The sequence below is a fragment of the Mugil cephalus genome, chromosome 4 (genome assembly GCF_022458985.1).
Source record: "Mugil cephalus isolate CIBA_MC_2020 chromosome 4, CIBA_Mcephalus_1.1, whole genome shotgun sequence".
NCBI lineage: Eukaryota > Metazoa > Chordata > Actinopteri > Mugiliformes > Mugilidae > Mugil > Mugil cephalus.
Window position 1 is genome coordinate 1,518,014 of NC_061773.1, and position 121,490 is coordinate 1,639,503.

The following is a 121,490-nucleotide window of genomic DNA, read 5'->3' on the forward strand; positions in this document are numbered from 1 at the left end:
CCGTTAAGGATATTAGTTATGAACCCAATTGCCCCATGAGTATCAATAAAGTCTTATCTTATCTTGTGAACTTCTACATAAAATTGTTTTGCAGATGGTATCTCATGACAAAAGTGAAACATGCAACTCCTCCTCAATCAAATTAATGGAAATCAACTTCAAGGGAACCACTTTAAAGGATATTAAGAACTTTTAAGTTGTCAACTGTGGGCTTAAGCTTCAGTTTCTACAAATAAACCAGATGTGCAATGAACCAACTCAGTCCTACAGCTCAGGAAGAACAGCAGACACAAGAATAATATGAAGTCGCAAAGATTGTGAGGACTGGCACATTGCACTTGGGCGTGTGTGGAACTACCTTGAGACAATTCTATGATTAAGGTGCAATCACACAGCGGAAAAATCCATTCACACAACACATGAAAATAGTGATCAGTAGTATTTGTTGTGATTTATACTACTATGACATATTATGAGGCCTCTAGGAAGAATCTGGAATAACACCAATCACTGTTGACTCATACAGTAAATAAGAAATATTAAATAAATGTCTCCATGAAGATGCAGTTGGGTCCTGACTGTTGTCTTGAGGGACTAACTTTAACATGCTACACTTTTGTGTTTACTGGTGTGTTTGTATTAGTGGGTACAGACGGTTAACCAGCAGGAGAATCAGGCTACAGATCTGCCATTACATAAGTGTTCCCTGTGACATGAATGTTGTTTTCACGCAGATTCTCTCTCTCTCACTCTCTCACTCACACACACACACACACATACACACACACACACACACACACACACACACACACAGTCAAAGCCAATTTCCACGGGAAAAAAATACTTTATTAATACACTTATATAATGTATATCAACATTTATAGACAAAATATGTACATCCAACATCTTTCATGTAGGTCCCAAAATATAAAATCTCAAGTACCTCTTTCTATAGAAAACTAGTCTTCTGGTAAAACGTTTACATTCACTTCTCCCCTCCTTACTCCTTTGTCTCCAGTATTCAAACGCAGTACAGAGAATACACATCTGAGATTTATCAGCTTTTCACGAGTAAAAGGCAACAGCAAGAACAAACACCGGGTTTGACTTGAGCAGAAACAGATGTTGAGTACGCAGACCAGGTCCAGCACAGTGCTACAGTATGTACATAGATTCTGAGTACACAACATACATAGTCCACATTCGGCCCACCCTCCTGTCTCTTTAGGTGGACAGAGCACAAGTACGGGTATCAAAAATAGAAATGTACAAGAAGTCTATTAACAATAGTTACAGAAAATCCATCTCAAGTTGTCTGTCGGTGAAAAACAAGACATCTCATTCAGTGTGGCCGTGTGGGGGCCCATTGCTTCCTTGTACCCTTACTCTTGTCTGTACACACTTGGAGATCATTTCATCTAATGGTGCAAGTCATTTTAGCGACCGGCTGAAAAGGGTATTTTCAGTAATCGTAATGGCGAGCAAAGGATATAGGCAACAAACTTTGGGTGACACATTACCGCTAACATTTGGTGCAACAGTTTCTAGAGTACAAGATGGCGTGTTTTTACCGCAACAGCCACAAGTGAGATGTGTCAGTGTTGCCGGTGTTTACACTTTAACAGCAGCATGTAAAACATTTCTTTCTTTACATTCAACCAAGTGTATATGTGTGTGTGTGTGTGTGTGTGTGTGTGTGTGTGTGTGTGTGTGTGTGTGTGTGTGTGTGTAGGGCAGGTCCAGTTCATATGATACATTTATAATGAAGAATATCACTGAGCATTGAACATTCAACCTGAGCTTTGCATTCCCTCCAAATGTGGATGGATGCTGCTCTCGTCTTTCTCTCCTTGATCATTTCTACATGTCCTCTCTTTTGCTGTTTGACCTCCTCGCTGAGGAACAGAGGAGATGAATGATTGTGGATTATGGGACAGCTCAGTCACGTTCTCTGTCTCATTACTGCTTCAGCCTTTGTTACTGGGACAGGATAATCTGCCTCTTGCCTCTTCCTTCTTCTCTCAGTCTTTGGTTTCCAGGTTGAGGGGCGGTACCTGCTTTAGCGCCTGAAGGAGGGCAGGGGAGTCCATGGGGGTCTGGGATATGGCTGGGGCTGGAGAACCTCCCCTGGGAGACAGCACTAGCTGAGGTGGCCTTTCACTGGTCATGGCAGGTGAGGAGCCTCCCATGCCAGGGTAGAGCATGGGCACAGCCCCCGGATACCAGCATTTCTCTAGCATTGGCAGGTAAGCTGCAGCAGAGGGTGGAATGAGGTAGAATGGCATGCAGAGGGGGTGTTGAGGAGGAGGTGCATGGTTAGGGGATACGCTCATGTAACTACCATAACCACTGGAGGATGATGAAGTTGATGATTCTCCACCAGAGAGCAACTCATCCTCAGACGACTCCGCCCGGGGCCGTTTGTGGCGTGGCTCATCGTCCTCCTGCTTGATGTCTGAGCTCTGCCTGTCACCCAGCGGTCGCTTCTGCTGACTTTCCTGGCTGTAATAATCTGGTCGTCCCTGTGACGTGCTGGATTCAGTTTTCTCCAGCTCGCCACCATAGCCGCTGTCTGTGTCTGTGTCACTGCCGCTCTGCTCACTGCTCGGTGGCGCGTACACCCGCTGGATGACCGGCACACAGTTCCTCCCATAGCCCTCGCTGGGTTTAGGTGGTAGGCTGGTGGGCATCTCCTTGTGAGGTTGGTGCTGGTGGTAGGTGGGGATTTCCTCGGGACGAGGGCTGAGAGGGGTGCGGGGTCGGCTCTGGCTTTGGAGCACCTCTGCCGATAATTTGTGGAGATGGTTGATAACATGGGATGGCGTGAAGTCTCCATCAGTCTCGTGACTGCCTAAATACTGAAGAACTTCCTTTGCACACATGTGGAAGCCAGAGCGAAACATCTCCTCTGACTTCTCCTGGCTCACAGGAGGATGCTCTGTAAACACAATAAGAAAGCGCGCGGTCAGAAAACCTCCAACTTTACCAGTTAGGTGTGACTTTGCAGATTTTTTGTAGATTTCCGGCAACTATATTTGAAGTTACTTATTTGCCTGCAGTTCTGCATAATTCTCCCATTATGCATCGGTTTGAGTAATTTGCATTCTGTCCCAACAAAAACCATCCTGTTCTATGTGTATATTTGTGTGGGCGTGTGTAAATGATCTGCAGCTCACCAATTTGCATGCCGCTCTGCAGGGCCAGGATCTTCTGCTGCTGTTGCTCCAGAAGAGAGGTGAGGGCTTTCACATGCTTAAGCGTAAGCTCTAAAACCACAGCCTTCTCCAGATGGCCCAGAGTCTGAGGGAGACACACACAGTCAGCACATCCTCGCCTCTTATACAACACGTACAAAACAGGATTTGCAAGCCATGCACGCAAGGTCTGCGCTATCACACATTACCCTGTTTAGCAGCAAGTATTATTCATACTGTGTGCATAAATTAAACTGAACTGAGCTTTTAAATCCCAAACTTAAAACAATAAAACAGGAGAGGAGCCTCGTCCCCTTTAGTGTGAGCTGTCCTTCAGGCTGAGCTGCTGACGCACATCAGCGCAGATGTAATACCACTGAATAGCCACTCGATGGTGCATGCCACTAAAAGTACAGTCAATCACATTATCCCTCCCAGCCACAGCGTAAACTTACCGTGAGTTTCAGGTGCTCGGGCAACAAATCCTTCAACTGTGCGATGCATTCGTTTATCCGGTCACGTCTCTTCTTCTCGATCAGTCTGTGGGGCAGTTTGTAGGTTTCCTGCAGGGACGAACAGAGAATGCTGCGTAAATTCGACTGACCCGAGAGTCGATCACGATTAGAGGCGGTTACACAGATAGGGAAGAATCCGGGAGTTATGTCATAGCAGAAACTGGGTCAACCATTTATGGCACTACAGAAAGAAGAACTGGCAGTCTCATGCTTCCTTCGCAGTTTACACGTTCGAAGCTCTCCGGCGTTAAAAAGGGAGGTAAATAAAAACAAAAGGAAAACAACCCACCTTGCTTTCTTCTCCCCTCTTCATTCCCCTCCTGGGTTTATAAACGTACATTGGGAAATCCATCCTAAAGAAAAACGCACAGGAAGGAATGAGATCATGGTTTGACATGCACGACGCTGAATAAATAATAGATCAAGTGCGTTTGAGGAAAAGGCTGCACATTCTAGGGAAGATCATGTTTTCCAAGTGTAACTTACCCCTGCACGTCTGACAGATCAGCCTGGTGTTTGGACAGAGGAGGTGGTTGCGCGCTTGGAATTCGTTCCATTCCTTGTAGTCCAATAATGCTGTCAAAGTACTTCTCCAGTTCAGTCGCAAATAAATACACAATTTTTTTTTTTTTACGCGCGGTAGTTTAGGAACTAAACCAGGATGCTTCTTCAAAAAATAAATGTTCAAAATGTCTACTAATTTCTCAGTTTAAACAGCAATCGCGTTTATGAAAATATTATTATTATTTAGGTGTGATGGTTTCAAGTTAGTCCCTGTGATTTCCACGCAATGGTCCCGCAGCAGAAGGAAGTCAGCCGTCTTGGTTGCGCGTTGGGAAAGTGGGGGAGGACAGAGCGACGAGTTAAATAAACCCTCTGACTCTCCGCTCAGCCTGACCTACCTCTATCACATGAGGCTCACGTGTTAAACGGCGCTGTATCCTCGGCGGGAGGACGGCCCTCTTTCTACAGATAAGGAGCTTCGGTGGGCGGACTGCGGCGGACGTCAGGGCGGAGGGCGGCGCATGTCGGATCCCGTGTACCACCATGCTGAAGTGTATGGAAACAAGGCTGCGCGCAGTGAACGTGCTGGCACCGAACCAGTGCAGGAGTTCAACAGGCCCGGGGCAACAGAGGCGAGCGGGTATGGCACCGAGTGCCAGCAAAGATGTGCAATAAACACAAAAGATAGCAAAGACCACAACAAACAATATGATTATCATCCAGAAGACAAAGCCAACGACATGTCACCGAGCTAAAAAATAATCACTCACTGTAGCTCTTTTAGAAAAATAGTAGGATGTAGGTTTTAGAAAAATAGTGAGCTTTGCAATGCGTGTAGCACTTGTAGGTCTTTTTCTATTTTTAAGTTTAAGAAACAGGTGCCAACAATACGCAGAGCAATTAATATCCCGCAACGCGAAGAGCGTCTATTATTATTAACACAAGGATTTCTGTGTGAAAGGCACGGTCACGGTGGGAGAAGCACGTGCACCTGTGCGTGGAGGACTCGGGGGGAGTTTGTTGTCATGAGGCGGCGCCCTCTGTCACGTTGATCTCCTCATGGCCCCGGGAGCCTGCTGAGCGCACAGGGCACATCCAGCACATCCAGCTCAGGCAGCACACACTGGCTGCACCTGTTTGCTGCAGGCTCCAGGCTCCAGGCACACAGCAAACATGCTTATGGCAAATAAAACGGTGAATATTGAAACACTTTATAGAGATATTTAACATATACTAGAGCATATATCTAATGATCGCAATGCTCCAGTAAGAAAAACACAAATTTTCTTTACATGAAAAACTGATTAACTATAAAATGACAATTTGTTTCTTGATGTTCTGCACATTTCCATACTTAACCTATTACAATAAGGATAAGTCACTTGGACACACCAGTCCTTTGTAAATGTCACATGCAAATAGGAAGTGTGGCTTCATTGTCAGGTCACAAGAGGACTTATATAAACTCGATTTCACAAATTGTTCCTCCTGGTTAGAGACAGTCTGAATAATGTCCCATTATCAATTTAAAATTGCATAAAAAGAAAAAAGTTGCAACCATTGTCTTTTCCTTCCAGTTTTTGTTTGCTTTTTACTTTTTTGTTATTGTTGTTATTTTATTAATATAATTTTTAAAATCACAAATTATATTTAGCAAAATAGCTGGAGCAAGTGAATAACATGAACTCATGCAGCTAAAGGTTCTGTGAATTTACTGATTTGAGGATATCATTTTGAGGCAGAAACCCACTCCAGTCATAAAGTCATAAAGCTGCATAGGCGACAACATATTAAACATATAGCGCTCGAAGCTACTTTTAAGTTTCAGCTTTTTTTTCACCTTGCAAAAGCAAGCTACAGCAACAACCTTGACTAAAGGCCTGTTCCTAGAAATTCCTACAGTTTCCTAGTGAACAAAATAAGATTGAGATCGGCTGCCAGGCTCAGTAATTACAAAATGAGCATAACACAGGTGCAGAGAGTCAGCTATAATTAAATAACAGCAATGGTGGAAAGCCCCTTAAAGACAGTTGGGGCACATGTAACACAATTAAACATGGACTTGGATCTCTAGAAATCCTGACAATGGCACCATTGTCAGGATATATATGTATAAGGATGTATAAGTGAGCCATCAGCTCACTTATAGATTTTCTAACATTCTTGTGAATTATTGGGGAAAGTACCCTTTTGCCCTTTGTTTTCAGCATTAACTTCATTTCAGCATTTTGTACTTGTTTATGTGATAAATAAGTGAAGGGACAAATGACAGGGTATGTGACTGTTGTCAAATGTGCTTTAAAAACATTTCAGCAAATAAAATCTTTTCTGTGTGGAGTTTGTATGTTTTCCCTGTGTCTGTGTGGGTTCTCTCTGGGTACTCCAGCATCTTCCCACCATCCAAAGACGTGCTCGTTAGGTTCATTGGTGATTCTAAATTGGTCGTAGGTGTGAGCGTGAAGGGTTGTTTGTCTCTGTGTTGGCCCTGTGATAGACTGGTAACCTGTCTCTCGCCCAGTGACAGCTGGGACAGACTCCAGCAACAGGCATAAGAAAATCCTCTTTAAGTGTAAAGTGTACGTTATTATAGGCCTAAGTGTTGGGAACATTCAAATAAAAGGCAGATACATACTCCAAATAACCCTTGTGTGTCGACATGCCATAGGTCAAATTCAAAGTAGAAAATGTGCAACCCGACATTTACACAACGCGTTTCCTCACACAACATGACTACATGATGTGTATTTCCTCATCTGAGGGCGACAGAAAAGATTTCTGATTCAGTCTTCTGGCACTCCCAAAATGTAACTTCTCTGCAGGGCTCTTTAGTCAGCTGCAGTGAGCTAGAAGAAAGAAATCAGTCGAGCCGTCATTAAATAAGCGGTTACATTTTAGAAAATATCAAAAATAAACTGCGTGGAAGGCGGCTAGGGGAAACACCAAATCTGCATTTCCTTTCGTGTCACATTTGTTCTGGTCTTCCTCTTGATTCCTGTTGATTCAGATACTGTTTTCACTGAGAAATTACTTCAGAAACATGTTTTTTATTTTTATTTAAATAGACTCCAAGAATGGAATGTACACAATTTAGACACAAACCATCAATTAGTATAAAAGTTAAGTTTGGTCAAGCAGCACTCCAAATCTGTTCAATCTTTTTTTTTTTTTTTTTGATTTTTTTGTTTGTTTCCTCACATACACTTCAACACTCAGTCATCCTCTTGTGAATGTTTTACAAAGTGACCAACAAAAAGTAACAATCAGTTGTGTGCTACACAAAACATCAGTGCTTAGGACTAAATGCAATAAAGAAAGGTTAAATAAATCAGTGCTGACATATCAAGGAAGAAGAAGAAATCAAATATAATGCTGCTCCCAAATTTACGGAATTCCATTTAAGTCCTGTTGTTAAACGAAAAACGGATCTGTCTGCAGAGTGAAGCAATAACACGATTTGCTCCAACTCTGTGGTATCTTCACATAGTTCCTTATTCCAACGAACAGTTTTAGAAAAGGGTTGTAACAGTTCAGAATTATTTATCTTGACAGACAGCCTTTTTCCTTTTGTCATCTAAACTGTCCTAGGACATGCAGGACCTTCATTTGAGATTGTAAAGAATAAAAAAACAAAACAAAAACACTTGCACTCAAGATAAAAAGAAAAAAACATTGTATGGGTTTAATAACATAATTTACGGGCTTTGGAAAAGTATAGTGACCCCTTCATATTTGTTTTACAGGTATAGTTTGTGGTCATATTTTAAATATAAGATAAACCATTTCAAATACAAAAGAAATTCCCCCAAAAATAGTTAATTCGTTTTAGATGTTGCATATTATGTATCATTCCTATTGCTGTCAGATGAAATGTGTTGTTATGGGTTCAAACAAACCTTCAAAATCCACACGTGACCTGAGTTTGCTGATGCAACGCTGAGGGTAAAAACCTCAATACAAGGCCACATGAGGGGAACACTCTGCTGAATTTTGGCACAATGTCAGAGTGGTCCGATGCAGAAGGCATTCAGGGTAGGTAGTACAGTGGAAGTCAGTGTGTCCGTCACTCAAACTCAGGACTGGCTTCTGGGGGTCCTGAGGCACTTCGTGCACGCTCCACCCACACAGATGCATCCAAACTAGAGAGCATTTTCACTTCACACAGACACTCAGAAGCATGCCTGCTGAAGCAACATATTCTAGGAGTGTCTGATACAGAATACAGACATTGACTGAAATACGTACTAGAGAAGGACATTCTCCTGGCTAACATGCGCTGTAACGAGTGTTCAGGCACTACTGGGACTGACCCCAAGGGCCCTCAGGCAGGCTGCTGGGGATTGATGTTCATGTGAGGGGGGTGACCAAGGAGTCCAATTCGTTGTTTCTGCTTCCTCTGTTCTGTCATCTGTACAAAAAACAGGATAGAACACAACAGCATGAAGAAAGATATTCCAGTTAGCTTTAATTCTGTAATATGGAATGGAAATAAAGAATGGATTCCACTATTACTGCTCTGTAATAAAGTTTATTTTAGTTTTATTGGGCCCCTGTTTTGTTTGTACTGTGCAACTGCAATGGAACGCACATGTATGCACGCAAGTGTTCAGGGGATATGATACTTAGATACATTCCTTCTGTTGGTTTACTGCTAATGTGCCAGCAGAGGCAGGAAAAACATGGATGTAAACAAAGCAGAATATACAACACAAAAATTAAAGAGCGAAAACTGCACGTTTTGTGGCAGACTAATGTTTGCCTCCAGGAAGTAACAGTGGGGGAATAAGCCCATAACAGTAGATAACAGATAATAGATAACATGTTGATTTGTGAACTTTATGCGTGGCACTAGAGCCAGGCTGTCCTTATGGTACACAGACTTGGGACTGGGATTAATCTAATTATCTTGCTCTTAGGCCATGTCAGAAAAGAACTGTTCCATTGGCGAACAGTGTGATGAATACTCAGAGGGGTTTGAATGGGAAGGAAATCCATCTCAAGAACTGTAAAAACTGAAAATACCCTAATTACCGTCCAATGATAGACAAACAGTACCCCAAAACCTCTTCCCAAGTTACTTTACATTAAAATGTGTTTGTCTCGTTATGATATACCTGCTCCTTGAGCTCAGTCAGCTGTCCAGACAGGTTGGCCACCAGCCTCATGGTCGACTCCAGCTTCTCCTGCAGGTTCCTGATTTCATTCTGCTCCCCCTCCGCGTCACTGCTCACCAGCGACATGGCGCGCATCCGAGGAAACCAGTCCAGGTTGTGCTCCTGCGGATGACCGAACACATCAGCCAGGTGATTAAACAGCGTTTGAGGAAATACCGTATATATCAGGAGCTTAAACCCAATGACCCCAGAAATTCTTCTTCCCTGTCCACACAAAGACCTAACAATATAACATCTTAACGTGGAATATTCAAAGATACATATAATACAAACTACTAATGAGTAATGGCAGTAATGGCAATAATGAAAATCCCAGTGAAGTGATGCTTTATGATGCTTTAGTGTAAGACCAGGGCCTCAGGTACTGTCTTGTTCCTTTGACTTCCTGTTTGTTTGCTCGATTCAGTTTGTGTTTTTAAATGACCGACACGTCTGTCAGTTAAGATTAGAAAAGAGGAACAGATCCATTTAGAAAGGTGTGTGCCTGCGTGCATGTGTGACGAGCCACTGCATGTTTACAAGCGTGACCGAGTGTGCTTGTTCATAGTTTCCAAAAAACGTGACAGGAATAGAAATGTCTCTTTCATTCAAGCCTGAGCGTATGTCAGCAGACAAAGGAACACATGCGAAGGAGAGATATGTAAATGATCCAGCAGCGAGGGAAGTCGTGTGGTTGACCTTTTCTTTTCCTGCAGCAAAACATACACATACAAGTTCCCCACAGACACCAACAATCCAGCAGCGGCTCTGTGATCCCATTACAACGAGCAGGCTCAGAGGTGTTTCGTCTACCTTGATCATCTCCGCCACGTAGCTCTCGGGGCCGGTGTATTCTGTGGAATCTTTAACTTTTACAAGCACGACGAAGAACAGGTAGTGCCACATGTTGTGCTCTTCTTTGATGTGCTCCTCAAACGTCACTGTCTTGTTGTCAAACTTGTCGCGCTCCAAACCTGCAACGGGGCAACAACGACACTTTGTGTTTATGGTGTTCAGACAAGCTTCCAATCGGCCAGTTCACGTGAGAATGCTCCCAAAAATAATGCCATTATGCAATTAAGTTCATACAAAGTGTACAAAAAAGCCTGGTTTTATCCATATTCATACTGTTATGACCACTTTTTTGTCTTTTTAAATATGAGTGGACTTGATCAAGCTTCCTCAAAAGTAGACTGCCTGAGCTTCCTGGTGAACTTGCTATGGTTGTTCTGTGGATTCAGCCTGTTTCAGTATATTCATCTCTCTGTGTGTAATCCCAGACTGACTTCAAGATGTTGCGATCTGAACTCTGGGGGGCTCACACTGTTTGTTGAAGGATTCCTGTCTGTCATCAAAACATCCCAAGGTGACTAAAAGTTTGGTTCTATATCCTACATGAAATAAAGGAACTAAAACATAAAATTAATTTAAAACAAGTCAAGAAGAGAATTTTGGTAAGAAAGTTACAGTTAATAATTCACTAAAAAAAAGAAAAACATCTGCAGTAATCTGGTTAAAGCTCTAGCTTTTTGAAAGAGATTAAACACTGTGTTACATTTACTACTGGACAGTATTTGGTCAGTTTAAAAATATCAGCAAGTGAAATTAAAAATGAAAAGGGATTTTCTAAGGATGTAAAAGAGTCAATCAGAGTAACAAATGAGTAACAAATGTGTCATGAAATCTGCAACCTTACTGCAGATATGACCGTATGAACATTTGAGAGACGCTGAAAATAATCATTGCAATTTTTTAAGCCTTGTGCTTTCAAAAACGGCTATAATGGCCATAAAATTTTAATCAACAGGTCCTTTGTCTCTTTTGTTTTTTTTTTGATGCATTATTGTTGAAAGGGCTCAAACACTGATCGTTCAATCATCAAGGGAAGCTGCACAGTAACGTAACAGATGTAGAAATGGAGAACAGAAAAGACCCACAGATAAAACCTCGCAGTCCTTGATAAAGACAAAGTCATTCAAGGACACAGAAAACAGAAAAAAATGTTTTGGTTTAGAGTCCTTACAAATGAAAATAAACGACCTCTTGTTTGTGCATAATGGTTGGACATCACTACATTAACACGACAGTCGGCTAATTGTTTACACCAATTATTGGTATTTAACTGTTTTCTATAAAAGAGCAAGTACGTCATTTTAGAGTAGACTTGAGCTTGAACAAACAAACAAACAAATAAATGACAGCCTTGGTGAGGTTCATGACGTAAATTAATCTCTGGCTACAGACCCCAAAGGCTTAAAAAAAGACAGCTGATCAATGGCTTATGAAACCAAGTTATAGGGCATCGAATCACTCGTGGAGACATGCTCCTAATCTCTGCATCTCCTGGTCTCTCGTGGTCCCTTTGGAAACCATAGAGACAGCAGCTCCCCCTGTGGCCTGGCCTTGTTTAATATGAGTGAGTCAGAGCTGATGGCTGGCTGGGTGACATAATAGTGTTCTCGTTCCATATGTTTACCACTTGTCCTCACTGCCTGACCCAACATATGAACGCACGCACACACTCGCACAACATTCCAGTCCATTCACAGACACGCACAGACACACGCACACACACACAGTTCACCATGTACTTATTTAGGCACTCACAGGCATAATGTACATATAAGGGCATTCGATGATGCTACACAAAGCGACATCATTTGGGTAATCGGTGAAGTTGCACAAAACATATGGTAAGGAAATTGAGTGTGCGAGTGAGTGAGTGGGAGAAAATGTCTGTGCGTGTGAGACAGACATGAATTATGGAGGCGAGCAGAGCGGTGGCAGGAAGCCCTCATGACTCAGGCTTCTTTGGAACGGCAGCGAAGACAAAAGGGGGGAGGAAGAAATGCAACAAACTATACCTTCACAGAAACTGCAAACGCTTCCATAAATCTAATGTCCAAAGAGGGGAATTTGGGATTGAACGGAGTGATATTAGATACAGTTTGAAACAACAATAATGGCGCGCAGTGTTTGAAGTTAAGAGCCCTTCCTGCAGCAGAGCACAGGCTTACCATGCTGACAGGGCACCCTCATGTTTAGACAAGATATCCTGTGATTGGAAAGTTAGAACTTTATTTCCCATGACTATTTTAGGAAACTATTCCTACACAAACAACATTAAAACCACTGTAAGGAGACAGGAGAAGTAAATAACATCTTGTGACAATTCAATGTTCTGCTGGAAAACTTTTGGACCTGGTAGTTATTGGTGTGAATGTAACTTAGAGATACCGTCAGTTCCACCCACCTAGACCAGACCAGACACCCCCACCCCATAGCAATGACACTCCTTAATGACAGCAGCCATCCCCAGGATGCAGCCTGACACACACACACACACACACACACACACACACACACACACACACACACACACACACACACACACACACACACACACACACACACAAACACACACACAGATATGGTTTAGGAACAACTCAAAAAACATGAAGAACAGCACAAGATGTCCTGGCCTCCAGATTCACTAGATCGTAAACTGATCAAGTATCTGTGGGATGACCCACAGAGGCCCCTCCCATCAACCCATAGACCCAAAGACCCCCACTAACAACATTCTGTTACCAGACACCACAGGACACCCCCAGAAGACCCATGTCTATTCTCTGATGAGTCACGACTGTGTTGGAGGCACAAAGGAAACATACACAATATTAGGAAGGTGGTCATAATGTTATGCCTGATCAGTGTATATTGTTCAAGTGGCATGTAAGGTTTTCATCATTTACTGGATGGATTGTTTAGCCAATATCGTCTCTAATAGTTGAACCATTTGAAAAACTGAAAATAAAATGTTACGGAGCCTTGACCCATTCACTTAACAGAACAGCACGACCATCTCACCACAAATGAAACAAGTTGTCTTCAGGACTTCTTCCTTCTTCTGCTTTTCACTTCTCAGGTCAGCGAAGGTGTCGATGATCACACCAAAGATCAGGTTGAGGACAATGATGATGACCATGAAGAAGAACAGCAGGTCGTAAATCACCCTGGCTGCAAACAGTGGCTCCTGGGTAAGATGCAGGAAACACAGTTGTTCTGTACAGTGCACATATCAGGGTCATTTTAAATATTTAAATATATATCACAGTACTTATTAACTGCATTTAGACATCAGAGTGTGAGTATATTTAATGAGAAGGGAATAGACTGTCCCCATTAAACTGAATGACCCAAAAGACAGGCCTTAGCATAAACAGGTGTTGGGTATGATGTTATGGGTTGAAAACGAGGTTATCCTTGGTCCTCATGGATGTTAATGGAAACGCAAGGCCACAGGTGCAACCTGCCAGATGCTACAGTAACAGAGACGGCAGTAAGGCGGGCAACATGACGCACTCTGTCTTGGATACATTAATCAGATTCACACACTTTTCTTTTGTCATTTTCACTTGATCGTCCGGAAAGTAACAGGTTTTTCTGTTTGCACGACAGTTTGCTTCTGTAATTTACCTTGGAAGTCGGAAAAGGCTTTTAGACCTACGTTTTGCATTGTGTTGCAAATAGATGAGGCAGATATTCACATCCTCTTTTGACATCATTAGTGGCTCAGCCTGAATTCAGTAGAAATCTATTTCGAGGTTTAATTCTCACACAAGGCGGAGGCAGCACAGCTGTAAGGAAACATTGCGAAACCTTCATGCTTTTGTAATAAAAACAAGTTCAGCGGACGATGGGCTCAAAGCCAGCTCACATGACCTGCACTGCAGCTGTGGGTGCACTGCCTCTCAGTCTGCCACACACACAGACACACACACACACGCAACCCGGAGCCCAATTAAATCTGCACGTACCTCTTTAGAAGGCTTACGAAGAACATCCCCCACACCTCCGCCACTCCTCAAGCCGTGACTCAGCACAGTAACGATACACATGAGTAAAGAGTCGCACGTCCGCTCCATGTTGCTGTCCTCGTCATCGTCATTCCCAAAATCTGTGGAAGCAGAAGGAACAACTAATTTAACAGTAAAGTCATTTCGCAAGAGGAAGCATGAAGTACTATAATGTCGTCTTGATAATAAAGTGATCAGTGTGTACTACAATATATTTAATGTAGTGTAATGTAGAGTAAGGTGTTAACAGGGCGCTGTCAATTTAGCAAAACATGCTTTAAACATTTTATATATGCACGTAATTATCTGTAAAGTAGCCACAATCCAAACACTACTTAAGTATGAGCCGTTATAGTAATATTAAAAAATATTTTTGTGAAGACATTTGTAATCTCAGATTAGTACATAAGAAAAAGATTGTGATGGTGTAGTTGTAGAATGTAGATATTATGGAAGAAATGTACCGGGCATACAATACTGTGACATTCTACTCAATCATTTATAGTATCATCATGTACCATCATCATGCCATACTAACAATGCATTAATTGTAATGTGATGATAAATATTAGATACTCGTGTTCGGGAGGTTTTCAGCCATGTAGCCATTTATCATAAATATATCCTTGATTTGGTTGCAAAACTTAGTATCTGTTGAAGCTGTGTTTACATGTTTTGGTTCACAGTGTGAATGTTATTAGTTAAAGCAAAGGTGTTTTTGTATATCTGGATTCAGAGGAGCAAAAAAGAAGATAATGATGGACACTTCTGAATGGGTCATAGGTCACAGCAGAACAGTTAAAAGGAAGGAACTCTGGCAGACAGACTAGAATATGTGATCTGTCTAGTCCAGTTTAGTACAAACATATTATTCACAGGTTTCCTGCATGTCTGGGAAATCCTGGAACAAATAAACAAAACAAGTACACTGATTAGGCTCAACATTATGCCTGCTGACAGGAGAAGTGAATAACATTGACCATCTTGTAACAATACAGTGTTCTGCCGGGAAACGTTTGGACCTGAAATTCTGTTACATAGACATGTAGCACCCACCTAGACCAGACCAGACACCCCCACCCCATAGCAATGACACTCCTTGATGGCAGCAGTCATCCCCAGCAGGATGCAGCCTGACAGACGCACATGGTTTTTTATAGGAACAACTTAAAAACCATGGACAGCACAAGGTGTTGACCTAGTCTCCAAATTCACAACATCCTGAACTGATCAAGTATCTGTGGGATGACCTGCAGATGCCCCATCCCTCAACCCTGACAAAATTCTATTGCTACACATCAAAGGACACCCACCAGAGGCCCATGTCGATTCTCTGATGAGTCACAACTGATTTAGAGGCACAAGGGAAATCTACACAATGTATTTTTGTGGGGAATCTTATATCTAGGAAATATTCACAAATCAATGTCACATGAGGGTCAACAAGGTCACATGGGAGAGTGGCTCAGATCAAATGGCAGCCATGTGATGGGTCACATGAATTAAAGGGTGAATAAGAGTAAAACCATAGAGCGCAGTAAACATCCCATGGTTGTTCTTTCACATGTTGTGCAGGCACTACATACAGCTGATTCAGGTCCTAAATAAAAACATTTTCTAAGATACTTCAGACCAGTTATGAAGCCTTACATTCTCTATACCAGGGTCAGGCAGCACTTGATCTCAGGCTGTGTTGCTCCCACCAATTTCCACCAAGTGAACCTTATAACTAACTTTAACAACTGTATGAAAATAGCTTGTGGTTAATAGAACTTTTAAAGGTTTCATTCCGGAGAGGAAATCCACACAAGAGCACCCAAAATTAGTTTGAAGAGCGCCAGTGTCGTAGTGTTCAGTTACCTTCCTGCGGGACATCGGTGGTGCAGTTCTCTTCAGCGCCTCCATGACACGTTCCTGCCGACAGAAACTCACTGGCCAAACTGGCTCCATTTTCTAGAAATTTAAAAGGGACAGCACATTTGTTTCTTTCTAAACATAAAGCTGTGCTGCCTATGGCTGATCAGAGACTGCAGTCAGTCCTCACTCATTGTGGCGTTGGGGATATGATCCACCTCCAGGATGAAGTCGTCTTTGAAGAATATGTAGCCAACGATGGAGAACAGGTAGACCAAAATGAGAGCGAGCACGGCCGTGAGCACGATGGAGCGTCCGTTACGAGTCACACTCTTGATCACATTCAGCAAGGTTTCCTCTCTGTAGACCAGGTCAAACAGCTACAAAACAAAGTGTACATTACAAAATGAAATGAAGCAAAATACAGTATGTGTCAATATTTAAAATGTAGTATCAGTGTACAGTTTTGTACGGCATATGAGCTTCTGAGAATACTAAATACCAGTATATTCAATCTGGCATGTTACAGGACAGACCTGCAGAAAACACTTAACACCTCAACAACAACATCGGTATCAGTACAGCTCTAAATAAGGTGATTCCTGGCTATCTGAGAGGACACGGTTTTGAATGCGCTGCAATTGAAAACTAAGGCTACAACAATGGTTTAAAGGTGAGAGAGAAACAGCTGTTTGATTCTCCTGTATGTCCTGAGTGTATGAGAATGGACGATAAAACGTATTATACACATTGTCTTACATAAAAAATCTGCTGCCTTTCTCGTTTCTCAGAAGGCTGCATGCTTGACTTAAAAGGTGAATTCATAGAATGTGTGTGTTTCTCTCACCAACAGACTGTAGAAAAAGACATGGCCAAAGACCCCCAGACAGCAGATGATGAGGTAGATCAGGTGGTAGAGGAACTCAAAGTCCATCACCATAGCTTTATAGCCTCGTGTAAAGGTTCCTCGGTTCCCAACAAAACTTATCAGGAAGATGATTTTATTACAAACCTGGGAGATAAAGAGAGACTCTCTTAAAATATCTGAATGAAGGAAACAGTAACACAAACTGTCGACAGCAGTGTGGTCCGGATAGCTTCTAAACTAAATGAGGACAAACAGTATGAATTTGTTTACACACAATGTAAACATGGTGAAAGGGATGAAAAAAAAAACCCTGGTTAACACACTTTTTTTGAAATTGTAATATATACAAGTCGAGTTTCTAGCACTGGATTTGCACGGGGGGTATTAGCAGTGGAGAGGGATGATAGTAGAGGTCATTAGCCGTGTGCACTTTTAACCCAGATAGGGAAAATCTATAGTCAGACTAAGAACTAAATTGACTCTAGAATACGGTTGAGATAGTTTTACAGAGGATATGAGGCTTTTTTTTTTTTTTTTTTACTGTATATACAAAAAGGTCAAAAACAGAGTCAAGGAGACGTTTGACCTGCTGCATGTAAACTAGATTTCAGAGTATCCAGGTTACTGCCATCCATGGTAACACGTTCTCCAATATCTTGCCTTAACCTGATTCCACTCAATAACATGCTTTTGTGTGTACGCGTAAACAGAGTGAGTGAAAGGCAGAGATGATAGAGGTTGCTTTTATTTTGAGTGTGTGTGCATTTAAGAGGACATCTAGAAAATCTCTGGCGTGAATGGGTGTTGTCACTCTCTCTAGTGACGCACTTAACACCACATAGTACGGCCTGGCGCTGCCAGGGAGAACTGTAGGGCTGGGGGTGCAACACCTCTGGCGTGCCAAGTGGGCATGAGAGTGAGTGAGAGTTGAAAAGAGAAGTGGAACTGGCGCGGTGGATGTTTCTTAGCATGTGAAAGTACAGTAACGCGTTTGAGTGGTAAAACAGAAGTGGGCCATTTTTAGCCTTTCTCTGGGGAAAAATCACGAACAAACCACATAAACACACGTTTTCACATTCGCAGGAAAGACAGTGAACATTTAAATGGCACAGCATAATGAAAATTGTGTTAACACACCAAAATGTTGGGAAACAAAACAAAAAAACTTCACAATTCACAGTCACTTGGGTGACTAACCCTATCTTTGATCTCATTCGAACAGGTTCTAAGATCGTTGTCTCTTAGATTTCTTGCTCACGCTGACACAACAGGAACAACTGAGGTGCTCACAGTGTCAGAATATTACTGAGGCCTAAGAAACATCCACATGAGGTCCAAAAGATTTGCATGAAAATTAATAAAATGTCCTTCGCAGCATCCCCAAAACACGAGTTCAAATTCTTTGTTGGGTGCAAAGGGCAATTGTGCAAAAATGTTTTGATATTAATATTTTTGATTATTAATTAAAACTTTTATGAAAACTAATTTTTCTCACATTTTACCAGAACATTTTAAGCAGAACTGATAAATATATAACTGTCATATGCTAATAACTGCGGGTTAATATTCCAAAGTTTCACTTCCTATCTTTGCACTGGGATAGTAACATACATTTCAGAAAAGTTGGACAATCAACACCAGCTGAGTGACTACATACTACCACTGGTAATCTGAGCAATATGACCCTTGACACTCACATTGAAAGCACCCAGAAGGAAGAGCGTGGGCTCCAGGCCCACAGAAAAGATGAGACGTAGGATTGTCACAATAACCAGGGCACGGATGCCCAGTGGTTGGGGCATGATGATAACAATGACCAACGTTGCCAAAACCCCCATCCACAGCAGTGCAGAAAGATGTGGATCGAGCATACCTGTAGAACATAAACGCACACAAATCAACTACATGCAGGTTGAGACTGAATTTAAAGGATTCAAGAACACAGGTATATATGGTATCATATACACTACCAGTCACCACCTTCTCCTTCAGTTCACTGAGAAAGTGTGTCCAAACGTTTGACTGGTAGTGTATGAGATATAAAATGTAGAGAAGGTGTCAGTACAGTTTGCAACATAAAAAATGCTTGTCTGGATCATCATATTTTCCACTAACTTCCTCACTGCTGAGACTTTGAATTCAAGGGATGCCACTCACATAATGCAAGTGGATGACATCGTTTTCGTGTGTGTGTGTGTGTGTGTGTGTGTGTGTGTGTGTGTGTGTGTGTGTGTGTGTGTGTGTGTGCACTAAGGTTTAATGAGATCCTACCTGATCCTCCCCTTCATCCGTAGGTAAATCCAGGATAAGTGTCCCACTCAGGGGCTTCATGTGGCAACATGTCACTCAGGCCAATAACTTCAATCAGCAGTGAAAGCTAGGCTACATCTAGCTTAGCCTTTTTGAGAGGTGCACTTTCTTTAAATACAGTACTGGACAATACTAGACATTTTTTGTAAGTACTATAGATATAGATAGACATAGATCAACCTCAGAGGGCAGATAAGGTGGGAAAGCAAATAGGAAAATTGGGCAGAGCAACCAAGATGAAACAGAAAACAGTGCAATGCAGTGGATGACAAATCAGAGGGTGAGTACTGCAACTTAGGGAACCCCCCCCCCACCACCACCATGTTTCCTACGTCCCTGCCTCTTTCTGTGTCCTTCCCCCCTTCCCTCTCTCTCCAGTTTCTCTCCCTCCCATTCCCCGTGGAGATCACATGACAGGTGCCACTTACATAACGGCCATCTCTAAAAATACCTCAGCTGAAAGATTCACGAGGAATGGGTTAGGGGAGCGGGGGAGCAACAGCTCCGGTGATGTCGCAGTCTGAAAGAGGGGTGCTTACATGCACTCCCGAACTCTGCACCTATGGTAGGTAGGTATTACGCTTCAGTTTAATGTACAGACAGGAATAGCTGTGTGCACATAAACAGTTGAGAGGGCTTCACTGCTCAAGTGTTGAGCATGTTTTATGAGAGTGTGACGCTAAGCATAGCTATTCATCAAAAGACATTCAGTCATGCATGCAGGCAGAACACACTGACCTAGATCTGCTGCTCTTATAACCCTCATTCTAAAGCCCCAAGCAAACAAAGCAGGAGAGCAGGCACCGTGTGTGTGTGTGTGTGTGTGTTTGTGCGTGTGAGTAAGAGAGAAGGCAGAGGCCGAAAGCCATAAAAGTGCCTGTTTAAGCAGGCCAGAGGTATGCTGGAGTCTCACGTGATGGTGTCTTGCACACTGACCAAGTTCCAGAGTACAGGGTGATTCAGATCTAATTTGTGCCATGCACTCCTTTCTTGGTATAAAGTTGTAATGTTTTACATTTATGACTTCAGAGACCAAGAAGTAAAAACAACTTCAAAGATTTGTATGAGGCAAAGCTTCTAGGTTCATTGTCTGATGGGTAGATTAAACGACATTTTGTGAAGATTGAAATAAACAGAGTATTTTATAATACTATATTATTGATATACATCGATCAGGTATAACATTATAACCTCCTTCCTAATACTGTGTAGATCTCCCTTGTTCCTCCAAAACAGTTGTGACTCATCAGAGAATGGACATGGGTCTTCTGAGGGTGTCCTGTGGTGTCTGGTAACAGGATTGCTAATGGGGGACTTTGGATGGTATGGGTTGAGGAATTGGGAGACCTTGTGCTGTTCTTCATGTTTTTTGAGTTGTTCCTAAAGTGTTTTTTGTTTTTAAACTGTGTAGTACTTAAAGTCTACAACATCACTTTTTGTGACTTTCTGAATTATCATATATGTGATCTGCTGCATATGAAACCTGAGCCGGAGTGGCTCTCTACAGCCCATGAAAGTCTGCCCGCTCCTGTGTTTATTGTGTCTCCATAGCGCTGAGAAGGCAAATATGAGGCCATGGTGTCTTTGTGGGTGTGTCTTAAACAAAGATAGAAGGCTTCTCATGTCCTGCTCCTAATCCTGATCAGGTGATTAGAAATCAGCAGATCAAAACACTGAGGCAAAAAGGAGATCACTAGGTCAATGCTGATGCCTGGTAGAAGGTTTGAGAGTCAATTTTCTGATACTAGATTGTGATGTAAATGCAATATGACAAATGTTTCTACTTGCTTCTCACTAATTTCAAAATTGTATTGTTGAATGCACATTGTTGAGACCTGTGCAGCAAATGCAAAATATACTAAGTTGGAAGAGCATCAGTAGAAAATGAAGAAATCTACTTCACATTACTTAAGAAAATGTGTAAAATGTAGTGTTTTCTAACCTGCAGCATCTATTTGTGTGACTAACCTCCGTGTACTGTCTCCAGAGGGTAGAAGAAGCAGACTAGCAGGTTCATGAGCACAGCAAGGTTGAAGGAAACGTTGCTCCACACCGATATGTTTCTCGAACACCAGTAAAGCACTTGCTGGGCTGAAAAGTAGAAAACAGACACAGAGAAGGACAATATACTGTTTTATTTATGCATTTATTATTTATTCTAAAAGCATATACCAATTGTGTTAATACACCAAAAGGTGGGGATATTCAACTGAAATAATAAAAACCAGACAAAATGAGCCAGTCCTCACACTTGGGGAGCTGTGAGCAGTGGCATTTTTTTTCAGAAAAGAAATGAAGCGGTTGTGTTAATTTTTCTTTCCACTGAGTGCTTAATCAGCCAGCTGTTTAAAGCATTTATTTGACTGTCAGATCCTTGAGTAAACAAGCTGTTAACTGGAAATGAGGACTGAAAGAAAATGAGCTCCAGTTGTCGTGAAAGGAGTATTTTTATGCTGAGCAAAATAAAAAAAAAAGTGTGGCACTAGTACTGAGATTACATCTTAAGTTTAAGAACAACATGTCACTTTGACCTTTGCTTCTGACCTACAATCTGACTTTTAATAGACTTGTGTTACGTACTCAGGTGCAACTGGAAAAGAGAAACTGATGCAGGGACTTTTCTCTGTCCATCCCCTCCTTTGAGTGAGACAGAATAAGGCTTTGTGTGGGTATGTAGTCTTGTATGTGGATTAGAAGTGTGACTGAGTGTGGGTGCGGGTCTGTGTGTGTGTGTCTGTTTGTGTGCATGAGGAAGCACGCTCTCACTTGTGATTCATAAGGTTACTGTACAAATGCTTCACGACTCAAAGAATGTGGAAAGCCCCTGTCTGCTTTTAGACAGTGGAAACATGCACATACACAGACAAAGCACACCAGGACGACGTCGGCAGCCCTGCCGTCAAAGTGCTGATACACATCCTTCCATCGATTTTCCATAAACACTTATCCTGTTCAGGCTTGCAGAGACTGAGCTCTAACCCCGGCATGGATTTGCCCAGGAGCCGGGGTGCACCTCAGACGTGTCACAAGTTCGCCGATGGGACACACAATCAGGCAATGAAATTCACATTGATCATGTAGCAGTTTCCAAGTCAACTGCATGTTTGTGGAAAGTTTGTGCAAAAGAGGGAGACAATGGAGAACATGCACATAGAAATGCTCTGCCATCCAACAGGAATGGTAGAAAAAAGGTAGTACTGTTGCACATACAATTAAGGGATTAACAGCAGCCACCCCATTAATAAACACAATGAAGCTGTCTAGACAATCTAAGCTCCTACCTGCTCCCCTAATGCTTCTCTACTTTTAACTCCTGAGTTTGCTTTCTTTAGGAAAACCCTCAAGAGGACATCCTGACTGCCAAACACACATGGCTGAAGAGCACCAGTTTGACTACAGTCAATAACGTACCATGTGTCTCATACCACTGACGAAACTCAGTTTGTTGACTCAAATCGAAGAATATTCCTATTCACACTGATCAGACATATCATTCTGACCACCTTTCTAATATTGTGTAGGTCTCCCATGAGCCTCTTAAACAGTTGTAGATCATCCCACAGATACCTCATCATCTGAGATCTAGTGAATCTGGAGACCAGGTCAACACCTTTTGCTGCTGATGTTTTTTGAGTTGTTTGTAAGGCATTTTTGTGTGTGTCTGTCATGTGGCATCCTGCTGGGGATGGCTGCTGCCATCAAGGAGTGTCATTGCTATGGGGTGGGGATGTCTGGTTTGGTCTAGGTGGGTGGTACATGTCTAAGTAACATCCACATGAATGAATACCAGGTCCAAATCTTTCCCAGCAGAACACTGAATTGTCACACGATGGTCAATGATATTAACTTCTACTATATTGTTATGCCTAATCAGTGTATATAAGCATGTGATGTCTTGACATAATTACTAAAAAACTAGCAGTATTAGTGTTTCTAGTCTTAACCCCACCTCTGAGTTTCTTCTGCCAGTTCATCTCATTGAAGAGGTCTTCCGCTCGCAGGAAAAAGTCGTTGATCTTACTGCCCTGCTCGTCTCGCTCGGTAGTGTAGTAGACTCGCAGTTTTGACTCTGAGGTCAAGAACTCACAAATGTTGGGAACTGGGAACACTATTTCCTCCATGGTTCGGTCCTGACGTACAATCTGTACAGAGAATTCACCCACAGTCATCTTCAAGCATCTCCACATGGCCACATTTTTAACATTTGCCAAGAAAATGTAGAGTAAATATATCGGAGAATTCTGTGTAGTTTTACCTCTATCTGAGCCGTATGTTTGGCATAGAACTCCAAGGCCTCATCTCCCTCACCACTGGCCCCTCCTGGCCTCAACATCATGGATAGCTCTTTGTTATGGCGCGCCAACTGTATGAAGGACACACAGCCAACAAGTCAGCTTGTCACAAACAAAAAACACAAAACAACAACAGATGGATAATGTGTGTGTCTCACATTCCCACATGAATGAAGAGATGCGTTACGCAACACTGTGTCTCATGCAGTTGGGCAATCCACATGGGAAACATGTTGCAAAGACAAAAAGCAGACCTGATGAGCTAAAATGTAGATGTTGTGTCCCACATTTCGAGGTGAAGCTGCATCATGTTCCTCCTCTTCTCCATTGTCTTCCTCCTCCTTTGTGTCTTCAAACTCTACCTCACCCTGCAGATAGGCCTTCTTTATCACCTCCACCTGCACAGACACACACACATGCACACACCACCATATTTCTGCAGGATAATATGCAATGTCATTGCTTCGTGGTGCCAAGGCTATATCGGAGTAGATGTACTTGAGATGCACATCATCATTTGAATTTGAAGGCCGACGTTGACGGTTCCTCACCAGCTCTTTCGGCCTCATGTTGTACAGGATCCTTTCAGCATTCTCGCTATCGTGACGGCTCTCCATGATGGCGAGTAGCAGCTTGGATGCATTGTTCTGAGTGAAAAAAAGAGAAAATAGGCAAGAGAAGAGGACGGCTCTGAGATAAGAACGTAAGCTCTTCAAGTTTCTTCATCCAAGTAAAACAGACAGAAGCCCTCGTGCTCTAGGAGTACACACTCTGCAGCTGTTTGTCTTGGCAGGTATGCACAAAAGCTAGCTTAGACAGATGAATGTCCTGCCCTTTCACTCAGATTCTGTTAGTGATATTTCATCCTGCTGCTATGAAAGTTAGATTTATCTGTTGCTCTACTCTCACCAGCAAACTCACCTTGAGCTCTAACACAAGGTCCATCCTCTTCTTCCCAAGTGGATTTATATCATTAAGAATCAGGGCAATAATGATGTCTATGCCGTTGGACTCATGAGTGGCAATGCAATTCTGGAAGAAATGGAGAAGAAGAAAAAAACAAAACAGCTAGTAGTCTCTAGTCTTCATAGTAAAGCAGAGTATAAAATGTCTTTGTTATGTCCTCTCCTTGTACCTGGTTTTCATGGCAGGGACCTTGGCAGTACTCTGTCAGACTCTCTAGAGTTTGGTTGATGAGGGCAACATTCTTTTCATTGATGTACAACCCCAGTAGACCGAGACCTCCTGTGGTGCTGCCACAGATACAGTCTAAGAACTGCAAAGTCTCACACACAAGGTTGTAGTTGTTCTTGTTGTTTTGGCAACGGAGGAAGTTCTGAGGAGATGAAAGAGGTTGTGGTTGGAAGGTAAGAGGCAGGGGAAGCAGTGACACAGGTCAGACCACTGAGATGTCTGTGTTAACTGCACTATATGTATATATATACTTATCAGCCACAACATTAAAACCTCCTTCATAATATTGTATAGGTCTCCTCTCTGACTCATCAGAGAATGGACATGGGCCTTGTGAAGGTGTGCTGTGGTGTCTGACTACAGGATGTTGTTTGTGGGGGCCTATATCATCCCACAGACACTTGATCAGTTTGCTGAGTTGTTCCTAAACTGTGTTTGTGTGTGTGTCTGTGTCAGACTGCATTCTGCTGAGGACGGCTGCTGTCATTAAGGAGCGTCATTACTATGGGGTGGGGGTGTCTCGTCTGGTCTAGATGGGTGGAACATGTCTAAGCAACATCCACATGAATGAATAGGTCCAAAAGTTTCCCAGCAGAACACTGAATTGTCAATGTTATTTACTTCTCCTGTCTGTGGTTTAAATGTTGTGGCTGATCTGTGTATATGCAGTAAGTACTTGAACATCACATTTAAGAAGAAAACATTTAGTTTAACATCTAACCTGGCCCACAGCATCAATTTGCAAAGTGTTAAAATCACATAGAAGACAATTTTAAATTTAATTTTAATTTTAATTTGTCCACCGTTTTAGTCAGAGAAGTGGACAGAGCACAACACTGAGTACCAGGACTAAACAGCAGGCACCAATATACCCAAATTGCACTTAATTTGCTTAAGAAATTATATTCTCTAAGGATAGTTTTTAAAAAAAAATATATATATAAACATTCTCGTAATGTACTCAACTTTATTTAATTCAGTCTCTAATTGACTAAAACAAATAGAAAAAATAGAATAGGAAAAAATAGAAAAATCATTACTTATAGGTTACTATGCTATTATTTTACTGCATGACATCAAACTGGGCTTTGAGTTTGACACCCCTGGTCTAATTTTGAATCCAATGACATATCATACTATATATTCATATTCACCATACTATCTTTTTTAAACAATGCAATTTTTCAGTATCAATATTTAATAAATTATCTTTGCAAATCATTTAAACCCTCTAATTAAATTATAGAAGTACAAACACATGCACAGTGTCCCAATTTATTGGGGAACAGTGTAATTAATTAACTAGCTAGCTTTATTAATTACAACAATGGTCCATCAGTAGATGATGTATAATGCAAAATGAATAGTTATTTAAAAAGCAAGTGTAAAATTGAATTATGTTCTAAGTGCAGATATTTATCCTACAACTGGAGAAAATGACAGAAATCTGCCCTTTACAAAGTAAGTGGAAAAACAAGGCACAGATAACAAAGAGCAATAGGCTCAGTTGCAAGAAACAAAGCAAAGAATTGTCCACTTTCATATCGCTATAAATGAAACACTATGCAAAGATGCCATTTCCATATTCTAAAGAAGTTCGGCCTAACCTCACACACACAAACACACACACATCACAATGATGATTATATCTGTTGGTCACCTGTAGGTCACGGTTGTGATTCTCACAAAGTAGCTGGAGGAAGCGAAGGATGGGTTGCATGATAACGATCACAAAACTCATCTCTCCTTCATCCTGGTTCTTGTCCCCAGTGCTGGGCTGGCCATCTGCTGAAGTGAAGTGGTCCTCAGGGTCAGCTTCGCGCCGATAAGAGTTGAAGGCCTTCTTGGTGGCAGATGAGGCCTCAATCAGTTGCTCTTTCACATCCTCTGTGATAACAACTGCAGAATCTCTTGCTGCGTGGGCAGAGGTACAAAGGGAAATCAGGAACAAACCTAACTTACATAACCAACAATTCATAATTCTTCCTTCTAGCCAGAATTTGTAAAAAAAAAAAAAATAATAATAATAAAATAAAATAAAAAGATATTTTTATTTCACAAACACATCTTTTGGTGTCAATAACTTCACCTCAGTGTTCGATCTCAGGTGACCTCTAACCTTTTTTTCGAATGGGGACGTCTTTGTCCTGGCTCTCGTCGTCTCTCTTCCTGTTTCCCAGATCGCTTGTATTTACTGTGACAGTGGCTTTAATCTCCAGCTGAGCCGACTTCATGCGGTCGTAAAAGACCCGGAAGAACTTTTCTGACTTCTTGTCTTCTGTCAGGCGGCAAAAAAAAGAACGCTGGAAGCAAGGCAGGAAAATAGCAGAACAATGTTAGCAAGTGAAACCCATGAGAGTGTGGTGTCTGTCTGTCAGTCGGAGCAGTCAAGTAAAGGTCTTGCATTCAATTTATTAGGTTAAATTAAATTGTAATAATGTGAAAATACAAAAATTCAAAAGTTGTGAATTAGTGAATCAAAAGTAAATATTGTCAGACAAAGTCATTTAAAGATGCAACTTTAGAGCGTAGTCAGCATGAACAGAAAAACATCTCTTGATATGTGAACGCTGGTCTTGACGAGATCCTTCGCTAAATATTATATAACTGTACAAGTCTGGATTTACAGCAACGTGAGGGTTTAAACGCTGCAGTTATCACTGTGGAATGGGGTCACGCGGAATTAGAACACTTTCGAGCCTGCAAGTGCGATGTATACACCATGTCCCGGCCCAGAGGGCTGTTGTTTTGATTATGTAAGAGCTGTTACTGCTGCAGCCTATGGAGAGGCTTCGACCAGCCGAAACAGTCCCGCCACACAAACAGGGTGAAAAATGATACGAGAGGGAGAAGCCTGGCCTACTTACACAGATAGAGAAACAGAGAAGGAGGGGAGGGGATAAAAAAAATCTGGAGGCCAAAGACGGATACCAAAGAGGGAAGAAGGGAGTAAAAAGGAGATTAAAAAAATAAAAACAGTTGATTGAGAGAGGGGAAAATGAGAGCAAGAGATAGGGAGGGAGAGAATGTTATCAGCCAGTATCTAGGCCAGATCTCAAAGTTTGTTACATAACCATCTGTCTTTCCAGGTTAGACGTAAAACTGGGCTATTGGAGGAAACAAATAAATAATCATGATGAGGAAAATGTTAAGCAAAACAGACAAAGTGAGCCTCGACTCCAAGGTCTGAATGTGTTTCATACTTGCTTACCAGCAATCACACTCAACCTGATAATTCTAATCCAATAAAAAAATAAATAATAAAAAAAAAAACACTTAAGCAAGTCTAAGGAGCTTAATGTGACACAAAGCAGAGCTAACACAGTTTTGCAGCCAAGTTTTTTTTCCTAAGAAACAATGACATAACTGTGCGCTTGTGCCCTGAAGCAGATTCCAGAGCCTCGTGCCCCACCCCAGCCCTCCACCACTGAGCAGCAGCCCTCCTGCACGTACGCACTCTGCCAACACTCAGGGACAGGGAGATAGCAGCATAGTGGGAGGGGGTGGGGGTGGGGGTGGGGGGGTGCTCTGTGCAAGGCCATCACGCAATAAACAACTTGATGACAGAGCGGAGAGTGCACACAGAGGGGATTAGCTGCATCAGAGCTCGCAGCATACCTGAGAAGGGAACGGATGGGGGGACAGTAATGGTAATGCCTGTCAGTCTTTGCTCATATAGCCATGGCCTCCGTCGAGCGGCACAGGGCCGGGATAACACACATCGATTAGACCAGAGCAAACACACAGACAAGCTCTTGCTCCCTCACCCTTTGTCATTACATAACACACATAGACACGCACACACACACTTGTACAGTACAGGCACACACAGGCTGGAGAGCGCATACGCTAATACGCCCACTGACTTTTACACTTACAAAACTAGGTCAGTTGTCTCCGACATACGCACATGCCAATTTTGAGTGGGCACACCCACATATCACACATGCTCTGCAATACAGTATTCTCTCCCAAACTCTGTGACTGCCAACTTATGTAATCACATTCATTTTTCCGTCATTTTATTAATGGCGCAACGATCATCTCAAGGATATTCCAGGTTAGATGCACCACATTCAGTCTCAGTGTGCAGCAGGACTCACAGTGCAGCCTTGGCAGGACTAGCACTATGCTAGCAGGGCTGTTTCATTTTATGGATGAGGATGAGCTGTGGTATAATACTTTACTGTGTCAGAGTGACAGTGGCTAAATGAATATGTGTAAGCAGATCAGTTATTTCCCCCTGTATTAAAAGTCTGCCTGCAACAGACATTTCAAAAGTCACTTTCAAAAGGCCTTTTTCTAAGAATCGAACAGAGTTTAGTGAATCCTATGACTCACTGAAACAAAGACGTCTGTGCATAAAGACGGGTGACCACACTAAAGAAAAACACCACGGCAAAACTTTGATTTTAGGGTTTCTTCAGAAATGCATGTCACTGTGAATCAGAAGTGAAAACTTTCACGTCTAACCACGCTGCTGCCTCCATAGTGTTTCGATGCCATGGCAGTCCTCTACACGCTCATTTACAAAATCTGTGCTTCTGTATCAAGACGACATCTGTGTTTTGATAGCACTCGGGAAGCAAGGACGTGTGCAGCATGATGGGGGGATGACGTTATGGATGAAGTAACACATGGTGGTCAGGGCAAGGAGAGAATGGACTGAGAGAAACAAAAGAAGATGGAGAAGAGAGAGGAGGAGGAGGAGGAGAGGGACGAGCATCTCTGGGGCCCCCTGTAGTGATGGGTAAACACAGAGCCTGTCTGTATCTATGGAGACAAACCCTGAGTGGAATGAGACGGAGCGGGGCAGGGCGAGGTGGGGGCGGACAACACTGAAAAACAAGGTCATAGCGCTTTCCCTTCTCTCCTTCCGTTCCGCCACTTGGCATCAACAAAGGGATGTTATGTAACAGCTATTTATACTCACGCTCCCTTTTCCTCTCACCCTCCCTCTCATGTCAGGCAGCACCACATGCAAACCAAATGGTACCGCTGCTCTGCTCTGCTCTGCTCTGCTCTGCAACAAGACCTTTTCCCTTTGTCTCTCCCTTCTCTCCTCAAACCAGCCACCTCTGTCGTAACACTTTGAACCTATCAGTTAAATGCACCTGCAAATCGAGCGCTTCGGGAGGGAAAAAACAACGCCATGCGGTTAGATGGCAGATGGCGGACGAGTGAAATGTCACAAGTCGCCATGTCACAACATAGTTTACAGCTGTCGAAGATCCCTCGTAGCTGTCGAAGGAAAAGCTGACATGTAACAGAAATAAAGAGAGGTGAGGAGTGCAAAGTACTAAAATACAAGACTGCTAAAAATTGGACCATCTATGCATTGGCTTTGGGGAAAGCACAGCTGTAGTGTGCGTGTGCATATGAGCGCGAGGCAGCGAATGAGCATGCATTCGAGATATTCCGCGGCGTTTATTTCTGAGCACTATATAGGCCATGAGTGAATAGTTAACTGTGTTACGTGAGAACGAGATACCCGAGACTCAACAGGTGCTCAGCTCTCTGCGTGTCAAATGAAGACACCAAAAAAAAAAAGAAAAAGAAGCAGGCTTGTATTATCCTATGCTCATTTGTTTGTGGAAACAAATATATTTGAATCCAGCTTCAAAGCTAGCAGTCAAGAATGTTTTTATGTGTGCACCGGTCCACCACGACTCACACTGCAAACAGTTGACATGTTTCTAGGAAATGCTCCTGCCACTCAGAGCACAAAACGTTTGAACTATGTGATACATTTCTAGCGCTGCAGAACAGTTCCTGCAAAGAAATCTCCCCTTTCCCAGAACAAATTTAACAACTCAGTAGTGAGAGGAGCTCCAGCTTCTCTTCAATCCCCTCTATGTTCCCTCGCCTCTCCGCCTTCTCTCCCCACTGCCCCAGTTCCGGAGGCCCAGCGTGACCTAGTTTGGACCCGCAGGAGAAAATGCGAGGGAGCGAGAGAGAGGCTGGAATGCGTCGAAGGCTGAGACATTCCTCATTGTTCATTCACACAGGCCTTATGCAACACAGACTGATCACGTGACACAGCTCTGCAGCAGTCGTGGGAAGGCAGAGCATTATCTCCGCCACAGTGGCTTCCTTGCTCTAATCTGATTATGCAAGCCGCTTGCTTACACAACAACACGCAGACAGACAGGAGGATGAAAAGATGGAGAGATGGACTGACAGAGCAGCAGACAGAGAGATGTGAAAACAGAACGCAGAGAGATAGAGATAGCAATAGAGTTTAAAGTAGCTCAAGTTAGACAGAAAACATTGCTCATTTACAAAGCTTAAATGTGCACCCAAACTGAACACACGGTAATATTTTATAGTATACAAGTTACTGACATTATTAACAGCTCGTCTGGTGTTTCAGTCAAACATTATAGTGCCAGTTATGAGGGAGGAAGAGTCGCCTTAGTGCTGTACATGTGCAGCTATAGTGGCACACTGACCCACATACTGTAGATTGTCAAGTAATGAAAACCTACATCCATGATACGTTGTGTTTTTCCATTAATTATATTGTAACAGATGGTCTATAGTAAAGGGCAAACACATGATTTTTATTACAAGAAAAAAAGGTGTCAATCTGTGGCTCAACAGTAGACACAAACATGTCCCTTCATTTTCTGGAATCCACATTTGAATGACTGATATTTGAGGCTGACTGACCTGGATAGTAGTGTTTCCACCTTCCAGCAGGGCGATAGCCAGGAGGATGCTTTCTTGGAAAACTCGGTCGCTAGTGGTGTTCATAATGAGGTCAATGACCAGGTCAGAGGCTCCCTCTTTGTCCAGGTGACACTGTACCTCGGCCAGGCTCATTTCCCCGCGACTCAGGCCCCCCGGCCCTCCTAAAGCTGTGTGACCGAGACAAGGCAAGAAGGGAGAATCACATCTCAGTACATCAGCACATATGGCATGTGAGGTTGGTACTGTCCTTGTAACTAATCTGAACATGTTTAATTGGCAAAACTAGATTCTAGATTTTAATGACATCACATTAATAGTTCCATGATGGACACAGCAGAACCGCACAGAAAAATCTAATTCTGGTCTTCCTGTAGTAACATAGTAATTGCCAGGATCTCATCTTAGTGTGTCCATACATATAGTTATTGGCGTTATATAAATAAAACTGATTTGAACTGAATACAGTCAGATTAATATATATTTGGACTGTGGCATCAAATGGTTGTAATTCCTACAACTTCTGCACTTTGAGCTTATATCCATTATATACTGTACGTGTAACATTGTAACGTTGTGTTTTAGTAAACAGAAAAATTGTGTCAGTGCTCACACATACGCTCACTTGACAATTCATACTAGTGAAAATTAATGCAGTTTAATGCAACATGTCTGCAGTAAATCTTGATGGTTATGCTATTCAGCATCTGTTGCAAATAACAGAGAGCTGGAGATTCATCTTTCTGTTCATTCTGGAGCCTATGGTTTGTACTATTGAACTGCACCATGTAGTTTCTGTTATTTTGGTCAGTGGGCTAGGCTAAATAACAGAAACCCTTTAGTGTTTAATTGAATCCAGTTTAACCACATCACAAACTACAACCTCCAGAGTGACCATATAGCTGAATTGCTACCTCTCTGGCGCTGTTTTAACATAAACTGAACATTAGAACAGTCATGAAGGATGATTTAGTGCAGGACTGTTATATTGCAATGCATTCATTTTCACTGGTGTACCTGGTGAACTGCACATGAAGAAGCTCTGGACATATCTTTATTTTACTATTGTTCCCATGAATTCATGATATGTATTCCTTTATGGAAAATAACTATAATACTGAGCTTTTTCAATTTCTTTTTTGTGTGAAATATGCAATGATTTCTACTGATTCTTCATACAACATTGCATACAGCAACCTAAAATAGCTAAAAAATATAATTCACACGTAAAACATTTATTATCCAGTAGTATACTAAGCGACTGTACTGTTGAATAAGTGACTGTACTGTTGAGTAATTTATTGTACATCACTTTGCCTACATAACCCCCCCTCCCTCCTGAGGACCAAGCTCCAGACTGCATATGGAATTCTCAACCTGCTTCTGCAACAGGTGCAAAGGCTGTTTTCACAGGAAGTATCAGCCCGTCACCTAGCAACAGTGAAAAGTGGATCACAGAGGGGAGGCGCATACTTCCTGTGGTCTGGAAGTTCGCCAACATCTTGATGCAAACAGGGGAGATGGCAATTTGGGAACAAAGTACAGCTGTATGGACTGATCTACTACTGTTCTTTGAGTTGACACATGTGAGCTGCTCATCGGACCTGCCTAAGAACTGTAATACAAATCATATGAATGGATTATGGTGTCACACCCATGTTTCACCGTTGTCGGCATTCCTGCCATAGAAGACACAACGCGCTCTGGTTATTAGGTCAATATGGCAGCGCTGAATTTATAAATAACAGACTCACAGCACATACTGATACTGTTGGCACCGATACAATATGTCCCCAAATCTATACACTGATAAAATGACTTGCACCACACATCGTTACATATCAACCAATTTGCTCAAACAGAAGAAGAAAAACTGCACAGAGATGCATTGCTTCAGTATTTTGACTGCAGGCGGTGACACAATGACCACGTTATCAGGCAGTGATAAGAATGTTGTGCTCTGCGTGCTCAAAGGGCAGCTCGAAGCACAACTCTGGAGCTGATAAGCGGCCCAGGGCCAGACAGATACGGTCCCATCCTTATATAACACTACTCAGAGAACCATGCTTTACTATGATTCCAGGAGGCAGGAAACATTTTGGCAAAACCAAAGAGGAAAGAGGTTTATCTAGACTTTGCCCTCCTGATAGTATTGGAGTCATTACTGGCGGCAAAATTACCCGCAGCTTTTAGTTAATGTTTCACTGCTCAGGAAATGTTGAAACTGGCGTTTTCGTGGCCTTGTGTGTGTAAACCAAAGAATGGTTCCCGCTAAATAATAATACTAATAATGATAATTACAACAAACTCATGTGCTTGATTGATAGCAGGAGCAACAGTCACGGTGGCCCACCTGATTGGTTTTTGCTTGGTCCTACCGGGCTGAGGGGGCCATTGCTAAATGACGTCAGGCTGTCCCTCCGCCCACCACTCCGATGGAAGTTTCCATAGTAACGGCTCACCAGAATCTGTCTCAGTGCCTCGCCCTGCAAGGAAGGATGTAATGATGTGACGTCAGTGAGGGGAAAAGAGACAGAAAGAGAGAGAGAGGGAGAGAGAGAGGGAGAGAGAGAGGAGGTTGTATAACAGGGCCAACATGCATCATCAGTAATATACTGTGCATTTGAGTTCTCTGTGAAGACACAAAAACAAGCCCAGACAATTATAGCCTGCCTACCACCACGACCACGCTCTGTTATTGATAGCTCCGAAGCAACAACATTTAGATTTTTCCATTCCAAATATCTAATTTTATAAGTTCCTCAAATTCAACACAAACTTTTTAGGCATAACGTAAAAGTTTATGTAATGTAACACATAAACACTGACACTCGGCCGACACCACTACTATGATTATAATAGCAAGAGTGACACCATATAGAGACAATGTGAGGTCCTGGTTTTCACTTAAGACCTGGGGCCAACCCGCCCACAACGTGACTCACCCACTGTTGAGCAGTCAGCGGCACGACTTTGCCGTTGTCCTGGCAACTGCAGCCCATAGCTACCTGACAGGCCTCCCATGGGATAAAGAGAAGAAAATGGAAGGGAAGGTTTTTCTTGTGTTTGTGTGTGTGGTTATGTGCAAATCGTTGTCAGCTGTGGGTGGTCCACAATCGACGACACAGGCGTTATGCAAGGTCCGCTGCCATAGTTATGCTCTAGCGCCAGGTCAGAATTAGCCTTTCAAGGAGGTATGATGAGGGAAGACAGTTCTCATCTTTTATTGGCAGGAGGTTAATCAGCTGTACGGACTGTGCATAGGATCACGCTGTAGTTGGAGAATCTCTTTTTCTCAAATCCCAATCCATGAGCCAAGCCTTCAATACGCAACCTGACTTTCGGTACAAACGTGAGAAAAACGCAGAAAACTATGGCAGAAGGACATTTTCCTAATAGAATAATTGAATTTTCTCATAATACCAAACAGGCATAACACGATGGCCACCATCCTAATATTGTGTAGGAGGTTGTGACTCCTCAGGGAATGGACATGGGTCTTCTGAGGGTGTCCTGTGGTGTCTGGGAACAGAATGTTGTTAGTGGGGGACTTTGGGTCCTATGGGTTGAGGGGAGGGGCCTGTGTGGATCATCCCACAGATACTTGGTCAGTTTGGGATCTAGTGAATTTGGAGGCCAGGTCAACACCTTGCGCAGTTTTTCATGTTTTCGGAGTAGTTCCTAAACTGTGTGTGTGATGGGTCTAGTGCAGTAGCTAGAGGGAAAGCGCATGCCTACTTCCCATCTGCTTGCTACCTCTTGCTTTTAGAACTGCCACTGGTTAGCCCTTGTGATGAATGCAGAACATGACCATGCACAGTAATTGGGGTTTTGCAGCCACAGGTGAACTTGGCAGGGGATCTGGGAGGAACAGTGGTCCCCAGAGATACGGTGTACAGGCCCACCCTGGTGGACATGCCTTGGCACCTATCATAGCTGCTGCAAGTGCATATGGCAGGTTGGGTCTTTCTGTAAATGTAGCAAAGCCTGTAGTACTGTGCCAGTGGGCATCCAATCCCTCATCCCATCCACCAATGCTCACTATCAAGCGCCGTGCAGGCATAGAGTCCTTCAAATACCTCAGCAGCTTCCTCTTAAACGACTGAAGCATTAAAAAGGAGATACAAAACCGTATCAAACAGCCATCATCTTCATTCAGTCAACTCAGAAGGGTCTTTCAGAATACAGACTTCAACCTCCACACTGAAATATTTGTTTACCTGGCAGTACTCATAACGACACTCCTCTACAAAGCATGGACCCTGAACAGCCACCACCTGAGGATGCTCGAGGCCTTTCACATCAGATGCCTACAGTGTATTCTGTAGATAACCTGTAGTTCTATATGTACAAAACTACTACACCATATAAGTGTAAGTGTAGAACTACCACACTACATAAGTTCTATATGGCCAATTACACCTGTTTAGCAGTTCAGAAGGAGGCCAGAAAAGGCGATATAAAGACCAACATAAAATCCTGATGAAAAGATGCAGCCTGAACACCACCCAGCTGGAGGACACTGCCTCCCAACGCTCCACCTAGCCGAGGCTCTGCCAACAAGGAATGCAGAAACTGGAGGAGGCGCCTAAGGAGACATGAAGCCAGTATCACATCTACACCCCCAGTCTGTGGCCTCACCTGCTCTGTTATTGGCAGAGAGTGCATCATCAGACACGATGGACAACCCAAGTAAGCAAATGTCAGACTGCATCCTGCTGGGGATGTGCTGCCATCAAGGAGTGTCGTTGCTATGGGGTGGGGGTGTCTGGTCTGGTCTAGGTGGGTGATACATGTCTAAGTAACATCCACGTGAATGGCAGGTCCAAAAGTTTCCCAGCAGAACATTGTATTGTCACAAGATGGTCAATGTTATTTATGTCTCCTGTCAGTGGTTTTAATGTTGTGGCTCATTGGTGTATATATTGTATACTGCAGGTTATGTTAAAAACAAAATGCCACAAGAAACCACACATTACTGATATTTTTACCCCTCTTAAATAGAAGATAATTTCTTGTTAAGGACATTTATTCCACTGATTCTACTTGGAGATAATTAACTATAGATTGATGAACTCCAATCAATTTTATCATCAACATCAACACTCATCAACACAAGACCCAGGTACTTTAATAGACATGGCCTAGGTACTGTGAAGTCACTGTCACAAACGCTGTAAGAAAGAGAATGCAGAATGCACTGAAGCAGAGAGTTCCAAAAGACAGAAAGAAAAGTGGAAACTTGAAACCTAATTGAAAATCTCTTAAGCATCCTAGGTTTTTGGTGAAGTCGCTGTGCTGTTGATGTGTACCTACCCTCTTCTGGTCCTCCAACAGCTTCTCAGGCTGGTTCTGATCCAGCTGCTGGGTGCAGTGAGGAGTGTGAGCACAGTGGTCCAAACAGATACAAACACAGGGTTAGTACTCATGCTGCACAGATATAGGCACTTGTCAGGTTAATAACCCCACGTCATCTACTTATTCAGCTGTTTTCAAGTGGCCATGCAAAGGTCTGCCCGATGTGAGGCGACATGCTCTTACTGTTAGATCAGAAACCAGGGACACGTTGTGGAGAGTTTAGAGAGCTGAGAGAGGAGATGTGTCCAGTGCTGACAGTTAAATGAAATGTTAAAGGGTATACCCAGTGTGTAGTCTTTTGTTCTATTTTTAAACTCGATGTAAATATGTGAACAGCTTTTGGAATCGATATTACAGTAAAATCCAGGGTAATCATGGTTTTGGTCGTACTTCTTGATTGTTGATGAGGAAACACAAACACCTGATTCCCATGTAGTCGTGAAGGGTATTTCCCTTTAACATGCAAATGAAGCAACATGAACTGTGCTCCTTGCATATCAGGTTGTTGCTTTATTATTCATTTATTTTAAAGAAAGGATGCAACTGGTGATTTAGGCAAGCCAGCAACATTATTTTTTTTGCTATGTCCCACTATAATGGTCTCTACGTTACTCCTCATCTTCACCTCAGTCTAAATGTGTTGGACATGCGTGGATTTATGCATGAACACTAAATCAAAACAGCCCATGTAACATTTTGTACAATTATTTTGCAATACCTTGGAATTTGAGCAACACATTTCCCATTGCAGCATTAACCTAAACCAGGGAGATTAAATCTGAGACATGGTGTATCCTTTATTTGATATCATAACTTTCATATATCTCTTACAGATTCAGCTTGTAAACCAGACAAACGCAATCGTTGAAAGACACCACATAATCACAACCAAAACGGTGTGTTCCTAGTCTTACAGTATACAACTGATAACAAGCGAGCAAAAGGTATGGTTTAGCATTTTGGGAAGAAGGAACTTTTTTTTGGATTTTATGCGACTGTCTCCTGCCATCATTTACTATCCATACGATCTCTGCAATAATAACATATTTCATAGTAAATGTACAGTATGATCCTTGTATCTCCTGTTGACACTTACCCTGTCTGCATTTTATTCACTTATTCAGAGGATCATGTTTACATCATCTATGGACAGTTTCGAAAGTTTTATAGCACAGTTTTTGTATAGATTGTGTATTGTTTACAAGTGTCTTGTTTTAGACGTCATGCTGCTCTCATGTGCCTTAAATTATGCCACGGGGACAAATGTATCTGAATCTGAATTCTTATCAACTTTCTTACTCTGAGGCAGAAGATGGGTCCCACTATTTAAATGGTAAATATGCAGCTATACATATTGTTAGGTTAGCGTAGCATGGAGACTGACTGCAAGACTGGAACTAGAGGGAAACATTTGGCTCTCACTAAAGGTTAAAAATCCACCTACAGCACCCTAATAAAAGAATCATTTGTTTGTCGACACTTTTTTTTTGTTTTTGCTTTTTCTCATGCATGCATTTCACTCTGACCAATTAAAATTCCTTCCTAATGCACTTATGACGTGAATGGTTAGTCAAGTCAAGAGGCAGTTGCTCTTCAGCTCAAAATTTCCACTGTGCTTCCCCAGACAGTGTTTCCTTTCTCAGTAGTGATGAAAAGACAGTAACACAAAGAAGGAGTTTCATACTGAAAAAGGACAAGCCAAGACGCTTGGATAGATAGTAATTTCATTTGACAGACACAGGAAGTCTCATAATAGGTTCAGATAAACTCATGAAACTAGATGAGCTCTGTACATTTTGAGGCCAATCACGTAAACAGAATCAATTATAAACAATATAAACTGAATGTGTGAGTACAACAATAATAATTTAATACCAGACTGAAAAACTAGGAGGACAGATTAGTTTTTTGGCTAAGCACTGTAACTTTGTTGTTGTGTGGTAACCTTTTCAGTGACAGTAACACTTTGGTAAGGCAAGAAAGTGAACAAGCTTATTTCCAAAATGTCAAACATTTCTTTAGATATTTTAGAAAAATTCAAGAGCAAAGGAAACTAATAGAAATCACTCTGAAACTGTCAGTTGCCATCAGGAATGAGTAAATATGAGGTGAGAGGTTCTCAGTTTGAGCAAAATGAAAACACAAAACACAAAAGCCAAACATAACTTCAAACACAGAGCTCGGCTGTCCCGTCCTCATTTTCTTATCTTCTTATGGCTAACCCAAACAATGGAAATTCAGCTCAGAATAGGCACCATCTTGTAGTGTTCAAGTCAGTATCAGTAGCTGTGTGTGTGCTCACCGAGGGGAAATGAAACTGGTAAAAGGTGCCGCTCCCTGTACATTGTTACATAAAAGGACACACTACGAGGCAGGAGAAAGGGAATGCAGAGACCAGGGGTGATGGGGTTACAGTTACATAATCACTCCAAAAGGAAATAGGGCACTAAACCAGTGACATGGAGCGGCTTACAGTGGCCATCTGTCACCAAAAAACACTGAGGGCAACAGCGAGAGAACTAGTGAAAACACAGAGGAATAACAAGTGCAGTATGGGCCGATTTGCACACTTTAATAGAAGAGACAGAGTCTCTATTAGGCAAAGTCAGTGGCATTATGTTCACCAATTATGCAGTCTTAATAACCAACTGCTTCACCTTCCCAAAGCTCAAGGGCTTAAATAGAATAGAACCATAACACACAATAAATATGACAAAATCCTGTCATTTAACAGAAAATTCACAATAAGCATCCAATGTACCACTGGAGAAAAAAACATTAGAGTTCCAGATGATATTAACTAAACTAGCTTTTTAATGGTGTTGATGAAAGATGCTACCTAACAAGTCACTCCGAAGCTTCACAGGGCGTTCAGGTGTCTTGAGATTTATTTATTATAAAGACCAAAGAAATAAGTATGATTTTTGAGTATGGTATGCAAAACTGCACTTGAAAACTGACAGATGGACATGAAAGAAGTTATTGTATTTACTGAAACAACAAACCTTTGAACAGCAGTAATGAATCCCTTATCTAGCAGCTGTGATATCGCATAGATCTCATCTCATCTTCTACAGCCACTTATCTTCATTAGGGTCACCTAGTTAAGTCTTCACCCTAGTTAAACTCAACACCTTGCTGTCTTTTGAGGACATTCAGTCTCCAATACACTAATTCTTCTTCTATTATTTCTACTTAACCAGCAGGTGATTTCTGACCAGCAAGTGAAAAAACTAATTGTCTTTTAAAACTGGTAACAGGTAAAAGATAAAATGTGTAATGATTGCATGTACAGTGGTGTGAAAAAGTGTTGGCCCCTTCCTGATTTCCTATTTTTCTGCATGTGCGTTACAATTAAATGTTTCAAATCATCGAATTTAAATACAAGTCAAAGATAACACAAGTAAACACAAAATACACTTTTTAAATTAAGATTTCTATTAGTAATGGAAAACATCCAAATCCAAACCTACATGGCTCTGTGTGAAAAAGTGATTGCCCCCTAAACCTAACAACTGGTTGGGCCCCTTAGCAGCAACAACTGCAATCAAGCATTTGTGATAACTTGCAGTGAGTCTTTTCCAGCGCTGTGGAGGAGTTTTGGACCACTCATCTTTGCAGAACTGTTGTTACTCAGCAACATTGGAGAGTTTTCCAGCATGAACCTCCTTTTTAAGGTCATGCCTCAGCATCTCAATAGGATCCAGGTCAGGACTTTGACTAGGCATCTCCAAAGTCTTCATTTAGTTATTATTCAACCATTCACCATTCACACTGCTACCATATTTTACTGTTGGTATAATGTTTATGGTATGATGACTCATGACTGACCTTAACTGAGCCAAGTGAAGCCTGCAGTTCTTTGGATGTTGTTGTATTGTCTTTTGTGACATCTTGGATAAATCGTCACTGCTCTCTTGGGTTAATTTTGTTTCGCCTGTGACTCCTGGGAAGATTCACCACTGGTCCATATTTTCACCATTTGCATCTTAATAAAAACCTTCATTTAACAACTACATTTTGTGTTTACTTGTGTTACCTTTGTCTTATATTTAAATTTGTCTGATGAAACATTTAGGTGTGACAAACATGCAAAAAAAAAAAAAAGAAAAAAGAAATCAGGAATGGGGCCAACTCTTTTCACACCACTGTATGTTTGGCCTGTGTGTGGGTGGGGGTGCAAAAGCAGAATGAGACAGAGCGAGAAAATGAAAGTGACAGACAGAGTCACGGTATGAAAGAAGAAAGGGAAAACACAGAATATACTCACACAAATTCTCTGGAATAGACAAAATGTAAATGATGGCATTTCAGGATGTGGTATTTAAAGTCTACACAATTAAATTCTCCATGACTCTTTGCATCTTTGCAGTTTTTTTTTATTGGCATTCATGCATTACAGCTGCTCCTTACTAATACTCACTAATATTATACTGGTAATTCAGTTAACAAGCAGAGTTCAGGAGCAGCAGCCATAGCGCTCACACTCACAAGTCTGCGGACATTGCCTCACTGTCACCACATCAAACCACAAAGCAATATGCTGATCAGAGTAGATATGTGCAGCAACACCCGTCCCTCCGCCCCACCCAATCCCCTCGCCTCACCACAGACACCGCAAAGTTACCCTTCACAGCTGCCACATCCGTCCCTGTTATAGTGTATTCCACCAAACTGGAATCTCCCTGGGGCAAACCCCTGATCAGTCTTACACCTCTCAGTCATAGACCAGAGGAAATAAATATGCACACACACGTACAACGAGCGCACTCTACTTTATGTCCTTTTTTTTTTTTTTTGCGTAAATAAACACGTCTTTGCCAGTGGTGAGTGACATCGAAACTGGGGCCTACCACCCGACAGCTTTTTATGTGCAGACAGAAAAGCAGACTAAATTACACATTTTCGTTGCTGCTGTCCTGCTTCTAGACGACAACTGTAAAACGAATTTCTGTTTTGACCAGAGAGGGCAAAGTGCCACTGAAATTTAAAAAAAACACACACACACAATCGAGTAGCATAAATCTACAAGCCAACAACGTAGTTTGTCATGGGAAGAATCAAGGAGGTGAAAGAAATTAAACCCGTCTTAATTTCAATATGGAGGTAGTTGCATAACTACACTGACGAGACCACACACACGAGGCCAGGTGAAGAGTGCAGCGTCAGAGTAAAAAGCCCAGCACTGTGTATCCTGAACCGCTCTGGCTCTTACATAACTCTGACAGCTAAAGAGCAATGAATTCACCTGATAATCACCTCCATGACATTTAGCCACAGGGGGGTGGCATGCACGGACACCCACACAGGAGAGGCCAAAAATAAATCTCATACTGTCTCCGTTCCTCTACAGTGCAGTGCAGAATGCTACGGTATGAACCTTTTTAATGTGTCCTATTAAAGCCATGTTTCCTGTTGAACATATTCCCCCCTTTCCCCTCGTCAGCCATGTGCCGGGGCGTCCTGCTTTGCTCAAAGATCAACAGAGGAGACAAGAGCCAGCAACGCACTTTCGTATCACACCTACGCAAACATTCAACAGCGAACTTCATTAAGTTTAAACAGAGTGAGTGCGTGTTTGCATCCATGTGCGAAAGGGCGTGAGTGGAAGTGGGGAGCATTTGAAGTACATGAGGAATTGTGTCATGATGATTTAATGGGGCCAAAAGGGGAAAAGGGGGTGAGGGAAAATATGGAGATTGGGACATGGGAGGAGACCAGCCAGAGCTGCTTTACATGTGTGGACAGAGACGCAATACGTGATGAGACAGACGCGTGCAAACAACCCCCTCCCCACCCCCCATCCCCTTGTTTAAAACTTGCTTTTATATACACATACACAGGTGCGCGTGCACACACACACAAACACACACACCGTGTGGGTAAACAGCTCCGCCACACTTTTATTGGCAATTACTGCTGAAGGTCACACATCAGCGGAGGGGCTGAGTTCCAGGAAAAAAAAAGCCTGGTTCTTATGTAACCTCAGCCCAGAGTTGGCAGGGACCCAGGAATCGTGCAGCTCGCAGGCAAGGAAAACTAGGACACAGCCTCAATGACTACCTCAGCCCCGCACATTCATTAATACGCACACACGTATGTGGCGCACACGGTCACAGTGCCCCCTATTGGTGCCCAAGGGAGACGGCAGGGGAACCACCCTCCAAAAAAAGGCTGAAACGCTCATAAAAGATCTGCATGAATAGAAAAGGATTGGGAAAGGAAGTGATAGGGCTTTTATGGCTTGACTGTCTCCTTTTTTTTTCCAAATGAGAAAGGGTTTGGAAAAACATTGTGGCACATGAAATTTTGTGGCGTTTCAGTGTCAGTTTATGAACTGTCAATTTTAAAATGACAGCACGTTTACATACATCTGCATGTCACGTTCTGTATTTTTGTCAGTCTACATGGTCAACAGCTGATCCCTGCTTTATTATCTAGTTAAATTAATTATTTCATTCTTTTATTTTGTTTGTAAGTATGGCTACAATTCTTTTCTTGTAAATTTATATCATTTACATTGTTTTCCTCAGGATTAGTCTATAGCTAATACATCTGTTTCATTTAAAATATTACGTAAATCTCAAGTCCCAAAATGACTTTAAGTTGATCTGGTGAACATTTTGGCACGGACACTGAGCAGACACAAACACAGCTTTGGCAGCTAGCCCAGCCAGAAAGTGACTCACCTTTTGAACTGCTGAGCAGCATGCAGCACACATCTCCCAACCTCTCTCTCTCTCTCTCCTTCTCTCTCTCTCTCTCTCTCTCTCTCTCTCTCTCTCTCTCTGTGTTCTTTTCTCTGCGTTTTCAGTTGATCTACACACTGAGCTATGGCAGACAATGCAGCAGGTGTTTCGAGATAGAATTAGTTTACCACCCTTCGCCACCAGCTGTGCCCAGAGCCCCCGCTAACTACAGCTAACACAGCCACAGCAGCTGCTGCAGTACAGTTACAGAACATGTAATATTGTTACACAGGCATAACAGACAGGAGGTCAGGGGCAACGAGGGCACGAAGAGAAGAAAAAAAAGAGAAACAACCTTGGGCATATCCATCTCATCATCAAAGGCCCTGAGCTGAAAGAGAACAGAGGGTTTAAGGGGTTAGATAACAGGGAGGAAGTTAAAGCAGATGTCAGTGATACAGCATGACAGTTAGTTACTTTATGTGAGTTAAGATCGTTGTTCTTCAGCAGAACAGAAGAACGGGATTTGTGAATAGATATTGCCCAAAGTGAGCAGAATAAGTGCAATCACATGCAGTGGTGACATTTCTAGGAAATGACATGGCCTAACCGACAGCAAAAGTGAACCAATAAGCAGGAGTCAATTCCCTTGAAAACTATGGACGGTTAGTGTACGTGTGAAGCAGTTCGTGAGAATAGTGGTGTAGAAATCATGTAAGATTACAAAATGCCCCAATTTAGATATGATTTAATGACATTAAACTGTTATCATATATTAAACTGTATTGTTTAATATTGCAGCGTTTTATGCAATAATTTATTATTTTTGTTCATATGAAACATCAAGCATTAAATATTTACCTTCTAGTAAACAGAAATCTATGAACTTTTGAGGAAATATACAGAATTTATACAGTACTGCATCAAAAGACTGAGCAAAAGTTGACTTTCTCCCCCAGAGCAAATCCTATCAGAGTCAAAATATATGTGAAATAATGCATTGAGAAACTATATTTGTACATCATATAAATGTCATATATGCAGTATATGCAACACTTACATTGAAGTACATGATCTCACTAAGGGAATACATTATTGTCAGTGTGTGCTTGGCAAATTTGTCCTACCTTCTCTCCATAACCCCTGTCCTTTGTCATCATCTCCCGAAGCGTTTGCAGAACTTTAATGCACAGTCGCTCCTCATTTTCCTCCAGCAGCTGTTTGGTATGTTTGATCAGCCTGCAAACACACAAACAAACGCACATTAGTATTTAAGCTTAATTTATAGTGAGTGCCCATACTTGTCAAATTGTAGATATTTGCGCTGCTTACTTGCATATAAAACCTCCGCTCTCACACTTCTTGCGTGAGTCTGTGTTTTCAGGGAAGAGCAGCTCGGGCCGGTGCAGCACGTCTACCAGAACTGACAACTCAGCCTGGACCAGCGGACGCAAACGGTCCTCCAGAGCTGACACTATGTCCTACGTTACACAAGAAGAAAACAACAATTAATGTTGGCTTGAATGAAGTGAAACAATTAAGCACAAACACACACAGACAGACTATACCTGCAGTCTCTCTATGATGTTCCTGTAGTCCCGTGATGCAGTCACTACAGAGTCCCTGCGGGCTGCATTGCGAGCGGAGAGTCTCCAGCTCATCGCTGTCTTCTGTACAATGTTATTGGATTTCACAAACAGGTTGTTCACCTGGTTGTCTAGGTCCACGGGGATGGCTATTGCTCTGCCTTTGGCTTGTAGTTACACAAACACATGCAAAAGTAGTGTAAGGATAAATACAAAGTGTTACTGAGTATGTCAGGCTTAGTATTTGGTCAGCACTGAGAATGCTCTTGATCTTACCAACATCAGAGAGGACTTTGATACAGCTCTCGACAGAGCCCTTCTGCACTGGGATCAACCAGTTGCAATGGTACACCCTGAAAACTGCCTGTAACAGCTGCACAAAGACAGGCTGCCTGGTCTGAGTGGGGGAAAAAAACAAGGGGAAAGGTCTTAGAAGACTATTCTCATCTAGTTAAGAGATACCTTCTCTGGTCTTAGAAAAAGATAAATGACCCCGGACAACGTTAAAGATACCAGTCAGTCATCTACAGCACCAGCGGTCAGGACTATGGCTGTTTCAACATCACAAACACCTCTTTGCACAGTCTGATGGATGGAGCTGGAGTGACAGAAGCTGTGGTGAGACCAGCATGCAGACTCAGTGGTGGTTTGTAACTTGTCCTCAAGGCTCATCAATCAGTGAACAGACATTTACCCAAATCACACCACGTGAGAATAAAGAAACAGTATTCTATTTTAACACCCAAATATGTTTTCACTTGTGAATTTAATTGCAACAGATACCTGAATTATTTTGCCCAAAACAGATGCCTGCAGTAAAGATACAAGCAGCAAAGAAATAAAACAGGGAAGGAAAATAAAACATATCTCCCAATATAATTAGATATATGTGTGACTTTCAACCTTGCTGCTTCTCAAAAAAATCAAATCAAACGTTGTTCTTTACTCTTATGAATGCATTATGTTGAAAATGCATTAAAAGTATCAGAGAAAAACTATAAAAGTTTGTTGACACAATTAAAAGGGGAACTGTTGGGTATCTAAATAGGAGATGATTAACCAGGACAACAAAGAATTATTTTTAACTGCTCTTAACTTAGCAATGTGCAGTTAACTCTAGAGGACTATGACTGAAAGATCTCTGATCAACACATGCAGGAACAGAGGAATTGTTCTCTTGTCCCTTATCACACAATGATGTTAATCAGCAGAGGCTACTCGCAGACATTCTGAGGAAGCACTGATTTTACCAGTTAGAGAAGCACTTGATATTAAAACCACTGGAGGAACATGCAGAAGTCAGACTTTCGCATGGGGAATTTCCCATGAGCTTTGTTTAAAATGACATGAGGCAGCTACTACATGTTCTATCTGTACATTCCTACCTGTACATTCATTCATATGGTCTCCTAAAGCAAGACACAAACTTAACATTAAAAGGCTGGCAGTGTTTACAAGTAGCTGGTATAAACACACTGTGTGACTCAAGAAGACTATCATAGAAATGCATATCAACACCTGACTGACATTGCTATATCTGCTGCTGAAAACTGCTGTAACTGAAATAGTTAAAGCACTCATTAGATTAAAGAGTTGGAGCTTATATTCATACATATAATTCATACATAGCACATTTAAAGTTACTGTACATAGACTGTATATAAATATGGATGACACATTCCCACTTCCTTGCATTGGCCAAACTGATGCTATTTTCCCAGGGAAGTTTGGAGCCAGACTCTACGCAGTAGAGTGAAGACACATTGCGTTACTATTGACAGAGTCGCATTACTAATGACCAGCCCACACTTCCTCTAGACTCACTTGCGTTTATGTATCATAAATACTGTGCTCTGCACTGCTTCAACCAGTTACAAAAACATACTGGATTATACACTGCACTTATTAATTAACCTTTTCTGACTCACATGGACCGATTTACATTGCCGTTGGCATGGCAACTGGTAACTGAGATCATGATCTTGAGGTCACATCCTAACATCAAATAACTAAAACAATCAGGAAATCTGAAAATTGACACTTGAATATCCTATTATAGTAACTACCAAAAATGTCATAAACCATCTCTGAAAAAAAGGTTTGACGTGTATTTTAGTGTTTTAATTCGGTCCCATTCATTAACATGGAGAAAATGGAGCTCATGGCGCACACTGCAGTCAGACACCAGGGGGAGCCCTACTTGCTTTGGCTTCACTTTTGAGGAGCTGTTCAGTCGTCCATCTTTATTTACAGTCTATGCTACTATGCATGTGTTTTACCTTCCTTGAATGCTGCTGCAAGTGTTAACATAACACAATTACCTGCAGGCTCGTGCTTTGGTCAGAGAAAGGAGAGCTGAAGAAAGTGGTTACAATGCTCATGACCGTCTCGGTCACATAACGCTCCAGAATAGTGTCTGCATGCTTTCGGTCACTTGTATTGTTGCACACCTGAACACAACAAGACAGACAAAATAGCTCTTTGTTTATTTATGTTTTTATTTACATCGATATGTATATATAATTCTCATTTCTTGGGGAAAAAAAGCATGGTGTTCCTTACTCTGCAAATGTCAACTAGGAAGTTCTCAAAGAGTTTCCACATGTGGTTGGAGGTGTAGATCTCCTTCATTTCGACCTCAGTGTCAACATAGCAGTGGTTGAGAAAGTTGATATAGGCAATCTTTACCTGGAAGATTATGAATAAAGTTGATCCAAAAGACAAATTGCCATTTTAGAATCCTAGTACCTACAAAGCACTTTCCAGTTTTGCTTCCCAAATGGCTCAAAGCTGTTAAACCTTTTTACGTGTGTCTTCTAAACTCACCTCAGGGATGCAGTCTTCATGGGTCACCACCCGTACTATATCATCCAGCGGTAACAGGGAGTTACACTTTATCTCCGTGTAGACATTCTTGCCCTCAGTGCACACTGCCAAGAGCTCCACCAGGTGGATGTGGTACATCAGAGGACTGTTCTCATCCATGCGATCCCGCTCTGATCGCATCATCTGGACCAGAGTCTGGAAGGAGGCGCGGTCATTGTAGAACACCAAAACATCTTCTCCAGCATTCACCAGCTGCAGGATGAAACAAATACACGTCATAACATTAGAACATATAGACACAGAAACATGCATCACTAAAACACAGCTTGCAATGAATGTAAAAGGGAACAACCTCTGCCATGACAATGTCTTGGCACTTTTTGATGAACTTGTTCTCTGCTTTGACAATTGTCTGTAGGAACTTGAGGTATTGGACATTGCGGCCGTGTGTTTCGATACAGTGGACGAAATGCTGAACCACGCGCTCATTGATCTCACTGCACAGCTGGAAGTTGTTCATGAAGATATGCTGCATGGTAATGGCTTCTAAGATCTATAGAACAAAATACAACAGACATACGTTAAGCAGAAGGAGAATGTTGCTGGTGAAAATACAATGGCTATCAAGAAGTGCATGGTCAGCTCACCCCAGGGTTGAGGAAAAGATTGATGTGCTTGTGGAGCAGAGCTTGGTTCTGCTGGTTTCCTGCACAGAAATTCTGTAGAAACTGATGGGCTAGCTTCATGATGTCCTGCATGCGTATATCTTCCCCCTGGTGGAGCAAAAGGCCCATAAGAAGGTTTGTCCTCTTGTGCAGACAGAAAGAAATATGTCACTGAAGAATGTTTCATTGAGAGCCATCGTTACCTTCTCATAGGGGATCTGTAGGAGCTCAAGAACCACAGCATGGGCCCCCATATTTCTCAACAGCCTCTGCTGCTGTTTCCTGCTCTTCCTACCTGACAGACCTTCTTGAACACACAACCTGCTGAGACGCAGCAGGATCTGGAAGAGAACAGTGAGAAAAGAAAGAAGAAGGAAAACAGAGGATGCAACATGTGAAAATAAAAGCTTTCTATGCAATGACATCTGTGAAGAATTAAGAGTATTATTACCTCCTTTACCACCCTGTAGTTGTAACTACTTGTGCTTTCTGCTTTCTTTGGTTTGTCTGTGCCGCCTGACTCCCCCTGCAGATGACAGCAGGTGTTAAAGAGCATGGTCTTACTTTAGTCTGGCTTTTCAGTGTTTGGTTCTGTTAATATAAGAGCACCTTTTTGTGTTCTTGCCCCTCTCCTGTGTCCATGCCCTCGTCTGGCCCCTGCCTCTTGTACACCCAGAGTTCAGACTTCTCTACAATAGAGCGTAGCTGGTCCAGGTCTGACTTTATTTGCTTGTAATTTTCCACATCTTGGCTAGTGACCAGCAACTGGACCTGTTCATACAAGAAGGCGTTGCATTACAGGGGTTCGACAGCAGACAAGATGAAGATTCGTGAAGATTCCACAAAATGATATTGCAAATGCATATTAATAGGCTCATCTTTAAAGTGTTGCAAATGAAAGCTTACTGACAGTAACTTTAATGATTAGTGTGCAGCAAATATTAAGATACCTGCTTGAATGCCTGCAGAACCTCCTGCCGCTGGCTAAAATGCCTGAAGAGCAGGTGCAGGGCTCTGGACACTAGAGGAGGATAGTCGTGCATGGTTAAGTGGAGCAGGACCCTTAAGAAGGTTCGGCCACCATGATCATCCAGGTCTAGTGGGGTGTTCTCTTCACTGGATACACACACAGCCACATCCAAATCAGAACACATCATCTTCTATTGGGTTTGTGACTTTTTTTTTTTTTTGTAAACTGTGATTACCTTCCACCAAAGATCCCCTCCGCTTGCTCTTCTATGTGCTCAAAATCCAAAGCCCCTGGAATCACAGTAAGATATTTGTAACAGTCCATTTAGAATGCCTCACATTTGTGCAAAGTGCAGTTTTGTGCTCATCTGACCTGGCATATTGTTTGGTCCTTCCACTGCTCCAGTTACAGAAAATTCGCTCTGGGAATTACTCTCATCGAACTCCCTCTTAAATATGGACAGCAGACAGGAGATCCTGTAGTCCAGGCGGACATTCAGGATGAACTGAAGAACACAAAAGAATAGAAAATAATTGTGTGTTGTACTTATTCCATAGTTGTTTATCGATTTAAAATTGGAGCTGTCCTTCACCTGCAGGATCTCAATGATCTTGAGCTTGGTGTCCATGACCAGTATGTCCTGTTTCTCAGGTTCCGTCTGCGTCTTAACCGTCTCCCCATTTGAGCTGTTGTTTAAGGTTGTAGGAAGGAAACCTCCTCCCCTCAGGACAACTTGGGACATCAGCTCTCCCACGCCATGAATGGACCTCATCACATTACTGCCTAGAGGGAAACCCAAACACAAAGATTAGACTTGATGTCCATCAGATTCACGTCCTCCTCCACTAAACAACTGGGACATCCATACCTTTACCCTCATCTTCTTTGTCCAGCTTATTGAAAGGGAAAACGGTGCTCACATGGACGCAGTCTAGAATAGCCAGCAGGATCTTGGTAAGTCTCAGCAGGTCGCTGAAGTTGTAGAAGCCAAAATAAATCAGGTTCCTGGCCAGATTCACCACCTGAAATAAAAAATAAAAAGCATGCATATAGCAGGTTTGCTGACTTCACCTTGAAAACACAATTACTGTGGTTGCAATCATATGACACCGATCAGGCATAACATTATGACCACCCTCCTAATGTTTCCTAATGTGTAGGTCTCCATTGTGCCTTCAAAACAGTTGTGACTCATCAGAGAATTGCCATGCATCTTCTGAGGGTGTCTCGTGGTGAGTGCAAACACAATGTTCTTAGTGGGGGTCTTTGGGTCCTATAGATTGAGGGGAGGGGCCTCTGTGGAGTGTCATTGCTATGGGGTGAGGGTGCCTGGTCTGGTCTAGATAGGTGGTACATATCTAAGACATCCACATAAACCATCCTGAGATGTTCAATATTATTTACTTCTACTGTCAGTGGTCTTAATGTGTGGCTGGTCGGTGTATAAGAAGAACATGTCCGACTGACCTCAAAGGTGAGCTTATTCTTCTCTTTGTCTGCAAAAGGGAAGCTCTGACACACCACGTCTCTCAGGTAGTTCTCAACAAACTCCATTGTCTGGGAGAATCGCTCCTTAATTTCATCTTTGGATGTTCCATCATTGTCATAGCTACAATTACAGTAAACATAAAATGACAAATAAAAACCGTTTACATGCATTTTTAAATACTACAGTAAAATGTGACCAATTTAGAATTATCTCACTCGTCAATGGCAATCTCTGAAGGGATCTCAGACCACAGCCGCGCGTATTTGACTGGCGTGACCTGCTCCTGAGGGTCTCGATCCACGTGCATGTGCAGCATCATTCTGCAGAAAGACGCTCGCAGGTCATAGGGAAGGTCTTCGTCTGACATACATCGCAAGATCAAGTCGACATCCAGTTGGCCGGAGATCTTGTTGATTGCCAGATACTGACGGTCCAAACACATCCTGGCAAACAGGTTGAGCTGGTACCTGTAGTGAGTAAACGAAAGCAAAGTGAAATTTGGCTGTTTTAAACTGCAAAATGTGCCCAAACTCATTCAAACAAATCTGCACTGGCATCATCACACATCAAGGTGGAGTAATTACCTATAATAACTGATCACCTCCTGGTCCTCCTTTTGGCCCTCCTTGGCATCCTGGGCTAGTTCCCTGATACTTTTACTGCGTATCTCCTTGTTGCTGTCCTTCCAGAACAACCACACTTCTTCCTCATCCTCCTCTGACTCCAGAGAGTTCTCCCCAAGAGGCGCTCCCTCGATCTCAAATCTCGATAGCACTAGTCTACATGGAGAGGTACACACATTTTATAATCTTAAAAATAATAGAGCATTTCCACCAAATAATCTTAAAATAGCTTCTAAAGGCAACAGCAAAGTAAAATATATTGGGCTTATTGTCACACATATTACAAGTGATATAGTTTAGTTTATATAGTCTTGATATATGATCATTTTAATAGATTCTACAGATTTGTTACACCTTCTTAAGTCATGCATTTGCTTCCAGTATTAAAAAAAAAAAACAGTTTAACATGATACTATTAATTCTATTGATAAATATGAATTGTGATGTTGAAGGTGTGAACAGACCAGGGGTGTCAAACTCATGTTAGTTGAACAATATGATCTCAAGGGGGACAGACATTCAAATAATGACAACTTCAAATGTTTCCCTTCCCTGTTTCCCTACACATTTAATGAACTGCACTATTACAAAATCTTTTATGAACAACCAGATGTTTCTTAAGAAAAAGAAGTGCAATTTTTGTATGTCTCAATGTTGTGTTATGTCCACAGCTCTTACTAAAATTGTGTGAAACCTAGGAAAAGTAGCTACTTTTATTGAAAAATTTGCAGTTAATGTCTTCAATGTAATTTTTGCACTTGCAAATTTATCCCGCGGGCCAGATCGGACCCACTGGTGAGCCGCTTTTGGCCCGCGGGCCACATGTTTGACACCTGTGGAACACAGGAAGACTCACTTAGTCTCTATGAGGATGTCTGCATTTGCTGGATCCAGTACAGCGTTACATATGAGCTCCTGTGTCACAGGGATGGACTTATTCATTGACACGCACAGGTCTGACAGGTAGTCCAGGAACCTGGACACACATACACGCACAACAATGAGTTTATTTCACATTAACATACTTCCAAACTTTCTTCTTTCATTTGACCAGACAGTCGGTGAATACGCTGCAGACATACAGTAATGCATGGTTTATACTTCTGTGACAATTTGATGCCGTAGCTACAGTAGTTTCAGTCGCCACTGTTGAATATGAAGCAGGAAGTAGAAACATAAATTAACCCAACAGACAAAAAAAGACACACCGCCAACTAGCATTTTTACAGAGCGAGCCAGATTGATGGGCCTAAAGGATAAATGGCTCGCACCAGTGTAGACTCTGTGTGTAGGTTACTCCGTCCACAGAGGTATAAATCACGCTTGACAGTTTTATAAGTGTGGTATTTTAATTTTAAAATACCACACTTGAGAAATGACATCATGCAGACAGACACAAACCTGGGCTCACGGTTCTTGCGGACCAGGCTAACAAACGTGTCAATCTCTGCAGCAGTGATGTGTTTCTCCAGCAGCTTACGATTGTTGTGGAGTAGAGCTGTGATCGTGTCTTCTGCCAGGACATCGTAGCCAATCTGTTTCTGCATGAAGCGAAACTGTTTGGCGATATACTCCTGCAAGTCAGATGAGATGGCATTAAAGCTTTGTGAAAAATAACTTCACCAGAATTTCACCAGAAGCATTTCCCACTGGCTCAGAACCTTTGTATTAAGATAAAGGAGCTTGGCAGGTGAGCCTTATACAGTCCAAAGGGCACTGTGTCACACAGTTTAGATTCAGGGTAGTTTCTGTTTTAATTATCACATCAGTGTTGCCACAGAACAGCTGTTTCTTTCACTAAATTTGGAACGCATGTTTATGCAAACCTAAAAGAACAGTACCTGGTTCTTTCGGTAGTCCTGCTGAGAGTGACGCAAAACCCTGTAACACAGGCGGCAGATGTGTCTGAAGGGGGCATGACGCTGGTCAGCCAGCTCCTCCAGCCGCAACATGGGCCCATCCCCACTGTCTGTAAAGGGGGCCTGCAGCAGCTTGAAGATCTGAATAAAAGGATACATTTTGGACGACTGTAAGCATGTCCGATCCAGAGGAACATGCTGACAGAGATGTGAGACCTGGCAAAGTCCTAATTTTCCTGGATTAATTCTGGCATACCTGTTTGAGGATATTCTGTTCTCTCATGAGTTTCTGTCGTTCCCTGTTGGGTTTATTAACCATGATTTCTAGAACATCTTGTCCATTGTTGGGAATGTCCACCACAAAGAACACCAAATCCTCCAGAAGCTTGGTAACAGCTCTGGTTGTACATGAGAAAAAAATAAATAATTAATATGTAACCTGACTACCTTGCATCCTCTTAGATATGTACAATCTTGCCCCACTATGTCATTCATACCTCCTCTCATTCTGTGTGATGGTGCCTTTTTCCAGCTTTCCAGCGATGGAGGCCAGCACTTTACTGGCGTCGTTGGCAAAGTCAAGGTCTCTCACCTCAGCTGGGGAGACGGGCACAATGGCAAAGGCCTCTTTGTCCTCTTTGAGTGCAGATGTGCCAATCTTGAATTAGGAAAGACAAGCACAATTTATCTGTGATGTTTCTCAGTCATCCAGGTCATATATCCAAACAAAACTAAAGAAAGGCAACTGATTGAGATTCTTGTAGTCGTTTCACCAATCAGGTGAAAGGTTGGTAGGCGGTCATCAGTTTGTGTCGGTCTGTAAAAACGCCATCTATTCACTAGTTTTCATGGTGTCTTTTTTGCCAGTTGGATTATTTTCTGTCTGTACGTCCTGCTTCACTTTGTAATTCCTGCTTCACTTTTAACAATGGCGACTGAAACCTTCTCTGCAGTTAACCATTCCTAGACGTGTTCCATCTTTATTGATTCAAAACAAAACAATAAATTGGAAAATTGTGGAGATGAAAAAGCAGTCGGAAATACTGAAGTGGAAACACGCCATTACCAAGCAGATCCAGTCATAGCTTTTGCGGTCTGTATTTATGTCTGTAGCTAAACCGTTACATTGACACAGAAGTATAAACTGCACATTAAACCTCAACTTCCTCCAGTTCTTTAGAACTCTTACTCAAATGAGTGTTGAAATGTCTTCAAGGAATACAGAATGGATCTCTGGACTGCTTGTTTCATTTCTTTACAATCTGCAATATTCAGGATTATTGTAACGATATTAACAAAAATGCTACCTTCTGCCAATAACAGTTCGTTTAAATTATTATTACCAATGACCCCTCGATGACTCAATAAATCTCACCAACCCCGGGAGTATTTCGGTCTCATGTAAAATAAGACATCACACACTGGTGCAAATGAATTTCCACTCACACGCAGCATGACAGGTTTTTCCTCCTCCTTGTCAATTGGTTGGTTGGTGCTATGAACCCACGTGTTGGTGCACAAGTGTCTGAGGCGCACATACGAGTTTCTGAAAAGACATTTTAATATATTTTTTTCATTAATACATGTGTATTATTGTATTTGCATCATGAATGTTAGCATGTAAATGAAACAGAAGCTGCTTTAATTAAACACTGCCAGTACTAATATATCCGAGCAATAACAAACTCAGAGCAATATATATATATTTTTGAATCAGAATCAGAATCAAATACAAAGCAACATATGCACACAAGTAGTCTGCATAAATCGCCACATTGCAAGGAAGGAAGTGGTGTATCTATTCGGATCTTCTGCTAGTAGAAAAGCAAAACTCTAAACATGCTACCAATAAATGCCTTGCACTAAAAGCTTAAATAACAGTTTATAAAGACACAAGTTGTACGACAGATTTTGCTTTACTTTCCAGCAAGAAGTGTATGCAGGTGTGGCTGCTGATAGTAAGTTTCCACTTCCTGACAGCTATTCTAATTAAAAGTCACAGTAATTCAAGTGCAATTTCATGAATGTGTGTGTGCTACTTGCACAGCCACATCTTCATGCATGAAGTGTTTCAACATTTAACTTGTGTAACAATCTTTACATGCGTCACTTCCATGAATTAGGTCTGCGCCTCGGCCACCAGTATTATACAATTTATTGTGAATGAGAGTCAGCCAGACTCCCTTTCATCAAAAAGTATTATGATATAAATATACTTTCCGCGCTGGTGTTGATGACTTAATATAACGTGGAAGTCCCCCGCGTCAAATACATCTGCAGTTTGGTTTTCAGTGGAAAGTGTGACAAACCAGAGACCACACCATGACAACAACAACACAGCTTCCAGACCTGGGCACTAGCGAGTCTCCCCCTCTTAAGGTTGTAGGGTCGAGCTCAAATATGGAAGAGATGTCATTTCCGTCGGGAACAGACACAAGCGTGTACATGACTTTGTCTGGGAGATTTCTCAGTCTGGCTCGCAAGGCCTCTTGCTCCGAGTCAAGCTGCGGGCAAAAATAAACTTTGATCAGGAAGTGACAGCATGAGTGATACATCTTAAAATCAAACGCAGTCAGTGAGCCATCAGAAAAAAAGGAATAACAGTCATTGAGGACAGAATTCTAGGAACTGAATCAAAAACGCAGTGGTTGATGTAATTATTGATGACACGCTGTAAAATTCCTTGAAAGAGAACAACTAGCCTTTTCTTACGTAAATTTAATTTACCCAGTTTTAATTCAATAACACTATGATGTTTACTAGAAAAGACTTCATTAGATCAGTCTGGCATTTAGATAGATTGCTACAATAGATGTCAGCTGTGTTCCATTTTCATTACTGTCCTAACTGGAGCCCTAAAGTGGTATAATGAAAAAAAGGAATCAAGTTTAAATAATGATTTTCGTTACCATACTTCAGCCAATTTGAATTTAATTCTTTTTTTTTTTTTTTTTTTCTAAATTCACTACAAAGGTGCTAAACCCTGGATACATGTATGAGTCGGTTTCCTTGACACTGTCTGGTCACATGTAAAAGCTTCATGATGACAGCCATTAAACTGCAGCACAATCAGGAAGTGAGATAGAGTTGCATTTACAGTAACAGGCTGCCACCTGCTGGTCACCATCATGTAATATGTTTAAAGTTTGGAAAAATATATTGAACTTCATTTTTTCAAGGAAAGGGTACATACAGAAGCACATACATATAGTATAAAATATACATGAATCAGGCATAACATTATGACCACCTTCCTAATATTGTGTAGGTCTCCCTTGTGCCAAAACAGTTGTGAATCATCAGAGAATGGACATGGATCTTCTGAGGGTGTCCTGTGGTGTCTGGTAACAGGATGTTGTTAGTGAGGACCTTTGGTTCGTATGAGTTCAGGGGAGGGGTCTCTGGAAACGTTATCATTTTGGGATCTAGTGAATCTGGAGGCCAGGTCAACACCTTGTGCTGTTCTTCGTGTTTTTTGAGTTGTTCCTAAAGTGTTTTTGTGGTGTGTCTGTGTCAGGCTGCATCCTGGTGTGGATGACTGCTGCCACCAAGGAGAGTCACTGCTATGGGGTGGATCTGTCTGGTCTGGTACAAGTCTAAGTAAATGATAAATGGTAAATGATCTTGCTTTTATATAGCACTTTTCCACCTATTGGTACTCAAAGCACTGTTACAGTCACAGACACATCCACCCATTCGCTCGCACAAGCACACACACATTCACACACCAGTGCTAGTTGCACTGGGAGCAACTGGGGGTTCAGTGTCTTGCTCAAGAACACTTCGGCATGTGGCACATTCTGGGGAACGAACCACTAACCCTTCAGTTATCCACAGGAATGAATGTCAGGTCCAAAAGCTTGCAGCAGAACATTGTCACAAGATGGTCAATGTTATTCACTTCTCCTGTCCATTATGATCAGTGGTCATAATGTTATGCCTGATTGATGTACTTGTTAAGATTAACAACCATGGGCCGAGGTCAGTTTTTCTGCATGGCTTACTTACTGACGAGCGAGACTCCAGACACTCCTCTTCATACTCCGGATTCACCTGTAAAAAATACAGTCTCAGAACTTAATACTGAAACCTAGAGCAGATAATGGCTTTATAGTATAACATAATGATGTAGATTACGTTTTCTTTAAATCAGTCTCATCTTAGACAGCTATAAAGATCACTCACTCAAAAAGCAACTTTAGTTTAAGTATCTTACAATACAACAGTAGTTCCTATAGTAGGATCAGAGTATCTGTATAGACTATGCCGATGAAAGAGAGTTCCTTTAAATTGATTGCGGCTCTAGTACCAAAAACACAAGCTCCTTGCTGGACTGACCTCTGCAGCCAGGTAGTGTCCAGTGGCCAAGTGTTTGAATCGGAAGAGGCTGTTCCAGTACCCAGCCCCCCCACGACAAGGATCATGTTGTACAACCTGAATTCGAGAATGGTGTGAAATGAATGCTGATGAGCATAATTGTGGTTTTCAGATACCACTTTACATCACAAGCAAAAAGCACAAACATCAAAACACAGCTCCAAAAATATTTATGTTCATGTTCACCTCAATCTCCCACAGGGCTTTACTGCTGGTTGCCGAGGTAGCTGACTGTCGCCCAGTAGTGCGGAGAAAAACATACTGCTTTTTTCTGTGATCGTCACACGTGAGGAATTTTTCCTGCTCTGCATGAAATAATCGTACCACATCACCCTGGACAGACGGGGGGGGGGGGGGGGGGGTAAAAGTTATAAAAATAACTAATAAATAATATCTTAAAAACAACAATTTTTGTCAAAATAATGTCTTGTTCAAACAAACCCAACAAGATCTATGGAGAACTTGCTTAAAAATGACGGGGACTGACAGTACTGTCTGATATTGGTTCATAATCTAATCCTAAACCTCATTTGTAAGCATGTAGTGTCAAATAACACTGAACTGGAAACAGTCTACAAAACTCTGACGACAGAAGCTGTGCAAGAAAAACATGGATGTTCATTGAAAGAAAATGTTGATACATTAAGGATGCCTTAATTTCTAAAATTATCTCAGTAATGCTGTATTGAACTGACCCAAAATAAACATGACAATGTTTGCTTTATGTATGTGTATGTACTGCATCATAAAATAAAGATGGAGATGGAACAGCTCCTCAAAAGTGAAACCAAAGCAAGTAGAGCTCCCCCTGGTGACTGGCTGCAGTGTACGTCATAAGCTACGCTCTTATTTTTATCATTTTTTTTCCATGAACAGTTTCTGTCATTTTAGGTAGTTAATATAATACTGATGTAGACTCAAGTGTGAGTGTGCATCTTTGGTGGAGGTATTAATTAAACGAAAACGCAAGTGAGTCTGGAGGAAATGTGGGACCGCACTGAGCAAACTCAGGAAAGATCCTCTTGGTACTCCATTTCTATGGTGGTTGACAGTGGCAGAGGGGGACACAAAGAGTTATCAGAGTCTCACTGCCTTCTGTTCAAGAACTTTTTCAGTGCTGATGCAAGAACAGTGCAGGAAAGATCATCAGAGACCCTCTCGCCCTCTCACTAAACTGTTTGAACGGCTGTCATCAGGCAAACGGTAATATAAAGAGCAGGACTAACAGACGATGATGAAGAGTTTTCTATCACAAGCTGCTAGACTGTTAAACTGCTAACCTGACACACAAAGCACCCTGCATTTTGCACTTTGCTTACTACAATTTTTTTTTCCCTTAAGTTATTATTTCAACTTAAGGAACTGTACATTTGATTTATTTTTGCCAAGTCTGCACAGATCTCTGAGAGAAGCGCAACTACATTCTTCCCGCATTACAGTTGTATGTATGTCAAAATGACAATAAGGCTTGATTTGATTTGATTTGATTTGATTTGAAAATAAATACCATAAGTAAAACAGCAAGATCTGTTTTTGTGGTAGCTGCTGCAAGACATACCCCCTTTAGGATGATCTCCTGATTATCACTCCATTTCATAAACAAGACAATCTTCCAGCTGGTGTTACAGTTGACTGAGTTCACCTGAAAAACAAGCAGGCAGGGTAGGATGTGTGTGTAGGAGCAATCCTATCAGAAATTCTGCACAGTGCAGAGAAACAGCGTAACAAGTTACATGTTAAGTTGGCTTCCTGTATACATTTGTCAGTGCATCTGTAATAGTAACATTATAACAATGTTTAAGAGAAGCCTAACAAATATAAAACTGAAGAATGCATATGCCACAGGCATTCATGATTTGTGATTAGTGGAAAAAACAGTCAAACCTCATTGCACCCTGGATTATCCACAAGCTGGTGTGTGCTGGCATGAAGCGGCTGACCAGCATTCACTGGGTTCAGGACCACTTTGTCCCCAATCACCACCTTTAATCAAAGAAACAAACAAACAAACAAAAAAATACACACACAAACAATCCATAAAGATACAAAGGCTATGTCAAGAGTGCAAACAGGCTGACCATGGGGTAAGGAATGGAAATGTTTAAGAAGATGGAAAGCTATCATCAAAAATCCCTCCAGTCCTAATGCACATTAAACTAATTCTTTAATTGGATGCATTACATAAATTATTTAGAAATATTTTTTATTTTTTATTAAAAAATGGTTCACTTGAGCCATGAGATGATCATTGGGAGCTCAACATGTAGACCTTATTCAGAGGACACATTCACATGTCAGTGTCTGTTCTCAGCAGGCTGGGACTAACTCCAATTTTCTTACTGTCCACGACCTGCTGCTCAGGCCTCATGCCATACCTACTTTCAAAGGAGCTTAACAGTGAAGTCTGGTTTCTACCATTTTGTCCTTGGGCAACAGCCCACTACTTTCTGTTGCAAGGGAGAAGAGCTAACTGGTGCCAACGGGAGATTTGTGATCAGGTAAACTGGATGTGGGCCCTGGTCCAGCCATGTAGTTGCAATCAAACAGATTCCTCAGGTTCCTCAGGCTTAGGAGGATCTCTTTTTTCTTAAATAAAAAGTATTGCTTTTCAAATTTATATATCTGAAATTTTCAAAGAAGGCCTTTTAATATTTCCACACAACGTTACCAACAACAATCTGATGTCTAATATACTAATATTTAAGTTATTTAAAATGTAAAGATAATTCTAATCTTCTAATAGTTCTATTGTTGTTGTTGCTGTTGTTCCAGCTCCTTAAATCTACATTCTTAAAATACTAATCTACAATGTGAGGGCTGAAATATATGAAATGCGCAGTTTAAACATTCAATTTGATTCAAATGATTTTGGAAAATATTGATTCCAAAATGTGCAATACCAAGAAATTTACAGACAGTGACTCACGCTGTCTCCTATGGAGCGAAGTTTGTAAAAGGGTTGAATGTAGAACCAGGAACCCTCATTTCCAGCAGTGTCTAACATCACCCTCATGGCGTTCTTCTCCAACAGTGCTGGCAGACGTTTATTCACGGTCAGGTATTTGTTGCTCTTCAGGTGAAGGAGCTGAGAAGGAGCAATAAGTTCAACACTCACCTACTAGAAATTGAGTTGATACAAGATGCAATACAAAACAGAAAGCCATTTGTGTATTTTGTGTATTCTGTGTATTTTATATACTTATTAGCCAATCACATGGCAGAAACTAGACGCGGTCAAGATGATTTGTTAAAACAGAAAATCAGAATGGCGAGGTGATTTAAGCGACTTTGAACATGGTATGGTTGTTGGTGCCAGTTTCAGACATTTCCAATCTACTGGGCTTTTCACAAACAAGTATCTCTAGAGACAGAATGGTCTGAAAAAGACAAAATACCCGGTGAGTAGAAAGTTCTTTGGGAGAACATGTTTTGTCGATACCGGAAGAGGAGAACAACCACAAAGATTCGAGCGCATTGATGATCAACAGCACCTCGTCATAACGCGTCTAACCCTGGAGAAGATGGGCTATAGTACAGAAGATCACACCGAGTGCCACTGATATCAGCTAAGAGCAGAAAACGGTGGCTGCATTTTGCCTTCGTTTACCAAAATTGGACAGTAGAAGACTGAAAATTGCCAGGAAATTGTCTGGTCTGATGAATTTGTGCTGCAACGTTCAGATGGTAGAGTCAGACCTTGATAACAGAGAACCTTCACAGACAACATGAACACATGGATCTATACTGCCTTCTATTGGTGCAGGCTGGTAGTGGTGCTGTAATTGTGCTATGGGTATTTTCTTGGTACTAATTTGTGCCCCTTAGTACCACTTGAGTACCCTCTAAATGGCCCAGCTCACCTGAGTATTGTTGCATATGCATCCTTTTATGACCACAAAGTACCCAGCTGCCAGCAGGATAACGCGCCGTGGAACAAATAAGGTAAAGTGTACCTAATGAGATGGCCAGTATTCATTGAATAGTCTGCTCTTCGGAGTGCTTTACAATCAGTTTAAAGATCCATAACCATATATTTGTGTTCTAACCAGTTGCCTTATAAAACTATGCAAAAATGCAAGTTTTAAATGAAGCACATGTAGTTTTAGTTTTCATTCAGAATGAATACTGAGGAGGATGCTATCCCTGCACTCCAACTGAATCATATTTATTTGAAATTTAAGACATGCCATATTGGAAACTTTCACCTTCATATTCAGTTTTAATGAAACATGGCGTCAGTCTCAATAAAGTTTATCTGATCAAATACCGAACAACTATCCCAGAGGAACAAACCTGAATGACATTCCCGTATTGGATTACGGTTCCAAGGAGTTTCTTGTTTTCAGAGTCATTTTGCTTCTTCTCCAAGTCTGCTGCATGCTGGGATGCGAAATAGAGACAAGAAAAATTTTTAAATTAAGATAGTAAATATCACAACTTCACTTCACTTCATAATATACATCCCAAAGCCATAAGAAGCAATCTGATTGGCTAGCTGTTAACAAAGCATGGCAATACAGTAGCGATAAAGTTCTTAGACAAAATGTACAACTCAGCAGGATTGTAACTGAAGCTCAGACTCTTATCTCCATGGTAACACAGGAGAGATTGTAATCTTCCATTTTATGACTGTGTAGTCAGTTAGCAGATTGCTTTAAATGGTATTGTATCGAAGGAGAAAGAAAAGAGAGCGAGAGGACAGTAGTAGTGAAAAACAGAAGTGTCTATAAAAGGACTTAAAAGAAAAGAATTCTACCTCAGCCAATATCTACAATGGCTTTTTAAGTAAAGCTTTTAAACTGTGCTGTGTAGTCAATGTGAGTAAGCACTGCTTTGCCATTTAGTCATCTAATTCAATAATAACGTGTGAACTTAAAATCATGACTCCTGAGGCCTGAGGACAGGACTGTGTGCAGTGCAGTGGACCGTGGTGACTGCTGGTAGTCAACAATTGTGTTGGCACTTCACTTACATGGAGCTTGTTGAGTAGCACCGTGTCCGTGTTCCCTCCAGGCTTCGCTGCTTTCCAGAACTGCTTCTGGGCTGAGTAGCGGTTCATTGGACAGAGTCTGAACAGACAGTCTGCAAAGAGAAAGAATACATACAGATAAAAATAAAAATAAATCAATCAATCAAAAGAGAAAGACAAAAATAGCCAGATATTCATATAGATACAGATAGTATACAGAAGGACTGAGATCAAAAGAAATGATTTAATGATCGGCAGGAAACACGATATATATATCAATGCCTATATATTGATTAGCACTGACGCCTCCCAGCGAGAAGGTCCGGGTTCGAGTCCAGCTCAGGCCTTTCTGGGTGGTTTGCATGTTCTCCCTGTGTCTGCCTGGGTTTGCTTCGGGTACTGCGGCTTCCTCCTACCTCCAAAGACTAATTGTTAGGCTAATTGGTGACTCTAAATTGACCCTAGGTGTGACTGTGGGTGCGAATGGCCCTGTGATACGCTGGCGACCTGTCCAGGGTGTTCCCCGCCTCTCATTCGATGACAGCTGGGATAGGCTCCAGCAACCCCCACGGCCCTAGTGAGGATAAGCGGTAGTAGGAGATGATATATATATATACATAAATATATAAATATATATGGAGATACAAAGCCTTCCACAACGTTCAGTGTCTACCATACAGACATATCCGACAATGGTTTCACTGTTTGGAAGAAAATCGGACAGAGGTGTTTACTGTGATGAAATCATTTTCTGACACCCTACACATACTTCTAAACATCAGGTTACATAGAACAGCTGGGCAGGTAGGTACCCCGACCATAACTAACGCCACCACAGGTAGGCAGTATACAAAGGTGTTCAACATGCTCTAAAGAGCAGATACAGAGCATGTTAAACTTACAGTACAGCTTCCAGCTTCCAGTGCTGCCTATAGATGTAACTGTCATCAGACAATCAGACTTTCCTAACTTACATGTTACATTCCTCAATCTCATTATCTAAAGCGAGTACCAATAAACCAAGATTCTAATGAAAGCAACAGGGAACCCATTTTTAGCCACTTTTTAAATGCATTGGAAGCATAATAATAACCCCAACACACAAGAAATAAATCACACTAATTATATTCACGTCTTTGTAAACTGAAGCACATGCGTGCGTTGCTGCACTTCAAACACACATTAATAATCCTCCTGAATGGACATCAAAGGCTTGTGACTGTTTTGTGGAGGGGAAACGTGGCATGTGTCTGTGCTCAAAAAGCATAGTAACATGTGTTTAATTGTGTGGTCAGAGTTAGATAGGTAACAGCATAAAAAGGCCTCTACAGTATGTGTCTGTTGCGATGTGACACAGCAGATGCGTCGCAGCATGGAGCTGTGGTCGGTCAGGGTTTGTAACCGCAGCGGCGATGAGCTGCTGCTGTGACCAATAGGCGCTGATTGTGCCGTTCATTTTCATAGATAGTGCAGAAATACACCAGGCGGGAAACCGGCTCTTTTTTATTTGCATGTGGATGCAGTTTTAAACAGAGTTCCTCTTCTGTCCCAGGAGAGTTCCTCTTCTGTGACAAGCTGCTCGACAACTTTTTTTTTAACTGAAGCACACATAAACTACAACGCTGGATGAAAGCAGTTCAAGATAACAAGTACAGATGAGCTGCTTTCCCTGCAGAGTTAAACCTCTGCTCACCAGTGACTCCTCCCTCCGAGTCCTGGTTTTCCTCTGACTTCACCTCTCATCAGAGCACAGCTTCCTTTTTGGAGAGAGTGAAAAGAGGAGAAAAAAAAGAACAATCTGTCCATCCTTCGCCCATTCTCTCCCTCTCTCTCTCCCTCTCTCTCTCCCTCTCTCTCTCTCTCTCTCTCTCTCTCTCTCTCTCTCTCTCTCTCCCTCTCCCTCCCTCTCCCTCTCCCTCCCTCTCCCTCTCTCTCTCTCTCTCCCTCTCTCTCTCTCTCTCCCTCTCTCTCTCTCCCTCTCTCTCTCTCTCTCCCTCTCTCTCTCTCTCCTCGTGCCGTAGCTGCTGTAACATGACCAAATAAGGCCAGCCATGAGAAGGGGAGTGGGATGACAGAAAGAGAAAGAAGAGGGTGGGGACTCCCTACACCCACCACCACCACCACCACCACCCTCAATATTCTATCATCCCTCCTTCTACTTTCTGAATTCCCCCAACCATTTCACACACACCATTTATTTCCCTGTAGCTAATGTGCTTTATCTCCTGAATCTAACCCTGAGCCCATCCTCGCCTCATCTATAGTTTACTTTAAATTTGACCCAAAATAAGGTTAGAAAAACAATGAGAAGGAAGTGAAAGAGAAATGAGGAAGACGGGAAGAGAGTTCAAGAATGTAAAACAGAGAGAGAGAGAGAAGCACAGAAAGGGTAAAAAAAAAAAAAAAAGAGAGGGATTGGAGCCATCCACTGCTGTAGATGGAGTCAGCGTGTGTTTATGTTTTCCACATGTTTCCACAAGTAATCACGGATCAATCTTTGGAGTGTAGACAGCACTGAGAGGTCATGTCTAACAAGTAAGCTAGCCTATAATTCCACACGGCCAATTCTTCTCATCTGTTGTGGTACGTGAAGCAAAGTCTGCACGTGACGTGACGATCGTCCAGAACAGAACATTTGCCTTTGATCACAATCAGCTGAGAGAAAGAAAACATGAAAGTTACTCTGAAACATGAAACTCTGAAACAGGGTGAGAGTTTCCTCCCGGGTCACTGTGCGGGACAAGCAGTTGGGAAATTATTCATTAACATTCCTGCAACCTACAAAAAAAGAAAAAAAAGAAAAAGAAAAAATACTACCGGAACTCCAACCCATAAACATGACTTTATTTAGCACTCAGATATCTGTTGGGGATCTTAAACAAAACTGCCTTTGATACTGAGCTTCCAACCCCTCACCAGCTCTGAGGTATGTGTGACAAAACATATGGGTGCTCTCAAATACGAATAGAGTTGTGCATAAGTCCTACAGAACAAGCCTAAACATCTCAAAGGTGTTAATTCCTTGAGAGAAGTCACAAAACCTGGCTGATGTCACCAAATGTTGCTCGAGGCAAATTTATCAGACTTCACAGAGCTGCCTTAAGGGTCACAAAAGACACAAGAAACGGACCTAACCCAAGACCTGTAAACAGATTTCCAAGTGTTGAATTGGTGGTCTGATCAGAGATTGTGCATTCAGTGAGGGGCCTAAAACACATTAGCACGGCATACTCATCTGTCAAAAAAGCTAATGCAACAAGCAAAGACAGTATTTTTTATTATTATTTTGTCATTAAACTACAGATTTAAATGTTTCTACATCTAATGCCCAGACCCTATGCAGACCCTAAAGCCGTATCCTGACGCGCAGCCTCCCCAGAAGCCTAACTACACACTGTGGTGATGCAGACATAACGTATTTCCACTAATTTCTGGCTGCTTCTCCATAAAAAAAATATTAATTCACTGCAGCTTAGCATGTTTCAATGACATTTCATGGTGAGAGGAATAAATATTATATTATTTTCTGGCTAGTAAGTCAGTCTGAAACACAGAGTCAAAGAGTCAAAAAATGCACTTGAGACTTAAATAGAGGACAAGGACTTAATCAAGACCGCAAGTCTCCAACTACTTTATTAATAAGTCCGTGGCCCTATGTCGGACTCACATACAGTCAAAGAAGCATGCAGCAAGTTAATGTGTGACTGGGCAGGAAACTGATTCATTATAGCTGGTATTCTGATAAAAACACATATCTACAAACCACTGCACCATGTGCACAGTATAAATGCAGCGTGAGTCATAATAGCAGCGTGTTAAACAGTGCATACTAAAATGGTATCACGCCGAAACAAAAATGTTCCTTCATCATCTAGCAGCACCACTAGGTCTCTCTCATTCTCACACACATAGCGGAGAGAGCCACTGAGTCAGAGTAGAAGATGGAGTTGTATTCTGACACTGCCTTCAAGCATGAAAAGAACAAGTGAAAAACAGTAGTTTAATGCTAACGATGTGTGTGGCAAGTGTCAGGAGCTTAGTGAGCGACAGGACATGGTTTGATTTATTTATGGTTTTATGACAAGAGAAAAACACAAAGCCTCATTTAATGACCTGTTAGGTGCTATAGCTTGTTTTGGTGCAGTCCTGAATACCAGCACGATGTGTCAACGACAAACTAAAAATATGTGAATGTGCTATTTTTATTTGGTTTTAAACTTTTAAACATTAATCAGGCATAATATTATGACCACTGACAAGAGAAGTTAACAACATTGGTCATGCTGAGACAGTTCAGTGTTCTGCTGGAAAACTTTTGGACCTGACATTCATCCGTGTTGATGACATGTTGCACCCACCTAGACCAGACCAAACACCCCTACCCCATAGCAATGACACTCCAGCCTGACACACACACACACACACACACACACACACACACACACACACACACACACACACACACACACACACACACACACACACACACAGAGTTTAGGAATTATTCAAAAAACACAAAGAACACAAGGTGTTGACTTGGTCCCAAACTGATCAAGTATCTGTGGGATGATCCTCCCCTCAACTCATAGGAACCAAAGACCCCCACTAACAACATTCTGTTACCAGACACCACAGGACACCCTCAGAAGACCCATGTCCATTCTCTGGCGAGTCACAACTGTTTTGAAGGCACAAGGAAGACCTACACAATAATAGGAAGGTGGTCATAATGTTATGCCTGATCTCTGTATATGATTTGTTCTGAAGTTAAGTCAAGGTAAATGTTGTCCCATGCACAGACAACATCTGATGAAGATCTGATGAAATAAACACTTCAGACTGTCTTAAACTGCATTATACTATAACTGGGAAAATATATAGAATAGAATGTTCCTGTTCTAAGTCTTTTGTTCTCACTTTATTGAATGCTCATTCTAAAGGTACAGTATGTATTGTACTAACTCACAATAAATATTTCTTTTGTGCACCAATTGTAAAGGAGGGGGACATTGTGGGAATCCATTTAATTCAGTGATTATTGTTCAAGCTGTAACTTCATGTCACTTAGTCGACAAGTTTATTTGCAATATCGCATCTGTTGGAGCTCTCGAGAGAACAGTCAACAAAGGGAAACGACCGTTGGTCTGTCTGGGTTGTTAACGCCACTAACACCAGCTGTGTTTGATCGACATTCAGCAAAAAGCTGTCTCACAAACTTAACCAGATTCAAGAGGATCAAGAGGAAGATGCGTGTAACCCTGGTAAGGCAGAAATGGTTTACCTGAGGAGAAGTTTTATTACAGCCCGACTGATGCGAAAAAAACAACAACATTAATAGTTTTCAATTAGATGTATTGCATGGCAACACAAGGGAGTATGATTCACCATGGTGAACAATATTATAGTTGGATTGTGCAGATGAAAATAAACAAAATTAGATTTTTTTCCCTCTTAATTGACTGCATAAAACTTCACTTAACTTAAGCACATCTAAGAAGATCAGAATCCTGAAGGTTGTTCTATACACAACTAACTTTGTAAGCACTAGCATACTTGATACTGTTCTTCCATGCAGTAATGAGACATGACTCAAAGACACATCTATTCTGTGGTAATTCCTGCATACTATCATCAACAAGATAGGGATCATGATGTGAATAGCTGTTCGTGCAATATATTGTGGAACTAATCACGTGCAGAGCAGCTAAGACAACAAATGGGTCCACGGACCACAGATTCTTTTGCACTGTTTCCTGTAAGACCTCTCCTCCCTCTAACAGACTGCAAAGCATTATATGCAGTTCCAAGAGGAGGAAGGGACTAAGAACAGAGTGGTTTCTGGTGTTCATCCCAGAAGAACCACCCAGCTTGTCTGCTGCGTGTCTCTAAAAGCAACAGTGGCTGTAGCTGACAACAGATAGGTGGTGTTAAGGAGTTAATACTCTTGAGTTTTAGGAATGAAGGAAGGAGCTGCACTGTAGTCATAGACATGTGAGACCAGGACAAGGACAGCAATCAGGCATAACATTATGACCACCTTCCTATTGTTGTGTAGGTCTCCCTTGTGCCTCCAAAGCAGTTTGTATTGTAAACACAGGTAAAATTAGTCAACATCAATGTCTTCCATCCTGAATTAAACAATTTTTAAAACCACTATGCACCAACAATAACAGTATCAGCGAGCAGCATTCTAATTTCATTATTAGAATATTATTGCTACTGGGGTGAGTAGTAGGCTAGCCCAGGGCTACGCTACTTTTTGGCCCTGGAAAAATGTGTTAGCCAGTTTTTTTATGTAGCTTGTTAGAGACAATGTACAGAAATGATAAAATTTTGTCTACTGTCTATATGCAAAATCCAAAAAGATTTGCATTATCGAATGTCTTGGGCCGGTCTGGCCCAAAATGCCAGGGCCAATTTTTTGTCCCAGTCCGCCCCTGGTTGCTGCTGTCAAGGAGTGTCATTGCTATGGGGTGGGGCCTGGTCTGGTCTAGGTGGGTGATACATGTCTAAGTAACATCCATCCTGATATTCTTATCGCTTAGAATTGCATCTACCACTATGTCCCTCTACTAATTGTCAATTGCCACTATGTTCAGTTAGTTAGTCATTACCAGTCTTCTGGGGGGTCTCCCACTTTGGTCTTGGGACCTCCAGTCAACACTCAACAAAGATGCTTCTATACACTATGCCAGTCACTGGGTTACGGTGTTCCATGTGTCCTCTACCCTCATCTTAAATGCTGCTCATAGGTGCTGAGCCATTTCAGGGGCATCTTTGGACACCATGGTGTGGTGGACCCCAGCCTCTATTGATCTTGTAAAACCTGTATATACATACATATACTGTAAACATATCTAACATGTTCTAAAGGTCAGTCAAGGTAAATGTTGTTCCCTGCACAGGTAGTATATGCTGCGTATTTTGGTGATTTTATGAGAAGGGCAAGCTATGCTTCTGTGGAAATGCACACACCCATCTATGCAAAGTTTCACAGAGAAGAGTTATGTTATGAATACTCACAGTTCAAGTCAAAAGGTTACATACACTCACAGGGCAGACAATTCCTATCTCTCACATTTCAACTACCCATTGTGTGTCAAGCAATGGTTTTGAAACTGAGAGCAACCATTCCAGTTACACTGCTAGCATACCAGTGCTAAGAAAGTATAACACTCATCGTTTTATTGTTTTATTGGATTGTTAACATGCTATCATGCTTCTGGCTAATTAGCACTAAACACTAAGTGTAGCTGAGGGTGATGTCAATATCTTTAGTTTTGCTGTTCTTCGGTTTAAAAAAAAACCCTGACTAATCTGTAACTTCATCCTGAGGGGAACATGGACATCTGAATCCAATTTTCAAGACAATATTTCCAATAGTGTTGGAGTGTTGTCCAATATCAGGATATATTGTAATCAATGACAATCGGCCAAGGTTTTGTGGAAAAAACCAGCTCGTAGATATTTTATGATCAACTGAACACTTGACCTGCTGGTGTCAGGAGGTTACAGTCAAGCTTTAAACTCCTGGAAGCTGGATTTCTGTATTGAATCTCAAGGCAAGACATGCAGTTGTTGTTAAGACTGAGAGCTTGGAAATCATCCTCAGTCTGGTACAAGAGTTAAGTCAGAAGATCAGCAAAGTCTGTAGGTCTGTCAACATTAACAGACTTATAGGTCCAGCTTTCCATCCACAGAACCACATTGCAAACAATCCCAGACATCTAGCATGTATGAAAAATTACGGCGATGACTCAATGACCCACTTTAACTTCTACAATACGTCAGCAATTCAAAAACTACTAGTTGCCGCATCAAGCTGTAAAATTCATTAGCAATTGTCAACATTAACAAAAATGTGACTGCCATAAACACACAACAATACACCTCTCACTCTTCTTATTACAATGTGAAGACAGTGATTGATGACTTAGTAAAGAGGATGACAGATTACACAGTGACTCTGACACTCAAATAACTGACTGATGACTCACAGAAACTAAGTAAAGTATTACAAAGCATTGTTCCAGTGCTGTCTCTGTGTCAGTGCTGGCTGCTGCTTGGTGATCACACTGATCTCTGCAGTCAGAGTGTGTAGGTGTGTAATGGTATATCAAAGCACCATCCTAGGTGAAAAGCAAAGCACAGGCGCCTGCCTCGGTGTACGGACGCAGACTACACGAGTGAAGAGTATGATTGTGTGGAGGGTGCTTGTGTTTACATTAGGAGGAAATGTTGAGCATACCTCAGCAGTGACAGTGTGGCCCAGTGGACAGGGCTCATCTTGGACTTGTGCCTTTTTCAGCGTCCACTTAGTAGCATTATCTCTGCCTCTCCCAAACAGCTGAGCAGCCTCCCAGATGGGGAGGGACAGAAAAACAGTGTTTTCCCTGCAGAGGGAGGCCTCAAATCTGGCTGTTCCCAAAGACGTTTGGAGGAGAAGGAAATAGGCATGTGCAAGCACACCAGATTGTTTGTGGATGTTTAAGGAAGGAAAAAAACCCGTTTCTTGTTCACTTTCATAATCTTTCACAATTCTCATGGTTATCTGTGGCAAGCTCAAGAAACAAAACACAAACACTCAGCTTCCTCAGCTGGCAACAACATTCTTAAAGATTCTTGTGAAGAACTGAGACGATAAAATCCACAGACTTTAAGGACAAAACTCCTGACTTGGCCTCATCACAGATTTGTCTAGTACATGTTATTATTGTTATTATATGAAATTAAAGCATGCATTTTATTTATTTTTTTCCTGTAGTGTTTTCATCCTGCAAATGTGACTAAATGTGCCCTTGCACTGTGCAATGTCTGCAGAAAAGGGAGGTGTTGTTCCAAATTGAAAAATGAATTAAATACATTTAGCTTTCTGTATGTGACGTTTTTCATCTTTTACAGCTTATCCTTAGAGGGTTTTGGATGGAATCTATCCCAACTATCATTATGTGAGAGGCAGGGAACACCCTGGACAGGTCCATTACAGGGCTAATACAGAGAAATGTACAACAATTCACACTGACAGTCAATACAGAAACACTATTTAACCTATCAAGAGTGCCTTGATTGAACTGTTGGACTGGAGAAACCATGCAAGCTCCACACAGCAAGGCCCCAGCTAGCTGGTGGGTTTTGGACCCAGATCCTTCTTGCTTTGACGTGTCAGTACCATAGACTGTAAACAAAGATGGACGACAGAACAGTTCCTCAAAAGTGTAGCCAAAGCAAGTAGAGCTCCCCCTGGTGACTCGCTGCAGTATAAGTCTCAAACCCCCAGTGTTAGTGGAGGGGACTTGGACTAAATTAATTTAAATGTTAATTTAAATTTAATTAAATGTAAAATAACTTTTTGAAGGATACTTTCTGTCATTTTAGGTAGTAAATATATTACTGATGTATACTCAAGTGTCAGTGTTTCTAAAATCTCTGACGCTATTGAAACAGGATGTGTCATCATGACTACTACCAGTTGCCATGCCAACCACTCAGTAAAGCGTGTAACTGGTGGAGGAAGAGCAGAGCGCAGTCTTATTCAAACTAAAATGAAAGTGAGTCTAGTGCAAGTGTGGGCGGGTCACCATCAACACGATCACGTATGACTCCACTCTTGGACTGCACAGCGCAGACTCTGGCTCCAACTTTGTAAGATGGCGGTGCCCATATCCCTGGAAAACTAGCACCGGTTCAACCACTTGCAAGTGGGGACGCTTCATTCATTTTTATATACAGTCTATGGTCAGTACTAACAAAAAAAATTTACTGAAGACATTCTGACGTGTCACAGTAGAAAAGGGATGTCTGTTAATAATAAACTGAATGATGGCCCTGTTCCATTTAGCTGCTTCAGTTTCAGGATCCTGGTTCATAGAGGCTCACTGTCACACACTTTTGCCTGACAGGGGCATTACTTAAATTAATCCTGAGTCCTCATTATTATTTTTACAGGCCTTTTCCTCATGTGGCATGTCAAAAAATCTCTTCTGTGTAAAGGCCATTTGCTTTCAAGTGTATGTTCTATAAAATTGGTATGGAATCCAAACACACAGCAGACACAGATGGAATTAGTTAGCTCTCAGACTCAGATATGCTGCACCATCAACAACAGGATCCCTGCAACAGCTCAATGGAATTTAGCCCCTGTTGATGTTATAAATTGCACCTGTGTTTGACAAGAAGCCACAATGCAGGGAGTGAAAAAGGGTACATAGCGATCCTCCCTTAACAATTTGTGACATTCATTTCTAACGATTTCACGAATACACCAAACTCACACACTATCTTTTGCCACAGCGTGCAATGTGTTTTGAATATGACAAATGTCTTAACATGCATGAAGGGTACACTCCATCAACTGCATGTGGGAAACTAGACAGGGTATTGTCCAGGTTATGGTGAGGATAGCCAAAATTGAAGCAGCAGGGGCTTCAGTCCACAGAGTGGGTCAGGCAATTGCATCCTCCTGGCATATATGAAAAAAAAAAGATTTTTAATCTATAACAGTCCTTATTTAGTCTCAAAGTTCAAATCTCCCAAAAGTCGTTATGTAATTGTTTTCACAGGCTGGGTACTCCAAGATGCTTGAGCTGACCTTTAAGGCTGATATTGTATACCACATAATATGAATTTCTAGTTAGCAAAAATATCACCTTAAATATCTCTATTCTGTTTCTGCTGTATGTGGGTATGGCTTCACTGTAATCTCCTCCAGGTGTCTTTTTTCCATATTATCCTATACCATCTTCACCTCTTTCTTGCATGCGGAGGCCTCACATTGTTACATTGACATTAAGGTCTCTTCTGGTCGACACCAGCTGACATGGTGAAGGACCAGTTGCACAACACTCAAAGCATAAGTCTGCTGTAGTGACAGTAATAGAACAGCAAAAACTATTTACTTACTGGCAAAAAAGAACACGTGTCTGCAGCATTACCTGAATAAATTCAGATGTGGAAAAGACCTGCAGTGTTCTGCATTGGCTTAGATTAACAACTCCTGCTTTGAGTGTACTGTACTTGCTGAAATCACTAGATGGGAAAAAATACTGGGGAAGGATGGACGACTGAGTGATATTTAGTAAAAACCTCCTTTCTGTTTGACTGAGCCAAAAGATGTTCCTTCAGTACAATGACATCTCCTGCTGAAAATACCCATACCAACAATGTGGATTGAATTCTACAAATAGTTTAGATGGTTTAAACTCTCTCCAGTCGCTACAGTAAACATGGTGTCCTTGTTCAGCTGAATTGTTATAGCACTTTGGCAGTAAACCCACAGGGACAAAAACATTTTCTAATGCTAACCAAAATACAGAATGATGCTTAGCTGAGGGGCAAGGACAGTTTGGATGGGATGAGTGTTGTCGATTACAGTTGCACACAGTAACAGATACATAGAGAGAGATGCTCCTTTATATGGTATCAGTCTATGCTCCCTGTTTATCAGGCTAATAGAGATTGTCTGGTGACTGACAACACGTCCTGAGACACCAGCGTTCCACTGAAGAGCTTAACTGTGCAGGTCCATGCCGAGATCAAAGCTCCGTCCTTTCTAACAGCATTGCAATCTCCTTCACACTCTTGAGACAGCTGATATCGTTCCAAGTGGAATGTGTGCTATCCAACAAACTTCAAAGGCCAACTCAGAGATTTCAATTAATTTGATTAATATGGGAAAGGCTGACATATTTGAAGGGTCAACATAAAAAGCCATACAAAGAAACGCGAAGCAACGATGCAAAAAAATATTAAATTTCATAGTGGGGAAAGTTGTTGAGTAGTTTTGTTTTAATCAAATATTTTCTAAATCAATGACCTGGTGTACAAAATGTCAGTAAACATGAAAACATCCGAAAATAATTTTAGAGAGAAGATAGAGGAGGAATAAAGGAATCTTTACTATAAAGTCAGAAATGTAAGATCATGAAAGGGAAAATGTCTGAAAGTTACTAACAATTGTATCAATTCCATAGGTGAATAATCAACTTTTAGATAAGGCTAAACTTGCTTGTAAACTTAGCTTACCTTAAACTGTAAAACTTAATTTATCTTCATACCCAGTTATACACTGGTCATCCACAACATTAAAACCCCTGACAGAAAAAGTAAATATCACTGACCATCTTGTGACAATTCAATGTTCTGCTGGGAAACTTTTAGACCTGACATTCATTCATGTGGATGTTACTTAGTAGGACCCACCTAGACCAGACCAGACACCCCCACCCCATAGCAATGAAAAGCATCCTACTGACACCCAGTAGGATGCAGCTTGACACACACACACACAAAAAATGTTTAGGAACAACTCACAAAACATAAACAGCACAGAAGGTGTAGACCTGGTTTCCAAATTCACTAGATCCCAAACTGGTCATGTATCTGTGGGATGATCCACAGAGGCCCCTCCCCTCAACTCATAGGACTCAAAGACCCCCACTAACAACAGTCTGTTACCAGACACCACAGGACACCCTCAGAAGACCCATGTCCATTCTCTGATGAGTCCCAACAGTTTTGGAGGCACAAGGAAGACCTACACAATATTAGGAAGGTGGTCATAATGTTATGCCTGACAGGTGCGAATTAGGGTTATCTTGTGTTTCTATACATGTAAAAGACAGACTTTAAGCTTCCAACACACTCATAGACTCCTATACAATATTGGGCCAGGCCTTTCCCTGGAGATGTAATCTTTACCCTGAGAACAGAAGGTCATGGGTTTGACTTCCTGTATGGGAGCTAATAATAGCAACATCAACCACGAAACAGCGAAATGCTTTTATTTAGAGAGGAGCTCTTCAAGCGCGTTGTTTTCCAACAAATAAACGGAGCTGAATCCCTCCATCTGCCTCTACTTCCAACAGACTTGTGCGAGCAAACACACACAAGATAAAACACACACGCACACACACACACACCATTAACACTGACAAAGGCAGGCCTGTTTGAAGTCCAGTGGGCTGAGATATTGTGGCTGTCACCAAAGAAACACAGCATAACACATTGAGCAGAGTCTCTCGCACACAGTGTGCAGTATAAACAGACAGTCGTTAGCGTCATGAAGTCAGGACAGAGAGGAGGGCCGGCTCAGTGCCTCTTACCTCTGAACTTCTTCGGAGGGTTGTTGAGGTCCCCAGCGTCTGGCTGGACAACGCAGCGGTCATCCACCAAGCTGTAAACACGGACACATAATAACACTGACAATTAGACATCTTCAAAACAGGTTATAAACTTGGGATATCATATTAAAGCACGATCTGAGGTCAGCTGCCAGCTCTTTATAATCATTATCAAATATCAATGTGTCTGGAGACAATCAACGTCCACAGCAACTACCGGGTTTGGTAAACTTTCCCATCTCAGTCATTTTCTTATGCAAAATGACTTCAAATTCTGGCATTACGTACTGTGAAATTTAGATATTTGATCATTTTTTTATAGTAAATTGTTCTGAGAGTGAATCCTACACAAAACAAAGGAGTGGGCATTTTTCAAGATTTGGATCGTTGGATTTAGATCAAACAGTTCATCAAAAAAATGAAATGAAATAAATTTATAAAGAAAAATGTGCAGACCACTAAATCATTACATGTTAGATGAGCCTTAATTTGATCATCTTTGTTTTTGATTAACGATTTAATACAGTGGTGACTAATTACTAATGACCAGAACAGGAGTTATTTTTAATGTTTTCATACTCATATGAATCCACAGCATCAACATGTTCACCACTCTAGAGTCTCTTGTTTGAACTGTACTCTAAGTATAATGTGTGAATATATTTCAATTGAGATTGTTACGTATCTGATCCACTGTATCTCCATTATGCCGGCTGGCTGGCACATACTGGGGTGAAAACAAAGTGTTTCCAACAAAAGCTTCTGGGTGTGTACCACGCTCTACCAATGTTTCCTGTTTTCTCTGGGAGCACCATGTTTGCTCTCCCCTTCCACAGAATAAGGAAATATTCTGGATTAGATGACCAGTGGGCAGACTGGAATTTCTAGTGACACATTTAGCTTTCACTGGCTTAGAATAACACTCATCTGGACGCCGGCCAAATCCCATATCCATTTCGGGCCCTTTTCAAGCAAAATGTCCAAACATGCCTATCTGCACCAGCCACCAAACTGCACACCTCGAGGAATAAGGCTGTGGACTTGTGACAAAGAAATTACAAATCATGAGAATGGGGTCACCTGCATGTTTCGGTGAACATCCTTCACTTCCTTCCGGTCAGTTATTAACATGGGTTTAATAGTAACTCATAAAGGACAGGTCCTGCTGTAGGATTTTTACCCTTTTGAACAGTTCATTCTCTCTCAGATCCCTCGCTCCAATTGCCAAACAGGAACTTTGAACGGCCTCGATACGTTATTATGCCCAAAGAGTTTTCCTCTATAAGCAGATGATCTGAAGAATGCTGCAGAGATGGTGGTGGTGCGTGGAGAGAAGGAAAGCTCCAGGCCAAATCTATCACGATAGTTTTCTAAATAAGTGTGCACTGCATGCAAGCGTGTGTTTGTCTATGTGGGAAGCGCTTGAACTCGAGGAAAGGCCACAGTGTCTCTATAGTGACTCAGACTTTGCTGTGGGTCGTTCATTCCATTTTTCATGAGCCAGAGGAGGTGGTGGTGGGGGGACGGGCATCCAGGACACTGAGCTGACAGCCCTCATACCAAATAAGTTCAACACAATATGCTTCATCGTCCTATTATTACCCTCTTTTACAATTAGTTCAGAACACCATATTAAGCTGCATTAAAATTTTTCTTTTCTTCCATCCACCTTCCACATCCACTTGCCACCCCTACATTTTGTTTTCTCCCTGCCCTGTCAGCAGTGGGGTCACTGTGGTATAAAGTACCACTTCGAATGGGTTCCCACTGTTTTCACGGTTCTGCTCTGGATGAAAAAGAATGCAAAAATTACAACTCCTTATCTGCCCTTAACTACCTAATCCTCTTCAGTGATTTGACAGTGAGAAATGATTCCTGTGTCACCTACAAACACACCGTAGCCAGGCTTATGGACATGTGGGATTAAAAGCAAGAATAAAAATAAATAAATAAATCTGACTTTCACAACGTGATTACGTATACGATTTCGTCCCTTCAAAATGCCGCTCGACAAACGCAGTGCCAGTGCAGAGAAAGGCGTGAAGTGGGCCCTTGCATGTAATGTGCAGCCAGCGAGAGGGACGTACCCCAAAGTGCTGATGAAACCATTGGTAGATCCCTCTGCATACAGGGAGCAGATGTCCCCTATGTGTAAGAAGCTGGACATCTTATCCGACATGTTTGACACCTGCGAGGGGGACAAAAAGGAAAAGCAGGAATTAAATCGATTTAGGCTTTCGTAGACATTATTGAGGGACAAGGGAAATTGTTTCTTCACAGTAGCTCAGTTGCACATAAAAAAAAATTGAAATCCATCAGTAAAACAAAAATAGATGTGAGATGCTACAAAAAAAGTAATTCAATTAATAAAATAAAATATTTAACAAAATAATGATAATGAAATAAATACAATAAAACGTTTACACAAAAATGCATGATTTGCATATATACAGAAAAATATAAGTGAATATACACTAAATGCCTAGGAAGGCTAAATGATAAAACATAAATCTTATTTTGTCACAAAGATTAAGAATGTCACACAAGCAACCGACTTCCGGTTTTTGCCATGATCATATTTGCATCCCAGCATTCATTAGCAGACATAAGAACACGTTCACCCAGTATCTGCACACACATCCACAGCTGCACAGCTTTCAGTTAGGTGGCAATGCAACTTTGAATGAGAGGGTTCCCTGATGACACTGGCTGCGTGGATTTGCATCGAAGCGGCAGGAAATGAAAATGCTGCCGCTTTGATGTGACTGTGACCTGTTGCTGTCTGTGCCGTGTCTTAATGCTCAGGAGTTGCAGCAGCTACAGGGGAAGGTCTGTGCACCTGCAACAGGTCATCGCCTCTCCAACACTGCAGCCCCACTTCACTGGCTGCCTGTTTCTGAAGTAGGCTACTGCCTTTCAGTGAATCATGAAATCATTTACAAGCTACAGCTCACAGAGGCTTTGACTGATTGCACACCTAAAATTAACACGTAAATAAAGAAATAGTCACACAGAAGCGCGTCTTCACGGGGTTTGTTTGTCTAGCCTGTCATCAGAAACTTGAGAAATCGGTTAGTTCGCCTGCAGTCATGTGTTTTTAACGCGATCAGACTCCGATCAGAGGACACTGATACTCGCTGCAGTTTCTCTCAGTAAACGAGAATATCAGAGCATTTCGTTAACCATTTAAGGAAAACCAAATCTCTTTACTCCAGTGCGAGGAGGTAGGCTAAAAGAGGATGGCGAACGGTTGTGCGCTTAACTTTTTTTTTTTTTTTTTTTTTTTTTTTTTTTACCTCGGTCGTGATAGACGCTCAGATGTTCAGCTTTCCCCGGGCCAGATCCGACAACATGACTGTTGTTCTCCTTTCCATCGGGGCCGAGGCTGAAATCCAGCCGTCAGCGACTGTAATAACCCAATTTCGGACACCTCTCCGCGGCTGCGCTGCTCACTGAGGCAGGCTCCGGCTGGCTGAGCTGCCTGGCTCACTGCCACTTCTCCTTCTTCTTCTCCGTCTTCTCCTCCTCAAGCGGTCGTAGTGTTGATAGCTGGGAAATGATGTCCGAGTGGTCCCATCCTGCAGCCGAAACAAACCTGAACTCTGTTATCAGTCACACTGCTGTGGAGCAGATAAAAATGTTTTTGTTGAAGAACAGCAGAAGATTTAAATGCTTTTTTAAAAAAGGAAAAAATCTTCTTTTTTCTTTTTCTTTTTTTTTTTTACAAACTATCCTTTCAAATACGCAATTCTATATGCGCTGAAACAAGTGCGAATTGCTATACCCAGAAGTCCTGATCAGAATTTGCATTTTTCAGATCCACAAAAATATGCAACACGTTTTTTGTTTTTTTGTTTTTTTTTTTACGTTAGGCAGTAAAGCGTTACGATTCGTTCCGCCGCGCCCAGCTGACCAACCACGTGACTTTGCGGAAGTAAGCTTGACAACAACATGAGCATATCCTGAGAAGCTCGTCCTTTTTTAAATTATTATTTGCGAGAATGGCCCATTTGTTTGTCTTGATTTTCATCTCTGGGCTTGTGAACGAAGCGCTGTGTCTCCAGAGTTCATGCGGGGCCGAGCAGGAGCACGAGGGCCCGGAGGCAACAGCGGGCTGCGGCTGTGAGAGGCTGAATAGAGCCGCCGTGGTGGACAGGACAGCTTCTGTACACCCAGCTGTCAAATACTCCACAGGAGTGAACGAGAGGACGTCTGAGGCCCCGGGGGATGGCAAGAAATTACAAAGTCAGGTATGGTGTGTTAACCTATTGTGTGCAAATGTAGGTTAAAAAGCACTAGGCGAATTTATTTATTGAGACACACGCACACTTAAGAACAACTCATAAAACATGAAGAACAGCACAAGGTGTTGACCTGGCCTCCAAATTCACTAGATCCCAAACTGATCATGTATCTGTGGGATGATCCACAAAGGCTAACGGTTAACAACATTCTGTTTCCAGTCACCATCAGAAGGCTTATTCTCTGATGAACTGTTGGAGGCACTAGGAGACCTACCACCACAATATTAGGGAGGTGGTCCTAATGTTATGCTTGATCGGTTTATATGCTGAGTTTGCATGACAGGAAACTATAAACTATCACATAAACACTGTCTGTCTTTGCATGATGTACAATGAGAGTTTAAAATCACTGTCTCTCAGTTTTGTGTTAGGAGAAAAAACAAAAACAACAAGGTGTGAGCATATGAGGCAGATTATTTATTTTTATTTTTATTCTGTGCATTTATTGCACAGTAAAAGTGAGAAGTATTCATCAGATATTGCACCTACAAAATTGCACAATCCACAGTCTGCCGTTTGTGTGGATGTTACTCAGGTTGCTATCAATAAACTAGTATAGTAAAGTTGTTACTCGCTATAGCTGTTATTTATAGATTTATCGCTACTGATTGTAGGTGTGTGTTTGTGATACTCCATTGTGTCCCACACTAAGCAATTAGATAGTTATTTCTGGCTTTAGTTAGAGGCAGTTAAAGTCATTGTTAACCATTGAAAAACTTCAGACACTATTACATTATAGACTTTAATTGGAGGTAGGTGAACTTTTCATATGTCTGAATGTGAGAGTGAATAACTAGATAGAATTTAACTGTGAGTTTAAAGCTCTTTGAGTGCCAGTAGGTAGAACTCTATATAAATACAAGACCATGTCAAAGTCATGTTTGTTCATTTTCATTGCATTTAATCCTTAGAATTATGTGACCATCTAACTTTTAACATTTCATAGTTTATATAATAGTTAGCTGTGTTGGCTTGTGAAAAAAAGTGAAATCAAGAGTACAAATGAGTTAAGTTTGTTTACTTGGTGCAGATGGTGCGGATTTCTGGAGGACAGTTCCTGATGGGAACAGATAACCCAGGCATCCCCGCAGATGGTGAGGGACCTCAGAGACAGGTGCATGTGGATGCCTTCTACATGGACATCCAGGAAGTCACCAACCACCAGTTCCAGAGCTTCGTCAGCACCACGGGATACGTTACTGAGGTAACAGTATTTAAGGACGAAAGTATCTGTGGATTGTCGTTATTGTATTATTGGCATCCTCTCAGCTCATAATCCTTTTTTGTGTGTTTGTTTGCTTGTTTTAGGCAGAGAAATTTGGAGACTCGTTCGTGTTTGAAGGGATTTTGAGTGAACAAGTCAAAAGTCAAATCACTCAAGCAGTAAGTATGTATTTCAACTTACGCTTAGAACTCCCTATTCTCATGCTTTGTCACTATGAAGCACTGTCTGTGCCCCTGCACCATAACAGCCATGTGATACATACTCATGTTTTGCGGTTGACACCAAAGCACATAGCATTCAAAGGCTGTTGTGCGGGAAAAACTCTTTCTTATTATTGTATTATTTATGCAGATGAACATTGTTGTTGTTGTAGACACATCCATTCATTCACACAAGCACACACACATTGGGGTTCAGGACACTTTGGCATATGGCACATTCTGGGGTTCGAACCCCGGTTCGTGGAAAACCCCCTCTACCTACTGAGCCACAGCAGGCTTGTCCATTTTGTAGAAATTTCATTACAACAGCATAAAATAGTTCTCAATAGTTTTTATGGCCCCCACATGCTTGTATGCATGTCTGACAACTGACATATCACCAACAAGATCACAGGTGGTGTCCTGATCTGAACCAGGGTACCACTGAGTCTGAGGTACAACCTGGTGGTGTTTGCATAATGTCCCAGATGTGTTCTGTTGGATTTAGGTCAGCAGAGTGTTGGGGAATTCTGTGGTATCAGTTCTTTCATATTCCAGGAGCTGCCTGCATACTCTAACCACATAAGGCATTGTCATACACCAGGGTGAACCCAGGACCAACTGCACCAGAGTAGGGTCTGACAGTGGGTCTAAGGATTTCATCCTGATAAATAATGGCAGTCAGGGTGCCGTTGTCTAGCCTGAAGAGATCTGTGCTTCTCCATGGATATGCCTGCTCTCATCTGTGAAAAGCACAGGGCACTAGAGGAAGACCTGTCAATTCTGGTCTTCTACAGTCGTGCAAATCAAGCTCCATGGAAGCTCCTGAAACTGATAACAGCCCCCTTCTTAACTGACCAGATCAGTTTAACTGACGTGATCCTATACTCTCTATATACTGATTACAATCTGTTCCTAACATACTTTGAGTATTAATACTTTTGTTTGCTGTAACTATTCTTTTAAACTGTGGAGAATAATATTGATGGCTTGGTTATAATAAGGTATTTGACCAATAAATAAAGAGTTCATCAGTTTGGATATGAAATAGTTTTAATGTAAGGTAGTAGTTTTATAAAATAAAACAGTTTGCATTCTAAATATAATGTGAAAGCGCCTGTGTGCTTATTTTATGTTTCTAGAGCATTTTTGTCATCATGTGAACATTTTACTTCATCTTCCTCCAACCATTATATATTTGAAGGTCACACATGTTTTAGCTTTAGGTGAACATATAGTCTTGAGAAGGTTCGCCCGAGAGCGGCAGGGCTCCGGTAGACGAAAGCCAGACAGCATGGAGTTCACTGCTTCATCTCAGCTGTCATGTGCAGCCTGATCATGTGGCCGAGAAGGTGCCATGTGCCGCAGCACTGGAAACCATTAGTGCCACCGCAGTTCTGTGAAGACAATTTTGGAAGCCCAGAGGAGAGGTCGTGAAAGGGAAAAACAGATTGAGATTACGAGAGAAGCTTAACATCAATAAATCACCACTTTTACCACCTGGTTGTTCTTAGGTGGCTGCTGCCCCCTGGTGGCTTCCAGTCAAAGGGGCAAACTGGCAGCACCCTGAGGGCCCAGACTCAAACATCACAGGCAGGTAGAAAAACAATACATATACTAAAAGCCTTGAAATGTTTTTAAGAATACACTCTCTGTCAATGCTCAACATTAATCTTAACGTAAAGTTATACTCACCTTTAATTTATTTTGTTGAGTTTTTTAAAATAATTGTTGATAAATGAAGTGAGACTTTGTAATTGACTTTGAACCTATTTCTTTGTAGAATGGATCATCCTGTTCTACACGTCTCCTGGGCAGATGCAGTTGCCTACTGCTCATGGGTCAACAAGAGACTACCCACAGAGGCAGAATGGGAGTACGCTTGCCGGGGTGGCCTGAAAGACAGGTAAGATCATTTCGGAATCTGAAATATGTGCACATTCTTGTTCAGTGCTCAAATAACCTTTCTGATCTACTGCACCTGCATGCATGTAGACTTTACCCATGGGGAAATAAGTTGAACCCAAAAGGAGAACACTACGCCAACCTCTGGCAGGGCAACTTCCCCACACACAACTCTGGAGAGGATGGATTCGTCACAACGTCACCGGTAAGACAGACAATGAAGGACGGAGTGATGCTGCAGCTCTGGGTTTGTTCAGGGACATCATACTTTTAGATTAAGGAGGAGTGGAGGGGGCAGATTCATAGAGGCTCTGCCTTCAGAATCTACAGGAAATGAAAGTTGCTGCAGATGAGAGCTCATTTCAGAAGATGATTAAGTCATACCAGGAGCCTGCAGCTTCCAGAGATCACATGAATAATTATTAGACAATATTTTCCAATCTCTCTCTCTATACTGGGTGAGGGGGGGTTTAAGTGGCAATTTTAGCATCAGTCATGAATGTATGGATTAAGGTCTTTAAGAGTGCTGAAGAAAAAATCTACATTGCATTTTCCTGTGACAACAAAGCCCTTCAGATTGCAGCTTGCAGGATTAAAGTTATGATTTACAGTGGGGGAAATAAGTATTTGATCCCCTGCTGAATTTGTAAGTTTGCCCACTTCCATAGAAATGATCAGACTCTGGTTTTTATGGTTATTTACTGGTTATGGGTATAGACAGAATATCAGTCGAAAATGCATAAAAAACACACAATCTAAAAGTTATAAATTGTTATGTATTTTATTAAGGGAAATAAGTATTTGACCCCCAAGCACAACACAAGTCAGTACTTTGTAGAGAAACCTTTGTTGGCAAGCACAGCGATGAGACGTTTCTTGTAGTTGGTCACCAGGTTTGCACACAGCGCAGGAGGGATTTTGGCCCATTCATCTTTACAGACAGTCTCTAAATCCTTCAAGTTTCTTGGCTGCCTCTTGGAAACTCGGAGCTTCAGCTCCCTCCACAGGTTTTCGATCGGGTTAAGGTCTGGAGACTGACTAGGCCACTCCATGACCTTAATATGCTTCTTCTTGAGCCACTCCTTTGTTGTCCTGGCAGTATGTTTTGGGTCATTGTCATGTTGGAAAACCCACCCACGAGGCATCTTCAGTGTTCTTGCTGAGGAAAGAAGGTTTTTGTCCAAGATGTTACAGTACATGGCTGCATTCATTGGCCCCATAATGCGGTGAAGTTGCCCTGTACCCTTTGCTGAAAAACAGCCCCAAAACATGATGTTTCCACCTCCATGCTTAACCGTGGGTATGGTGTTCTTTGGGTCATACTCACGTTTTTTCATCCTCCAAACACGGCGGGTCGAGTTAATGCCAAATAGCTCAACTTTGGTTTCGTCAGACCACAGCACTTTCTCCCAAGCCTTCTCTGAGTCATTTAGATGTTCACTGGCAAACTTAAGGCGGGCCTGTACATGTGCCTTCTTGAGCAGGGGGACCTTGCGGGCACTGCAAGAGTTCAATCCATAACGGCGCAGTGTGTTGCCAACTGTTTTCTTGGTGACAGAGGTCCCAACTGCTTCCAGATCATTAACAAGCTCCTGCCGTGTTGTTTTAGGCTGCTCCCTCACCTTTCTCATCATCATCCTCACTCCATGAGGCGAGATTTTGCGGGGAGCTCCGACCGAGGACAGTTGATGGTCCTTTTATGGGTCTTCCACTTGCGAATAATGGCACCAATAGTTGTCACTTTCTCACCAAGCCTTTTGCTGATGGTTTTGTAACCTATACCAGCCTTGTGCAGGTCTACAATCTTGTCCCTGACATCTTTTGACAGCTCTAAGAAACTGATTCTTAGAGCAGGTGTGCTTTATATACATGACGAGTTAAGATCAGGAGTATTGGTAATTAGTTGACTGAGCACAGCTGTGTGCCACATGCGCACCAGCCAATCTGTAGGAGCCTGAATTCTAAGTGAATTGTTGGGGATCAAATACTTATTTCCCTTAATAAAATACATAACAATTTATAACTTTTAGATTGTGTGTTTTTTATGCGTTTTCGATTGATATTCTGTCTATACCCATAACCAGTAAACAACCATAAAAACCAGAGCCTGATCATTTCTATGGAAGTGGGCAAACTTACAAATTCAGCAGGGGATCAAATACTTATTTCCCCCACTGTATATTCCAGCATACAACAACTCCCAAATTAGGGTTTTTCCATTTCCATACATACAGTACACATACATAGTAAATCCCGCTGAGCTTCTCTCTGAAGGAAATATTCAACCATTAAAAAACATTTTATGTCCTTTCTTATCTGAATTAGTTTCTGTTACTATAGATTGATATGTACACACTAAGTACATGATACATGTTTGACAATAACTGTTCCAAGAAATGTATATATTATACTGATTAAATTCCCATTATTAAGTAGCCGTCTATAGATAACAAACCTATTTCCTCTTCACAGAGAGATTTGACTCTCATAATGATTAGTATCAATGTCTTGTTGGAAACATCAGTGGTGTATATATAGCAATAGAAAAGTAGAGAAACCAGACACAGAGACTGCCTGTAAATCCAGATCACTCACTAAATAAATTTGTGAGGCAGTTTCTGGAAAGTTCCCTCAGAGACACATGCTCATTCTTGCAACACTCAATAATAGATGCAGCCATAAGGCTTATATCTCCACAATGCTTCAAGAGGAAATAGCATTTATTTTAAGTATATTCAGCGCCTGCATTCATGTGACCTTATTTCCCCATGTCTTGCAGGTGATGTCCTTTCCTGCAAATGGTTTTGGTTTATATGACATGGTGGGAAATGCTTGGGAATGGACCTCAGACTGGTGGACTGTACATCACACCACAGACCCTCAACACAACCCAGTAATAACACATTACAACCTAGCTTTTGTCTTTGGTTATCTGGTTATCTAAGATTTTTTTTTTTTACGTCCTACTCCTTCTTTCTTTCAGAGGGGTCCGACTTCAGGCACGGACAGAGTGAAGAAAGGAGGGTCATACATGTGCCACAAGGTGAAAAAGCTTAACAATATATTTCAACTGTTGAAATACTGTAATTGCTTCCCTGGGTTGTCACATTTTGAGGGCAGCGAGGTTCTTGTGGTGGGAGTGGATCAATGAAAACAAAGCAGTGGCTAGCGGGGCAAGTATCGAACTTACACAACAACAGCTCTGACATCAGCGTTTCCATGTGTTTCATAACAAAGAGAAAATAAGGCCTCAGCTATTCTCTCTTTTCTGGTATATTCTGGTATATATATATAGCCACCCACTATTGATCATTCTAGTTAGTTGCCACCAGCATCGGTTGCCACGGGAACATAACTAATTGCATGCAAAATGAGGCCTTAGAATAGAGTTGTGTTTGCCTGCCATGAGTTAAACATGTGAGTGCTTGGCAAATCTGCCAGTAACTGACTTTAAAACAGCAAGAACTAAATAAAAACTTTGCTCAATTGACAATTAATCTCCCTCTTTTCTTCTCCACCTCTGTCTCCCTCAAGTCTTACTGTTACAGATATCGATGTGCAGCTCGAAGCCAGAACACTCCTGACAGCTCAGCCTCCAATCTTGGTTTTCGATGTGTTTCTCAGGAGCAACGATGACCTGACGTGCTTGTCTTGAAAATTGACTCAAGACGTAATCAAGCTGAGTATTTGAATTCGATTGGTGACGCTTTTTCCCACCATCGCCTGACTTTGCCATGACAATGATTGTCAAGAAAAAAGACACGGAATGTCCTTCTTTACTGTAGATTTGTTTTGATAATGTTATATTTTTCCATATAAAATGAACAGAAATGTGTTTTAGTCTCTTAACGCCCCTGAGCAGAGCCCCGTGAGCTGCTGTTTCTGCTAAATTAAAGAACTTTTCAGTGTTTTCACAGTGGTCTTGTTAGCTGCATTGGTCAAGGGCTTGTTGAGAAGACTAAAGGTAAATAACGTCTAATCACATTGTTAAGTTTTTGTAAAACAACTTAAATTGAATTATTTTGTCTGTACATTTATTTTTAAAAGACTCCAATAAAATTAAAACTCACAGATGAAGTAGTTTGTCTTGATTTGATAATAAGGGTTATTACACAAGTAGTTGTAATGTGTAGCATCCACCAGGGGGCAGTCCATATTCATACTATGCTGCATAAAAGTTTTGTGCCCTTGAGAATTTTTAACATTTCTACATAAAAGTGACTCAAAGCATCGACAGAGTTTCAGACAAGTCCTGAGAAGACATAGAGACCCTAGTTAAACAGTAAGCGCTGATCCATTGTCTACAGCAGTTTGGAGGAATTCTATCAACGTTTCTACTGGATTAAGATCAGGACTTTGACTTGGCCATTCCTAAACATTAAGGTTGTTCTTCTTTAACATTCCTTTTGTAGATCTATTTGTGTTCTTGGGCATGTTGTCTTGCTGCATGACTCTTTTAAGGTTCAGCTCACAGATGTTCTGACATTTTCTTTTAGAATTCACCAGTATAATTCAGAATTAACTGGTCAACCATTGATGGGAAATGGAAGAGATTTAAAACAGCCGTTACTCTCAATAAGTGGAGGCATTCAAAGCAACTTAATCTGTCCATCTATCTGTGAATGAGTGAGTGTGATTGTCTACACTTATTGTGATAATATTCAAAAAAGTTAAAGACCAGCCAAAAAATAAAGAAAATGTCTGCAAAAGAACCAAAATTGTATTTATTTTGAATTCTTCAGTACATACTGCATGTAAAAATAATAAACTAAGCATTTAGAGAAAAAATCCAGCAAAATAAATGACTTAATTGGGAGGGAGTTATAAGCGTTCTAATGGAGCTCAGTGAAAAATTATTATAATAATAATAATAATGAAAAGAAAAACTTAAAATGTTTTAACAAACATTAGTATCTCTAGCATTTAACAGCACATTTATCATCAAACTAAGATCCTATTCTCTTGGAAATCAGAAAGTTCAAAGGTATAGTTGATACAACATTACTGCACAATTGCTAACATCCAGTAGACAGTATAACAAGTCTAAATCCTGCTGTCAGCTTTTAATTATAGTTTGTAAAAACGCCTTCATCTATAAGTGCACAACAGATTAACTGTTTTACAAAACAGAGAAAGAAACATTGATTTCTACTACTGCGGCAAGAAGACCCTCCACCCCTGCTGCTATATAATTAACCCAAATAAAAATGAGTCAAAAATGCACCACAGAAACAGAGCAGAGCGACTAAGACAACCTGAAGGCTAAATACAGCTGCCATCTTGGAGAGTCCAGAACAATCAAGAGATAGAAAGAATCAAACAAAGGCGATACGCTATACTAATAAAAATCCTGCACTTGATCACTCTGCCCCTTTATTAGCAAAGCTGAGAATACAAAAAAACATTTGCAACTTTATCGACCTTTGCACCAAAATAGCAAAAGTGTGTCTTTTTGTGCTCCTGGAGAGGCATTCAAGCCTCCATGGTAAATCCTCACCACATGTAATAACTACGTGTGGTGTCAACTGGAGAGGGTTTTCCCTCTGCGCTGCCATCTTTGTCCTTCTCACCATCTGCCTCCCATAGGTTAATGAGAGGAGGGTAGAGCTCATTAAGTGGGATGGATGAGGTCTTCAGCATGTACTTCTTCAAGGAGTGATGGTAGTTCTTTCGTTTCCATCTGCGAGCCATGTAGACACCCACAGTGACCAGACTGAGGAAGGCCAGCATGGTTGACATGACAACCAGCACAGCTGCACTCGGGTGCTGGTCTGACAGATCCAGAGTGAAAGTAGCGCTATGTGTTGTCACATTAACGCAAGACTTGTGCGTCTGCAAGTGGATGTTGGAGACAGTGAGGCACACCTCATACTCAGTGGCTGGTTGAAGGTGTGTGAGGTTGTACTCATGAACGTCTACGGGTACACGAGCAGTGTAGGTGATGTGTGGGTTGTCAATTTTCATGGTGGCTGAGGCCCATTTCAGGTTGGAGGACATGACATTAGAGTTCACTTTCCAGGAGACCAAGATGGAGTGGGACTCGATCTGTTTGACATAGATTTTCATCACCTGAGCACTGTCAAGCAGAGTCCCATTTACACGAATGGTGGCAACCCATGTGTCAGCTCCTTCTGTGTTCTGGGCAACACAGGTATACCGACCAGAATCTTCCACCTGCACATGGGAAAGCCGCAAAGTTCCTTCACTGCTCAAATGGTACCGCTCCGACTCTGTGTCAATTGTGATTTTGGTCCCGAGAGGAGTCACCCAGTAGATTTCAGGCTCTGGCTCAGCCATTGCTCGACAATCCAAGCTGACACTCATGCCCAGCTCAAGGCTTAAGTGGCTAGGGAAGGTGTCGTGGGATATAAGGGGAAGACACTGCTCTAAGGACTCCAGCAGCCTTAGCTCTCTGACTCGCTGGCCTCTAAGTTCTGGAGGGGAGGTGCACAGCATGGCCAAGGGCTCCATGAAGCGCACTGTGGTCCGGTTGGAACTCATCCACTGAATGACACAATCACAGCGCAGTGGGTTGCTGTGAAGACTGATCTCTCGCAGATTAGGCAACACCTCCACCGTATGCTGGTACAGAGCAGTGAGAGCATTATTATTGAGCATCAGGCTCTCCAGAGAGGGCATGTCTCTGAATGCCAACCTGTGAACATAAGATAGTTTAGGGTTATTGGTGGCTTCCAGTTTTGTCAGTTCTGGTAAGTTGTCGAGAGCATAGCGGTCAATCGACACCAACTCCATCATGTTGTTGATTCCCAGCTCCTTCAGACGTAACATGTTTCTGAAGTCTCCTTCCTGAATTTTGAGAACTGGATTCTTGTTCAAATCCAAGAATTTCAGATTAGGAACTTTCTGAAGAGACAGTTGAGGGATTCTGACTAGTTTGTTGTCATAGAAAGAAATGCTCTCCAGATTATCTAAGCCAACAAATGCATTCGGTGGAACATCAGTGAGATCCATGCCAGCCAGAACCAAACTCCTCAGGCTTCCCAGAGGCTTAAAGTTCATGTCTAGGAGGCCAATAACTGGATTCTCTCCAATCATGAGGATCTCAAGGTTAGGTGTTTCTTCAAACCAGCGGCTATCTATGACTTGGAGCCTGTTGGAGTTGAGGTGCAGGCGCAGCAGGCTATGCAGGCCTGCAAATGCTCGTGGAGATATGGAGCTTATCTGGTTATGGTTGATGTATAGCTCCTGGAGATTGGAGAGGTTTCCCAGGCAGTGGTCTGGCAGCCGAGTTATCTGGTTCTCCTCTAGATGCAGAGTGGTCAAGTGATTCATACCTTTGAGGCCAACAGCTTCCACAGTGCTGAAGTTGTTCTGGGATAGGTCCAGCTCTGTCAAGTTGAACAGTACCTCCAGCTCCCCCCTGGTGCGAGAGATGGCATTGCTTTGGAGGAGTAACACCTGGGTATCTGCCGACAGGTTTGTAGGGATGTTGGTCAACCTCAGGTCATTGCAATCCACTGTTGTCGCTTCCTTGTAGGTCGACTGGGGGGTGAACCACGGGCGGATTTCACATACACACAAACGAGGACATTCTTTGCCATATACAGGGGACAGAAATGAGAGGAGTGATCCAATGCCCAGCCACATTAGAGGAGGCCAAGGCTGAGAGCTGAGCGTCATATTGTCTGCTCTCTCTGCTCACCAAAGGCTTAAATGAGAGGCAGTGTCTGGAAGAGGCGTTTGAAGGGAGTGTTCATGAACATTAGTCACCTTCGTGGCCACCCAGCTGTCGTAGGTCCAGAAAGGGGATTTCTAGAGCAGAGGAAAATATTTGAAAGCAGCAGGGCAGATAGACATCCGGTCCAAACGTCACTTCCACACCTTGAGGTTTTGACCTAAAAACAGAAAGAAAGCAAAAGAACTGTGACAGCAGATACAATTGAAATAATAGATAAGTTAACACAGTGAGGAAGTGAGTGAGTTAATTAAGAAAAAAAAAACACCTCACATATATTTAGGGGACTAAGTTGATGTGTCAGGGAGGAATAAATCTGTCAAATTAACCCGATTCATTCCTAATTTAAAAGCATTGAAAGCTAATTAATACTCGTACAGAGCTGGACACAGTTTGATAATAAAGCATACATTTGAAGCAAAACGCAGACCCAGACCTGACCTTAGTCCTATTCAGGCCAAAAACTGCTCAGAATGATTACTTAAGTGAAAAGTACAGTTTCTTAACGTGTTACAAGAATGGAATCTAAAGCCTTTACACAACATCTTTAAAATTTGACCACTGCCATACTGAAATTGTCTGTTTACCTGTGCATGCAATCTGGCAGGTAAAAGGAGCTGGGAGTCAGCAAAGTTAACTGTCATTATTTAGATGATGATGATGTTGATTTTTTTTTTTAGCTCTGCTTCACTAATGTGTCCATCTCCTTGGAGATTATGAACGTGTTTATTTTTCTCTCTGGGTTGGTTAGATTATCCGCACACCAGCTTAGCATCAGTTATCCTCTTGGACGAGTGTGTCGGGTGGGCACAGCCGGCAGCTTTGGCTGTGAGCCCATTACACAACACGCTTAATATCCAGGGAATGTGTGCTCTTCACTGTTAATCACCCTCTACTTATGACAGATGCAGTCAAACATGCGCAAAGTAAAATTATCGCTTCTCAAAATGAGTTATGTGCTGTGTCACCAAACCCTTTGGGGTTTACTTAACTAAGAAAGCAAAGTGAGATTGGAGCAGACTGAGTCATCTTTTGTTGTTAATGTCACCACCTTCTACATATGTATGTAAGAATGACTCAGTTTCACAAAGCAATATATGACATTTTGAACATTGCAGATTGAATCTGTTTCTAAACAAAAAAAAAATCAAAACATTAAGAAATGTATGCTGAACACTTGAGTGATTCCTCAAATGTTCCTGTAAAAACAAACAAACAAACAAACAAAAAAAATCAACAACTGAATATTCTTGTTCTTAGACACAGTCAGATTCAGTGTATATCAGATTCAGACTAATACACATAGAAATTCACATTTATCTGCATGAACACAGGCAGAACTTGAATATTCAGTGTATGAGTGTGTGTGTATGGTCTTGTTTTTCTTGCTGTAAGGCTCAATTTCTTTTATGGAATATAAACGCTATGGGGCCTATTTGATTCATGGGCCTAACAACATTTTGAGGGTTAAAACCATAGACTGTATAAAGATGGACTGCAGAACAGCTCCTCAAAAGTGAAGCCAAAGCAAGTAGAGCTCCCCCTGGTGACTGGCTGCAGCAAAGGTCATAAGCTCTACTTGGGATAAACTACTAAAATACTGAAGTACACATAAAAAAAAAAAAAATGTTTCAAGGAGAGTTTCTGACATTTTAGGCAGTTAAAATAATACTATTGAATGCTTAAGTGTTAATATTTTTGATAAGTTTAGTTTTTGTTATTTTAGTTATTTATCGCTATAGAAACACGGTGTGAAATTTTTGTGACTATGAGTTGCCATGCTAACCGCTTCATGGAGCGGTCCAGTAGGGCTGTGAGAGCTGGAAAAAATAAATAAATAAGTACAGGGAATAATCCAACATTTCTTTGTAATTGGTGGAGGTAGAGCAGAGTGCAGTATTATTTAAATGAAAATGCGAGTGAGTCTGGTTTCATCTCACAAGATGGCACCACCCGTATCTCTGGGAAACTAGCATCAGTTTGGCCAATGAGAGGGAGTGGGGATGCATTGTCCATATTTATATACAGTCTATGGTTAAAAAGTTGATTTATGGAAAAAGGTTATAATGTGGTTATGGTTAGTAAGGTTAGATATTTAATGTCCCCACAAAGATAAAAACATGGGTTTGCATGTGTGAGCATACGCAACAAAGAAAAAGAAGGAATTTGGTTTCACATCCAAGTTCCACTGATACTAACAAAAAATTCACACAGATTTTCATCTTCCCTTTCATGTGTTGTCAGTTCACGCCCTGCAATGTGCTGACACCTCCTCACAGTTTCCCTTCACATAAAAGCAGCCAAACAAAGGTGAACAGTACGATGACATTGTTTCTAGTGATGCCAGGAATGGCACTTTCACAGCAAACAAAACTTTCAACAAATTTTGCCACAAACAAACAAATAAAATCTGCAGCAAAAAAGTGTGACCATTAAAGCACCTAAGCTGGGACTAGGTGGCTGGTCTCTGGAGTGACCTGGTCACACACGCACTCATCTGATTCCCTGAGTGTGACTAGAATGCAGAAGCAGGGATGGGTTCTTCTCCATTCATAGCCACATAAACATGTGGCTTTTCGTTCTGTGTTTAATCATCTATCCTTTGGTCCCTCAAATAATCCACTCATATGTTGTTCTGTTTAATTACCTGCCTATAGCTATGCTAGAGGTTTGTCTGCCCTCGCTCCTCCTGCATGTGTTGCACTGCTTGGGTTTTAAATTGGAGGAGACAGGCACAGTAATCATTGCTTTCACGCTGAGGCCATAAAACCTAGACACCTGGCGTCAGGTTTCTGGCAGCATGGCAACGCTATGGGGGTCTGCATCCGTTCACACCTATCGCTTATTGTGTGTATGTGTTGACCTCAGTGACCCTTGGAACCTTTGCTCAGCACATATGCTCTTTTTCAACAATGTGATACTTCATAATCACGCAGTACAAAAATGTGTACTTACACACTCCTGAGTATACCCAAAGATAGAGTATACCCATTGTTGGCCATAGACCAGCTCCACTGGAGTGGTTGGAGTGGCTTCCACCTGTTCGTAATGTTAAGTTCTTCTAGTCCGGTGCTGATCTGATGGATACACTCCTCTACAGCTTAAACCTGGACAATCACACATAGTTTCCTCATTGTATCTAAGAAATATGACTTTTAGTTCACACTCTACCAGTTGTATATATAACGTTCTACAATGTGTGATCATCGCTATTTTTATTGTTTTCATCTAATAAACAGCCCTTTCACACAACTTCCTAATTACTTTCTCACATTACGGCATCTGCATTGAATGACATGCACTTCTTGGGGAACAATGGAAAGTCTGGTTTATTGTTGTGTCCTAACACCTCAGTCTGAGAACACGATCCCATGATGAAATGCGGCTTGTTGGGACAACATCTTTATGAAAATCACCCCATCGGGGATGTGATGTGATTAGGTATGAGATTAATGCTCTGACTGCCAAAACTGGGCCAGATCAGTTGTGTACGAGCACCTGTATCCTGAAAATCTATTGCTAATCTCTTGGCTGGGGTTTGCAGGGAGAAAAAAAAATAAATAAAAAATACTGCACGGACCATAATTAAAAATGCATGCTTACGCGGGTTCTTACACTGCACCCGTCTCCACTGTACTGTACACTGTACAAAATATACAACCCCCCCCTCCGCTCATCCCTGCTCACTCTTATTTGACTCACTGATTTTGACATCCATGCAGGCTACTGGAAGGAAGCAGAAAAATCCTTCAACAGCCTGGCATTATCCAGCTGACTGTTTGAACGCAAGCCTCTGGCAGGGAGGGAGGGAAGGGATTTACACTCTCTGCACACCCAATCCTTATGAGGTTTTAAACTAAGTATACATAAAACTCTCTCACATCCATCTGCAATTACAATATAGTCTATCTTCACTGACTGATGTTTGCTTCACATAGACTTTCTGAGGATCAGTGGCCATGTGTTTTCTTGCAAGACACCAAGATGTAATCGTGGGAGATAATTAGGTTTATCTGCTGTATGCAATGACCTCATAACTGTGTTTATAAGACAGGTCCTCTGGTGAGCAAGACAATCAGAGCCACTGAAGGATCACAGACCTGCAGTCAGGCACCGGATCATTTCTTTTCTGTACACGTCTTTGTATGTCTTTAAATGGGAAGTTAAAAATGACTCCACAACTATATTACACACAATCTTTTAGAATAGGAACTAATCTGATTTTACAGATTTTAAGTGTCTACATGCAACACTGCTAATGCTGCACTTCATGGTATTCTGGTGGCACAGCCAGGAGGAGCCTCACCTGAAAGCAGGTTGTATGATTTTTCATAGGAAGCCATATCTTTTTCTTTTTTTTTTTTTTTGCCCATCTATTCCCGGGGCCCTCTTGGCTGGGCGCAAAATGTAAGCAGTGTTTCTGAATCAGCAGCCACAGAACAGGCTCAGAGACATGCCATCACCATGGCAACGGCTATGCCACCAGCATTTCGGTTTCATAACTAAATGAGAAGACATGAGAAGAGAGCTATTAGTGCCATCAGGCAGCTAGAAGAATACACCAGCAAGGACTGCCGCTGGTGTGAGACACTGACTTTGACGTGAACCCATTTAATAAAACAACGGACCATATGTACATGAAAATGTTGTGCTAGCACCATGACGAGTAAGCACAGCCCTGTGCCGAACACGTGCGCATATGTCTGACTATTTTCTCATTGGTGCTACCCCATATTGCAGGAATATATTAACAAATCTCTACACAAAAACTTCTAATTTCTCCCTAGACAATAGTTTCAATCGAGAATTATAATGCAGTGCTGGAGTAGGGGTGCCTGATGTTTTCGACATGTCCTCACTGTGCTGGCCTGCCTGAGAGACATCCTTTTCCTGCTCCATTAGTATGCAAGTGTCTCACTTCACATCACAGAGGGCTTTGGTGCAGCTGCTGATAGTAGAGGTGTGGAGGAGGAGGAGGAGGAGGAGGAGGAGGAGGAGGAGGAAGAGGAGGAGGAGGAGAAGGATGTACTTCCACTCAGTCAGAAAGTAAAGAGGGAGAAGATGGAGAGCTGTGACTTTTTTTTTTTTTTTTGAAAGACCACAGAAAAAACATGCTGAATTTAAAATGCAACAGGACGGAAGGTACAACAACAAAATCCAACTCCTACCTATGGAATCCAGGAAAGGTACACTGCATACCCTCTAATGATGTTTCTTTGGATTCCGCTGAGGTTTAAGAGTCGCAGAGACGAAAATTGTCTCTGTATTTCTATTTATTGCAAATCCATAATGTCGCTTTATTTCCCCATGGAGCGGAGATGGATCTTGACACAATTTTTCTTCTCTGGCTTTCATTTTTTTTCATTGCACTCTCATTTATTTATTTATTTATTGCTCACAACCTCCCCTCACATTCAGCTCTCCTTACAGTTGCAGTGTCCGTGCGAAGCCAATTTGTTGTCACTGGAACATCGATCAATCATGCTGCCGTGCCAAAGCCTCTAATCTCTGGGGAATCCCTGTTTGAAACAACACAGAGGTCAGGAAAAAGGAACTTGGGCTGTTTCAACTGACCTTCCAGCCAAAGAGATCATGCAAATAAAGACATAAAAATGGGTTTTCATAAACGGACTTGTTCAAATGTGCATAGTTTTTTCTTTTCTTTTATTTGTTTTTTTTTTTTTATTTTTACACATTAGCTTTTAATATTACTTTTAAAAACCTTACAGTGAATATCTAAAAAAAAAAAAAAGTGTCAGGATAAGTGGTAACACTCATCTATTTTCTTGCAATCACAGATAGAAACACAGACGAAACCGCTCAGTCATAACATCTTGACAAAACCTCTCAGTGGCCCGTTGTTGTTTCCACAATCCCCTTCAGATCACACTCTCAAAGGAAGAAGGTCAAGCTGTTGCACCCTCGAGGGGACCCCAGCACCAGCACATGCTGCAGAGTCACCCCTGTGGGGCTCACAATGGGTCCTACCCAAACACACGCAGACACACCAAGTCTTTGTTTCGGAATTTTCTCACACTCCTCATCACTAGCTGCGACCAGACGTCACTGTGCATTGTGACAGGCAAGACTGGGGGAAGGTGCTTGGACCTAACTCACAACATTGGCTCTTGTGGTGACATCAACCCTTTACGCAGGACAGAGATTGGTGCTTGTATTTGCAAATAATAAAATGTTTGTCTTGTTTCCACAAAAATAGTACAGCATCACACGTGTACCTGAGTGGTCTCCTACTCTTTGTTATGCATTAGTGGTCTCAGTAACAGGTGCTCTGTAATGCAGCAGCTGAAACAACATAGCCCACTCCACAAAGGTGACCCTAACAATGGAGACTCCCACTGCTTTCTCAAACTTCTGAGTAGCAACATCAGGGCTGTCTGTCTTTCTCCTCTGTCTTAATTTCAGACATCTGCCAATTTCCTGACCCTCAGGCATGTAAATGAAGCAGATGAGCTGATAGCCGATACTCAGCTGTTCCAGCTGCACTCTGCACTGGCAAGTGATGCTGCAGTTTGTGTAAATGTTGCACTATACATTGTTATTTTAGCCCAGCCTCACAGTACAGGGAAATATCAGACTGCAAGTTCAGAAATTCATGGTATTTGACGTGGAGTCTAAAGAGCAAAACCAAATATTTTTTAACTTAACACAGCTTTGTAGAGCAGGTTTGTTTTTTCTTTGTGTTCTTCACTCGTATCATTTTCTGTTGACCAACGGTCTAGACTTGAAAAACATTCTTAATAATCATGCATCCCATGGAATGCCTGCAGAGCGCATGTGTCCTTGCAAATAACTGCTATTTACTGATGCCATTAAAAGCGCACGTTTTCCACATACACGCTGTACAAACATCGGTAATAGTGGATTTTTCTTTTATTATTTTCGTGGATACGTCTAAATAGCAATGTTCTTCTCTCTTAGCGGGTTGAAGCACAATGATCCCTGACACTTATTGTTTCCTTTTCCTGTTTGTTGATCAGTGCAGTTAATAAAACAGAAAAATGATGACTTCATCGTTATCATTCTGAACCGGACTGAAACATCTTTCGTCCAACCCCAAGTGAGAAAATACGGATAACACATGGACATGTTCTTGTGATGAAGATAGAAAATAATAATAAATAAATAAAAATTGTCAGCACATGCATAAAAGAAACATATTGCTCTCACCTATGAAGCGCTGTATCCTCTGCACGCAAGAATGCTGCAGGCTACTGTATCCGACCCCAGCTCCAAGATGATGCGCGAACAAAGCTGCAAATTTTGTTTTACAATCTTAAAAAAAGGACGAAAAAAAATGGGGACAGATATTAACAGGGATGATAGGGTGGAAAAACCTCGCTGGCCGCCTGCAGTATCCTTTCTCCCTCAGCCGCTGGTGGTAACGCGGTGATACTTCAGAAGTGGTGGTGGGGGGGAGCAGCAGCAGCGCAGTTTCCAGAGACGAGCAGCTGGACCTGTGCAGGTCAGCTGGACTGAAAAGCTTCTGACACCGGCTGTGGTGTCCAAACAGGCAACCTCACCATCTGTTCTGTCATCACCACCCTGGGAAGGAAAGTCCCACCCATACCGGCAACGAGCTGCGATGTGATGGAACCACACGAGGAACCAGAGACCAGGAGTGCACCAATGGGATGTCATTGTGTTTCTGTAGCTGATCACTTAAAAGAAAGAGTACTCATCAGGTCAGCATCAATGCATCCATCACTCAGGGAGAGAACTGAAAGTGTATTTTAGGGGAGGTTAGAAGGCATTTGGGGCCCATGTTTCCAGACTTCGTTTAATTTGAATGACTTCCTAATTAATAATTAGAATCATTTTGGAATGAAATGGGTTTTAAAGTGGATCACATGATTCTCTCTGCCTGTTCTCTGTCACACTCACGCACAAATAGCCCAAGTCCTGTTTCCTAATTTCATTTCAGAGAAAATGATATTGACTTATTTAGTGTAGGCTTTCATCACTTTAAAAACAACCATCAGTAGCATAACCTTGACCGTCACCTTTAAATTTGCCAAATTCAATTATGGGGATCTATGAGGAGGCTGAGTCCCCTCAGTGTGGAAGGACACAAAGCCTGACTAATACAAGTACACTGACCAAGCAAAGTTCCATCTAGTTGAAAAAGAGACAAATCTTCTCCCTCTCTTTCTTTCTCTCTCTCTCACAACTGTCACTTGTTTGGATTATTTCTTCCCTCTTCCTCCTTCTATCTGCTCCTCCCTTCCTCCGTGGGGAGCAGGAAAAATTACAGCGTTTCATCAATTTTCCTTTGAGCTGCTGCTCAGGGAGCTTCCAGGTTGGTTCTTAATCCATACTGTGGAAGAAATTATTGTCTTGGTGTCCTGACAATAAAAGTGTGCCATGCACATGTCATGTGGAGGTTGTGTCTGTTTACGCTGGAACTTCGCTTATAGTTCCAGACGTGTTTTATTTTTTAACACGGGGTGAACACAGTTTTGCCGTTTCCGTGTTTTATTTTTCCCTTAGAAGTACATAGATGCTTATAGGCGTTTTATGCTTCTGTGTCAACTTGACTCCACAACGAGAGCCCAGACTAAAGGCAATGGCTTGTCAGTCTCCACCCAAATGTTGGTGCTGTGTCTTTTTTTGCTAGTTGTTAATTTTTATTTCTACTTCCTGCTTTACATTCAACAATGACAACTGAAACTTTCACCGAAATTTCAGAAGACGATGAAGATGTTTGCAACTCTGAACCTCTTCAGTTAATCTTTCTTCAGTGTGTTCCATCTTTATTGTTTTCCGAAACAATCAATTCAAAAATTGCAGAGCTAGAGAAGCACCTGTAAATACTGGGGAGGTGGAAATACCAAGCTAGCACCAAGCAGACAAATCACAGCTCTTGCGGTTTGCATCCCCATGATGCACAGTTATATTTCCGGGGAAATATAACTGTTGTTACAGAGCAAGCTAGACTGATGAGTACACACGTATAAATAGCTCACACCAGTGTAGGCTATGTGCATAGTCTACATGCATAGGCCACGGTGATATTGTCATGTGTGATGGAAACCCTCTGTCAGTATTTGAGATCACTTTGACCTGAGGAGTTCATGAAGCAAACCCTTTCTGAACACATACATATTCTTGATATTTGCCAGAAACCACCTGAAACTTTGGAAGGTCTTTGCGAATCATAAAGACTTCACCGTGGGAACTGCTCGCATAATATTTTACCACCACAGCGAGCTCAAAGTTGATTCATCAGCAGGTACTCTGTGTGTATGTTGAGGCCCGGCAGATCATAATTTCCCACCGTTAACCTGCAGTGCTTGTGGCGTGGTTGCCACGGCAACAATTTCCTCCCAGGAAAAGGGCGATGCAGCATATCCACCGGTTTATTAGATCTCCGATCACACAGCTCCCCCTCCACATGGCCGTCTGGGAAAACCAATCACAAACTAAATACGTTGCCCCCTGTTTTACCTTTCTCAAGTCTTCCAAGTTATTTTTGCCGCATTACTCTGTGCCGTCAGGACTTGTTTTCAGTCATAGATGGGTGGAATATTAAACGTGAGGAGTGATGAGATGCACATTGGCGGGGGGGGAAAGTGCCTGCTGAGACGTAGATAAAGACAGACACATAAGTCTACGCTGCAAGTGAACTGATAACACTCCCGTTTTCACCAGAAGCATTTGTTGGAGTTCACCCACAGTTTATCTGCGTATGCAAAACCCTGCAACACATAACAGAACACAAGAGGATTCAGAGTTTTATTTATACAGAGACATGTAGCAATTTTTTTTTCTTTTTTTAGTGTGATTTTCCTGATTAAATCTGATTCTAATTTGGAATTAATGTGAACAGCTTGATGTGGCCATCAGACATAGCTGGAGCAGATGTCTGCCTCTGAACATTTAGCACATTTGCAACCTGGCATTATGTCACAGTCACACCATTCTTGGTAGCATCGGCACATTCTGCCACACCAGAGCAAACACTGCTGACGGACTGCAGATGCTGTTTGACCTACACTACAAGACACACTCCCCAGCTATGAGGCAGTTTCAGACCGTTTCACAGAAAGTCTTCAGCCAATATTAGCCTTCTGTACATGTTTTTCTTTTCTTTTCTTTTTTTTTTTTTTTTGTCAATGCTGCATGAGCAAACGGCCATTCCACCATTGTAGCCACATTGGCTGTTTATGTTCAGTTGCCACACTGAGACTCAAGGCGATTTTCTGTGTGAAATGTCTCATCGGACTCGGTGTTAATAGCCACAGAGGTGATGAGGTCCTGACTCCTGTTCCACGTGTCACTTTGCATTAGTGTCTGCTACTCTGCGGCCAATCAGAGACACTTAATAACCAAAATCAACAGATCCCTTTCTAATTTCTCCTGAGCAACACAATTTGGCAGAGGCTCTTGGGGATTGACTTTCATTAGGGGTTTTTCAGACGAAGGTTTTTCTTGATTTGCTGCAGCCCACTCGAACATTAAAATAGTTTGTGTTTTGAGTATGTTTATGCTAGTGCGTGGCGTATGAAGTGGCTGTTGGTCCTCATTTTTCTTTCTGCAAAAAATAAATGAAAAATGATAATTGCTCTTGGGTGTCCCGCCTTGTGATACAGTAGAATATGCTAACAATTGTATCTTGTTTATCCATTTTATTTTTCCATCCATTCTCATGTTCCCTCTCAGACAAACAAGAACATTAGTAGCTGAATTTCTTTGTTCCTTCAACTAATGTCTATTGAAAAACATGTGGCATCAGCAGCTTTTTACATCGCTGATGTTTTGCGAAGGAGGAGAAGAACATGCTGCAACTCAACTAATGGGGTTTGTTTTTCTGAAAATTCACATTCCATACAGCCTGGGACATGAGACGAAATCACATCAAGTTAAATTATTCCTAAATTAATTAAGCTCTTTTCATTTGCAATCCATTCCAAAGTAAGACAGTGAGTCACAGTTAAAGATGTTTTTTCCATCTGGGTCTCATCATTAAGTAATTATGCCGAGATTATGGAACCATACACACTGCATATCGTCTCCAGAGGCAGAAGAAGAGACGGCCAAGAGAAGGCCATGTCACAAGTTACATTTTTCTCTTGCTCAGTACTCGTCATGAAAAATAGACTGTATACACTCATCAGACATAACATTATGACCACTGACAGGAAAAGTAAATAACATTGAACATCTTACAATTTGGCTGTTCAGTGTTCTACTGGAAAACTTGGATGGATGAATTAGTCATGTGCCACCCACCTAGAGCAGACCAGACACCCCCACCCCATAGCAATGACACTCTTTGATGGCAGCAGCCATCCACAGCAGGATGCAGCCTGACACAGACACACACACACACACACACACACACACACACACACAAATGGTTAAGGAAAAACTAAAAAAATATGAAGAACAGGACAAGGTGTTGACCTGGCCTCCAAATTCACTAGATCCCAAACTGATCAAGTATCTGTGGGATGATCCACAGAGGCCCCTCCCCTCAACCCACAGGACCCAAAGACCCCCACTAACAACATCCTGTAACCAGACACCACAGGACACCCTCAGAAGACCCATGTCCACTCTTTGATGAGTCACAACTGTTTTGGAGGCAACACAATATTAGGAAGGGGGTCATAATGTTATGCCTGACTGGTGTATGAAACATGGCCATAACCCGCAGGTCTGAGAAGTGAAGTGACAATGATGGTCACCACAAATCTCTGGCTCCTACACATCCCAGTCAAAAGCTTTTCTCATGATTTCAAGTGAGTGAATGTTTTCAATAATTATTATCTGAAATTATCTAAAGTCATGTGTTCAGATCACTCCCATTGACTGTATCTGTAGCACAATGCGCACTTTTTAAACTCAACATTTTAAGCTTTTTAGTGTTTAATTAAGATGTTCCTCTCTCTCTTTCTTTTTTATATTTTGTTCTTTGTAGGTTTTACATTTCTTTTTTTTTTATTGTGTTGCTAGTAAGGGAGACTTGTAATGTAAGAATTTCCTTGTGTATTCTAAACTGCTGTTTTTCCTGTGCATACAACAAGAAAACATCTTGAATCTAACAGTCATGAGGTTTGATAAACTGCATGCTAGTCAACTTCTACCTGATAAAGTTCAGCACAAGATCAGTACAATCACTATGAGAATATTAGCATGCTAGTTCTTTGAAAAAAAGGAGAACCCCAGCTCAACGGACTGCAAGCGTGGTTCTTAAAAGTCTGCATCATGCATCGCTTTAAGATAAGCTCAGGTCTCAGAATAAAAATATTCTTATACTTTAATGCACTAATATGTGTATTGCAACATATGTGTGTACTTTTGTACAAAGATTATAATATATTTGCTGGTCATTAGGCCCACCTGAGTAAGCAAAGTCTTGATGAAAAATGTGCAGCTCAGGATTCTGGGTCTTAACAGGGAGAATTGAGAGCGGGTGTGACAACAAGAGGAGGATATTTTGCTTTTCAGCTCTTTTTGTGTTGATACAGAAGAAAGAAAAATCTGTGTCTCTCCCCATCCTCCATCCTTATCCGTCCTTGCCCCCCCTCCTCCTTCCTCCCTCTCCTGCACCAGCTGAACAAAGACAACTGCTCTTTGTTAGCTACATGCTCTATCTGAGACTCGGAGTCATGTGTCTTTTTAACCGATGCCGGTAGCAGAGATAGCGGTGATGCTGCTAATGTGTGTGTCTATGGCCAGCAGATTTATAGGGAGGAGATAATCCTCAAGAAAATCTGAAGCTGTGTGCCCACTAGGTCTCTGTTAGAAGCATAGGTGTCTTTTTACATTTTCAGACATTTTAATAGAGACAGAGTGGAGAGAGCTGATGTAGCTGTCTCTATAAAAGCGCTTTATCCGGCACCTTTTCTTGTTCAAAACACTCCACCGTTTTGTTCTGCTGCTCCAGGTGCTTCGGCTTGAGAATATCTCAGATTCTTCAAAGAAGCACTGTGCTTTTCATGTCAGGAGGGTGAGATGTTTTCAAAGCTAGCAAAAAAGAGTGCCCACAAGGATTTGGGTTAAATGAAAAGGTTGGCTAGCCTCACATGGGAAGAAGCAAGGTGAATAAAAAGGTAGTGATTAGGACCAGAGAAGAAGAGGATTTGCATTAGGAGGAAAAGAACGGGGAGTGATGGAATTTTCTGTCTCTCATTTTCCCCACCCAGTTCTGCCCTTATATGGAAGAATTAATATGCTTGGGGGCTGATGAAGTGGTTTACCAGTTTATTCTCTGGGGGTATCACAGTGTGGAGGGAGATGGGGGCTGGATGGCCTCTTTAACAGGTCGGTTCACTATGAAACATTTCTTTGTTTGCTTTTTTCCTGCTCATAGTCTTTTCACGCTTGTTTCTGCTGGTTAATTTTTCCTCAGCTGGTTTTCTAAGAACCACAACATGGTAACAGAGTTTAAGTCCGATGCGCATAAGCAGATGGGATAATGTCCGTCAGTTTGTATGCCATGTATAAACGTTACATTGTGCACAAGTTTCTGTTAGAGGGTAAATTCTATTGACTGTTAATGTTTCTCAGTGAATGAGATAATTTGGCTCCATTTGCTGGCTGGCTGATATCAATAGATGGGAAGTTAAAGAGCGTGAAGAGAATAGGCGGCTATTAGTCCCTATAAATCACACTAGTTCTAGAGTGAAAGTAGTTGGCAGAGGGTCAGTTCACCTGAAATAGTCTTTTAACTTTAACAGGATGGCCAACATTTGCTTGTACAGAATTCTCTGTTACTCTGCCTCAAACACAACACATAAATTACTTTGTCAATGTTAGACTACATGCACATGTATTACACAGACTATTAAAAAACAGTGACAAAAGATTTAGAAAAATCCTTCGTGCAGACATCCACCCCTGCATTTGATCCTTGCACAGCCCAAAACACACACATTAGCTTTACAGCTAATTGCAGCTGCAGGATTCATTGCAGTCACTGAACTACATTTGGGATAAAAAAAAAAACAAACAAAAAAAAAAGAGCTTCATTAGGTTAAATCAATAAAGACTCTTCTTCAAAGGGACACCGATGAAGCCATGCTGCAACTCTGCCTGGCCTCATTACGGCTGAATAATTAGTAAATACCATTTTGAGTAAACAAGCAACATGGCCCTGCCTTCTCTAACCTCGACATTCCTTCGTGCAATGACTGACTCACGTAAGTGTCAAACATTAACTCAACCCCTAAGGGTAAAAACTAGAAAAACTGCAGATTTGTACTTGAGATTAGAAAGAGTCATTAAGAGTATGAGGTGGCTCTCAAGACCAAATACATTAGCATTCAGGGCTGCAAGAAGCACCAAAAAGTCTTTGGTCATTTGAAAAATTCACCTTTCTAATTCCTTCATAATCACTCAATCCCAAACTGATCAAGTATCTGTGGGATGATCCACAGAGGCCCCTCCCCTCAACCCATAGGACCCAAAGACCCCACTAATAACATTCTCTTCTGTCCAGTCTCTGATTAATCACAACTGCTTTGGAGGTACAAGGAGACCTAAACAATATTAGAAAGGTGGTCATAATGTTAAGCCTGATGGCAGGAATTTAAGAAGAATGACATTTAATCTGAGGTTGCTTTCTCTTTTACAGTCTTTGTGTTTACAGAGTTTGTTCTTTCACTGCAACAAAGCTCAAGCCTTAGCAACTAAAATTGTGTGGTTCTTATTTCTGGTCTAGCTGTGTTGCCCCTCATTATCACTACAGCCGTTTCACAGGGATCCTACAGCCTGCATCAGCTCTGGGGGAAGTGATTTTCTGTCACTGCTGACACAACTTGTTGTCAGATATTGTCTCCAGCCAGCCAGAGGGTGATTCCAGACTATAATCATTAGCAGGATGTGATATTTCTTCACCTGGAGTCCCTGTGCTTGATCAGATGAATGGGCTTTCCAGGCATGATGCTGAACAGATGCAGACAGAAACAGAGAGATAAGGAGCCACAGGTTTATACCAGGGATGACCTTCTCTCTGTTTCTGCGCCATGCCTGCCACAGCCTTGTTACCCATCTCCCTCTTTTTTTTTTTTTGCCATTCATCACATCCGGACCAACACGAGATTTAAATATTAACTAGCTCCTCAGACAAGAAGTGACACTCGCTCTGGGACGGTCACACAGACAGTGGTAGTGGTGTAAGTGGCAGAAATCAGATAAATGAAACTACTGCTGCTCATGGTCAAACCCCAGCCATCTTATTAACAGTTGACACTGTGGTGTGATTGGAGCCAAAAGAATGAAAAATTGTATCAGGACCAAGGGCTTTTAGAAATGCTGGTGGCTCTGGGTGAAGTAGAAGATTGTATCAGTTCAGAAAAAATGGCAAATGTAACACTGCACAATCAAAAATTAATGTTTTTTTTTTATTATTATTATGCTCCATTTGGCTTACGTTGACAAGTTAACTGAGGAGGCACTTCCATTAGCCAGCTAGGATGACTTTACTGCTGAGAAACTCTGTGACCAATTAAAGATGTAGAGGCACTATGAAAGTGAATCAGAACCAAAACAGGAAATTCCTTCCTTCCTTCCCTCCAGCTCAGAAAAGTTCTCGAGAGGGTTGCACTATCATCACATTATAGTATTATCACCCACCTCGGGCTACAGTTTGGGACATATTTGTTCAATTGGCCCAGGTCCGACAGCACTACGGTCATGCCAGAAGTACTCTTAAGATCTCTGGATGACACCCCACAGTGCCACCGTTAACCAGTAGCAACTCACTTCCATCCCATCATGGAAATGAGGCAGTGTGTTGGAGGATGCCACTAGCTCCCCAGTGGAGAGTATGGTTTCATTTGCTATTTAAATGGGTCAAACTGTGGTGATTTATTCATGCCCTGAGTCTTTAGTGCCACTCAGTCTGACAGGCAAAGCTTTAGGCTCACCCCCTCTGAACATATATGCTTGCCGCCTGTCTTGATATACAGTAACAGATATACAGTATATCTACAATATGTATTCTTTGATGCATATTCTTTGTCTCAATGATAAAGATAAAATCAAACTTATTACAGACTCGCTGCTCTCTGTATCTCATATACAGAAATCACTTTACAGTGGCTAATTATCATTTTATATACGGCAATCAGACATAACATATGACCCCATTCCTAATGTTGGGTAGGTCTCCTTTGTGCCTCCAAAACATTTCTGACTCATTAGAGAATGGACATAGGTCTTGTGGGGGCCCTTGGGTCATATGAGTTGACGATCATCCAACAGATACTTGATCAGTTTGGGATCTAGTGAATCTGGAGGTCAGGTCAACATCTTGTGCTGTTCATGTTATTTACTTGTCCTGTCAGTGGTTTTTATGCTGATTGCTGTATAGCTACACATAAATAATATATATTTGTGTACTTGTATATATACTTTGCTTTGCAGAAAGACAAATTTCCAAAAAGCTGATCTATGTCTTAATCAATACACAATATAATTATTAGGGAGTTAATTTACTGTATTTATTCATATAATAGTATAACATATATAAACATATAAACACTTTTCTGAAATTTGGAAAACATGGTAAGTGCTATGTATACCACATATGACACAATGACAAATTCCAATAGTAATTTAAGTAACATACCATAAATCTTTTTTTTATATATATATTACAAAGAGTAAAGATAAAAACAAATATACATAAAGTAACTACAACTGCGCTGACACCATGTTGGCTCTAGAGAACCTCTGCTTGTTAGTCTTCCATCAACAAGCTTTCAGACAGTGTTGTCAGATGTGACAACCCTTTCAATCTCCCTTTGAAATCTTCAGGCTGCTGCCTCCGCTTTCAGTGGCTCCAGGTCGCCTGTATCGGTGAGCAAGACAGAATAGAAGCACTGTTTGCTGCACTCAAACATGTCAAAAAGAAGAAGAAAAAAAATACTCCTGAGACAAACAGCCAGGGACTTACAGAGCAGAGCAGCATTGTGCTTTTGTTTCACTCTTGAGGGGTGTAGATGAGGGAAAGGATGGGAGAAAAAGCGAAGCAGAGTCACAGAAAGAGGTTGACCCGTGATTGGCCTGTATTGAATGGCCTCACAAAGACCCACTCACAGTGGAACAAACAGAATGAGATTTTTATCAAGGTCACAAGACAGTGGGCTTCACTCCATTTTGTAAACATTCATAGCTACAGAAAGGTCATTGCTCTTTGTTCGTATCAAGGGTGTCATATAAAACTGTCATGTCGCACGAAGTGTCAGAATGAGAGCCTGCTTTAACATATACAGAATTATATAGTGTGGAGATAATTAGGGCCTCTTAAATTATGGTTAAAGTATGGTAATTTAAGTGCCTCTATTTGCTTGATTGCTACATGTTGCAAGAACTAAGTGCCTTAAATGGCTGAGAAACAAAAGAGATAAAATGCAGCCAAAGTCCAAGATTTAAGCATGGTTTACGCCTCTGCATGAGGTAAAGACAGTGTAACGCACACACATTTATGCTTAAATGCTTATCAGTTTGTCTGTAACAATGCTACCCAGATGCTAGACAGCGCTATTGCCAGTCGGGTTAATTATTGTTTCCACTTCCTGCAACGGAGACTGAAACTTTAAAGACAAGTCATAGAAATGTTTGTATGTCAGAGCCTCCTCAGTTAACCTTTCCTCGATGTATTTGAAAAACTGCAGAGATGGAGAAGCAGCTGGAAATAGTAAAGCGGAAACAGGAGTTATGCGTCAGGCTACAGCGCTAGTGTTCTTGTAGGATATGGGCTTGCTGCAGAAGTATAAACTGTGCATTAACCTGAGGCAGACCTAGGGTCAGGGTCCTAAGCTCAAGATCAGAAGAACAAATATAACCCTTTGAAAAGACTTTAAAGTCCTGCAGAGTCAAAACCGACCACAAAACTCGACAAATACAAGCAAACGAAAACACAGTTTAAGCTCTTGACAGTGTAACGATTATTTCTTTTAGTGGAAATGATGTCTAGGATAAAAGATGCAATGTCACTGAATTATTAACACTGCACGGGATGTTGTAGGGTTTCTTCACTTACATAAAAAAAATAGATTTTTTACTGCAGTTTTAGTGTCAACTTGGTTCACACAGGTATAACCTCAATGACGTACTGCTTATTTAGTTCAGATCAAAACTAACCAAACTTTACTTTACATGCATGTATAAGTGAAATAAAAACTGGCAGTAGATTCCCTTGAACTACGGCTACTCTGATTTCGTTTCAGTTTGTGAAATTAGTTCTTTAATCCACCCACAGATATTAGGTGCAAACGGGGAGACTGATGCAGTCCTTTTCAGGCCTGGGAAGCCCACAGTAATTACACTAATACGCCCCACCCACTCTCAGCAGACTCATTTGTTTAGTTTCCAACTGAGTCGACCAGATGGTCCCCTGAGCCCAGTGTTCCTCCATATTCATGAGATGAAGTTTGACCCTGCCACATCTGAAGGGCTGACCTCTAACCTGGACTCTTTAAGACATCAATAGGGTATGGATGAGGGCGGACGGAGAAACATTGCACCAGGCTCGTCAACCCCCCACACCCACAGTAAGTCCCACGGGTGAGCACGAAACCCCTAAGTCTGATTTGGGTGTGTGTGAACGCCCAAAAGGAGCCCAAACTAGGTGAGCTTTCACATGAGTTCCCAGGCTCTGGTGGGGGCGTCATCCTCTCGAAGTGAACATCTGTCCCAGCAACACGGGACAGGGGTGGACAGGGTTTGGAATCAGACTAATGATGTCAGCGCATGTCATCAGAGTTCGAGTGTGTGGCAGTGAACTGTGACCTCCCTGCAGGATGTTTTCTTGGGCTGGGGCAACCTCTGGGAGCATTTGTTGGGATTATGAGTCAAACAGTGTAAACATAGCAACTGTGAATCAATGATCTGAATGATGGATTAATGCAGCGTCTGGTGAAAATATCTGAGATATGTCCAGCTGCATTCCTCCTTTCTTATATTTGCTAGTTTGAGAGAGAACATTTCAGATACTTTTGCACCAAGGGAGGGAAGCAGGTTGCTTAATAAAGAAAACAAAAAGGCAAGACTGCTGAGTAAATCAAAATTCCGCTGATATATCTGAATCGCCGAATGACGTAACATGCTGCGCTTTGTAATGAAAGTCCAACATGGTTTAACTTTATGACTGCTACGCCTGGAAGAACTGAATTTAAAATGTTTCATTTCTATTACAGTGGGGTAATAAGGCCCTGGATACAAGGTGCAGGTCTTTAAGTGAAGTCTTTTATGAAATAAATCCTAATCCTTAAACACTAAACAAAAAAAAATTTAAAAAAAACAACTGAAACATCAATAAGGAGGCTAAACTATAAACTTAGCTTACACTGGCGTAATGTGCAGCCATGCTGTGGAGGCGGTGAACTGTTCACATAAATCTATAAGAAATAGATGCAGCTTTTTGTTCTGAAAGCGTAGCCAGAAGCCAAATTTAATGACTGTGTCGATTTACTCACAGTCATCCTGCTGTCCCTCATTTATTCCCCATCACCAGCATTTTCAGGGAGTAAGTCCAAGAGACTGCAGTTACTCAACTATACCAATCAGAGGAAATGTAGGGAAGGGAGTGAAGCACATAAGCAGTAAACACTAAAATACATGAACATGAAATTAAATCTCTGTTTCTATTGCTTTATTAACTGATCATGCCACGCTTTTTACACAAGGATTAGTTTACTCAACCCTACGATGTACTGTGTTGGTTTAGGGGTGCTTTTTTAAGTGTACTAGTGATGTAATTAGGTCTGATCTCAAAATGAACTGAGACTTAAGATGTAACTAAGAGAAAGCCTGTGGCATAAACAGCGTGGAGTGTAGAGAATGACAACCATGGGTGGTGATCACATGTGTGTGTGTGATGTGATTGGCCAAGAGATGCATTGTGGCACGTAGAAACTAGGGTCTCTAAAGGTGTGTTTGAGGAGACCCTAAAGAGAATTTGTATGTATGTATCATTCACACAGATTTACAATAGAATAGAAAAAAGGATCTGAAGTATTAAACTTAGGAGTTTATTACACTTGGTGGGGATTTAATGAGTCCATATTTAGCGGTTCACAACAATCAATATACACCGATCAGCCACAACATTGAAACCACTGTCAGGTGAAGTAAATATCATTGACCATCTTGTGACAATCAGTGTTCTGCTCTGAAACTTTTTATCCTGGCATTCACTCGTGTGGATGTGGGAAATATTTTCATTTGTGCCTCACTACAGGGGAATCACTTCAAAGCTGTATGACATAATCAGAGCTTTTATCAACCACTCAAATGCTACACTTAAGTGTACATGGGAAAGGGAACCGGTAATACAAATATATGAGGAGTCCTGGGAACAGGCCATAAAGAAGATGCGATCTACCATGCTATATTTGGGATTCCTGACCCCTCACTTGCACTTAACTCTACACAAAATTACATTATAGCTTTCACATCCTTACTAGCAGGACATTGCTTATTGTTACATTGCAAGTCTGTTAAATATCTCCCAGTGGCTCAAAGACATGATGTTGTTTTTAAACTTGAGTAAATGAAATACATGTTAAAAAGATCTACAGTCCATAAATGCCAACCGTTTATTTTCTATTTCACTCATTTAGAGATACTACCTATTTGAATGTGTGCCTGTTATTGTTGTACCTCTTTTGCATAAATAACCAATATGTGGGTTGGTCATGAGCTGAGTAGGTGCTGTTCATTGTTTATGCACATAATTACCTTACGTTGTAATTTAATTTAAATGTTTTTCTTCTACACTCTTATCAGAGTGTTGTTTGTTTTTTTGGTTGTTTTTCCCCAGCAGGATGCAGTCTGACATACACACACACACAAAACAGTTTAGGAACAACTCAAAAAACATCAAGAACAGCACAAGGTGATAACTTCAAAGACACCCTCAGAAGACCCATGTCCATTCTCTGATGAGTCACAGCTGTTTTGGAAGCACAAGGGAGACCTACACAATATAAGCAAGGTGGTCATAATGTTATACCTGATCGGTGTGCAAAGTATACTATTGGCATTAGCAACTTGAGTCATTTCCCATGTTATTTTCTTTTAGTGTCTCTCATTTTTCTTCTCTTCTCTGTACATTTAAAAGCAGATTCATGGGGTTCAGCTGCTTCCCTCAGTCTGTGCCTTCATTAAGTCCAGTCTCATGAGACTTTGTACACAGTTGCACTTCCTATAAATTTTGCGTCAACCTCTGTCTGAACACAACCTGGTAAGTACCTTACAGTGAGGCTACGGCTGCAACAAACAGCACTTTTTCAAATCCATACATCTATATTATACTTCAGAAGCTAAATTGCTGTCTCACTTCAAGGTGTGCTCACATCCATGTGAGGAAAAGACTGAAACAATAAGATATCTTGTGTGTCTACAACATACTTTATAAACCTAAATCCTCTACTGGAGGGAACATTTTTGTAGCAAATGGGTATACCGATGGGCAAAGAGAGTGTAGAGTGAAGTTGCAGAAGGCTTTTATTGCCCATTCAATAATGTTCCAGTTTTGAATGGTATGATTAGATGAGAGTTACCATGGGACGGTAACCTTTGCTTTTTCTCCTTTGATTGCTGTGATGGCAAAAAATATCAGCACGATGGTTTCTTTATTACTGATCTTATCTGGACCTCTTCGGCCACAGTAGTTTACAATGGCCATGAGCCTGCGTAGTGGAGATGAGCCAGACTGAAGATAACCCTGCACATCCATCTGACTAATTGGCTCTACGGTGCAGACAGAGGAGAAAACTCTGATTTATGGAGCCTGAGTGTGCAGTTTCTCTCTTTAAAAATATCTGTCCCTCTCTATCAGCTTACACTTACATCTGCCTTTAGAGCCCATTTGCCAATTAAAGAATATCTACTCCGCGATCTCATTAAGGACATTCTGTGTGCAGTTCCCACTTGAGAAACACTGGGCAGGCATAACATTATGACCACCTTTCTAATAGGTCTCCCTTGTGCCTCCAAAACAGTTGTGACTCATCAGAGAATGGATATGGGCCTTCTGATGGTGTCCTGCTGTGTCTGGTAACAGAATGTTGTTAGTGGGGGCCTTTGGGTCCTATGGGTTGAGGGGAGGGGTGTGGATCATCCCACAGAACAGAAACACAAATGTCACCTTTCACAGACTAACAGCCTTCAAGGGGGAGGGGGCGGGGGTTGGACAAAAGAGATTCATCCACATAAGCTGATTTTATTCTTCTCCAGAGTTCATCATGTAACAGTTTGTTTTGAATACCTGCAAATTATCCAGCATTTATATGCACAATGTCTTCCAATTAGTGATTCATATATAATTAGTGTACTCTGTGTCCTGGTGCTCAGTGGGCTAACTACTGGTTTTAGCTTGTCTTCTCAACCACTGTATTCCTGCGCCTAATGTCACACAGTGCTGACATATTGTCTCATGACACATGACAGTCAGTGTCGTCTGGCCTATCACACCGCACTGTCACCATGGATACATGTCATAATTTTCACCATTGCACTTGTCACAGGGATTTCTGCCCCTGCTGATACGGTCCTTCACGCAGCAGAGCCAACACAGGCTGTGGGAAGTGAAAGTTTGATGGGGCAGTATATTTTTGACAGTGTAAGTGCAGGACTTAATCATTATCTGGGTTATAAGGTGCCCACATCAGATCGGATAAGCAAACAACTTCATACATGTCCTCTTCTTACAGAAGACATGAGCATTTCTGTATGACTTACCCTGATACTGATATATCACATTCAGCTATGGGCTGTTTCAAGAAGCTACTGCAGTGCTTTACCCCACACTAGACCACTAGCTACAACAATTATTACAGCCTGAACACAGAGGAGGACTGGGGGTTTATTGCATTAGAGTGAGAGGGATGGGTTTTAGAGTGCTGTTTTACTCACCATCTGACAATTCTTCCTCTCCTTCTCATCATAAAAGTATTTTCTTCAAGCTCATATCATCCTGCATCATAAAACCATTATCAATCTCCCTTGTAAGGCAAGCTGCATAAAGAATATTTTGAAACATTGGGAAATACGCATCTTGTCACGTACACTAGCAAAGAAAGCAGGACCCAAATGCAAGATGCTAATTCAAACACAAATCCAAAGGAAACTGATGGGTGAAAAAGACACAAAACTCAAGGACAAAGTTCAAGGAATAACCCAAAGAGGTAATGGGAAAGGAGAAATATAACAGAAGACTTGACAGAAAACAAAAGGAAAGAATATATACCTCACACGGCCACAGAGAATACTCAAAAGTCGACAACATGACACATCTTGATTTTGAGCAGAGGAGAAGATGAAAAATGTGAACCACTCTTATCTATGAAACCAGCATCAGGTCAGATTATTTTAGCAGACAGACCACATATGATGGGGGATGGGCTGGCCATGTTTTGGCCTAAAGTTAAACTAATCTATATGACAGCACGGGCTAAACAACAAACTGTCTTTTTTTTTACCGTACATTCAGTTTTTGTAAATAACGTAAATAAATAAGATGTAACTTGAGCTTTACATGTGGCGTTAGGTAGATGTATAATCTCAAACTAATGTCAAATATATTGCTTTATGAACCAATACTAATTTATGGTGTGATGTTGTAAAAATAATATAATAGACTAGAATATTATTTATTGTCACTGCAGAACACAGGTTGCAGAACACAGTCATCAAGATTTTGTTTGCAGCTCTGCAAAATGCTCAGTATAAACAGTAAAATAAACAGTGCATGTGTTCCAGGTCTTTAAAACTCTTCTTTCTACTACAAGTCGTGTTCTTCAGTCACGTCATGAATGTCCCTTGAACTGATGGCAACTCTGCACTAATGCAATAATGTGTAGGTGTCCATTCAGACATTTCAGCTCTGGCAAAGTCTTGTTCCTCTCTTCCTAGGGATCAAGGGCGATATCCTGTGGATGGCGCAGGAGCAATGTGATCCACTCAGCCATTGGAGGCTCTTGACACAGTGCCTGGAATGGGTGGCCTGGGGTAAATGGAGAGAAGCAAAAGGTAAGGAGGTAGCAAATGATCCCACAGCTGTAGGTACAGGAGACGCTGCATTAGTCTTGTAATGAAGCAGTGAGATGCCTCAGTCTGTGTGACATTATTTTCTCTCTCAGAGTGAAGTTAAAGCGGGTGGACCTGAGTGCTGTGGGACACTAAAAAGATCAGGTGTCCACCATCACTGATGTTGCACTAGCAGTTTGATCATTAGGTCAATAAGAAATTTTGAACTTTGACCCCAACGCATAACTTCAGTCAATGCATCAGCCATTTGACTGGCATGTCTCATTAAGTTCTGCGGTTGGTGTAATCAGTTTAATGGCAATTGCACCATTAAGGAAAATGCATGTGCTAGTTTTGCATGCAATCTATCATCCCAGCAAACATTCTGCAGTGCTGCCATTAGTCTATCAGAGCAGACGCATTCATTATAATATATTTTATTTTCAAAAACAAGACACTCTGCTTGATAATTACCAGGACAGCAGACAATTCAGTTCAGAGTTACAGTAATACTTTGTGCAGCTTATAAAATATAATGAAAATATTCAGGGTGTGTATTGTAATTAAAGACACACACACACACACACACACACACACACACACGCACACACACATGCATGCCACAGCCTCTTAGTGTATTTACCGAAAACAGGAGCAGACCTGTGTGCCAATCATGGGGTTGCTCTGTGATGATTGATTGGTTCCACTCTGCGTTGCCACACCATCAGTCGCAGGGAGGAGAAACTGCATTCATCAATATTAATTTCTCCTTTCTCATCTATATTCATATCCTCATTCATATTCATCACTGGTTACACAGGGCAGATTAGGGAGCTTTGTGTGCATTTCTGCGGATCATCGTTTGGGATGACAAGTAGAGGACTGCCATAGTCTCACTTGCTCTGAAGCCTTATGCTGCAGTTATTTAAAAAAATAATAATAATAATAATGAAAAAAAAAATAGTGCAGAGAAACTGGGAAGCGTTTTCCTTTTTTTGAGGCAATCATTTACAATTATACTATACTGTTACTGCTGATTATATGTACTGCTATTGTGAGACAATAATTAAATGCGAAGTATGGGAGTTTTTGTGAAGAAGCGACAGAATATGAGAATAGGAGGAGCCAAAAATATTTTTGGGGCAAAAAGTTTAACGTGCAAACTTTGCCCTTTTCCCTGTCTTTGTAGAGATTCATAGAAACAAGCCGTGAGAAAACAGGGCGACTAGTAAGAGCTCCTAAAGCTTTCAGAAAAGAAAAAGATTTAAATAAATAAATAAATTATGAAACTTCAGAGATGAAATAAATACATTCAGTGTGTAATTGCCAACAAATTATAATGCATTCATATGTCTACTTGAAATTGTCGTTTTTAACATGAATCCCTCTCCGCAGATCTCCATTTTTAAATGCCCACTTTTACAGCACAGGCATAACATTATGGCTTCGGTCTCTTCCTGCTCATGAATTTTCATACAACTCAGACAGCATACTGACCAACTGACTACCATTTTGGTAGATTACATATGATTACAAGGTCCCAAAGTTTCCCAACAGAACACTGGCTTGTCAGCAGATGGTCAATGTTATTTACTTCAGTCTGCCTGATTGATATATATGAGGAACACTGCGTGAGGAAGTTTCCCAGATATTTTTAATGTACGAAATATTATTTTTTATCATCACTGATATTACTTCAGTATAGTACTTTGTGGCAGTAAACACCTGTCATAATTTTTCTTGTGCTTGTGGGTGTAGTAATAATGGCTCCCATAAGTGATGTGAAATTGGCTCTTGTAGGAGCACTGTTGTTGTATTCCCTTGTGCTCTGTCTCTATGAGCAGAGGATGTGTTACTCCATGCAGAGAGAGAGCACAGTCAGACAAGTCAGACAAGACCGGACCCCCTCTCCCTCATCATTCATTATCACTCTCAGAGAATAATTCACTAAGCTGTCTGACTTTGATTAATAACACCACAGCTGCATAGAGAGAAAGATATGGATTCTTTAGAGAGCGTCCAATTAATTCATAGCTTTTTGTCAGAAAAGGTGTGGGTCTCTTTTTCCTCTTGTTCTTTTGCTTAATTTATATATCACCATGTTCCCCTCCTTTCCTCTCTGAAGAACTAATTTCCCACTATGTCTTCCTCCTGTACCGTTCATTCTACCCCAGTCAGCCTCCAACTGGCTGCTTCATTCTGAAAGGATGACAGAGATAGGACAGTGTGAGACAGCTGCATGGCTGGTAAACCTTGCTAAAATTGTTCTCACAATCACTTTTATTGATTTGTTTTCCGCTTTCTCTCTTTGCTTACTACAATTACTACAATAATTCTCTCTGTAATAGTTCATTACATCTCAAAGTTGACACATCTTGATCTAGTTAGAGAATTTTAAAGTACCATATATTGTGTTCTAATTGGGTTTATTTGTTGCTGAAACATTGTTTATTCCTGTATGTATATATATATATATATATATATATATATATATATATATATATATATATATATATATATATATATATGAAATCAAATAACTCATGTAATTTATTTTACTCTGAGTTGCATCCTTTTCTGTAGATGTTCTGCAACTGCTATTTAACAAACACTGAGACACTTTAAAATGTACACATATATATCTCATGTCTGTGATTGTAGATTGGACTGTATATTTTCAGAATATTTTCTTGTAATTACTACCTCATATTTGCACTACACTATTTTATTTTTATTTTTATCTTATTCTATTTTTTCTATGTCTGGTCACATTTATGTTCTCTGTTTGCTTGAGACTTGGACAAAACAATGTCCCTACGTGGATCAATAACGTTGATCTTGAATCTTGCTACTAGCAGCAAAAATTATCTTTTATTATCACAGAGCCTTAGAGCCCCTCCAAGGCTCAGCTGAATGACACATGAAGAACAATCACCACCCAGGCAGAATGTGAGAGAAGAGCAGTCTCTCAGACATGTACAGGACACAGCGCTATGAACAAGCTCTTCTTAAGAGAATTTAGTACACTTAACATTCAGCCTGCACTTTAACCCTTTGTAGGGCACTTGCTGAAATACTTGGTATTGTTATTGTAGAGTTTTTTCTGCACTTTTGTGAACTTTTTAAAAATGTTTCATTTTCATGTAAAAAATCAAGGTCAGTGAATTTATATACATACATACATATATGCGTAAACATAACTGTCAACATACTCATTATCACATTAGACAACATTAGGCCAATGCGAGAAGAGAGTGACGTTATTCTTTTCTGGAGGATTGCTCTCGTTCTTGACCATGGACATATATGGACGACACATCTCCACTTCCTCGCACTGGTCAAACTGGGGCTATTTTCTCTGGGATAGGGAGGTGCCATCTTGCAAATTTGGAGCTGGAGTCTGCACAGTATGGCCCGAGAGTGGAGCCACGTGGACCTGCACTTCCCTGAGTGCTCCTGCTACCATGAGGTTCACACTTGTTGATGTTGGCGTCAGCTGGTATCGCCACATCTATCACCACCACCTTCTTCTGCTCTTTGTCCCCCATGACTATGTTTGGTTGGTTAGCCAGGACCACATTGTTAGTCTGGAAGCTGGAGTCCCACAGAACCTTGGGCCTGGTGTTCTCTGTGTTGTGGCCCATTGGGACTTGGCTACTTCTAGTCCAGTCTAGGTACAGATGTTTCTGTAAACATCCCGACCACTTGGTTGTGTCTCTTCATGTATGCTAATCTCTCTAGCATCTTACACCCTGCTACTAGGTGTTGGACTGTCTCAGGGGCATCTTTGCACAGTGTCATAGCCACGTTCCTGATCCTGAGCCAGTCGCCGCACCTGCAGCCCACGCCTACGTTCCTTACGTCTTGTGAGCCTCTCTGCCATCCTCCAGAGTGACCCACCACGTATTCCTGGCCTCCCAGCCATCCTCCGGAGCGGCCCGCCACATAGAACTTTTGAGACTAAATGGACTTTCCTGTTTTGTTGTTTTCTTGTCTGCACTTTGGGTCTGATCCACTCCACTCCTCTATGGCTTTTATGCTTAGGGCCTGTTCTTGTGCCACCATGATTAGTGCCTCTGTACTGTCAGTCCAGCATTTTCTAGCCACTGGTAGGTTTTCCCAATATCAGGCACTTCTTCAATTTGATGGTGGTAGATGTCATGTAGGGGCTTGTCCATCAGGTGTCTGCTCCTCTTCCTCTGCACACTCATTGGGTTTCTACGTCTGAGACATTCTCTTAGTAGTTCATCATTTGGGGCCATTTTCTTGATGTATCCTTGGATTTGTGATGATTCATCTTGGACCGTGGCCTTGATGCTCACTAGTCACTAGTCTTGTCTTGATATCTGTGGCTTCTATCACCTCCTCTTCCAGACTTGTAAGTGATCAGATGAGGGGCCACTGAGAAATGAGGCTGATGTATTGAAATGTTCATGATATATTTATCTCTAAAGACCACAGTTTGTAATTAGCTTGATTTAACTGAGTGGTGAGACGGGCCATACATTGTACATCATTTCACTGAAATAGCATTAACTGATTGTTAATGCAGAGAAAAACTTGTTGAGTATAATTGTATGGCTGTCTTTGATTAATATATATGTCATTCTTGCTTTGTTAGATCTACTGTTCTGACCCTCCCCTTGTTATCTTGACTTTTTCCTTTTTCCTTTTTTCTTTCCACTTATGTTTTGGTATATGACATTGTCAAATGAATCAAATCAAATATTATGCTAGTTAAATGCATAGCTGTCATTGCAATTGGTGAGCTCTGTCATTGCAATGCTAAAGTCAAGTGTCTTCTGTCTTTGACTTTCAGATCACAGGACAACTGTCAAGTAAAATCAGAGGCAGTTGTTTAGATGGCTGCTGTGGTTTATTAAAGCTTAAAGACACTATTGCCTGACAGAGGCTGTAGGTGGAGACTGTTGAGTTGAGCTGCAGGCCTCAGAAATCCAGCTGTGCTGCTACTACATCTAACTTACTTGACTGGTGGAAATGGGACAACATTGGTGCTGCCTGTGTCCCAAGATGTTGGGGGGCTGACGTTGCGGAAACTGTCAGCCAGGTGGCAAAGAAATGACCCTTGATGAAGAAAGCGAGCTGGAGGTGGTAAAGAGTGGGCTCACATATGTAGTTGCTGATGACCACAGTGAGAGGCCTCAGTGGCACATCAAGTACCCCTGGATGGAAGATCCAGCCACATTACCAAGCAACAGGAGTGCAGTTGAGGCCACATTCTTGTGGACTGAGAGGCAGCTGGCCAGGGAACCATAGTGGAAGGATGCTTATGCTGCTAAAGTTCAATGAAGTTGACCAAAGACGTCCTTCGTGAATGGACTGGCCCAGTACGGTACATTAGCTCCCTCATCGCACCCAACCCCCACTCCATCAGAACTCTGGTGAAACTGGTCTGGAAGAGGAGTCAAAAGTGCAGAGGGGTGAGTCTCAATGATTTCCTACTGAAAGGCCCAGGTGTCCTCAACTCAATCCATGCTGTGCTATTATAGTTTTGTCTATTGGCGCTAATGTCACACTGTTTTTTTATGTTTTACTCTATATTGTATGGGGAGCATATTTTTATAGTTCAACAATGCAAATTATGCTCCCACTACTCAATGCATTCATATTAAGTCAATATCCACCTCACCAGACCCATGTAATTAATCCCACCATGTATTTATATGAATGTGTTGACAGAAGTGTGAAGTAAGCCCAGGCTCTGCCGCACAAATATGGCCTGATCCATTGCAATCACAGCTGGGCACAATGGTAGGGCACGATGTTGGCCCTGAAGAATGAATCACAGCAGTATGGTATGGTGTCCATAGCTCGTTGCCGCAGAAACCCCCCACAGATATGATGCAAATGCTGGATAATGTTGCCCATAATAGGGCAACATGGACATCTAACCCCAAAATATGACCATTCATTAGCATTTCTGGGATCATATCACTCACTATATACAATGTGACTTCAGTTTTGAGAGACAGAAGTGGAATTGAAAAGTCCAACATGCTAAACCACATACATCGCAACATAACACCTTTCATGTTTCATGTTGGTTGAGTTGTTTCTAAACCATTTGTGTGTGTGTCAGGCTGTACCCTGCTGAATGTAAATCATCCAGTTTTGAGTTGATGGGTTTTCCTGTGGGAAAGAGGCAGAAATCCATAATACTGTATTTATTGGACTGCA

General features: G+C 41.6%; 4 protein-coding genes across 13 annotated transcripts; 1 reads left to right on the forward strand and 3 right to left on the reverse strand.

The window, feature by feature from the left end:
- Positions 1–824: 824 nt before the first annotated feature.
- LOC125006733 (class E basic helix-loop-helix protein 40-like) lies at positions 825–4,628 on the reverse strand. Its single transcript, XM_047583051.1, has 5 exons — positions 4,196–4,628; positions 3,999–4,062; positions 3,650–3,757; positions 3,177–3,300; positions 825–2,938 (listed from the first exon to the last, which is right to left on the reverse strand). The coding sequence occupies exons 1-5, from the start codon at positions 4,264–4,266 to the stop codon at positions 2,022–2,024; spliced, it is 1,284 nt and encodes a 427-aa protein (XP_047439007.1). The 5' UTR covers positions 4,267–4,628; the 3' UTR covers positions 825–2,021.
- A 2,621-nt stretch (positions 4,629–7,249) lies between these two features.
- On the reverse strand, positions 7,250–79,769 carry LOC125007204 (inositol 1,4,5-trisphosphate receptor type 1). 5 transcript variants are annotated; one of them, XM_047583860.1, is made up of 61 exons: positions 79,256–79,769; positions 78,047–78,147; positions 75,942–76,012; positions 62,845–62,954; positions 62,166–62,252; positions 60,799–60,957; positions 59,757–59,855; positions 59,431–59,514; positions 58,059–58,205; positions 57,834–57,929; positions 57,504–57,548; positions 55,845–55,999; positions 54,942–55,041; positions 53,993–54,153; positions 53,752–53,893; positions 53,478–53,636; positions 53,038–53,210; positions 52,493–52,612; positions 51,598–51,792; positions 51,229–51,480; positions 50,992–51,133; positions 50,393–50,546; positions 50,117–50,307; positions 49,897–50,029; positions 49,760–49,814; positions 49,505–49,670; positions 49,164–49,325; positions 49,006–49,080; positions 48,758–48,895; positions 48,537–48,662; positions 48,242–48,442; positions 47,890–48,141; positions 47,626–47,751; positions 47,385–47,513; positions 45,847–45,873; positions 45,340–45,460; positions 45,046–45,230; positions 44,810–44,958; positions 44,605–44,716; positions 43,833–43,868; positions 36,747–36,791; positions 33,784–33,916; positions 31,413–31,600; positions 26,860–27,043; positions 26,401–26,654; positions 24,682–24,882; positions 24,468–24,578; positions 24,098–24,193; positions 23,801–23,944; positions 23,510–23,617; positions 23,204–23,396; positions 21,223–21,345; positions 18,642–18,817; positions 16,924–17,088; positions 16,267–16,456; positions 16,083–16,175; positions 14,184–14,323; positions 13,234–13,399; positions 10,177–10,337; positions 9,325–9,486; positions 7,250–8,618 (listed from the first exon to the last, which is right to left on the reverse strand). In XM_047583860.1, the coding sequence occupies exons 2-61, from the start codon at positions 78,136–78,138 to the stop codon at positions 8,532–8,534; spliced, it is 8,247 nt and encodes a 2,748-aa protein (XP_047439816.1). In that variant the 5' UTR covers positions 78,139–78,147; positions 79,256–79,769; the 3' UTR covers positions 7,250–8,531. The 5 variants fall into 5 exon arrangements, with proteins under 5 accessions (XP_047439816.1, XP_047439815.1, XP_047439818.1 ...); XM_047583859.1 differs by having other exon boundaries at positions 36,747–36,794; XM_047583862.1 differs by lacking the exon at positions 45,847–45,873.
- Positions 79,770–79,856: 87 nt separating this feature from the next.
- sumf1 (sulfatase modifying factor 1) lies at positions 79,857–87,666 on the forward strand. Its single transcript, XM_047583871.1, has 9 exons — positions 79,857–80,209; positions 81,294–81,467; positions 81,572–81,646; positions 83,203–83,285; positions 83,472–83,594; positions 83,684–83,798; positions 86,373–86,486; positions 86,577–86,636; positions 87,128–87,666. Exons 1-9 carry the CDS (start codon positions 79,961–79,963, stop codon positions 87,227–87,229), a joined length of 1,095 nt encoding a protein of 364 aa, XP_047439827.1. The 5' UTR covers positions 79,857–79,960; the 3' UTR covers positions 87,230–87,666.
- Positions 87,667–88,293: 627 nt separating this feature from the next.
- On the reverse strand, positions 88,294–99,935 carry LOC125007205 (leucine-rich repeat neuronal protein 1-like). Of its 6 annotated transcripts, XM_047583867.1 has the most exons (4): positions 98,645–99,935; positions 98,478–98,561; positions 96,718–96,808; positions 88,294–91,449 (listed from the first exon to the last, which is right to left on the reverse strand). In XM_047583867.1, exon 4 carries the CDS (start codon positions 91,232–91,234, stop codon positions 89,087–89,089), a length of 2,148 nt encoding a protein of 715 aa, XP_047439823.1. In that variant the 5' UTR covers positions 91,235–91,449; positions 96,718–96,808; positions 98,478–98,561; positions 98,645–99,935; the 3' UTR covers positions 88,294–89,086. The 6 variants fall into 6 exon arrangements, with proteins under 6 accessions (XP_047439823.1, XP_047439824.1, XP_047439821.1 ...); XM_047583868.1 differs by lacking the exon at positions 96,718–96,808; XM_047583865.1 differs by having other exon boundaries at positions 98,478–99,935.
- Between the last annotated feature and the right edge of the window lie 21,555 nt (positions 99,936–121,490).

Coding starts and splice junctions, on each gene's coding strand:
- LOC125006733 (XM_047583051.1), bottom strand. CDS start 4,266: ATGGAACGAATTCCAAGCGCGCAACCACCTCCTCTGTCCAAACACCAG. Junction 3,301..3,649: donor CCGAGCACCTGAAACTCACG/GTAAGTTTACGC, acceptor TGTCTCCCTCAG/ACTCTGGGCCATCTGGAGAA. Junction 2,939..3,176: donor GCAGAGCGGCATGCAAATTG/GTGAGCTGCAGA, acceptor TTGTGTTTACAG/AGCATCCTCCTGTGAGCCAG.
- LOC125007204 (XM_047583859.1), bottom strand. CDS start 78,138: ATGTCGGATAAGATGTCCAGCTTCTTACACATAGGGGACATCTGCTCC. Junction 48,142..48,241: donor AAGACATTGTCATGGCAGAG/GTTGTTCCCTTT, acceptor TTCATCCTGCAG/CTGGTGAATGCTGGAGAAGA. Junction 16,176..16,266: donor TATCCCCAACGCCACAATGA/GTGAGGACTGAC, acceptor TTAAATTTCTAG/AAAATGGAGCCAGTTTGGCC.
- sumf1 (XM_047583871.1), top strand. CDS start 79,961: ATGGCCCATTTGTTTGTCTTGATTTTCATCTCTGGGCTTGTGAACGAA. Junction 80,210..81,293: donor GCAAGAAATTACAAAGTCAG/GTATGGTGTGTT, acceptor TACTTGGTGCAG/ATGGTGCGGATTTCTGGAGG. Junction 86,637..87,127: donor GGTCATACATGTGCCACAAG/GTGAAAAAGCTT, acceptor GTCTCCCTCAAG/TCTTACTGTTACAGATATCG.
- LOC125007205 (XM_047583868.1), bottom strand. CDS start 91,234: ATGACGCTCAGCTCTCAGCCTTGGCCTCCTCTAATGTGGCTGGGCATT.